This window comes from Prionailurus viverrinus, chromosome F1 (genome assembly GCF_022837055.1).
Source record: "Prionailurus viverrinus isolate Anna chromosome F1, UM_Priviv_1.0, whole genome shotgun sequence".
Taxonomy (NCBI): Eukaryota; Metazoa; Chordata; class Mammalia; order Carnivora; family Felidae; genus Prionailurus; species Prionailurus viverrinus.
Window position 1 is genome coordinate 63,117,555 of NC_062577.1, and position 119,481 is coordinate 63,237,035.

Here is a 119,481-nt window from a genome sequence, read left to right on the forward strand (position 1 = left end):
AGAATAATTGGGTGCGTGGGGGTGGCGGTGGGGCTACATCACACTGCATGTCAGGAAAGGTCAGTCTGGGAAGAGGAGATATTTGCATTGAGACCCCAGGGATGAGAAGGGACCAGTTCCATAAAGTGCACAGGGAACAGTCCAGGCAGAAGGGATGTCGTGTGCAAAGCCCAGAATAGAAATGGGATTTGCCCATCCAAGCAACAGAACATTCTTTAGGTCACTGGGCCTCAAGCTTGGGGAGCAAGGGGGAGGTGAAGCCACAATCCATCACAGAAGTCGTGCTCGTGTGAAAGCCCAGAGTTAAACTCCACGGGCAGTGGGGAAGGACTCCATGCCGAACTGTGGATGTAATATTCCGTTGTCCCAAAGAGAGATTTGGTAACTTTCATCAGATTTCCCGAGAGACCTATGATTCCCTCTTCCCCAAACACTAGTAACACCCGACTTCCAGGGAGAAGACAAGCCTCGGGCCCTTCAGAAAGACGCAGTTTGCAGGGCTCAGAACATTCTCTGGGAATCTTCGGGAGTAGTAGGCAACATGAAGTGCCCCCCAAATACGGTACAAACAAAAACAAAGAAACGTGGAGAGACACGTCGGCGTTGGGACAGTTGGGGCCCTCATGCTCCAAAACCCAGTTCCCAAACACCTGGGCGGCCCGTCAGACACACTTAAGAATTGTGAGGACTTCTTCCTCTCGTTTATACAAACGTGTCTAGAAGGTCTCCGAAATCTAAGTGTTCCACACAGTTTTGCAAGGGGCTCTGTGTCCTGGGGATCCCCTCTGTCCACGTAGGCCCCAGGCCCCAGAGGCGACGCCCACTTTTGCGGGGAGCTCCTTTCTCAGCCGGCCCCGCCCCCTGCGTGCCCCACAGCCCTCCCGCCCAAATCACCCCAAAGATGCGCGCGTTCCATTTGGAAGGACTTGGACTTGTTAATTAACCTGAACAGTCACATTGGTCTGCAAGGTGCTTTGTTGTTAATTAAAGCTGAGATTCTCCTTGTGCCCAGACGGCGGCTGCTGTTGTCAGAGTAATTAGATAGCATGCGATGGTTTTCATGCAAATCCCTGGCAATTAGAGCTGGCGAGGAATTGGGTTTGAGATCCCAGGGACGTCTTCCATCAGAATTCCTCCGAGGGCCGCCCCTGGGGGAAGGCGATGATGATGATGGGGCTGTGGGGTTCGGGTTGGGAAAAAGGGTGTGAGGTCAGGTATCTGTTTCCTACATCCTCTGGGAGGGGCCCCAGCCCGGAATGCATGAACCGTGGGCCTCAGTGTTCCTCGGTGTTCTTTCCTGAGGCAGTGCGGAGGGATCCTCCCCAGGGCCTGGCCTGCTCCCAAAGCTTGCCTCCTGCTCTCTATTTCTGAGAGGATTGTTCCTTTAGCCCAGGGGCCCAGTAACTCATACACGGCTAACGTCCCTGCCAACCCTAAGATTAAATTCTGAAGGGTTCTAAGGAAACAGGATCTGGATGCTTGAGGGGTCGCTGAAAAGATGCCACATTCAGAGCAGTTTGGGGGAGGTTGGCAGCATGAGGTGGGTCCAATGGCCTGGGGTGGCAGGACTCCAGGAGAGCCTTGAAGAAATGGCCACGGTCAGGATCAGGCTCACAGAAGGCGTATCCCAGGGCAGTACACAGTACCGGAAGGGCCGCCCAGAGGGACTGGGTTGGGATGGGCCGGAGATAAGTGTGGGGAGGCCGCTCCAACCTCCCAGACCTCTTATCAGCCACCGGCTTCTGCCTCTGCCTTTGCTTGGTGAGAGATGTGATGGGGGGGGGCCTGTCTGGGTTTCTCTCCAGCCAGACCCAGCAGGAGCGGTTTCTGTCTAGAGGCCCGGCCGGGGCTGGAGGGCACAGCCCCGGGGGCTTAAAGACAGCCTCCACGTGCATCAGATTACCCTGGAAGGCTCAGCGAAGGCAAACACCCTCCCCTGCCTCTCAACTAGGTCAGCCTGGCATCCAGGGCCCCGCGAGGGGCTGGGTGATGTCCAGTAAGATGGGGAGAGGGCAGGGCTGGCGGGTCCCCAGGAGCCGCTGCAAAGGGGGTAAGAGAGAAAAGCCTGTGACGTCTTCACGACCGGTGGTTGGAGGCCTTATTATAATTTAGGTTTGTAAATTCTCTGGTTTTCCTGAATTTTTCTCCTCTCTCCTTTCTGTCTCAGAACGCGCCTCCCGCGGCTCCACCGGCCCTAAGTCCCGCCTTTCCATTTAGGATGTACCAATCCGCAGCTGCCCTGGTGGTTGCTAGGAGACAGGAGATTGTTGGGTGGGGGGCGGGCGGATTTCGAGGCTTTGTCACGCACCCACCCAGGAAAATTCCGGAGCCTGTCTGCCGCCTGCCTGGGCTGTTCTAGCTCCCGCCTGCTCCTCTCCTGCACTCTCCTATTTATCTCCGAGCCCGGAGAGTCCAGCAGAAACGGTGTAGGGGAAAACCAGGTTAGCCTGCGTCTTTAGGAAGCGGAAAGGCGGTGTCCGGATTCAGACAGGTGGGGAAGGTACCCTCTCAAGTTTCCCCAGCTTTGAATTGGGCTGGAGGGAGAAACTCGTTTTTGTGTGTGGCATCTTGGGTAGAGGGTGAATTTGTTGGTGGCAGAAGTTGTTGTTCTTACTCCGACCATGGCCCAAACTTGGAGGAAAAAGCCCCCAGGGTCAGGATCATGCAGCCAGGGAGTGGGGGGGGGGGGGGTGGTGGTATCTGGGGGAGAGGCTCCCAGGGCACCGGGGTGTGGTGTTGAAGGTGGAGGGAAAGACTTGTGGGGCGAGAAAGGTTCATTTCAGGAGCCGGGGTTTGAAAGGGAAATTTGGGGGATTCTAAGCAGAAGATGAGTCAGATCAGGCCCCTCCCTTTGAAGTGTCTCAACCTTCTGGACTTCTTGATGTTTCGTTCCCGCTACGCATCCCACACAGAAAAGACTCAGCACAGAAGCCGGGGGAAAGAAAACTCATTTGGGCAAGGACTGAGTCATAAATCCTGATTCCACGTCCTGAAAACCAGGACGGAGAGGGGGACAAAGTGGAAGGAAGGGTCTGAGAGAGGTCAGAGCTGGCACACAGGTGTGTGTGGTGCGGACACTGATGGGCAGGCGAGCCGCACGCGGACGAGTGGTATCTCATGCCTGCACCCAGCATGGATGGGTCCCTACAGATAGAGACAGATGCACACCCACGTGAGCGCACGCACGCACGCACGCACACGTAGGGGGATTAGGGTCCTGCCGAGAAACAAACTTCAGAGAGATGATTCCTGGGAAGTGGCTTTGGGAATTCTCTCGAATGAACGTTCCCGGACTAAGTGAGGTCCCCCAGGATGCTTCTCTCCGCCTTGCCCACCACCCTGATCTCTAAGCAAAGCCAACAGGTGTCGGATAGAAGGCAGAGAGGAAGGCGGGACGAGCCAGCCAGGGTGGGGAGTCACGTTCTTGGCTCGCTTTCACTCTTCTCCGTTTTTCTCTCTCTGGGGCCTATGGTCTCTATCCCTGCTCTTCCGCAACAGTTTCTCTTCCTTCCTCATCTGCTAAGCCATCTCTTCGAGTTTTTCAGGGGTAGCGGCTCCCTTCATTCTCTGGTGCCTCTTCTCCTTGCCTTTGAGATAGCAGTAGCCTCTAGAGAGAACATCTGTGCGCCCTGAGGGTGTTTGCACACTTTCTCCCCAGGCCAGCTAGAGAAACAGACGCTGGCCGGGAAGTCTGGTGTGAAATCCCTCCCTCTCTCCCTCTCCCTCTCCATTCTCCTTCCTCTCCTCTGCGTCCCCGGATAAAACGAGAAACCAGCAGCTCGGTAAAAGTAGCATAGACTTTAATTCAGGTTGACAGGTGCGAAGGGAGCTGGGACTTGCCTCCCGGGGGGTCCAGATGAGAAGGCCGTCTTACCGAGAGAGGCAGGGAGGGCAGGGGCGTGCGGGTGGTCTGGTGGTAGAACAGGGCCAGGAGCAGGGGCGTGGCCACACCGTGGAGTATCGCCAGGGCCTCTGCCAGGTGCAGGAGCAGGTCCAGAGCCTGCTGGGCCAGACACGTCGACAGTACCAAGGACTTGGACCTCACAAGAAAGTCCAAGCCCAGAGCCACCCCGTGAGGCCACCAGAAAACAAACCAGACCCACAGGACACTAACGCAGGGACCTGGCCACCTGCCCCACGCTTTCGTCAGCGCCTTGGTACCTAACAAGCCCAGTGGCAACAAGGTGAAGGCGGTAAAGCTGGCCACCACGTGCAAAAGCGGCAGAAACCTGGGGCTCTTGTTGAAGCTCAGGGAGCAGAGTCCACGGGAGGTGTCACTGGCCAGCGTGACGGGCAGCCCCAGGAGAAGAGCCGCTCCCCAGAGTCCCACAGTGAGCCACAGGGTGATGCCCGCGACGTGGCCCACATCCAGTTTGGGGCCCAGGCAGGCGTGGCACCCGATCAGCAGAGCCTGGGCAAAGGCTGAGCCGTACCAGAGCAAGTGTGCCAGGCGGCACAGGGCTGTGCTCTGCACCCCGTTGAGCCCCGGGGCCAGGATGGGCACCACGATACTGAAGAGGGTGCTGCCCACGGCCAGCTGTACGAGGACCGGCCGCTCAGGGCAGACCCGCCAGTGGAAGAGAGGCCTGAGAAGCGCAAAGAGCACGGCTCCCCCCGCAAGGATGCCCAGGACGCTGGCGAGGACGAAGAAGGGCAGAGAGGAGTCGTCGAGCAGGGGGCAGGAGCGGCAGGGGGCGGCGGCTTCCACAATGCTGTAGTTGTAGTTTATGTCATAGGAGTCATTAAACTCATCCCAAATATCTTCTCCCAAGGTGAACTTGGTAGCGTCCTCATCCGCCACCTGGAGGGCATCCCCAAAGGGGACAATCAGATCATCGGCTTACCCCACTGAAGAGTCCGGGGGAATGAGGGCAGGGAGAGGGGGACAGGTGGAGTGGAAGCAGGGGGGACAGTGGGAGAGGCCGGCACAGGGAGCCCCGGAGCCTGGGAGGGAGGGGCAGGGGAGGGGACCGGAGAGCCCCGCAAGAGTCGGACGACGTCAGGGCCGGGGCGCCCGGGACCCGGCTGGAAGTGAGGACGATGATGGTGGGGGGGGGGGGCCCAGGAGACCAGAGTGGGAGGGAGAAAAAGGAAGAAGAGGGAGGGTGAGAGACGAGGAGAGAAGGAAAGGCGTATGAAGACCACCGAGGGGCAGACAGAAAGACGATGGGCCAAGAGGTGGGGGGCCGCGGGCCTGGCCCCACACTCACCCGGTGCTGCAGACAGTTCCCCATGGTGCCGCTGAGCTCAGAGCAGGCAGAGGCAAGGGCCGGGGACGTCCTGTCGGTGACTGTGGCTCCAAGATAAGTGCCAGGGACTAATGAAGGCCATCAGTTCTGGGCAGGGCCATGGGCCAGGCGGCGGGGGGGAGCGGGAAAGTCAGGAAGCCTTTGCCCCACGCCCATTGCCTGTCTCTCGGCCTCAGGCCCGTGGGGGGCACCAGCCCAGGGCTTCCTGTTTTGAGGTTGGATTCCGCCAGTGGGACCTGCACTCGGGAAAGGAAAAAGGTGGCGACCAGATAGTGGGTATTTTCCCACAGGTGGAAAGGGAGGCTGAGAAGCCAGGGGGCTTTCCAGCCAGGACGGATCCTTCAGGCACAAGGAAGGAAGAGAGGGCCAGGGGTTACGCGCAAGACATAGATAAGAGGCGTGCTGGGAAAGTGGAGGGAAAGGACAGTCGATGACTCTCGCTGCTTCTCCATCCCCTTGAACTGGATCCAGGGCGACATGTTTGTGGGGGGGGGGGGCGTGTCAGTGGGGCCTGGGGTCGGATCCTGGGGGCGCTCGCGGCCTGAGGGGCCCGTGCACCTGTCTGGGTGGGTGGCTGCGTGCTGTGTGCCCCGCGCACGGATCTGAGTGCTGGGTGCCAGGCAGGCGTCTGGCCGGTCCGGTGTGAGTAGGGGAAGGGCTGGGGGGCAGTTGCCCAGGCTGCACAATGAAGCTGCTTCGGGAAGTGACTGGGTGTCTGGCCACCTGTGGGCGCGGTGAATGCATTCTCCATGCAAGCATGCACCACACACAGTGTGACGAGTCAGAGCAGCCCCTGGGGGAGGATGGGACAGCAGATTTTAAAGTGCTGCCTATGGGGTAATCTCTGTTCATACTTCTGTCGGGGGCCGTCAGGCCTCTGGAGCTGCTACACTGGGCTGCCGTCCTACCAAATGGGAAGTTCCTCGCAGGGCTGGGGGCTTCGACGGCTCTCGGGCTGGCAGAGGGAAAGCATTCGCTCTGCGGACGCGTCCCCCTGAGCCAACGCCTCTGTTCTTCCGCTGCCCCTTCCCCTCCGCCGCTTCTCACGGTCTCTGCTGTTTCGTTCCCCCACCCCTGCATTTTACTCTCTCTTGGGTGGGGAGAGGGCCCGGACGTTGGGAGGGGGGAGTCACGGAGCATCGGAGTCAGAAGGATGAGATAGGGGCGCGTTAGGTGACACTATTTCATTCCAAGAAAGCATGGGATGTTTTCACTCAGTTTCACCAGGTAGCTCTTTCTCATCTATATTGGGGTGCGTGCGGCCAGAGGGGGGAAGCAAAGACACACGGTGGGGGGTCCCTCACACAGATGGTTCCCATTCCCCCCAGGGTGTCAGCTCAGTTCAGGTTCAACGTGAGCGGGCTGGACAGTGGCTCTGGCGGGGGCTGGTGGGGGGGGGGGTCTCTCCTGCAGTGGGGTTGACGGTGCCTCTGATTCCATCTCCTCCAGCACCGCCGGGCAGAGGGCAGCGGGGAGCAGTCCAGGGCCCCACCCCGCACACTCTGGAAGGCACGGACCCAGCCCAAGGGGGGCGAACACCCTTCTCTCCCTTGGAGAGTTCTGTTGTTTCCATCAGAGATGCCCTCGGGCGAGCGGCCCGGCAGGTGCAGGGGACACCGGCAGAAGCCCTTACACGCACACATCCCCACGGGGGCAAGGGCAGGAAGAAGGAGGCAGCCGGACGACACGGATAATCCAGATATATTGAGGGTGGCCCCTCTGAGATCAGCACAGGAGAGTTAGAAAGATTATAAAGATACACGATCCCCTCCCTGCTCCCGTCCCCCCACCCCACAGACAGACACACACAGCACGACGGCCCCTCCCCCCGCCCCCCCGTACAAATATGGCTTCTGTGTAATATGGACAGAGTGGTTCAGCTCAAAGAGGAAAGGTCATTTTCCCAAAAGCGGGTGCTGGGAGACAGGGAGCCCACGGGCCTGGGGCCCTGGGCCGCCTTGCTGCTGTGAGGTCGGGGGCGCCCCGGCTCAGGCGGGGGTGCCTGTGGTGCCCGAGGGCCCTGACCAGCGGCTGGAAGATTCGCGAGGGCATTACCTGAACTGAGGGGGGTGTGGGCAGGCCTCAGGGAGGACGTGCTGGAGCGGGGAGCGGGGCCAAGGGGCTCTGGCTCTGAGGCAGGGCGCCCCCAGCAGGACAGGGAGGGCGCGCAACCTCATCTCCACGGCAACAGAGGAAGACAGAAAATCGAAGGCAGGGGTGGAGATGGGAAGGAGACGGGCTTCAGCCCCAGCGCCCGCTGAGCAGGGTAGCGACTACGCACGGGGCGGGGAGAGAAGTGACCGTGGCCATTCCAGGGTCAGTGCCGGGGACAGGCCTGAGGCGTGCATAGCAAAGGCTGTGGCACTGACTCCATGGCTCTGAGAAGGGAAATCGAGGCGGGGTTTGGATGCTCCGTGTCTGAGGGAGAGACGAGATGGACAGCCGAGCAAAACACATTCTGGGACTGTTCTCTCCGCGACGGGCGGGCACCGAGGGTGGCCTGGGACGTGCGGGGATGCAGCGGCAGCCCAGGCGAGGGACACAGCCCGACCAGGGCTCCCCTGCCCCCGAAGCCCTTCCTTCGCGCGTCCTGCCGCCTCCCACCTGCCCGCCTGCCCCGGGGCCCTCTCTCTGTCTCTCTTTCACACGCGCGCGCACACACACACACACACACACACGTGCACACACACAGACACAAGCACAGACAGGACAACCACACACCCGCAGAGTTCACATTACTCCCCTCGTCTGGGCAGGAAACAGCTCAGTGCAGTGAAGCTCCTTTTAGTATTTTTGTTGTTATGTCTGCCTGGCTGCTGAGGGAACGGGAAGGGGTGCAGGCGGCACAAGCCGGGGAGGAGTGGTTGCCGAGCGATGCCATGGAGGAGTGGTTGCCGAGCGACAGTCAGGGCTCGGGGCTCGGGTCAGCGCGAGGGGCCCGGAGCGGCGCCGCTCCCACAGCTGCCGGAGCCGGGAGGGGACAGCCTTCCTCTGCGCCGCCCCCGAGGGGCCCGGCTTCCCCGGCCGTGGAGGGGGCCCAGGGGTCCACGCCATCTCTGCCATCCTTCCTCTGCCTCTGCGAGGTCCTCTGCCAGGACCCACGCCTCCTCGCGGGGGCCTGCATCCTCCCCGTGGCGAGGCCCGGGTCCCTGCCTGGCTGCCTGCCACCTGCAGGTCACGCCTCCTCGGGACACCCCCCCCCCCCCCCGCTCGCCCCTCTCCCGCGGTGGTGGAGGAGGTGGGTGACGACGGGGCGGCGCCTGGTTCCCTGTCCCCAGCTCGAGGTGTGCGGCTGGCCAGCAGAGGGAGGGCCCCCTGCGGCTTCCGCCCACCACCTCCCCATCCCCTCCCCGGAGAAAGCCAGGTGGAGGACGCGGGGCTGGAGAGGGCACCCCCCCCACCAGCCCGGCTCAGAGCCCTGTCCTTACCCCTCCGCCTTCGCCCTCCTCCTAACACTCCAGGGCCTTCCTTTAGCTTTCCTCACCCCGGGGCCCCTGCCCCTCCAGCCTGGAGACGGATTTGATTTGGGATTGTTATAAAAATAATAATAACCCAAACGCAGAGAAGCCACGGAAAGGGCTGAGGGCAACCCTCCCTCCCCCCCGCCCTCCTCCCTCCCCATTCCAAACCGAGTACAAAACCGCACCCAAAGCAGACATTCTGTACAGGGGGGTGGGGGGGCCGGGGAGCAAGCGGGAGGGGCGGCCCTGGGGTCGCTCTGTACAAGTCCAGGTTGGCGATGGCCCCGGCAGTCCCCGCGGGGCCCCTGGGGGCGTAGGAGGTGGCTGGGCGCCTCTAGATGAAATACTCCTTCTTGTCATCCCCGCCCGACTGCCCGCCTTCTGCGTTGATGATGGCTGTGTCTGCATCTGGGGCGTCATCCGAGCCTTTGGCCTCGTGTGTCAGGTAGGTTCCTGGGGAGAGGCAGTTTCCACACCTCTGAAGCCCCCTGCCCCGGCCTCGCCCACCCACCGCACCTGCTCCTAGAGCCTTCTTCCCCGCCCGACCCAGTTTGCATCTTGCTGTCAACATCCATCACCTGACCACACCCCCACGAATTAATGAATGCTAACCTTAATTAGAATCTCATTTATAATACAGGCAAAAAAGCGTGCGTTAGTGCATGTTCGTGTACGTATGTACACATGTGTGTGTGCATGTGAGTATGTGTGTGTATAGGTGCGTGTGTGTATGTGTGCCTGCATGCATGCGTGTGCACGCGAGTATATGTGTGCACGTGTGTATGCGTGTGTGCATGTGCATGCATGCCTGCACATGTGTGCTCAAGCGTGCATGCACCTGTGTATATGAGTATGCATGTATGTACACGTGCGTGCCTGTGTATGTGTGTATGTGTGTGTATGTGTGTGCACCCGCATGTGTATTGTGTACCTGTGTGTATGTGTGCATGTGTGTGCACCTGCGTGTGGAATGTGTACCTGTATGTGTATGTGTACATGTGTGTATGCACATGTGTGCATAAGCATGTATGTGTGCACATCCTGTGTGCATGTGTGTACACCTGCATGTGGAATGTGTACCTGTATGTGTCTGCATGTGTGCATAATCATGTATGTGTGCACATCCTGTGTGCATGTGTATACCTGTGTGTATATGTGTGTGCACCAGCATGTGGAACGTGTACCTGTATGTGTATGTGTGCATGTGTGTGTGTCTGCACATGTGTGCATAATCATGTATGTATGCACATCCTGTGTGCATGTGTGTGTGTGTACCTGTGTGTATGTGTGTGTGTGCACCTGCTTGTGGAACGTGTACCTGTAGTGTATGTGTGCATGTGTGTGTGCACATGTGTGCATAAGTATGTATGTGCGCACATCCTGTGTGCATGTGTATGTGCGTATCTATGTGTATATGTGTGTGTGCACCTGCATGTGGAACATGTACCTGTATATGTATGTGTGCCGGTGTGTGTCTGCACATGTGTGCATAAGCATGTATGTGTGCACATCCTGTGTGCATGTGTGTGTGGGTACCTGTGTGTATGTGTGTGTGTGCACCTGCATGTGGAACGTGTACTGTATGTGTATGTGTGCATGTGTATGTGTGTACCTGTGAGGACACGCGTGTGCACACACACACCCTAGATGGGGACAGGGAAACTGCAGCTCAGCCCTTCAGCAGGCAGCCGAGATCTGGGTCCGCCCAAGCACTGGGCTGCTGGCTAAAGCAGTTGCAGAGGGGAGCACCTGAGAGGAGGGTCTGTGGGCACGGATAAGGGGAGGCGGGAAGAGATGGTGTAGGGACAAGGGGCCAGGGAATCAGAGGACAGGTAGATGAGAAGGCAAGAAAGTGCAGGACAGGATGGGACAGAGAGGCAGTTCGGGCTGGTCTCTGCCTTCAAGCAGGAGACCCTGGAGGCAGAGCGGCGTGGGAGCAGCAGCTGGCTGAGTGGGAAGATCACCGAGGGATCGGGCTCTACTGCGGGGTTGGTGGCGCTCAGTCATCGCAGCGCTGGCTGCCTCCTTTCTCCTCTCACACTCCAAGGGGCCACTGAGTCTCCAAAGGCCTGCCCCCAGCCCCCTGCTGCCTCCCCACCTGCCCCCCAGCCCCCTGCTGCCTCTGACCTTTGTGCCGGATCAAGTAGTGGCCCAGGAAGATAAGCAGGATGAGAAGCAGGAAGACGATGAAAGCCACGATCCCACCAATGATGGCGTGGTAGGTGCTGGACGACGAGGGCACTGGGCTGGGGTCTGCAGGGAGGGGACGCACACAGTCAGACCTGGGAAGAGCCCTTGTCTTAGAGCACCTCTGGCCATGGGTATCGTACACAGCACAGGACACGGGCCGACATCAGGAGGATGGAGCGCGTCACACGGCAGAGGGGATAAGCCTTATTCTGTACCCTTGTCTGGGATGCAGTAATTATAAAGCAAATTGTGTCTTCACGAATAAGCTGATAAATCTGCTCACACCCGACCCTTTAAATTGTGTCCGTGGCACCGAAGCTTTGGTCCAAGTAGCTTTACCATTTCCATCATTTCTCGTTCTCTCTCTTGCTTCGACTTTCAGCGGGGATCAGAGTATTCCTTCCCTGTCATCATGCCCTCTTCCCCTCCTGCCTGCTTGATGTCCAGACCTGGCTTCTGTCGGGGGGCTTCCCAGTCTGTTCACCTATTGCCCTGAGACCAGATCGAGGAGGTCTGTCTGGTGGACAAAGCCAAGCATTGGGAACTCTGGCAGCACCTTACAGAAGGCGATGCTGTGTAATCACCAGTGCTCCCTCTTTGCGGAGAAGTTTGGGGTTCCAGCTACATCCCAGTCCTCCAGCATGTCTCATCTGGGAGGTCTGGGACTCCAGCCTCACATCCCAGCATCCAGAGGTTTATGGGAAAGGCAAAGAGACCTTACTTCATGGATGGCCCCCAGGGCTTTCCTCCCACGGCGGCCCACGTCTCCGCCATCAGATTAGAGAAACCGCCCTCCACTGCAGCATTTACAGGGGACAGATCCTCAGAGCACAGCCTGGGCCACAGGCATGCCAAGGACAGCACCAGCTTAGTCCAAGTCCCAAATATCTGAGGAGACGGTGCCCAGGCCCAGGGCATAGGCTGGATGTGTCCAAAATTGCATTAGCCATAGATATAACTCCTCCACCCATGGGAGAGCCACTGTTTTCCCACAGACTCTGCTTGAGTCTTGAGGCCTCACTGACTCCTTATGTATTTTGTCTTTCCTACCATGTCTGCTCAGGCTTGACTGGGCAGCTTTTTGGTTCCTTGCCTGTCTACGCCTAATTTGAAAAGAAAACATTTACGCTCTGGTTTTTTGGTGTTTTTTTTTTCTGCTCTGCTTGGGAGGGAGGGAGAGGATGGGCCTTGGGGCTCCATGACATGATGGGGTGGGTGTGAGGGTGTTAAGGCAGAAGAAAAGGAGGGAGGTTACCCCCGTCTTTCTCCCAAGCAGTAGGTGATACGGTCCACATTAAAAATAATAATAATAATAATCCTGGATCATTGTTCCAGGGGCTATGGAAGCGGAAATCTCTTAGATAAACACAGCTTCCCACGGCCATCAGTTACAGATCCCTGTCTCTAGGTAGAACTCCATTTCTTCCTTCCAGGCTGGTGGCGTCAGGACTGCTTAGGATCCTCCTGGAGGAAAATGCAGGACCCCCTCCTACCACCAGGTGTCAGCACCGAAGCAGGCATGTCAGACGGACCGCTGGTGGGGGTGGGACCAGCAGGAGACCAACCACAGGGGCGCCAGAACTTTCTCTCACTGCCAGTGCCATCAGAGTTGGCTGCCGGAGCTCTGGGGGCCAACACTGGACCTCAGCCTTGCTGCTGGCATCCTACAAGAGCTCTGTCGTGTGGAGGCAGCTCCCACACGCTGAGGTCGGCCCGTGGAGCCAGAATCACCCCATCTACACAAACATCCTCGTCCCAAGGTCTCAGGTCTCTTATCTATGGGAGCCTCAACTGCCATCACCCCGCTGATTTAACGGGCATTTCCAATAAGGGAGTCCCTGCTGTTCCCCCGACAGCGGATCTCCCCTATTCTCAGGAAAGGCTTGTGAGGTTTTCTGGCGGGACCCCACTGCCATTGGGTTCTTCCAGACTTCTGCCAACTCTCCAGTAAAGGGACCTCTGTGCTAGCCTGTCCCTCCTCCTGAAGCTGGGTTTTGTGGTCACACCTTCGAGGAGAACTTCAGAGAAGAAGCGTCACTAGCGTCTCTGGAAGACAGGGCGTCAGAGGAAACGCCCTGTGCCTCAGCCGAGTACAAGCCGATCTCCGTGCTCTGCCTCGACCCACTCTGCTGTGGCCACAGTCTGCAGGAAGGAGTGCAGCGGCACGCCTCCCGTACTGGTCACGGGAGAGGCAGCCCACTGGACAGGGAAACCCCCACAGCTGCCCCGGAGAGACTCTGGGGCCTCTGCCAGAGCGGGTGTAGGGGTGCGGGGAGGGGGAGCGTAGGGGTGCAATGACGGCATCGTGTGGGCCACCAGTGCTAACCAGAGGCAGACCAGAGCCCGCTATTGTGTTGATTGTCCCGTATTACACATTCCAGAGTGGACCCAGAGACCGAGGCCCGGGCCCTCCCATGGCGGGCTCCTGTCCACTCACTTGGTCCCGTGCATGGCGAGGGCTGCTCTCAGGAGATGGAGAGGCAGAGTGCGGGGTGGACGGAGGGGGCTCACCGTTCACGTTGAGCGTGTAGTAGGCCTTGTAGCTGCCCATGTTGCTGGTGGCCGTGCAGCCGTAGGTCCCGCTGTCGCTCTTGTTGAGGAAGGGGAAGATCAGGGCACTCTCCTGGGTCATCTTTAGCGGGGGCACACTGCCTTCCTTCTCCCACAGGTACTGCTGGGGGCTGTGGAGGCAGAGAAATCACACGTGTTAGGGGGAGAGCAGGCCGGGGGGACAGAAGGGGCACAAAAACAATAACTGGGCAAAGGAAGTCGAGGACAGTTTGACGAAGGCTCAAGGAGTTACAGGAGCCACAGACACGAGCTGCTCGGAGGGAGGGTTCGATTTGAGGATGAAGGAGATTTTCTAACTTGTGTCTGACTGTGGCTTGGTGCCCCTGGGGACCTCGGGGACAGCCAGGGGGTGACCTTTTCTGCTGCTTTGTAAGAGAAACAGTCAGAGGATGGATGGTGCTGGACAGGGGAGCAACGGTAGGAGGGAGACGGGGACACTCTAAGGGCAGATCACAGTCTGAGGCACAGAGGTGTGGCAGGGGCAGGAAGAAGGTGGATCTTCTTACACGGGATTTCCGCGACCCTCACAGTGAAGCAACAGCTTCTGGCCCTCGCGGGGATGCGGAGGGTCTGGCCTAATCTTCGCCGTTGGTGTGTCTGTGGAGAAGGAAGTGATGTCAGGGCAAAGCTGTCCCAGCATCCAGGAGAGGGCCGCCACCTCACCGTCACCAAGCCGTGTATGACAGCCTTTACCCCTCAGGAGCCTACGGGACCAGGGACGGGGCCTCCGCCCTTTGCCTCTTGCAAGCCAAGGCCACTGTCGCTGCCGAACGTGCGTGAGACTCGCACTGCAAACTCGTAGAGGTAGGATTTCTGAAGGTCTGTGCTTGGTGGGACCCGAAGGGGCATCCTAACAGGGAGCTGAGGGGGGTTCACGGGTGCACCCGTGCCCAGCACATAAATGGGACGTAATCCACATTTCTGACAGACCAGTGAACTTGAACTTGGTCATTTATTGAGCTCACAATCGCTCAATCCTCTCTGCTCTGCACGGGAGTTTAAGCCGGGGGTGACACTTGCACACAGAGCATCATTTTTAGTGGTCAGCCCAAAAGTGAAGGAAGAGCTTTGCAACAACAAGAGACAGGGGTCATATTTTGGCTGCAAAAAGGCACTGACACAATATAGATGGGCTCTGTGACGGAATAATGGCATCTGCCACTGGCACCATCGGGCTGCTAGCATGCTAGGTCCAGATGGCCTCACAGAACAATGCAACCAGATGCCGGTTTAGAACAACAGATAAAGAGGCCAAGCTTCCCCTGAGGACAGAGCCAATCTTAACACCCAGTTAATGGACGTGTTTCCATCAGATCAAACAGGACAAAAAGAATCAGGCCAGATGAGAGAATGGGGGTTCCGGGGTCCCACAACCACAGAAAAGTCTAGCACAGTGCCTGGGGTATGGCATTTGTTGACTGACTGCTGATCGCAGTTGGGCCTAGAGGGAGTCAGTGCCAGATGGCCTGCTACCTAATAGAGAAGTCTTTGGGGTTCAGACAGGGGAGGGCCCTCGGAGCCCTGGACAGGGACCAGGGCCTGGGGGAAACGACCCCAAGGCCAGGGGTCCCCACGCTCGTAACTAATGAGCAGAGAGGCACCTCACAGCGATATAGAAGTTTACAAAGTTCTTTCATATATTTTCCCCTCGATCCTCACGTTAATTCCGTGAAGTAAGGGGAAAAGCCACTGAGAGGTGGCGAGCTTTGGTGAAAGACACACAGCTAGTCACTGGTGGCACCACAGCTGGGATCCGGGCCAGCTGCCTCCAGCTTGCGAGTCTGCCCAACGGAAGTGACGTCACCCCAAACCTGCCTCACGTTCAGCAGTGGGCTTCAGCAATGGGTCTAGCAATTAGTTTGAAGAGCACCGATGTTGGTCCTGGATCTTCCATAAAAAAGATGAAGCACTGGAATTATTTTGGGAAAATGGCCCGCCTCTAGATAAGTTAGGACAAGAGTAATTCTGTATCTTCTGCTTTTGTACTTCCTTTCGTCTTAGTTCCTCCCACTCGGAAAAGTTCCAAATCTCCTGAGGTGAGGGTGGATGTGCCCTGTCCGTACTCAAGGCAGATTCCACAGAGAGATGGGGACCCTTGGAAAGGTTCAGGGTAGTGACTGTGAATCCCAAGAACACCACAGCTGGGGCAGACGGGAAGGACCGCCAGGAAAATCTGGGAAATCACAGTATGTTGGTCTAAGAAGGGGCCTCGGTGACCGCCATGTTCATTTTCTCATGTTACAAATAAAGAGTCAAGCTCGACGGGGTAAAGCTATTTCCTCAACCCCCATGACCTGGAAGTGGTGGAGGGCAGACTAGAACCTGCATCTTCTGACTCCTGACTTGTCACACGTACACCACAGTTTACAATCTGGCTGCATAAGCCTGGCCTAGATCGGGGCTTGGTAAACTTGCCCTTTGGGCCAAATCCTGCCAGCTCCGTGTTTTTGTAAATAAAGTTTTATTGGAACACACCCACGCTACTTCGTTTACATACCATTTACGGCTGTTTTCCTGCAGCAACGGCAGAGTGAATTAGTTAAGACAACGCGGCCCCCAGAGACTAACATGTTTGCTCTTGGGCCCTTTACGGGACAGCTTGCCCGCCCTTGGCCTCGTGCTGTCACCTCGTGCTGCCATCTCCTCACTTACCTGTGCCCACCCCGCTTTCCTTTCCCCACCCCCAGCTCATACCTGACCCAGCTCCACCCACAAGCCCACAACATACATAGAACCTCGATGCGCTGAGAGGTGGATCTGTCAGCCCCCTTTAGAGATTCGTGGTTCACAGAGCATACGATGTCTGCCCCGTCATCGTCCCGGGAAACCTGGAAGGTCACTGAGCTGCTCACGGTGAAGGTTTTTCCGTTGGGATCTTCCTGGACGCGGGTTGGTTCCCCTGGAGTGCAGAACAGACATGCACACGCGCACACACGGGCGCAGAGTGAGCCCTGGCGCACAGATACAGTGTGGGCCCCACGGGAGACGTAAAGATGGTGAGTCTCCACTTAGACACACTTAGAGAGTTGTGAAATGGTTGTGTACACACAGGGAGAACGTAGCCCTAACACACACATACACACACACGAGTGTGCACGGCATATCTGTCCTTCTCCTCCTGCGGATGTGCACACACACAGACACGGAGACACGCACGCCTCTCTTCCTCCCCCGCCCGGCCACCTCCTCCTGAACCCCAAAGCAGGGGGGTCTTACCGTGGAGCTCTTGGTCACCTTTCCTCCAGGTCAGCTGGGCTGCAGGCTTGCTTCCAGAAGACTGACAGTTTAGGGTGGTTGTTTCTTTTTCCCGTAATGATGACTTATAGCCAGAGATTATGGGCTTCTGTGGGATTCCTGCCATGGAGCGGGAGGGGGGGGATGGCCAAGATAGGAAGGAGAGGCACCCTCAGGTGACCTCAGCTCTCCCTGCAGAGATGGCCTCTCTGAGGGTCAGGATACCTGGGTCCTGCTTTGGTTTAGAGTGGGTAGAAGACTAGAGAAATCATGTTTGTCTTCGGCCTCCTCCCTAAGGACCAGTAGGGAAGGTGCGATGCGTGACCTGACACCCCACCGCGCGGCTGGGTGGCTAAAGAGTTGGTGGGAAGCTCCAGGGGGGAGAGAAGGAGATGGAAACATAGGACCCGGAGAAGAGCACGTAAGCAGCTGCGGTTACTTGGACATTATAATCACGCGCAGCAAGCGCTTCCCCTGTTTCCCTCCTCCGGTCTTGGGAGGCACGTGGATGGATGTTAGCATCTGTCTGTCGTAGGTTAGGAGATTCAGGCTCAGAGAGGGTAAGGGGTTTCCCCCAGAGCAAACAGTAAGTAGAGGAGAAAGGGCTAGATAGAACCCAGAGCGCTTTCCATTTCCTTCCGTGGCAAAGGAAGCACGGACTGAACTTCTCCCCGATGCTTGGAGACCTGGCCTGGCCCCTGGCTGCCTCAGGGGCTCACCTAGGAGCTGGGTTTGCCAGGCAGCGTGCTGCGGAGCCCCTGGGGTGGGGAGCCTCACCGAGCACGGTGACGAGGGACTTGGCGGTCCTCACGGGCATGGTGAAGATGGAACAGGTGTACTCGCCCTCGTCCGCCAGCGCCACGTTGCTGATGCTGATGCTGAGCTCGTGCGGAGTAGATCTGACCAGCTGGATCCGATTGTCACGGAGGGCTGGGGAAATTGGCAGAAAGGGGGGCGGGGCTTTCACCGGCACCTGTCATGCTCACCTCCCAGTCCCAGGCTAGCGTCTTGGGGAGAAGGGGTCTAGTGTGGTCGACAGCAGGGGACACGGCTCCAGGGACTGAGCCGCCTTTATGTCCCAGCCACTTTGCTGAGCCGCCGGGGACAGCGGCCTCAGGGACGCTCAGAACAGTCGACTTGGATCTTGTGGGCTTCCTCGTCAAGTCCGTGGGGCAACTCTGACACCAGCTAAATCTTAGGGCTCCTCTGGGGTGTAGGCATGCCGGGACCCTGTAGGACCATGCACGGCTCAGGTCAGAGCTGTGACGCCGAGATTTCTCTGGAGTCAGTTGAAGAGCCCAGTGTGCTTTCCTGGTGCTCAGCCTCTGGACCGCAGGTGCACCTGCCCCAGCCCACAGTACCCCCCCCCCCCCACCTGCCTTCCCCGGAGACAGGAAACTTGGGACACTACCTCTCTTCTCCCCAAAGTAGAGAGTCTGCTGGGCCGGGTTGGACCACTGCAGGGATGAGTCCTCATGATCCTTCACTTGGCACTTGAGCACGACGGTGCCACCAGCCACCACTGTCTCATCAGACGTCCAGGGCTGGCTATCTGCAGGAGCACCAGAGGGTTAGCCTCGTGGGGAAGCCCTGCCCCGCCACCCACTTCTGGGCCAAAGTACCACCTCCTCTAACCCAGACCGTCCAAGGCCCAGGCGTCTGCGTTCTCTGAAGGCGTCGTTGTGGGGCGAGGGGGAAGGAACAGAGGTGGCGGGGAAGGGGAGACAGACCTTATTTCCTCTTGCTTGCAATCCACAGAGAAACAGTCACCTGTTGGACGTTTGCTGAGTGAACGGACAGGGCCACAGCATTTAGAGGAATAGAGGCGCCCAAATCTACACACAGCACTGTGCACGTCTCTTTCCTGAGAGACGGCACTTTGAAAGCGCGCACACGCACCTGCCTTCCAGGCTCTCCCTTCCTGCCTCCGGCTGCAGGTGAGAGCGAGGACAGGAGAGGCGCTTGGGACGAATAACCCCGAAACTAAAAGTGAGGAGGGGCCAAGCCAGCCTCGGGTCCCCCATTCGTTGACATAAGAGGGAGCTGAGGAAACTGTGCAAGAAGTAACAAAAAAAAATTCAATAAAACAGAAGAACCGAAACATTTTGGCACGGACTTTGCCCCTCCTCCCACCGAGGCTTCCTTGCATCGGTAACTCACATTTCTTCCAGGGTCAGGACAACCCGCCTCTCAACACACCAACCCGAATCACCCCCCACCCCCCGTGTTATTTTAAAGAGTAAAGGATTAAAAGTTTCCCTTCCGTGCGATGGCAACGCTTTCTCACCCCTCTCTAGTCAAATTGAACAACAACAGAAAGGACGAATAAGGTATCGGATGGATGGGCCATTTGACTCCCAAATGTGCCTTCTAGTTGGCTTCGCCCGGCCCCCTCCCCGCGTGACACTCGCTTCCTCCTCCACCCACCGTGGTTCCGTGTTCCCCTCGGCGTGGATTCTGCTCCCAGGGTGGATTCCCTTGTCTCCGGGACTTTCTGTGACCCCCATGGCAGTGACCCCCACAGAACTAAAATAAACAACGCCTTCCAGCTCTGATTCCCAAGCCTCTGTAGCATCTCTTCTGTGGCACTCACCTAGTTAACCAGCACCATTCTTCTCTGACTAGGAGGCCAAGAGACTTACTTCCTCCAGTCCCTGATTGAGTAATTTTAAACAATCCCCAAGTTCCCTACGGCGCTGACCTTACCCCTGCCCTGGCTGGTATTCCTTTCTTTTTTGGCTACCGGAGCCCCATTTCCAAGAAATGCATAATGAATGCTCCTCGCAGAGAAGGGGCCCCTGAGGAGTCAAGGTGGCCTGTGCTGGGGTTGACAACAGGAATCCTGCTCCAGGGGGGCTGTCTACACACGGGAGCACAAAGTCTGGCCGCTGGTTTTCATGTTTGGAATCATAACAGAACTGAGGGGGATCTTATGGGATCACGGAAACCGATTCCCTCATTTTATGGATGCAGACAATGAGGCAATGGAGGTGGGGTGATTGCCTACGAGCATTCTAGAATCAGTGATTCCAGGTGGGACTGGAACTCGGTCTGACTCTCTCAGTGCAAGTGGCCTTCCCGTTGGAATGCTCCTCAAGTAACCACCTAACTTGAATCTTAAAACTACGATTTTTAAGATTAGTGAGCCAGAGACGGAGCTGGCGGAGTAAACTGGGACGTGATTTATCCCTGAAATATCTGAACGAAAAGGGCTGGGAGACCTTTCATTTACTGCCAGCCATATACCAAGTTTTGACGTGTTCTCCCTGGGTCCCTTTGAAGAATTCTACCTCAGTTGTGTCTTCCAGAACCTGTTTATCCTGAGTAATACACGCCTCCTGGCGTCCTTTTATTTTTGGAAAAAGGTGTAGAGATGCAGAGGTCTCTGTACTGGAGTAAGGGAAGAGGCGTAGGCGCGAGAGGGGTCGGTGGTGTGGAACTAAGAGCTAAAATGTCAGATGGAGGGGAGAAGGCGCTGTGCGGTAATGAAGGGAGTGGGGACAGAGGGCAGAGGCAGCATGAGTGGGAGATGATGTGAGGATGTGGTGGAGGGAACCGAGGGACATCGTGACGAGGGGCCTGGATTCTCACCTTGACTGGCCAGCATGTCAGGGCTGCTCCAGACTGTGGAGCTGATTGCCTCGCCGAGTGGAGCCAGAGTTCCCAGCTCCAAATCCTGCTCCTGCCAGTAGCCTGGGGAGAGAATCTCCATCAAGGATGAGCCCTACACACTGGCTGCTGCCCTCGGGACACTTGGGTTGCTGGGGGTGGGGAGAGGACAGGCCCCTCTGGAAAGCGGGGCTCTCCCGGGATCCCTTCTGAGGAAGCGAGTGAGGTCTTCCTCCGGGAGGCGGGGGATTTGCAAGGAGGGTGCTAAGTGTCACCAGTCAGCCATATAATGTCAGAGCCCAAGGAGATCTGAAAGATCCTCTGGTCCGGCTCTCCCACTCTGCAGGTGAGGACAATGGAGCCTACAGCGGTGAAAAGTCACTCGGTGAGGGCCATGCCAGCAAATGAAAGACTGTTCATTCCTTAGCCAGGATTCTTTCTGCTACACCACAACGGCAGGTTTAATAATCAGGAAATACTTTCACTCTTCATCCTTTTAATAAACCTGTGAAACACACCCGCTGGTCTTATCATTCCTGTAATGCAGCGCGGACGCAGAATGCAGTGATTTGCCCAAGGTCACACGAGCCGAAGGACACAGACTGGAAGTGAAACGCCGGATCCCAAGCCCAGAGCTCTGTTACTTTCCAGCTGAGGCCCCGCCCAGTGCGGACGGGGCCGCGCGGGGCTGCAGGCCGCCACCTGCTGTATCAGGTGCGCCGCTCGCGGTGTTCCTCCTGCCCCGCCCCCTGCCCGCTGGGTCTCCCGGACCCTGCTCCCTGCCCGCCCCGGCACAAACCCCAGGGCCCGAGTCACCGCCTCTCTTCCCGGCCGGCGGCCCCTGGACCCGCCGCACGAGCGCTGCACAGAGCCCGCGGGGCCTGCGTCCCCGGCGCCGCCTGAAGAGGCGGAGGGACAAAGGAACCCGCCACGCGAACCGGCCCGAGTCTCCCGCCACAAGCCACAAGCAGCCAATCAGGGACGCAAAGCGCGGTGACGTCATCGGCTGCCGAGCAGAGTCGGGAGCGGCGGCGCGTCCCGGGCCGGGAGTCGCGGGAACTTCTCGGGCGGCGCGGGCGCCCGGCCACCAGACGGGGCACCGCAGCCCGGGGATGCGGGACGGGGGTGGGGGCCCAGCCCGAGAAAGAGGCCTGAAGAGAGGGGACGGGACGAGGTGGGGAACTGCGAGGTCCGAAGGAAAGGGGAGAAGGGACTGGGGCGGAGGAGGAGGAGGGGAGGAGGGGAGGGGAGGGGAGGGAAGGGGAGGCTAGGGCGAGAAACTGGGCTAGGACCCCTAGAGAGAGAGCTTCAGAGGGTCACCACCGGCCTCCCCGGACCCCACACACATCCTCCAGGAGATTTGAGAAAAGACTCTCCTCCAGCAGGAGAAGGGTTCAGGATTGGGAGGGGGGAGTACAGAAGACAGGAAACCTGGGACCCTTAGCGAGAAGCAGGCAGCAAAGGGGGCGCGCAAAGTGCTGGTGAAGAGAGGCTAGAAGGCTGAGGGTGTCCGAAGGAGAGGTGGCCGCTCAGGGGCCCTGAGAAGCAGCAGCGACTCCGCCGCCTTGCGTGGACATCGGGGCTGCAGGCACCCTGACGCTGGTGAGTGTTTCCTCTTTATTTTCCAGGTGGCGTGTTTGTGGGCGCTTGGACACACGGTGGAGAGCCAGACTGGTTGCACTAAAGCTTGGGATGGTGGAATGGATTGGGAGAAGCCGGGGAGGGCTCAGTGCTCAGCCCCCCAGGACCGGTTCTCTGGGCACAAAGGAAGCGCTAGCCAGGCCTCTGCGCACGTGAACGGGGGCGGGGGGGGGGGGGGCGCATAGCCATCTCCTACTTTGGCACAGGACCTTCAGTCTGCAGGATGGGTCTTCAGCCCCGAGTTCATTTAATGTCAAAACAACCCTGAGGCCCAGGCAACTCGACAGAATCGCTTTGTAGAGAGGAAGTCTTGAGGGATCCAGGGACTGGACCAGCACACCCCGCAAGAATGCCCTGTCTCCCTTGGGGCTCTCAAAGCCTTTTCAACAGCTCTCTTTTCTTCGTGTGGCATTTCCACCCATTGTACTGCCGTCACTTGTTTACCTATCAGGCTAAAGCTGGTCTAAACTTCCAGCTGGTTAACAGCTGGGGCCCGACCCACCGACCTATTCACCTTTGTGTCTTCAGCCCTTAGTGACCTTAGGCCTCTCGGCGCCTTCGATGGGCTCTGGTCTGGTGGCGGCTCATCTGTCACTCCTGGGGCTGTGCTCTGCTGTTCTCCCTCAGGCAGAGGAGGGGCTGCCCACAGTGTGGACTCAGTCCCCACTCCGCATTCCTTCTTTCGTCTGTCCTCTCCGGCTGCCTTCTCCTCAGTTGCTTTTCTCCCTGCATATCTTCTTCTCATCTCTCCCCTCCCCCTCCATTTTGCCGGCATCTTCTCCCCTGAATAGGATGAACACCTGAAGTGGTCAGGTGGGGCATTCAGACCAGACTCCATTGTTCAGGTGAGGGGACTGATCACTAAAAGGAATAGTCTCCGATAAATGGCATCTGTCGTCCAGATGTCTGTGGAATTCACTCCAGTCTGGTTTGTAGCGTGTTTTAAGAACTTGATGAAGAGAGAGCTGTTTTAGGTGTTTTTTCTCTTTTCTTTTTTCTTTTCTTTTCTTTTCTTTTCTTCTCTTTTCTTTTCCTGCTGGGATGATATTTCTCCCTCTAATTCTGAAAGGGACTTATGATCTCACGTCTCCTCTTGAAACCTATCGGGTGGTATGCCTGAAAGTTTTCTCACTGGGTTTATAACATTGTACGCCTGTAATGATAAATTCTGAATGGCCACTCTCCTGGCAGCGGACGAGCGATTGCAATGCGATTAACAGAAACATGGGTAACTAGCAGAAGTTATGACCTGGGCTGCGAAAGTCTTGGGCCTCTGGGTTCAGATTGTGCCGGCCATTTATGACATCAGCATAAATTCCTCCACTGGACTCCCGACTGGAAGGGAGAACTCTGGAGCGCTCTGAAAGGGTGGCATGGCCTTTGCGGTGGAATTTGCGAACGTTCTGCTCAGGCAGGGTCATTGGAAGGAAATGCAGACACTGGACCACAGAGCCACCAGTGAGGGGCGCCCAGGCTCCTCGCAGGGAAAAGCAGTGAGGAGAATTCCAGCCAAATGCGCCTTATTGTTTTCCTGCTTACAAGCCTTCCCGTTGTCTGCAGGTCACATCCAGATGTGTTAGCCTGGCCTTCAAGATCCTGGACAGTCTGATGTGACCATGCCCTTCAGCTTTGTCTTTCCTTTACCCCACCCGTATCCCAGACATGATGCCATTCTGAGGTCTTTCTAGAAACCCTTGGCTTTCCTGCCTACATTCCTTTCCTGCCATAGCCCTGCTGATAATGCTCCCCACCCTTCCTTGCGTTAAGCTCTTCCCGTGCTTAAAACCTACTCTGTGTGGCACCTCCTTTGAGCAGTCTTCCCTGATTGTCCCAGATGGAAAAACTTTCTGGTTCCTCTGACTTACAACACTTTATGTACTCGTCTTAAATTATGCGTCACTCTGTGTTGTGCTCCAAGTTTGGCTTCCCTCTTAAGCGATAAAGATTCTGCAGGTAGGGTTGACATCCGTTCGTCTCTGCGTTCAGTACTGGCCCTAAGGCAGCATGCTGCACATTGAAAGTACTTAATAAATACATCGTTAATAAATGAATCAGAGGTGATTGGCATCTTCTATTGTAAGAACTAGGCTCAACATCTGCCAGTGGAGAGGAAACAGCAAAACCAAACAGGATAGGAAGAAACAGGACAAGGAAGAGGGTGGATCATCCAGAGGCTGAAGCCCTAGAAAACTTTAATGTTGTGCTCTGGTGCGAATCGATATTTACTGATCACCTTGTGTGTTTCAAGATCCAAGTTAGGGCTCTATATTCATTATCCAGAACAACCCTTTTAACAGGTGTTATTATGCATATGTGAAGGATGAGTTGACTAAGACTCAGAAAAGTTCAGTAACTCGTCCATATGATGGAGCCGGAGAGCATGGGGATGGGATGGCTGTGCACCTTAGACCCCTCCGACTGCAAAGCCCAGACTCTCTGCACAGCTTGGCTGCACCACCGCCCTCTGCAGAAGCGTGCATTTCGCGTGTGTGGTCCTGGTGGTGCAGGAGTTATGGGGTCAAGGTTCCTTTCTGCCATCGCTGGCCGGGGGCGGGTCACCGAAACAGTATTCACACTGCTCGCCTGCAGTCGAGCAGAGTAAGTGTAGCAAGATGGGCACAGACGCTTGTGTGGTGATAGGATGATTTGTGCCCACTGAATGTCGTTGTTAATTGGGTTTCTTCCATGTGTCTTCATCTATACCTCTGGGGGATCCTTCATTCACCCCTAAGAGCCTTACAACGGGGGACTTCTCAGTTAACCCAGCAGCAGATGTGTTTAGTTAAAGCTAACAGAATCCCCTCACGTTTTCCTAGCAGTCTGATGTCTGGGCTGAAGACAAAAAGAGTGTCTTGTTTGCCCTCAGTTGCCTTGGGGGTTCCTTAATTCTTGGTTTATTTACCCAAGCGTTCCAGTATCTTTAGGACTCGTAGTATTTTAAAGGACAAAGTAGCCCTTTCATTCCCCCCCCTCCATGTCCTTCTGATTGATTGTTCCCATTAAGAGCCGCCGAGGTGGCTGTTGGAGACTTAGTGACATGCCCTTGAAAACACCCGTGACTCGTGTTGTCTCATAGCACATGCCTCGCACATAGTAAGTGCTCAAGAAATATTTGTCGAATAAATAGACGAGTGGCACGAATGAATGAAAATGTAGCGTGTCTCCACTCCAAGCGATGCTGGGAGGGAAGTCTTTGAAAAGGTGCCAGCGTATCTACCCCCTGATTGCTTGGTTCATGTCTCCCCTGCACGTCTGCTGTGGGAACCTACGGTGCATTGCCCTTTGGCCTGTGACACGGTCACAGGTGCACGTGCAGCGTGCTGGGACAGGGACAGAGCTCTCTCGTGTGACCGCTGCTGGCCTTGCTGGTGCCTGGGTCCAGAGCTCCACTTCCCTGATGAGAGAAAGCCAGCTCCCCGAGTAGGAGTTGATGATGGTGATGGTGATGATGATGGTGATGGTGACTCAGCATTTCTGTAACTCCAGAGTTAAAAATACTCTGCGTCCCAGCCTACTTGTTATTCCTCACGACTACCATGACAGGTGGGTGGAGGAGTGTTATCTCCAAGGGAAAAACACGCTGGGGGCTGTGGCCCAAAATACTGAGGGGACCCACTTTTAGGATCGTTTTCCTACACCCTTCGCTGCCCCCCACCGCCCCCCCCCCTCCCCCCGGGCCGGGTGATCTTGCCCTGATTCGTCCCTGACCTGTGCTACGTGGTGAATCCCTGTGTACATTTGGTTCACACACAGAAGAGAACGGGCGTGGCGAAATCATGGAACTCGGCCCCTGGAGCTTTTCTCTTTGCCCAGAGCCACGTTTTCCTTCACTGTGAGCGTCTGATTCTGCACTGGGAGGACGGTGGGCCAATCCCGGCGGAGCCCTGACTTAGGTGCTCACTCCAAGATCTGGGGAGCGTCACTTTAGAACACGAGACCCTGATCAGATGAGGAACTCTTTTCGTTCTTAACTTTTACTCGACTCGCAAGTTCCTCTTGCGGCTGCTGGGGATTCTGCTCTCTCGCTTCTGCCTTCCATCCCTTTCTAACTGTCCTGCCCCGAGGGTGCCCCGAGCGTGCCACGGCGCAGTCGGGCAGAAGCTGGGGCCGCAAGCGGTGGGAGTTACTCTGTCAATTGGGACCGTCTGTCTTTCCAGGTGTATTTCCTGCTCGTCCTGTTGCTCCTTGGGGAGGGGCCTCTGGCCCCTCACAGGCTGCAGGATCTCCTGAGGGGTGCCCCAGCTCAGCTCACATGTGCTGGAGCTCAGGCTTGCTTCAGAGCTTCAGAGCTCGGCCCCGCTGCAGCGACCTGCAGCCTCCCTCACCTAGGCCTTCCCTCCTCCACCCTCTCTCTGGCTGGGCCCCTGGGACCTCTCTCCTTGTTGCCTCCCTCCGTTTCTGTTGCTGTCTGGCTTTTCCTCCTGGAGCCTTGTTTATCTCCGTTCCCTCTGGCTCCCGGCAGCCTCCCGGGCCTGGAAGGCACTATTCTCTCAGCTTTGCTTTACTGTCCCGGGAGGCATGCGGGATCTGTGTGAAAATAGATGGTAACTAGAGGTGGGGAACAGAGCCTTCACTAGAAGTGGGGCCTGTCGGGCTGATTTGCCCCGTGGCTTGGTGAAGCGTGGCCAGGAGGTTCAGACATACAGAACCAGGAGTCCTGCACTATTAGATAATCCAAGAGATTGGGGTTTGGAAGGGGCTGATCCAGGCTCCAGTAGGTTTATTGCTGAATGTTGGCAGATAGATGCCTTTCGGTTCATTCCTAACCAGGTCGTTGAAAATGAAAGGCTTTTGTTTCCTGGGCTTGGAATGGTGTGTGGCTAAGCTTTTCCAGGCTGAATGAGGAGGAGGGAATCTTTGGGTTAGTTGGCTAGCTGGCCTGCGGTGGGCGTAAGGGTGGGGTTAAAACAAAAAGCTTATCTGTGTGTTAACCCTCTTTTCACTAAAACCAAAAAAGCCCCCCAAAAGAAACAAAAACAAACAAACAAACAAACAAACAAAACCCCACCCCAGACAAATTTAGTTATTCCAAATGTTTTGCTGTATCCAAATGTTAGAAAAAAAGTAGCGAGCTTCGATATGTCATGAATAAATATATTTTGTCTATTTCCGAAAACCCAGCCATCAATTTGCATGTCTGGTCATTTTCTACTGACCCCTAATGGTCAGAGGTGGGTAATCCTAAGATCTTTTTGATTCCATCAGACGGAGGACGGAACTGATATCCTTTCTGATTCCCTACTGCCACACTTCAGTTATTCCTCTCCTCCTTCCGTTATGCCTAATTTTCCCCCAAATATTTCCCCTCTATCATTCTTAGAAGCATAGACTTTTACAGCCGATAAGAATGCGAGGTAGCATCCAGGGCAAATCTCATTTTTTAAATGTCTATTTATTTTTGAGAGAGAGAGAGAGAGAGAGAGAGAGAGAAAGCAAGGGAGGGGCAAAGAGAAGGAGACAGAAGATCCCAAGAGAGCTCTACACTGACAGCAGAGAGCCCGATGTGGGGCTCGAACCCACGAACTGTGAGATCATGATCTGAGCTGAAGTCAGATACTTAACTGACTGAGCCACCCAGGTGCCCCACAAATCTCAGTTTAAAGAAGAAAAATCAGGGACACTTCAATGGGTTGAGCGTCTGACTCTTGATTTCGGCTCAGGTCATGATCTCACGGTATGTGAGACCCAGCCCCACGTTGAAATCTGCCCTGACAGCGGGAGCCTGCTTGGGATTCGTTCTCTCTGTCCTCCTCTCTCTGCTCTTCCCCCACCCTCTCTCTCTCAAAATAAATAAATAAACTTAAAAAAAAAATAAAGAAGGAAAACCACGGCTCAGAGAGGTTAGGGAACTCGTGCAAGGTCACACAGGCAGTGTCTGGGAGCCGTGGTTAGAAGCCCATCTCCCGTGGTTCCTGTCATTTGATAGCAGCCTTGTGGGACAATGAATTCAGAGGTTAAGTTATCAGCTTGTATGATTTTACTTTCCGTGACATGAACCCCCCCCCCTGCTCCCCAGGGCTCTGTGTATTGCAGTGAGGCCCCCCAGGACCTCAGACCTCAAGGGAGGGAAATGCTCCTAAGTGCCAGGCAGGTTAGAGGCGGAGTGAGGTGGGTGGGGGCTCCTGCAGCTGTGAAGAAGGGCGTCTTCACAGACTCAGGGCCTGACTGGCCGCTTCCGGCTCTCACGAAAGAGGACAGCAAGGGGCAGAAGGCACTGCCATGCCCGGAGCTCTTAAAAAGGCTGACTGAGGACAGGCTGTGTGCGCATGCGTGTGCTGGCATCTGGTGGGGCCGGCTGCGGGATGCTGAGCTGACCGTGAGGAGGGAACCGGCTCCAAGAGAGGAGAAAGCAGAGGAGCGTGTCCTATTCTGGAGCTGAGGAGAGAGAATAATCTGGAGGCAGAAGTGGGCTTGTGGTAGGCTGAGGGGGCCCCTCAGAGGCTTAGTTAAGATTCCAAGGAGCGGAGACTGAGAAGTGGGTGGCAGAGAAGGAGGTGGGGACAGCTGTTGCTTTGATTTGCTATTGAGTCAGTGTTCTCGGTGCATTAGCACTGGGAGGGAGCCCTGGGCTGGCCCCCAACCAAAACAAGCCCCTCTGTAGCCAATACTGTGTTGTAGCAAGAACTGCAGTTGGGAGACAGAGAGGAAGGGGATCTGATCCCCAAAGAGCCCCTTCCCAGCCTTAGCTCTTGTCCTTCCAGGACTAGGCTGTGTTCTCTGGACAAGCGTCTAGTGTTCTGCACTAAGAGGCTGGGAGGGGATGGGGCAGAGCAAAGAGGATGTCTCAGTAAGAGCTTGGGGGAGAGTGGCTGGGGTCTGTGCAGCTCGGAAGGCGGGGCATGACATCATCCCCGTGGGTGGTAGCTCTGAACTGTTTTTCGGAGCGCCCTTTGACCCCACCTCCTCATTCCCGCGCACACACACAGACATCAGGACAGGTGCGACCCGGGGTCTGCATGCTGATGCAGCAGTCAGGAAGCCGGGCTTGGTCTGAACTCTTACACGTCCCCCTGAACCAAGCGCAGACACTTCACGCTCCTTCCCTAAATTTACCTTGCTGGCGTAGAACTGGGAAGCATTCTCCCATCTTAGAAAATGCTTGGGAAAGGAAATGTAACAGAGGCAGTGTGGGGTACGTGAAGGCAGAATTCTGTCTAGCTCATGGGAAAATAGGTTTACGGGAAGGTAAGGGGCTTTCCCGTAAACTGGGAAGGGGCAAAGTAGGGCAGGGGCGTGGGGGAGAAACAGAGTGGGCGCCCTGGGGAGGAGAGACCGCAGTCCCGGCCGCAGACCCTCCGTGCCTGCTCAAGGGCGTGGATGGACCCCCTTTCTCAACAGGCTCAACTTACTTATCTGCTTTGCTCGTTATGTCCTACTTTAGATATTTCAGGCTGATGGCTTGGTGTGTGTGGGGGGGAAGAATGCTGTGAAAAAGTTTAATTTGTGAGAAGTCAGGCAAGAAAGGATTCATCTCTGCTGGTTCTGGTTTTACGGACCTGTTTTTACCATTTCCTTTCACTGGGTGATCAGAGTCGAGGTGTGGATGGCAGGTTCAGGGCAGCGGTGAGGAGCGTGACATAAAGAAAACCGTGCTCTGCGCCACACGCCTACACCGCTCCAGCCCCCTCCCTCATCCTAACAGATTTAGTCTCTTCCCTTTCCCGTTTCTCACCTAAAAAATGTATTTTCCAGAGGGTGGCACATTGTCCGATTAGCCTTACTTTGTGCCTTCCTGGGGGATTCTAACGCTTCTGTGAAACAGACACTTTCTTCCGAGTCTGCAGACCTCACAGTCCCCAGAATGGGGACCCACCGATCTCCTGTTCTTTTCTTAAGCCTTCGCTGAGTATCTTCTCTCTGATGAGGGTATGTACTCAACTTTGTTCTCCAAAATGCGTACACATCCCGACCTACTTATACCCTCTTTCTCATTCAGCCTGTGCCCCTCAACACACATGACAGGCTACAGCTTTCACTATTCATATCTGTTTTTATTTTTTTTTTCTGACACAAATACACAGCCTTTCTTATGACCCAGATACAGAGCCCTTTTCACAAGCCCATTATTAGTCAGAACCCCTGACTTCCAGAAAACCATATGGCTTAAACTCAGAGATTCTCCCCAAAGCAGAATTCAAGCTCCCTCTTCTGCTCAGACTCCCCAGGAGAGGGACAGAATCCTTTTCTCCCCAGGGCTGAGGCTCAGGCCATCTGTCACTGACACTGGACTCCAGGGCTTGGAAACCAGAAGAGAGTTGGCATGAAGCAGCCGTGGAGGATAAATGAGAATATGTGAGGCCCAGGGGCTTAGTGGTGGTGGTTTTTATATTTGTTTGAGATGATAGGATAGGGATGAGAGGAGAAAACATATCCTACATCTTTGGAAAGATTTCACCATCTTGAGGAATTAGAGTAAGAGTTAGTAAGAATGAGTACAATTGTCCTGTCATTTTTGCATTTGCCGAAGGACAGATGATTAGAAGCAGATGGCCAAACTGGCCCATCGTTTCATAATAACTGGAGAACTTGGCCCTGGGCTCTTCAGAGGTTGATCTGGGCCGTGCTAAGTCTCGGGTTACTTGTCACCGATGTATTTATTAGAGTCTTGCTGGGTTTCTAAGAAGTCTCAGGTATTTAAGTCAGAGACTCAAGAAACCTGTTCACCCTCTGGAGCTTTTGTACCCTGTCTGAGGGCTTGGCTGGAATTCTAGAGTCAGGATTGGAAGCAAAGAATCTGGGCAACAGAAGAAGACAAATAAATGTAGGAAGCTAGGATCTGCATATTCCCAAGGAAATCTGGCATGGGAAATACTCGTTCTCCAGCCTGCCTTGCTAATATCCGGGATTACCTGAAGGAAGTACAGAGCTAGGTAGTGGTTAGCTTGGAGATGAATGGCTGAGATAGCAGCCTTCATTTCTTTTTCTTTTTTTTCCCTAGGGCAAGGTGATGCTTCTGACCCTTCTGACCCTGAACTGGAAGTAGATGAGCCAAAGGTGCTTATAATTAGCAATCAATACACAATTAGTGCAGGTCTAGCTGGGGTAAGGGAAAATAAACCCTTAGAGAAGACTACATTTTAGTTCCTTGTATTATTTAGCTTCTTATCATTCTCCTGGAGATCTCCAGGAGACAGAGAGATGAGAGGGTTAAGGAACCCCAGAGGTAAGAGCTCACGTAGAAGAATGATACGCATTTTGAAAAAAAATGTTGGAAGACCTGCGTTAGAATCCTTTCTGAAACACGTCTGCTGTTCATGAGAACAGGGGGCTCAGGGAGAAGAGTAGATAGGAGATACTCCAGCTGTTACTGTAACCCAAAGTCTGTCTTCCTGAAGGCTCGCTCATGGAGATAAATCACTTCCATTACCTGTCCTTGAGGAATGAAGTTTCTCCTTGTTTCACAGGAGGAAATGGAAGAAGGGCCCTGGAGATTCATCTTGGAAGCCTGCCCCCCAACTGGATTCTGCTGGAGGTCATTCACAAGTGTTAACTCTTATATGAACTATGACTAAGAAATTGATACGGGGAAATCAGCATTTAGGGGAAGATCAGCGTGTGTAGTTCTGATGTTATGGGAGGAACAGGCTATCTAGTCTCAGACTGGCAGGGGCTGAGCATTCTCGGCTCCTTGCCGCATTTGACGTCATCGGCTTATTGGCAGATACCCCGAAAGAGTAGCAGAGTCCAGTTTAAAGATGCGCTTCCTGAGATTCGGCCAAGGACTTGGGCTCTGGGATAGGATGGTTGTATTTAAAGCCATTTAGTTCTGTACAAGATGGTTGTAAAGATGGGGGGGGGCGTGAGTCAGGGTTCTCATATTTGTTTCCGATGCGTCTCATATATTAAATTCCTCTGTTATCTACTCGGATAACCCATGAGTGTGTATTATCTTTATATTTACTGCTAAGGTTGAAGGAAAAGAGAAAATTCGCACCATGAAAGGACAGTTTGTGTTGGTCATCAGGCTAAGAAGGGCGTACTTAACAAATTGAGTAGGGCTCATTTTGTATCCCACATTTATAGGGTATATGTGGTACACCAGATTATGAGCAATACCATCTCAATCTCAAGCATAACTATGTGTAGTTCTGTTTTTAATTTGTGACTCCATTTATGGCGGAACATCCAGTTCTTTGGAGGCCATCTGAGGTCACTGTAGGCCCTGGTCTCCTGAGCATTTCAAACAGCACATCTTCTCAACCTCAGTATTACTTGCTCGTTCTGTCCCCTTCCTACAGCTGTATAGATGGTTGTGAGGACCTTTCATATCTATATCTCAAGGCTTGTTCCCCTCTTTCTAGTCGAGCAGGTCAGGGATCATAGCCAGGTTCACGTGTGTGCTCCTGGTGTGGGAGGGAAGGAGCTGCACCTTAGAGAGTGGAGATCTTGACGGGTGGAGGGAGAGCAGGACCACGGAGAGCAGCAAGAAGGGCCTGGGGTGGCTTGTGGGGGGTTAGCACCACGGAGAGCTCAAAGCTCCAGTTTGTTCTGCAAAGAGCAGGGGAACAGGGATCATGGGTTAAGGCGCTAGCTCTCCAGGAGTCAAACTGAAAGAACAGACATCAGGACTACTGTTAGGATCATGCTATACCCATCATTTGCTCTAAAAGGCCTCCTTAAGTGCTTTGTTTGAACCTGTCACATATACACCCAAACTTATATAAACAGTCAAGACCGCCACGAGACTGAGTTTGTCAACATGCACCTTAGTTAATTACGACAATTACGTAGGTATTAGTGGCGGTGGAGGGGGTTTTCATTTGCTTTAACCAGTATCTCTTCTAATTAGGGAAATAGTGCCACAAAGTCTGTGTCTCCTCAGAGACACTAGGGCATGAGAAAATGAAAGTGCGCTTATCACCAGATGGGGTATGAAGTGTATCAAAGTCATCGTGCCTTGAAGCACCCACAATTGCTGTGAATAGTCCAGTCTTCATCGTGCATGGAAAAGAGGGGTGGATCAGTCCTCTTAAGAAGGCATTTGTCTTTGGGACATTAGTTGGGACATTTGGTCAGTCTCTTTACACTTAGAGGAATTTTGGTAAAGGGGCAAATCGTTCTCTCTTCAGTACTTGTTCCTTCAATGAAGAATATGTAGCTTTATTAAGCCTCTATTTTGCAAAAATCTCAACGGTTTCATGTGTTCAAGACTCTGGAAATCTTGGTTTCTCAGGGCTAGTTACAACAGGAGTGGGTTGGATTTTTACTTGGGTTATAGGAACCCTGAACATCAGCTGGTTCTGACTTTGTAAAGACTCATCACTACTGCTGATCCTAGAGGAGGAGGCTGGCCTTTGGCTCTGAGACTTATTCTTTTTTTTTTGCTTTACAGTTACATATGGAGTGTTTATTCTTAATTTGATGGAGTTTTTAGAGACCTGAATCTTTCTCTGATGGCTTGCCTCTCCAGGCTCTTTTTCTGATGGTCTGTTTCTCTTGATCGCTCATAAGCATTCCCATGGGGATTGCTATTGTCAGAGTTTATGGATAGACCTTTAGGACATGACTTCATCCAGGAAACAAAATGTTCCAGTACACGGGCCTATAGCCAATGGTGAATCAGGAAATGCTAAATTTTAACATGAGGGATGGAAGGCGAAGATACGATTACCCAAACTTTCTAACGCCCTGGGGATTTTTCACTCAGTAGTCAGTAAGGAGGTAGTCCAGGCCACCAGTTGCTTTCCTGGAGAATCTGGAACCCATGTTACTGTCCTTGGGTGACATTCTGTTACTCAGAAGCAGATGACAACACAGAGATTGTAGAGCCAGTGTGCAGTCCACTGGAGCAGGAAACAACAAAGAATGTGACTACTCACAGCCCCCCAGGGCTCTCTGGTGATGACTATGAAGATATTATTCCTAGCATATGACTTAAGGAAGGACAAGCAGCCTTTGGTCCCGTTCTGCATGTCATGTGGACTACAAGCAAGTTGTATGAGCAAAGAGTCCCCAAATCAAATCTAGGGATTTACAGAGCAATCACACAGCTACCCAGTCTGCTGTTTCAAAGTGACCAGAACACCAAAAAGATGCCATCTGTGAAATTTTATGGCTGCAGAACTGTGAGTCACTCTCCAAGTGAACAGGGAATATCTCCAACAAGGCATTCTTGAAATTAGACTTGGGTCTCCAGTCTTCCTCAGTTGGGAGAGGAAGGAGAGAGAGAGAGAGAGCGAGAGAGAGAGAGAGAGAGCGAGAGAGAGAGCGAGCCTGAGGCCAGCGAGCTGGCTCCCTTGCCGTCAGGTTAGAGCGAGCGGAGGACCCCAGGCTGGGTGTGGCAGAGCCCCAGGGCATAGGGATTTTAGGCAGTGTTGGTGGGGGGGGGGGCAGGGAGAAGGGTGAAAGGGCTACAGGTCTGTCTTCTGTCTTTCAGCAAGAGTAATTCTCCTTTGGTCTGTTTTACTTACGTGATGAAGGAATTTCACATCTTTAAAAATAAAAGTGAGAAAACCACTGTCCTGGAAGGAACCCCGGAAAACAGCAGTGCTGCTTGGCCCCAGAGAGAGCTCAGGCTCAGGGTAGAGTTCTGGGTGTGGCTCTGGGCAGCCAGTGAGTGAGCCACAGCTTGGGGCCCTGGTCAGACAGGAGTTAGCTAAGTTCTGCTGTACCGGGGTCTTTCTGAAGGCCTCAACTTCTCTGTGCCAGGAAGAGCACATCTGTCCTTCCCGAGGGCTGGAGTTGCAACCAGGAAGAGCATGGGAACAGAACAGTTACAGCTGCAAGAAGGAAGATGCAGGACGGTAGGGGCCTGCCAGGCAGACCCGTGGGCAGCTCTAGAGTGAGTGCCTGCTGGACTTCTTGGCACATTGGGCACGAGCTCTCCACTGGGCACCTGGCCAGGGGGCCGAAGAATGGATGGCAGTGGACGGAAGGTCATTGGAAAGGGAAAGATATTCATGTATGGGGCAGTGCGGGACAAGGTTGAATTGCTATGAGCTGAAGCAAAGCAGGCTGTCCACCCATCCGCTCTATGCTAGGTCAACTCACAGGGTGCTGGAAGTAAGTTGGCAAGGAAGAACCCAAGGAAGGCTGTGCACAGTGTTGAACATTGAGCTTACCAGAGCTCAGCACAGGACACATGAAGTTCACAGGTGTCGCATCCAGCAAACCTGGAATTGCCAGCCTCTACCAGTGCTAGTGGAGGAATGTGAGAAGGAAGGAGCAGGTGGGAAACCGAATGTCCAAAGTGGCCCTGGGCCTCTAGCCACAGCACGCACGGTCAGGTTCAGAGATCGTCTGCTGCCCTTCTGTAGCCTCTCAGTCCCCGTTCAGCTTTAGGAACCCTAAAAACCTGATGCTGTACCCTAGGGAGTTATATACCCCAGCCGCACATCAGGTCTGTTTTCTTTCTGCATGGAAGGAGCCACTCCACACACACCCTTGACTACTCAGACATTAGTGTATTAGGGTGTCTTGTCCTTAAACTTTCACACCGCATCTCCTTGTTCGGGGCAAACATTATCCGGGAAGCTATGTACTGCCTGGCTCCCTGCCAGGGGACCCAGGCCACATCAGGGGCACTGGGCACATCTTTGGCATGACCCTGGTCAGAATGGCCATCCAGACCACCATCCATGGGCATCAAATCTGTGCTCCCACCTCCCACATCAGAGCTTCTTAGGCCCTTCTTAGGTCTGGAAACTAAGAGGCGGAATTCATTTAGATAAAGATCGTGTGTGGCTGTGTGTCTTCCACACCAGTAAGTCCTGAGATGTTGCACACCAAACGGATGTCCATTATCGAGGCAGATAATGCTCTGCGAGGAAAATGAGGCTCGATTTGACTGTTCCTCGGGAACAGACCTCCCTCCCCACCCATCCCTGACTTCCCAACCTCTCCTCTGGAAATTCTCCATTCTAAAGTTAGTGCCTTCCCCTCTTCCCCCTCAAGCACTGCTAGGAAATGTTCATAAATACGAGGACAGAGGATTTCTCTTCCTCTCAACCTTACATCTGGGTGAGGGCTGGGCCCCCAAATCGAGGGCCAAGACGAAATCGTGTGGTTGGTGAAGAGAGACTTGGCTAGGATATAGATTTACTCTGTTCTCCAGTGTTTACATCCTAGAGCTGGAGTGCTCCCAGCTTTCTGGGGTGACTCCTTTCTGTTTAGGTCCCAGCCTGGGGCCGTCAGTCCCCACTGCCCAGCAGGTGCAGTTTGGGTCACACTGTCTATGGTGAACGCAGCTAGCGGGATGAAAAGGCGGGGGCTGCAGCTGGAAGTCAAGGCCTAGAAGAGGATCCTTCTTGGGGCACATACACCCGGCTGGCCCTTGGGACCACCCCCCCTCACCTCCTCAGCCAGTAGGGTCCTCAGGGTGGTCCTCTGGGGAAGGGGGATTCCGCCCAGGGGAGGGGCTGCTGTCTCAGTGGTGACTCCCTTCAGGGTGTTGATGGGTACCTGGTGGAAGGAGTCAGCCAGCCCTAGGGAATGGACCCCCAGGGTGCTCACGCCGGCTGGCCGAAGCTCCTTTATCATGACCCAGACAGGCCTGAGAGCGGAGGTCAGGGGAGACGGAGTGATTCCTCCAGCACCCAGGCTGCTCGCCTGTTTTCTTCAGATGAAATTCTTTACATCATCCTCCCCAGCTTCAACCCCTCCCCTCTCCACCCCCGCCCCGCCCTGGCCCTGTGCCCATCCCTGCTGGCCACTGGGTCCACAGCCCAGGAGCCGCCTCCCCTTTCTCCTCCCCTGCGGTTCTCTCTGTTTTTCGTTGGCATCTGGCCGGGCATAGCCACCACCCTCCCCCTCACTCTCCCCACATCCCTGTGCTCCGCAGAGGTCCCGTCCCCTCTCCCCCCTACCGCAGCCCAGCCCTCCTCTGACTGGTCTGAGGATGCATTCCGTTAGTCCCTCCACTGCCTGCCCTCCCACCTCCGGGGACCTGAGGCTGTGAGCCGTGGCTCCCTTCCTGGGCTCCCCACAAACTGTCCCCTGCCACCCCATGAACCGTCAGCTGTCTTTAAGAAAGCTGAGGGGGCCCCCACAGCGCTGACCTACATAGCCGGGTCCTGGGCGGGAGGGGCTCTTCCCCAAGTCCCCTCACCCTGGCCCCGCCTCCCTGCTCCCCCCACTCTCTCCCTTGTCTCTTACCCTTACAAACCCGAGCAGGCTGGAGTTCCCACCTGGGGCAAAGTGGGCCGGGCGAGCTACCCCACCCCAAATCTGGGAAGATCCGTGCTTAGCCCAGGACAGCCTTGGGTTTTCTGGGCATCCTCCTTCCCAAATATCTTGATGCTTCCTTTTGCCCAACCTTCCCCCACCTCCTCCGCTCCTGTCTGGGCTTCTTTTCCCAGCTGCTGCCACCGCTAGGGACACTGCCATCCTGGCTGCCCCCCCCCCCCCGCCCTGTGTTGTTGTTTTGCTCCAAGGAGAAGCCCCCCCCCTTCCTTGCCCACGCCCCCCTCGGCAGCCTCACCCAGGACCCTTCCCTGCCCACTCGGAGCTGCGCCGCGGGTGGGGGCGGGCGGGGGGGGCAGCGATGTTTGCATACAGCAGTTGGGGGGGGGGGCTGCACCGGCTCCCCAGCCCCTCCAGACATACACAAACCCCGACACACGCCCGGACCGAAACGGCGACAGATCTCACTCCGCCCCCAACACACACTGACACAGACATACACACAGATACTGACACACAAACGCACAGGCAGACACCAACACAGACGCGCACACCCAGACACACGCACACGGGCAGCGGCACGGCCAGACCCGGGGCGGCCGCGAGCCGCCCGGGCCCGGTGCACACGCACATCGCGAGGCGCACATCGCCAGGCGGACGGCAGGTGCACAGCGGCACGGATGCCCGGACGGACCCGCCCGGCTACAACGGCGGCGGCGGCGGCGGCGACCCGAACCCCCCGCTTCCAGACAAAGCCCACAGGCTGCCCCCCCCCGCCCCCGCCCCCGCCCCCGCCGCGATCGGAGCCCCCGCCCCGGCGCCCCCACCCCCAACTCACCGTCCTGGGAGAGGTTGGCCCCGCCGGGCGCCCCGCAGCTGGCGAGGAGCAGTAGCAGGGGCAGGGCGGAGGGGCCCCCCATGGCGCGTCCCGGCCGGCTCCCCGCTGCGCGCGCTGGCGAGCCTGGGTCCCCGGGGGCGGGGGGCTGGGCAGGCGGTGGGCGACGACGCTGGCCGACCGGGCGCCCCCGAGCCGCTTCGGAGCCCGGGGCCGAGGCGGGGACCGGGAGGGAGCCGGGCGCTGCTGCAGTCGCGGGGATTAAATAGGGCGCTCGGAGCGAACCATTCGGCTGGAGGTGGAGGGGGGGCGGCGGGGGGCTGGGCCGGTCGCGGGGGGGCCAAGCTGCCGCATTCCCCACTCCCCCCGCCTCCCGCACCCCCTCCGCGCCCTCGTGGTGCCTTCCACCTTCTCCCCCGGGAGCTCCGCCAGCCCGGCGCGGGTGGGGAGCCCGGGGAGGGAGCTGGCTCAGCAGTGGGACCCTGCGCGCGCCCCTCTTAGGCTTGGGGCGGAGGGAGGGGAGCCGGGCAGGGCCTTGGGCCAGCTGGCGAGAGCGGCCACTGCAGGCCCGGGCAAGGGCGTGCCCACCGGCCCGAGATCCTCCCGCCCCGCCCTCCCTCTTTTGGCGACCGGGGATCCCCTGTCAACAGCGTGCCCAGCGACATCTCCCTTTGGGTAGCCGGTTACCCTGACCGTTCTCCCAAACACACACGTCCCTAGTTCCTCTGACCCGAGAGCCCCTAGTCCTCTGTCCAGCAACAGTGTGCGGCCCCGGGGCAATTTCCCTTGAAAGGCTTCTTCCTGCAAACCTCCAGGCCACCAGTCCCTCAATCCCCTGTCCGGGAAGTGACTCCCCCTCTGACACCTGATTTCACTTCAGACTCTTGCCCAACCGAGCCATCTACAAAGCAACTGGGAGCGTCCCCCCTCCCCGCCCCGCTTCATCCTCTCTGTCCTCCCCTTCCTCCCAATATTTGTTCTTTTTTCTTAATCTTTCAGAGGACCGTGCCCTTCCTTCTCAAGTTTTAGTCAGTCAGGTTCCTGGGTGAATGGTCTGATCTGCAGACCCTCAGGAAGATGCCCCCTTCAGGAGCAATGCCTCAGTGGCTAGTGTGGCTCTTGTCCCTGAGGCCAATATATAGAATGGGTGAGAGAGGCAGGGGGTTCATGCTTGGTGAAGAGAGGCCCACGTCCCTGGGGTTGGCCGTATTCTTTGTGACCTGAGTGTCTCTGGAAGGGTCTTGGTGCATCTCAGACAGAGGCCCCTCGAAGTCAGCGTTGCTCAGCCTTAGCTTCGGGGATATTCCTAAATTTTAGACTCTCTGAATCAAAGAGTTTTAGATACATTAGGGTTCTGTAAAAATATTTGGTCCAACCCCTTCTTGTACAGGTGCAACAGAGGTCCAAGGTGGATTAACTACCTCCCAAGGCCATACTGCCAGTCGTCAGTAGAAAATACAGTGGTGGTTAGGTTAAGGGGCGATGGGATCTCTGAAGTGTCTTCTGGTCCCGTGAGACCATGAGTACATGTCTTCTAACTCCGATGTCAGTCCCTTTTCTGCACTGGTCACTGTGCCTCACCATGCTAATCCTTAATGTTTGGGTAATCTTTCCTCCTCTCAGATGGGCATTCCCAGCCCTCTGTGATGGACTTAGATGTCTGTCACCTAGTAATTCAAGGACAAGGATGTGGGAAGTGCTTTGTAACTGGTAAAGCTCCATATAAATGTTAGTCGATGATAGAGAGGCCAGTGCATATTCTCTGGGAAGATCCTTCAAGGTGGTCAGAACGCTGTCCCACTGTTTTTCTGTTTCTAGAATCTCTCTGTGATCTGGGGGAAGAGCTGTGCCTGCCTCTTGCATGTTTCCTGAGTTAGTTAGACTTACTTGCAGAAGTTTGGGGCTATCACGGGCTGTCTGACTTGCTTGCTTTCCTATTTCAGTGACTCCCTGACATCTTAAAAGCCTCTGTGAGATGACGACGGAGAGGAGTGGGGTTGAAGCCTGTGCAGACCAGAATGCAAGAGCGAGGAGAGGCCAGGAAGGGAGCCTGGTCTTTCAGATGGTGGTGGGGCCAGGTTGGCATGAGTTGAGTCGTACAGAGAGAAAGAAAGGAGTGGCTGTGCTTTCAGAGAGAATGGGGCTTCGGAGGGAAGGATCAGGCTCTCCTGGTTAAAGGGTCTTGATGGCTAAAGAGTATTATCTTTGCGGCTAGGAGAAGCCTTAGAGATAGATCATCTGGCTGGGCTTAAGAGAGGACAGGTTAGTGTCGCAGGAGTGACAGGGGACGGGCGCGGGATGGGGACGGCAGGATAGGGGATTAGTTCCCAAGCGCCTCCAACTAATCGTCTTTTCCATCTGGTTCTCCACCGCGATCCCCGATCCCCGTCTGCCTGTCCTCACTTAATTCTCTAACGGCTGTTGGTCTGGCCCCACCCTCTACCGTAACCGCGTGGGATGAAGACCAAGGGTAGGAAGAGAGCCGTTTTGGAGACGGTAGGAAGAGGTAGCGAATGAGAATGCAACCGTCTTTTCCCACTGGCTCCTTTCCCCTTTTCTGCATCATCGGTATCAGTGTGGCAGCGCTTTAGGCCCTGGGAATACGAAGCGGTCATTGGCTTTTGGAATCGTAGGATGCAAGAGTGTGAGAGTTGTAAGCGACCTTCCAGATTACCTACTTCATGCCCCTTGGTGAACGGATGAGGAAGGGAAGGCCCGGAGAAGTTTAGGGACTTCCTGCATTCACACAGCTGTGCAGAAAAGGGGCTACCCATGTTGGACAGAGGAGGCAGACAGGGCCCTCGGGGGCTGGAGGAACGAGGAGACTCATGGTCAGTCCTTCCGAGCGGTATACGAATTGAGGAGTTGTCCAGTCCCGTGCGTCTGAGCAGAAGGGTAGTTTCTCCTGCAGATGTGGATGTCTCCGTTGGGAACCACGCCTTGCCTGCAATCATTTTAATGTCCTTTGTGCAATGCACAGCCCCGCAGCTCACAGGCTCCCCTTCACTGGGAGCAGAGTTTCACAGAGCAAGACTGACCTACCAGGACGATCCCCGTCACGTAAAGAGGTAAAGTCGAAGCATCCATGCTGGACTGCGATCGTACGGTGACTTTCCACTCGGAGACGCCGTGACACACAACATGCACTTCTAAGAGACTCGCGCAAAGCGTGGAGTGGGTTGTCTGTGGGACTGAAGAGCTGGTCGCTACAGCGGACACCGGAGGGGAAGCAGGGAAGGAGGGTGGAGCGAAGGCGGGTTCTGGCTCCTCGATGCCCCCGTCCACTCAGCAACGGCCTGGGGAGCTGGGGGTGTGGAATGTGAGGCTGGACCCGCGCTGGGCTGGCCGCAGCTGCGTGGGCCCCAGACATTCCTTTCCCCACGCTGCTTGCTGCTCCTGCTCCTGCTATGGGACGGGAGGGGGCCTCAGCCGAGTGGGGTGGATACTAGGTACTCACCAAGAGGGGGCGACCGCACCTGTGGGAAGCCCCTCGGAAGACCGGGCCGGGCTCGGTTCTGCCCTGCGAATCCTTCTTGTCGTTATGACTTTTCCTTTTTCCGTAAACTCCACGTGGGTTTCCGCGTTGCTTTTCTTCTTAATTTTCCACCCAGCTAAACCAGTGCTCCTCATACTGTTTTCCGCTTCCATTATCCAGTTTTAATTAACCCCATCCTCCATAATAACCTCGGTGTACGTTTTCATTCTAACCTTAATTGAGTTCTAATTTCAATCCTAACCCTAATCTATTACAGACTCTAACTATTAATCCTAATACCAACCCCAAGTTAATTGTCAATTTGAAGCAGCATCTTTATTCTAACCTGTTAAGAGCCCAGCAGTGAGGACAGCAACACGCACCTAATAGTAATGGTCACAGGGGCCGTTCGAGAACCTGTCGTTTGCCACAGTTTGCACTGGGTCCTTTACACGCCCAGTAGCTGATCGAGGTTCTGGAAATACCCTCGTGTGGTTGGAATTATCAGCTGCCTCACACACATGAGGAGACAAAGGTATAACGAGATTATGTCGTTTGTTAACAATGGGTCCACATCCACTGTTTAAGGTCCTCTTGCCCTTAAAACCTGTGCTCATCGCCCTTTCTGGCAACGAATGCGTTCTGATCATCCCTTTCCTAAAATCCCGACTAAACAATCAGACTCGAATCACTTCCTTTTTAAGACTTTTTAAAAATGTTTATCTTTGAGAGACACGGAGTGCCAGTGGGGGAGGGGCAGAGAGAGGGGGACACGGAATCCGAAGCAGGCTCCAGGCTCCGAGCTGTCAGCACAGAGCCCCGTGCGGGGCTCAAACCCACGAACTGTGAGATCACGACCTGAGCCGAAGTCGGACACTTAACTGACTGAGCCACCTGGGCGCCTCTCAAATGACTTCTAAGATACTGCGTTTCTTGGATTATTAGTTGAGGTGGGTTTTTTTTTGTTTTGTTTTGTTTTGTTTTTTGTATTTAGTGATACAAAATGGAAACCAAATAAAGCAACAAGAAGTCCAAATCTCCCTGCCCAGAAACCCCACCAACACTTAAAACATTAGTGTATTTATAAAGTTAAAATAATCAAACTATAGAAAGAAACAAACTGAAAAGAAAAGCCTCCTTTTCCTTCCCAGACTTGCTGAATTCCACCCCACCCCCCAACCTCAGGCGGCGGGGACGTTGTTGGCATTGAATTTGTCCAGCAGCCCTGCCTCCCACAGCATATCAGAATAACAGACAAAGTCAAGGTCAATACCTACCCATGAAATCGCCCTGTGTATGCATATGACTTAGGCATGAGAATCACTAGACAATTTGAATTTATGATTAACAGCGACTGTTAAAAGGGCAACCATGCTCCAGGTGCTACACGAAGTTCTTTCTATTTAGTATTCCTTTTGGTGTTCCCAAACGTTCTGGGCAGCGTGCATTACCCTGAACGCACAAGTGCAGTCGTATCTGAGCCTCAGGTGGAGATAAAGCCTGGAGAAGCCAAGTGACTGGCCCAAGAGCACAGAGACTTGGCTGAGAGACCCGGGTTTCGGAACCTGGTTTGTCTTACTCCAGAGCCTCTGTGTTTAGCTCCTGGACTTAGCCCGGAGGCTTGTTTCAGAAGAGGTCATGCGAGCTCCCTCCCTGCAGGAAGGAGGAGGCATTGCTTGGTATTAAGAGACGAGGCCGACCCGAGAGACAGTAGGAGGACTCGGAAGGATCTGGGGGGAGGCAGCGCAAGGGGAGACAGAGCAGGACAACTGGCGCACAGAGGGGGACGAGTGCAAGGTGTGCATAATCGGGCTGGACAAGTAGGAGCCGAAACCGGGGACGGTTTCTGTGATAAATTCAGGCCAAAATAAAATCACGCCGTAAATGTGTGTGCCACTGTTGCTTCAGCGACGGGCTGATTGATGTATGTCAGAGACACAGTAGACACACAGAATCATCTGCAAACAAAAATACGTATTTTCGGTTACACGGGTATCTGCAGCTTCGGCAACAAATGTCTCAGCCTCCTTGTCCTTTTTTCTGTGCCCCAGCAATATTAAATGGCTTGTAATTTCCCAAACACGCTATGTCGTTTCAGGCCTCAGTGCCTTTGCACATACTATTTCCTATACCTGGATTGCCCATCTCATTCAGGGCTGGGGTTTATCTATCCAAACTTTGATTAGGTGCCACCACCTCTGTGAAGTTTCCTAGCCAGAGATAATCACTCCTTGCTAGGTGCTATCAGTATGTGCGATATAAACCACCACCTCCGCCCACCCCCCACCCCCCGTCCCGTCCCAACCCCCACTGTTACGTTGTGGGTTGCCATGGTTTGTCAGTATGTTTTCCTTCGCCAACTGGGAGCTCTTTGAGGGCAGGAATGATAGTTCATGAATCTTGTTATTCTCAGTGCTTAGTGTAGAAACAGGAAAATAGTAGAACCTCTGTTGATTCTACTGAATTTAGCTGAAGTGATGTATTGATAAACACATAGGCTTAATGATGTATTTATAAACACATAGGCTTGATAAACCATCTTTTCTCCAGCCGTGTATACATGTATATAACCACATTTCGCCGGCATATCCCCTGCAGTTCTGTATGTGTTCACGAAGACACAATGTGTCCAAAAGAAGGTGAAGGATTCTAATAGGCATGCAACATATTTCCATCCACTTCTTCAAGATACATTTTTGTAATTCTTGGAATTGACTTGAGAGCTTGCCTCATCCTTTTGGGTATATTCAGTTGTGGAAAATTTTCATCCTTGGAGGATGGCTTTTAATTTTGAAAATAGCCGAATGTCTTAGGATCCAAGTCTTATGGGTAAGTGGAGGTTCACATCGGGTAATACGAAAACAGGACTTGGCTGGGAAGTCAGAGTAAATGACTTCCAGGTTGACTAATATGTTGCTTCCTCAAAGAGGAGTTCTAGAAAATTTCTGAGTAGTGGCTCTCTGGCCTATTTGTTAATACAAACAAAATGAAACAAGAGTGTTGTCAATTTCTGCTCACCCCTGGTGGACAGCGGTGCTTGGCTATAAGAACACAAAAAACCATATGTCCAAGGAGAGAACTCCCTGATCCTTCCTTCCTTCCTTCATTCATTTGTAGTTTCTTGGGTTTTTTTACGTCCAACGCACAATGCTAGTTGAAATCGGGTGTTTTGACCCAGCTGTTTTGCTGCAGTCTATAAAAAAAAAAAAAAAAAAAAAAAAACAGTCTGTAAACCCCCAGGTTTTATTTTTCTCAATCACCAAATAGAATGATCGGTAGATGTTCTCACCCCATGTCCAATTTCCACCCAATTTTTGAGCGTCATTTTACTGTGGGGAAAAATGCAAAAATCAGGGAACGGAGCGTATCCAGGGATGCAAAATACTTGATAATTAAGACCAGTCTGACAGTAATGGTTTGCTTTTTAGAATCATAAGATAGGAGTGAATGTTAAAAAATGCTATAACAAAATGTCAGTGTTTGGTGCTGGGCTCTTGAGATGAGCAAGTAGGAAGCTAACCTTTAAGGAACTCAGAGTCCAGTAGGGAAGATCGGCGTGTAAACACATAATTGCTACACCCTGGGATAAATACTATGGTGCCGTCCCATATGTGGCCCAGCAGAACCCCAGGAGAGGCAGAGAGTACATCTGTGGGAGACCTTAAGGAAGGACGAGGAGTTGACCAGGTGTAAAAAGGACGGAGGCCTTAGCAAAAGAGGGGGCGGTGGATGCGAAAGCAGGAAAGGCAGAAGCAGCACGGCCCGCTGTCGCTGGATCGTTCAAGGAATGTATGCCAGAGAGTGTTCCCAATTCTGCAGACGAGGAGCCATCGGAGGGTTTCAAGCGGGGAAATGTCAGCGATATTTGCATTTTAGAGCGATAACTCTGGCAGTGGTGGATGGATGGACTGGAGGGTGCACATCGTTGGACTCAGAAGCCTGACCCTTGTGGGCAGCACAGATACAGCACCATGACATCGAGTAGGACCCACTGAGTGTGGGCTTGTCTGATGCTGTGGGCAGGCTAGAGATAACACCCAGAACACTACTGTAGGACCCAGCCGTCCGTACGCTGTGTGGACAGTGCCGTGAAGCACGGCACCTTTCGGTTGTGTAGAGGAAGGGGTAAGTACGGTGACCAGCTGGCCTGGCCTGCCAGGGACGGAGGCACCTTCCGGAACTTGCAGTGTCAAGATTGGGAAAGTCCTGGGCCAACTGAGAAGGGTTGGTCAACGGACCAACCTCAGTGGCACCTGTTACTCGGACCGTCTCCCTAGCAACCAGCTGGGGGGGGGGGGTCATCTTCAGGGCAGACTGGAGGGGAAGAAAAGCCGAGTGAGTTATTTTATATTTTAGGGGAGGGGAGGGGCGGAAGGAGTCGGGGGTAGTGGTGGTTCAGAATAGCTAGGCCAGTGGAACAGAGAAGAGAGAAGAAAGGCTAAGTAGGAGGCAGAGTGTGGAGGCCGGTATCTGCCCAGGACCCCACCTCCGCTCCCTGAGATCCTGGGCTCTCTGCTGGTGGTAGAGAACATTGCAGACTCAAAAGAGCGAGCGTTGCAAAGAGCGAACATGTATATTTAGCTTTTAATTCATGCATGGAGTTCCTATATTCATGCACACACTTGTTCACTCGACGTTCACGGAGTGCTTGCTATGTGTCCAACACTTGGCATGTGCTGGATCATTTCGTTCGCACGCACGACTTGTCGGTCGTTATGATTCCTGTTTTACAGATGAGAACGAGGAGGCTCGGGGAATGTGGTGACCTCCTTTGAGCCACACATGAACAGGCAGAGCTGAGATCTTAACGCAGGCGTGGCCCCAAAGTGCCCGCGCATTCCAGCAAGCCCGTATATCCGCCTGTGAAAAATACCGCAGGGGCCCGGGAGATTCTGGGTCTGCAACTTCACAACGAAGATTGCCCGCCTTGCTATTAACGAGTGTCCCCAGATGGTGCCTAGACCCCGACGGCCCCGAGAAACCACACGCCACAGCCCGTGTCTCCTCGCCGACTCGTGAGGGAACCCTACGTGTCAGTGGCTCATTAGAAGGCAGGTGTGTAAAAAGCAGAAAATACCTGAGTTTTTCAATAAGTGGTTTTCTTGACTCTTCCTCTGCAGCGACTGCTAACCTTGTTTGCAAAGCCCCTGTCCTGTCCTGTCCTGTCTTTCTGACCCCCTGTAGCCTCCTGGCCACACCGGGTCCCCCCGGCCAGAGTATCTGTCTCTAACACCCCCGACCTCTGCGCTGGCCGCCCCCTCCCGAGCTGGAGCCTTGCCTCTGTGCGCTGTGCGAAACTGCTCCTGCTGGCACACATTAGCCTCCGTGTTACCTCCCCAGAGGGGCCTTCCCGCTGCCTCGTGACCACCTATCGTGTTCGGTTTCCATCTTAATAATGCATCTTTGGTTTGTCTCTGTCCCCCGTGCCGCTTCTTCTGTGGACAGAATCTCCAAGCAGGGAGGAGGCTCTGTCAGCTTGGAGCAAAGTTGTTTTGCCAGCGGCCAAAGGATATCGCACTTGACAATGTCTGGCACGTAATAGGTGCTTAAGAAACGCTTGACTAAATGCATGGAAGAGAACGGTCTCATCACGCTGAGAGTCTTTGGTTTTACGCTCTGAGTTTTGCAATCAAGAACTTTTTCCTTCGGCCCAGAGTAGATCTCCCTCTGCCACTTAAAGTGTTTCCTTCTGGTTCGCAGAAGAAGGTATCTCTCCCTCTTCACCAGCCTCTGGAGGCCCAGAGACTGTCCGTCAACCGCCCCTCAACCTCCTGGGTGTCAGGTATGAACGTGTCCTCACTCCTAACCTCCTGCCAGTTCTTTTTTCATTGGAACCTCTTCTCTGATCCTTTTTCCTTAGATAACTTGGGTTCCGAACGGGTCCTCGTAGGTGAATGAGGCCATGCCTGATGGCTGTGAGTCCAACGTGAGAGGCTATTCCTAGCTCTTTTGTAGCTTTTTCTGCTGTTCTTGGTTTCAGACTGTCTCTTTGGCTCATTCCTGGTCACGTGTGGTCCATTTTGGTCCTAATATCTTGGTCAGCCCTTGGTCAGAGCTTGCTATGGTGAGAGCAGTGTTGCCTCCCCAGGCGACACCAGACTTGCCCCCAGATGCCCTGTGGGCGGCTGTCCCCTGGTGCACATATGGACATGTGTCAGGCTGACCACGGCTGCTGCTGCTGCTCCTGTGGCTGAGCCAGAAATGGGGGCAGATGCACTTAGGGTATATTCTCACTCCGTTCCTGGGAGCCCCGGCTAGTGTTGGGACAGACTACGATGGGCCAGGAGTGACTGCGTGTCCTGCTCTAGGAGAGTTAAGCAAGTTCTAGGAGCCGTCCCTGGCTCACTGAAGAGACAGTGCAGGAAGGGCAGAAGCACGGGTTTGGAAGCCGGGCTCGCCTGTGCTTGAGGGTGGACCAGCTGGGCACCTCCTTTCTCTGAGACCAGGGTTTTCATTTGCTACGCGTTAGACCTACCGTGGACTGTCCTGCCGGCTTGTGGCGAAGGGGGAGGACATTCGTGTGAAGCTCCTGAGAACTCAGTACACGTAAGTTACCTTTCCCTGTGCCCCCTTCACCCCGGAGCAGACGTGTGAGGGGCTTTGTCCACCTGCCTGGCTGGGCCGTACATTCTTGGCCGGTGCCCCTTGACTCAATACAAAGTGCTACCTGGGGCGGGATTTTCCCTTTCCCATTCCTTGATGGCGCTTCCCCGCGCGGCTGTCTCGCCAGCTCTCTGCTGCCCTCGTGTGGCCACCCTGACCCCTGGCCATTCCCGATCCTCTGCTCCCTCGGTGTGGTCGCTTTGCCGTAATGCAGCCTCTTCCCGGCGTCTGGGCCCAAAGTGGCTCCTCTGCCCTCCGTGTTTCAGACACACGCATCAAACACATCCGAGGCTAATCTCAGCCCTCTCTGGTCAGGTGATGTTGTCTCGGTTCTTTCCACGTGCCTTCGAGTACGCGGCCCATCTGTAAGAGGCTCTGGGGGAGCCGCGGTGAGGGCTTGTGTGCCAGCAAGGCCTCGTCAGGCTTCCGGTCCCACAGTCTGTTGCTTTGCCCGACGGCAGGTTCTCTGACCCACGGGTGCTGAGAGCAGTATGTTTCCGGAGGGCGTTGAATCATAGATCTCCCCTCTTTTGTGCCCTTAAATTCGGATCTCTTTAAGTCAGTGGAGGAAAATGCAACTACTCTTGCGTTGCCCGGGGTAATGGGGCACCTTGGATAGACCCAGAGCGCCAGGACTATGGTGTGAAGACAAGAAAACAAAGGGTCTGTGGGCTACCGCCTTCGAATCGCGTAGCTTGTCTGGCGAGGGGGACGGAGGGTTCAGGATACAGTAAGTGCGCTGTTCTGTTTGAAAAACTTTGTGGGTGAGACTAAAGGGAGAAATGCATTTGGTGACCTGGCCCTAAACTAGATTTGAGAGGGTGGGACTTGCATATCAGATACCGAAGAGTCTTATCTTTCTCCCAATGTCAGTGAGAACAGTTTTGTGGCAGGATGTTATGTGATTGAGTTGGTATTTATTTATTTATTTTAAATTTCTTTTTTTCAACATTTCTTTATTTTTGGGACAGAGAGAGACAGAGCATGAACGGGGGAGGGGCAGAGAGAGAGGGAGACACAGAATCGGAAACAGGCTCCAGGCTCTGAGCCATCAGCCCAGAGCCCGACGTGGGGCTCGAACTCACGGACCGCGAGATCGTGACCTGGCTGAAGTGGGGTGCCTGGGTGGCGCAGTCGGTTAAGCGTCCGACTTCAGCCAGGTCACGATCTCGCGGTCCGGGAGTTCGAGCCCCACGTCGGGCCCTGTGCTGACGGCTCGGAGCCTGGAGCCTGTTTCCGATTCTGTGTCTCCCTCTCTCTCTGCCCCTCCCCCGTTCATACTCTGTCTCTCTCTGTCCCAAAAATAAATAAACGTTGAAAAAAATAATAAAAAAAAATAAAGATTAGTCCTCAGATTCAAAACAACAAAGGTGTAGATTTTTTTCTCCCTCGTCATCTGCAAATTCAGCGCAGTCCCATGCTAAGTCCCAGTATTTTACTTTTATGGGACTTGCCCCATCAATCCTAACATTCCTTTAGAAAAGAAAAATCAAGAATAACCACAATTTTTTTTTTAAACACATAGGGTTCGGGAGGTTGGGGAGGATGGAGAGACGGTTTTCCAGCTATGCTAAGTGACTTTAAAATGACAGCAATGAAAACATTGAAGTATTTCCCAGGAGTATACAAATGGTCTGATGGAATAGGAGAGGGAGCATGGTCACAAACTAATGTGGAAATTTAGTGTATGAAGAATCATACAGTACATCATATACTACGCTTCTAATCAATGAGGGTTGGGCTGTTTCAATGAGTGGTGTTAGAATAATCAGTTATCTGTTTGCAAGTTGGGATGGGGTAGGTCGAGCCCTCCCTCACACCGTATACAAAAATAAATTTCAGCTGGATGGAAGTACTGAATTTTATAAGCAAACCAAACCAAAGGACATTGCTAAAACACAAGAAAAATATGTTTACTCTCGGAGTGGCAAAGACATGCCCAAGCCAGACGAAGAACCCAGACTCCATGAAAGAAAGGACTGACAAGTTTTACTGCTTAGTTTTTCTTTTTTTTTTTTTTTTTTAATTTTTTTTTCAACGTTTATTTATTTTTTTGGGACAGAGAGAGATAGAGCATGAACGGGGGAGGGGCAGAGAGAGAGGGAGACACAGAATCAGAAACAGGCTCCAGGCTCTGAGCCATCAGCCCAGAGCCCGACGCGGGGCTCGAACTCACGGACCGCGAGATCGTGACCTGGCTGAAGTCGGACGCTTAACCGACTGCGCCACCCAGGCGCCCCACTGCTTAGTTTTTCTTAAAAAAAAAAAAAAGATTAATTGTAGAAACCATGAACAAAATTTAAAAGTCAATGACAGACTGGAAACATTTTATTTACAATACATACAGCAAAGTATTACACGGTAACATGCAAAGTATCTAATAAATACACATAAAAAGGCAAACAATCCAATAGAACATTAGCAAAGGATATGAGTGGGAATTTTCCGAAGAAATACAGTCATCCAGTAAACATCTGAACAACGGTCAGCTGCACTTGGATTTGGAGAAATACAAGTTAAAGTAACAAAGGGATCTGAGATTGTTAAAAAAGTATCAAAGGCCCGTCCGATTGTTAAAAATTAAAATGATGGATCATATCCAGTGTTGGCAAGTGTTTGGGGAAATAGGCAAATTCATTTATTGTCAGTGAAATTGTAAATTGGTACAGTTGTCTTGGAGATGTTTTGGCAGAATGTATCAAAATTAAAAATTAAAATACCGGCGGTGTCGTTTCCACAAATCTGTGCTGTACGTCTAGTCACACACGAGCGCCGTAATTTATGTGCCTGGATGTGAATCATGCCATTGTTTCCAGTAGTGAAAAATGGCAAACATCCTAAGTACCCATCAATAGTGAATTGGTTAAATAAATTATACTGTGCCCGTACTCTGTAATAACACAGAACAGTTAAAAAGAATGAGGTAAATTTATACATACCAACATGGAAAGATAACCAAGATGTATTGTTAGGTGAAAATACCAAGAAAAGACGCGTGCTATTACCCCTTTTGTGTAACAGGAAAAAAGCCTACAGCAACATACGTGCCTCTGGTCCATTTCGTCTACGCGTAAATGTGTGTTTAAGGATATGAATTGCTAGCTACTGGCTGTGTGACTTTGGACAAGGTGCTTAACCTCTCAGTACTTTATTTTCTGTGCGTGGCCAGTAGAGCGGATGATAATAGTACGTTTCCCTTAGGGTTGTGTAATGTGAGGCTTAAATAAATGAATCTATTTGAAGTGCTTCGTCTAGAGCCTGGCACACGGTAGCTATCTGATGAGTGATTTTATTATTCAGATACATATGCAGCTTGGAAAACTATGATTTCTGCAGTGGGCGTGAGGTTTAAGGCATACGGGAGGGGGGCTATAATTATTTATATGATGTAGTTCACTTTTCAAGAGTGACTGTGTGCTTCTGTGGTGAGCAGATTTTAGGGGCTCACCCGGCTGGCTCACTCAGAAGAGGGTGCAACTCTTGACCCCAGGGTCGCGAGTTCGAGCCCCACGCAGGATGCAGAGATGACGAAAGTAAACAACACTGTAAAAACAATTTATTTGGAAAGCTTCTTCTAAGGAAATCTGTGAAACGATGTCAATAGAAATCCAGGAATGAAATCCAGCAGCTCTGAGCTGGGCTGGCGGCACCGGGACAGGAAGGAGGTGCCGTGGCTGGTGTTGGTTGTGGGGAACGATAGAGGGAAAGGGCAAGGCCTGCTCTCAGTTTGGGGGTGTGAGTGACTGACCTGGAAAAGGCTGAACCACGGAAAGCAGTTGCGGAGTAAGGGCAGTCTTCATGGGGTGCAGTGTTTGGGGACGGAGGAAGACTAGTTTTGCTGAAGCTGTGTTGAGGTTAAGCTTCTGGGACCCATCTCGTGGGGGATATTCAGGACCCTGCGTGTAGAGACTGGAGCCCTGGAGAAAGTGGGCTGTTTCCACACCACCCGGAGGCAGAGCAGCAGAAAAAGTCTCAAGCTCTCAGGTCCCCTTCTAAGACTTCCCTTCTAATTCTTCCACTATAAAAATTAAGAAGTGTGGTATTCTGGAACAGTCTCCGGGCCAGGAGGACAGAGACCTGTTCTAGCAATTGTTTATTTTCCCCCAGCAAACGTATACTGAGCTGCTAGGACCTGCAAGATAGATGCTGCTCAGACTGACAAGATAGAAGGGGCTGGAGTTCCTCATCGCCCCCTGCCCCCCACCCCGCCTGCCCCGGCAGGACACAGCCCCTCGCTCTCTGTGCTTTAAGAGCCCCGTGTGCAAGGGCGGGAACGGTGTGATGATGGGTGCACTCCAGTCTGCTAGGGCAGTGGTGGGCCTCGGGGAAGATGGGGAAGACAGAAAGGGAAGTGACTGGGCTGGTTCTTCAAGGAGGAGGGGCGGCTCCCCAGGCAGATGTGAGAGTGGGGAGAAGGGAAGAGCATTCTAGAAAGAGGAAACAGCGCATCCCTGGGCTTATCAGTGTGGAACCAGAACAGTTGGGGGGTTTTTGTGTTTTTAATTTTACGGAACTGTAAGTATTTTGGCATTGTGCAACATGAGGCTGGAGGTGGGTGGGGAATGGTAATAAATGAGGTTGGAAAGAGGGGCAGGAATCAGACTTGTAGATGGCCGTCAGGGTCTTCTCGGGGCTCCAGAGGATCATCAAGGGGTTTTGCCTCCCAGAAAGATCACCACTGCTCTGTTGGCCATGTGTCAGATAGGTGGAAGGGGAAGGGGCCATTTGCAGAGAGAAAACTGAGGGGTTATTAACGTACTCACATAGGGGCGCCTGGGTGGCTCCATGGGTTAAGCAACTGACTTTGGCTCAGGTCATGATCTCGCAGTTCATGGGTTCGAGCCCCGCGTCAGGCTTTGTGCTGACAGCTCGGAGCCTGGAGCCTGCTTCGGGTTCTGTGTCTCCCTCTCTCTCTCAAAAATATATAAAACATTAGGGTGCCTGGGTGGCTCAGTCGGTTGAGCTTCCGACTTTGGCTCAGGTCATGATCTCGCAGTTCGTGGGTTCGAGCCCCGCGTCGGGGCTCAGAGCCTGGAGCCTGCTTCGGATTCTGTGTCTCCCTCTCTCTCTGCCCCTCCCCTGCTCACGCTCTGTCTCTGTCTCTTTCTCTCAAAAATAAATAAACATTAAACTAAAAATCAGGGATGCCTGGGCAGCCCAGTCAGTTAAGCATCCAGCTTCTGCTCAGGTCATGATCTCAAAGTCCGTGAGTTTGAGCCCTGTGTTGGAATCTGTGCTGACAGCTCAGAGCCTGGAGCTTGATTCGGATTCTGTGTGTCCCCCTCTCTCCCCCTACCCCACTTGCACTCTGTCTCTCTCTCTCTGTCTTTAAATAAATGTTAAAGAAATAAAAAAAAAATAATCAAATACTCGAATAGCCCTGCCTTCGAAGGATGCGCTGTCTGCAGTGGGCCAGAAGCAGCAATGGAGACGGGGGTGCGGGTGGGAGTGGAGGTGTGGGGGTGGGGGTGTGTGCATCTCAGGGCTGCAGAGAGGGAACAGGCTGATCACAGCCGCTGCTGAAATCCTGAGCGTGCACTTGTGCGAAGGCGTCATGGTGAACCCCGCCCTGGATGACCGGCCTATCTCCCTCATAGTTTCCTCTCAAATTCGTCTTCTCCCTTCAGTTCACTGTGTGTAGCCAGTTCTCTTGCTGGGGTGCAGACCTCTGTGATAACTTACCTTGAAGCCTCCTGGCTGGGTCCTCTCGAAATTGCCTACCCCATGCATCCAGAATGATCTATGTGAAATGCACACCAAAACACAGTTCTCGCTTCCTTAAAACCCTTCACGGCCTCTGGCTTCTGCGGGATTATAATTGAAGTCCTTTAACATGATGTACGAAGGTCTCTCCGATCTGGTCTTCCAGCCACGGGCTGTCACCCCCTGCCTGGGACTCCGGGCTTCAGTGACTCCGCATTTCTTGTGGTTTCTCACACAGGAACGAGGCGTGAGGTGTAGCTTTATCACGCTGTCCTCTCTTCTTGGCACGCCTTTCTTCCTCGGGGTCCCCAACACACACGTATGCACGTGCTCGCACACATGCCCTGGCCCCGCCTCTCCTCTTGCTCCGGTGAACAACTGTTCTGACTTTGTGCAGCTTACGTCCGTGGCTCGGGCAAACCTCCTCAGACCTTCGGACCCACGTTCTCTAGTATCGTAGCATGCTGGACGTGTCTCCACAGTTGGGCAGCTTTGTTTTGGGATTCTGTTTGTTTTCTGTCTCTGACCGTGCCCTTATCGAGGACAGATGTGACGTCTTCCGCGTCTTTGTGTTCCCAGTGCCTAGCACGTGTCGTGGCCTATAGCACACATTCGTGGATTTGCAGAATAAATTAATTAATAAGCGAGTAGGTGGATGGTGCTACCATGAAGTAAATTAGGGGGTCATAAAGAGCAGAGGATTTACGAGGAAATGTAAGTTCAGATTTGTACAGTTTACCGTCGAAATGCCCGTGAGTCATGAAGGGAGTGTTATGTCTAGGCAACAGAATATTCCAGTCTGGCTGTCAGGTGAGGCGTCTGGCCGTAGGTGTGGAAACGGGCATGTTCGGCTCATCACAGCCAGTGCTGTTTCAGATCATTCGGGGAGACAGGAGAAGAGAAGAGAGGCCACGCATACTTTAGGGCAGTGCTTTCGACCACAACCCACAGAAGAAATCAATTCATTTATTTTCTTGTGACTTAGAACACAAGAGTCTACACAAACACCTGTAGGAGTACTGGAACGAACATTCCGGAAATGATGCACGCTCTTCTTAGAGGCTGATACGTTCTGCTGTTCTCTTTCTTGTTCTGTTCTGCCCTATCCTGTCCTGCCATTTCTCTTCTTTTCTACTTAATAATATAAAAATGCTGCTGACAGTCGGGCCAGCGGTCTGATAACCTCTGCTCTTAGGGCCATGGGTATTTAAGAAGGAGAGGGAGGGCCCGGTGGGGGGGACAGAGAAGGAGGAGCCAAGGTATAGGAGGAGAGCCCTTGGGAAGCAGGGAAGTGAATATTCTCGAGAACACAGATGTGTGTGGCCCGAAATGCTGCAGAAAGGTGAAGCGACGCTCTTGAACCTGACGACCAGGAAGCGGTTAGTGACCTGAGCAAGAACATTTCGGCACAAGCGAGGCTGAAGTCGCCGAGGAAGGGAGACCTTGAGCCTACAGCCCGGTCTCCGTGAAAACGGAGACTGCAGGCGTGAGGCTCCCTGGGGTTCTCGCCACCTCCCCTCATTTATTCCTTGTAGTGGCCTCCGAAGGCAGGCATTACTTGTGCACATTTTGAAATAAACAGGCAATCCGAGTCTCAGAGAGGTTCGTTTAGGTGCTCCTCACCACGCAGTAAGCTGACGCACTGGGACTCCAACCTTGCTCAATCCTGCCTTTGAAGTCTGTATTTTTCCAAGTGGACCACAGCAGTTAGTCTATTTTTGTAATATTGGATAAGTAATTTAATTTCTATGGGCACGAGTTTACTAATCTATGTAATTACAGATGGAGAGGGTTGACAAAAATTATAGACTACAGAAATACACAAAATAAAGAGCAAACATTCACCCACTTAGCATTATCAATTTAATCTCCAAACCAGTTTTTTTTTAATTTATAAAAGTAATAAGATCGCGTGGTAAAAACTCAGCTAATACATAAGGTCAAAAATGAAACTTAATTATTTAAAAGTCTTTTTCCATTTTTAGCACTCAGTGATTCCAGGACGAGGCTCCTTGATCCTTTTGGTTGTCCCGTTTCCGGGGACGACTGAAGGCTAAACATACCGTCCCCTTCCCCACACTCTGTATAGAGACCCCTGTTGGGGTGACCCCATGGTGGCAAAAGGAGAGCCCTGAAGTAGAGGTCAGCAAGCCTGGGGCTGGGTGCAGCGCTGTGGAAGACCAGCTGGCTGTCCTTGGGCAAAGCATCTCATTTATCTAGATGTTGGTTTCCTCTGCTTTGACCTTTGGTGACTCGAGAGAGAATGAGCCACTGGGGGGAGACCACGGGCTGGGGGGCTCGCTCACCCTCACTAGATGCTGCCCTCCATCTAGGGTGCTGCCCTTCCCCCACCCATCCTCCTTGTCCCTGGGGCACCTCCCCTCCATCGTAAGGGTAGGGAAGAGACTTGCGGGGAAGGTCCGAGACCGGTGTCGTGGGTGCCCTGTCTCTCAGCAGGTACCATCCGGGGACACCTGCCTGCCTGTGGCAGAGCCCAGCCCCCGCTACTTCCCGGCTGATGACTTTGGGCCAGCCACGGCCTGTCCTTGATCAAGGTTTTTCTTTTGTAAAAGGAAGATCACGGTCGTCACTCTTTCCACAATCTAAGAGAGTGCTGATGATAAAATGAGATAAATAATTTAAAAAAATTCTTTTATCATCATTATGCCTTCTGCTAATACTGTTTCTTAGACTCTTGACAGACAGCAGGAGGGAGGACCGTGAGAATCCAACTATTTCCTTTGGGAGGAGCCTGAGGGCAACCGACTGGGTTACTCAAAGTCAAAATGCTTCCTGTGCACCCCGTCTTCGGTGTGGGGACAGCTCTGAGAAGGGCCAGTCCTGCCTGGCAGATGGGCGGTGACCGGCTGCTGGGTAAGGACGAGCTGCAGAGCCTCCTGATTTCTCAGACAGAGGCCCCTGTGCGAGGGCGGGTTTGGTCCCTGGGATTGAAACGCTCACGGTCACACGTTTGGTGCAAACTGATGCATGGTGGCAGAACACCTTTCTTCTCTTGCTGCTGTGGAGTCGCTCTGCTCTACAAGGTGAACTTGATGTTCCCCTCAAGGCTGCTTCCTGGCTGGACGGGGAGAGGAGCTGTGGTAGAGGCCAGAGACCAAGAATGCCCCTTTACTCCTAACAGTGGGCATAACTGATGTTCTCCCGCCCCTGGGCCTGTGACCAGAGTCATTGATGCTTTAAGGGGCCGTCTTCCGACTCTTTGGCCTCTGGCCTAGAACATCTGCCCTCTTAGGGACCACGTCACTGTGGTAACTGAAGATTAAGCAACCTGGTTGCCAGCCCGTCCCCATGGCCACTCAGTGCCGGGCGATCAACAGGCCCAATCGGGGCCCCCAGTTTTAAAGCCAGTAGCGCACGGAGCACGGAGTCCCAGGCAGGTAAAGCAGACTCAGGTGTGTGGGACGGCATGGAGCTCCTTGGACTTCTGGAGGTGGTCATGGTGGAGAGAAGGACCAGCAGGTCATTCTGGACAGGAATGTGGCACCGTATGGACGGGCTGGAAGGAGACTCAGAAGAACAGGTACCGTAGACCGAAGATTTAGGAGGCAGCAGAGATCTGGGCAGCAGGGGGAAGGGAAGAAAGAAGCCTGGAGACCGAAATCTAGAGGAAGGGAAGAGAGGGCCTGATGGTGAAGGAGGGAACATACCAAGACTTCAGAGCAAGCGATGAGAGCACAGTGAGCAAGTGCGAGGTTGGAGGAGCTCGGAGGCCTGGGGAGCAGAGAGCCTCATGGCTGGTGGCGCGGTGACAGGGACAGCAGCAGCGGGCTGAGCGTGCTGGAGGCCAGGAGTGGGGAGTGTGGACAGTAGTGTTTGGAACAGATGGACCCCAGATGAGAACAGGTGGGGGTGTGGCCAAGAAACGGGGCACGCCACAGAGTAGACCCAGTGGGGGAAAGATTGGAGAGTGCCAAGTGCACACGGCAAGTGGGGAGAAAGGGCATGGACAGGAGTGTGCAGAGGTACGGACAGAGTGGGAGGGGCATGTAAGTCAGGACGTGACTAAGGGTGACGTGCCCTGGAGAAGACGAGAAATGGAGGCGACGGCAAGAAGACACCGTAAGGAGACGGGACCGGGGAGCTGGTACCGAACGCATGAGAATGGTGGCTTAGGGTCAGAACCGCAGGCGTAGGGAGAGCAGAGGAGGAACGAGGGGTAGGTAGCCCCGGGAAGTAACTCACCTTTGGGAAATTGGGGCGAAGCAGAGAGAACGTCTCCCTCCAAATTCCCAGAAAGAGCTGGTGGGGCCTGATGGCCCGCTGCCTGTCTGTTCATTAAATGCTGCTGGCTTCCTCGTGCTTCTTGACCGAAGAGAGAATTTATATCCTTGGAACACACTCTCTAGAATTCTCTACGGTTTCCCGGATTCCATCTCTGGATTCTTCACCATTCCTCAGACTCCTTGAGGGTGGACCTCTGTGTGGACTCCTCTGACCTTGACTCGTCCCTGGAGGTACGGTCCATTGTCCGGACAGCCTGGGTCCAGTCTCCCCTTGGGGAGTCTTGAGAGTAACCCATTGTGCTGGGCTAGACTTGGAATCTAGGATGTGATGATTCAGGTAGAATTTGCCCTTAGTTGCCCTCTTTTGGCTTGATTCTCAGGCCCACTAATTACCTGGATCATTGCACTTCTTCCCTCTTAGAGGAAGCTCTGACTTCTCAGAGCTCCTTTGTGGCCTCCCTGGAAGGTGCTTAGCAGAGAGGTGAAGGGGGCGAAAATAGGGAGGTTGCTGAAGTAGGGACATCCCACTTTTAGAGGATGTGCCCACCGTGGATGTGAAGGAATAGGTTTGGGACGGAGCAGGCACAGCAAGATGAGGCCATCATGGGTAAGGGCTGTATGGTCCAAACGTCTATTTCAACTGTCTCATTCCATCTGAATCCCTTAGCATTTAAAACACGGGCTGATGGGTACAGGCACCCTAGGGAAGCTGTGAGCAAGACCACAGTGGGGTGTAGGATTTAATTTTATTTGTTCCTGGGCCAATGGGAGATTTTTTTCTTTTTTCTTTTGGCATTTATCGTATTGTATCCCAGCAACACTTTATGAATGAAATAATGTGTGAGCATCACCGGTGTGTCTGTGGGGTCAAAGAGTGGTGTTCAGTTAGAGGCGTGAGTAATGTTTGAGTCATGGATCTTTGGAGAATTAAATCAGTGCAAAACATTTTTTTTGGAAACGGAATGAACTCATGTTCTCAAGGGTCTGCATAAACACAAATGGTGTACCTAGGTTAAAAGAAGAAAAAGATGTGCTGTCCTCAATCATTGGGAATGACTTAACTTCACCTTTCCTGCCTTGTTGCAACCACTGCTTTCTTTGATGGTTTCCCTCCTCATTTTTAAATGAAAAATCCAGTTTGGAGACATTATTCACACTTATCAAGAAGCTTTATCTGATTTATGGATGATAAAGTGAAGCTAGATAAGTCAGAGACGTCCCTTATTTGAGAAAAACCTTGGACAGTCCAGAGGGTTTTTGTTGATAGAGATTGTGAGGAGAAGGGGTCCTGGGAGGGGGGGTTTGCTAGAATGGGGAGATTGCTGTGGGGGTGAGGGAAAGATAAAGGAAGGTTATTCAAGAGGCAGGAGGCAACTCAGGCACCAGAGGCAAGACTTGTGACTCATGGGACTGAGGCAGGAAGGGGACGACACCTTGCTCTATGAGGTCACAACTAATCTTTATCCATGGCACTTATCACTGCCCCCGACTTACCCTGGGGAAGTGGAAGGCTGTTAAGTTCATTTCCGCAGGGATTCGGGGCAAGTCAGCTGCAGTTTGCTACTGCAGCTGGATCTTCGTGTGAACTTGGAAAACTTGACACCTTATTCGGTGGGCCATAAGACGGATTTTGGCTTTTCTCCTGTGCATCTTTCAGAAGAGTTCCTATGCTGCAATTTGCCCACAGGGTCCTTGAGGGCGGGACCGTGCCATTATTTTCCCTCATCGTGGTATCCCCAGCACCAAGCAAGAGCATTGCACGCAATGAATGGGGCCCTTGGAAAGTGCTGGGGAGCTGGGACTCTTCATTCAGGGTGTGGAGAACACGTGACCTCTTCAGAGGCAACGAACCTTTGGGCAAAGCTCGGGACGGGCAGATTTGGGTATAGGATGCCATCTTTATGAAGAGTGGGGGGCGTGGATCTGCGCGTAAGAGAACTTTGGTGGAGCCTGATGGGAAATGTCCTGAGGACCTGTTTTGCATTTGCGTGGTTCCTGGCTGGCTTGGGAGGTTGAGCTTCCCTCTACAGGCACCCGAGGCTTCCTGACTAGCTCTTTGACTGGCATCTTGTCACTGGTCAACCCAAGTATTGTGATAGCTGGCCAGCTTTGAGTTCTGCGTGTCATGTTCTTGGAGTAGTCTAGGGTAGGTGTATTAAGAAAGGCCTGTTCTCTGCCTCTAGGTCCTGGGGGCGGGGAAGGCAAGCTTGGTTGGGTGGCTCGCTCTTCCCAGGTGTTGGTCTCCTGGCCCCCTGACCCAACTGACTCACCTTGGTCCCATGCTTGCCCAGATCTCCTCCTTGGGGCTGTGTGAACTGAACGGCCAGGGGAGGGTGAGTCTTAGAGTTCTCAGGGCCCTCCGAGATCTTCCAGTCCAAGAACGTTGTGTTGTCACATCGTCCTTCACTTGACCATCAGCCGGCCTCGCGGGTTAGAAAGAATGGCCTTAGACTGTGATGGGAGTCAGTCGGTGGTGTCGAGTGCTGGGAATAGACGCACACACAGAGGGAAGGTGGGGGAGTCAGCTCTCTGCTTGTATTGTAACCTTTTAAGTGGGAGTGGGGTGGGGAACACCGAGTCGGTCTTTAAACCATTGCATTGCCATTGGGAGCACGGAGGGCAACTGTCCCCTGAATGTGTCTGGCAGTCAAACGAGAGAAAAAGAGCAGAAGCTGAGGTGGGAACGACTTGGATTAGACATTCAGAAGAACCAGCCCCGGGGTGGGGGGGACACTGTGACCAATAGTGATTAGCAACTGTAGCCTCCCAAGGAGCCTTTTAAAACTAGGAACAACTGTTTTCCTGGATCTGGGCTGGGTGTGGAGGTCTTTGTGTGTGGTTACGGAGGGCTGGCCCATTTGATTGTCCTCGGATGCCTCCGGCAAGCCCAGCAGCTGAGAAAGCCCCAATCTTTAAATCCGGGGGTGCTGGGAAGAGAGGAGGGCAGACTGGGAGCTAGGGAAGGTGGGGGAGGGGAGCAGGTAGGTGATCACCGAGGGCTGTTGCAGGACCATCTGTATTTCATTAGGGAGTTGCCACTCTCACCCTCCTCTCTCTCTCTCTCTGTCACACACACATACACACACACACACACACACACACACACACACACACACACACACACTCACCACACTTCCGTCTCTTCCTCATCCATAATTCCAGGGGAGATGCTGAAGGCATAGCACATCAGACCCTGGCTATCTCTTCCTGGGCTTGACGGGTTGACGGGTGCGGCTCTTAGGGCTGAGAGCTGGACCCGTGTCCCGGAGCCCGGCTTCCCCGCCTGGCGCTGCCTCCGCCTTCACGCTGTCTCTTTACGGAAGCAGGTCCTTTGTCTCGGCAAAGGAGGGCTTCCCTGGATCCCCCAGCTCTGCCCAGCCCCTGTCTGAGAGCATCCGGGTGGGATGAAACCACAGCGAGGGAGAGGGGTGGCGGTAGACCTGGTCCCTGGTTCCCTGGCTGGGCTGGGTGAGCTTTGCCTAATTAGCATGAGAATAGAGAGCCTTTCCTGCCTCCTCCCTGGGGATGGAGAGGAAGGGGCCCAGGCTCCAGCTCCATCCTGCCCCATCAGAGCTTCTGGGACTGAAAACGAGTGCCGCCCCGGTCCTCCAGTCCTCTGAGGACCCAGGACCCACGGTACTGGGAAAAGCTTTGACAGAGCCTGCGGGTGGATCTCCACTCCAGATTTTCCAGCTGTCCCTGCCCCCCCACCGCTCGAGAGAGCAGGATGCCCGAGATGGCTGGTGATGCAGAAGGTATGTGCTTTTTCAGTTCTGGTGCTGATGCTGTGTGTGTGGTGAGGTCTCTGTGGCGCAATGGACGAGCGCGCTGGACTTCTAATCCAGAGGTTCCGGGTTCGAGTCCCGGCAGAGATGGTCACCTGGCAGGTGCCTCTTTTATTTTGCGTGCTGTCATGCTAGGTTGATAATTACATTTATCTCTCCCTGGAGGCTCTGGGGAAGAGAAAGGAAACCTCTTTCCTTGGGAATCGTGGACCTCCTCTCCTTTTCCCTTCCCTCCCTCTTCATGCTTTCTCTGTTCCTCCCTTACAGATTTTCATTGTCTAGCGGAGGCTCAGACGTCTGCTGCTTCTCTCTGCTTGGCCCGACTGACACAGCCATTGAATCCTTTGCCTCCTAGGACCATCCACGGGCACGCAGGGACCAGGGTGCCAGGGCACGGGTTCGGGGACCACTGCGGTTCCCTCCTTCTCGTCTGAGAACTCAAACAGGCAGACTGACCCATATGCCCCTGAGGAAACGTCCAGCTGTCCTCGACGGTAAGGGTCCCTTTGCCCGGGGTGGCTCAGGGGGCGGGTGGGGTCATGCAGAGGACAATTTATTCACCATCATTGTCATTCCTGGAGCTTTCCGTGCTAAAGCTCTTCACCCACTTTCTCGTCTGCAAGGTGAGATGTGGTCATCGCTCTGTCTTCGTGGAGTAAACCGCACAGCAGCACACGGATTATCCGTGGCAGACGGACTTGTCCGGGAAACTCTGAGGTCTCCTGCGCCTGGGGAAAAAGTTGGTAGCCTTTCCTGTCTGCAGGGCAGACTCTGAGGGTGGCGTGTGGGTGTTATTTCCGGAACTCCCCGTCGCCATCAGGACATCTCACCCCTCCTCTTCCTCCTTTCCCTTCTGCTCTCCTGCCCTGCCTCATCTCATGGCCACATTCAGCAAGGCTGGGAGCTTAGGTTTCTACTCTGGGCTGGGCGGGCTCTCTCCCCCTGGCGTACTGCAGCTCCAGCCTATTAGTCAGAGCGAGCCGCCCATGCTTGGACGTGACCTCCACCCCAGCTGAACCCAGGAAACCTGAGACACACCACACAGCTCTCCTCCCTCTGCTGGGGTGGGGAGTCAGTATCTCTCCTACGTGGGGCTCTGCACGGGCATCCAGCGGACGCAGCCCTGCACTCAGGCTCCAGGAAGCTGGCGCGGGGTGAGGGGGGCCAGTCCACACAGGGTGCCGCCAAACCATGCCAAGCGGTGGGAGCTGATAGGGCAGATAGGAGGACTCTGGCGGGAGCCTTTAGGACACCTGCACGTCTGCAGCAAATTGAAACTCCTGAACTTCATTTGAAGTGGGATAGTGCTTTACAGAAACTTAGAATTCTCGCAAGAAGAGCCCACAAGGCTTTACCCTTCTGAGTCCTTTTGGAAGAACACCAGCTCAGGTATTCACTACCTCCAACAGCCCCACGGACGTGCCCTTCGGAGGATACCGGTGTGGACCAGAAATTCCTGGGCAGACCCTTCTGGAGTCTTTCTTTGTTGTTAGCCCTGCTCATCCTAGATATTTTTGCTTTAAGCTCTGAGGGGAAAAATTATTGCGTGGGGGATGAGGTGGGGAGAGAGTTTGGCAAAGGGGCCCATGTCACCTTTTTCACCCATGTCCAGAATATTATGTCACCGGGGGTCCCCTTCATCGTTCTGTTGGAACGTGGCTGGTCCACCATAAGAAGTAGGAAGGTTGTCACTCTATCACTGTTCAAAGTTGGGGCAACGGTGCCCATGCATTATGGCCAGTTCCAAGGCTTGCTCCGTTCTAGAGGTTTTCTAGGAATAAAGGCTTCATGAAATTGTGGGGGTGAGGGTTTAGGGGTGGAAACGGGGAGGGGACGTGTGCCCAAGTGGGCACTGGATTGAGATTTGTTCAAATGTTTGATCAGGGTGCAATGTAGCCCAGCCCCTCAGGTGAGGCTCAATACCGGTGAGGACTGAAGCCCGTGGACAGCCCCCAAACATGATTTTAGCCAGCCATTTCCATTTCCTACCTTGGAATTAGAAGATCTTGGTTGAAGAACACCTCTCTGAACTTGAACTGCTTATTTATAATGACAAGGTTGCTTTATGTGTCCTCCAGATGGCAAACTGAATGAGAAAGTCCATGGTACGACTCTGCACAAATATATAGCCTATGTCACTTCTGGGCTTGCTTTCTGTCTCCCCTTGGCATGCGGAAAGCGTGCCTGGCTTCAGAGTAGGGAAAGGTCAGGGTCTCAATGGTCAGCCGCTGTCCAGAACATCCAGGGTGGCGGTGAGCCATCATCTGGGGCCGACATTGACTTGCACTCCCCAAGAAAGAGGATAGATTGGACCTTTGTGCAGGTGGGGTTCTTCAGAGAGCAACCGTTCTCTCTGTGCCTTAGCTGGGAGCTTCGTCTCAGCCGGGTAGGTAGAGGTACCTGCTAGCTCCACCGCTCAAGGGAACTAGAAGCTTCCACTTACTCACACATCACCCAGCCTTCAGCTACCTCAGTCTCTGAGGAAGGGGTATCCTGGGAACTTGAAGAAGGGTATCATAAGGACTGGGGGGAAAGACTTTTCACTTTGGTAAAAGTTTCTTTATGTGTGATAGTAGCTTTTTCTGAATAGGTGGGGGATGACTTCTGATTTATGAATATCATAATGGCTGTATTGTAAAGAGCCTCAGACTCTACAATAGAAATCAGTGGTTTCTTTGAAAGTCACTTTCCTGGAGGACTCAAATGCTTCAGAGGTGCTTGGGGTGGTCATTAATTACAGAGTATGTGGGCAAGATGTGTCTTATTTATTATTGTATTCTCAGTGCCTGAAATATGGTAGGCATTTGATGGATATATTTAAAGAATTAATGCTGACTTAGATTGGCTATAAATTATGTAGATGGGAGAGAATGAAATGTAGCTTCAGGGATCAGGGGCACAAGCAGTATCTTCATGCATGAATTCATTAACTTTACAAATATTCATCAAGCTCCCATGTCGTGCCACTTCCCATGACCCACCAGGATCCACATTAGCACTGCCTGCTTCTCGCACGGAGTGCGTGTTCCCATGGCAGAGATAAGGGTTGGGTGAGCGAATATTACTATGATAGAATTGTAGGTCAGTGTACCTGCTGGAAGAACCTAACTGATGATAGAAGGTAGAGTGATGTGAGGCGTGGTGGCCACGGAAGACTTTCGCAGGAGGTGACATTGAATGAAGAATGAGTGAAACCAGAGAGATCAACTAGACCAGAGAATGGGCGGTCCAAACAGAGAAAGAGCCACAGCAGAGACACTTAGGAGGGCGCCAGCTGGATGGCTTTGGAGGAAAGCACCGAGGTCAGTGGCTGGAGCGGAGGGAGAGATGGGGAGGTTGGCTCAGGGTTGCCTATGGGGCATGTCATAGAGGGTGAGGTTCTCAGCCCTGTCACGCCCAACTCTGCCTTGCATAGTACGCCCGCTATTTGCTCGCTTCTTTACTTTCCTGGGATGAAATTCATAGGTAGCGTAACCTTCCTGCGCACGATATTAAGTCAGTTTAATGTCTTTGTAATATAAGACAAAAATGAAAGGAAAGAAATGTACAATAAGTGATACATACAGCACGCTGGCAGTCTTACACGAAGAATCACCTGTGGCACAACAGCTATCACGTATTCACAGACCAATGCAGGCACGCCTCGTGGCTGACTTAGGCATCACGAGGGATGTCACGTACCGGCAGTGTTGTGGCTTTTCAAACTGGTGAGCACTGCTGATAAATTTGTGATCAAGGTAAATTCAGTCTCCTCGCAAAGATTGCAGCATTTTGCATTCAGGCGTAATTGAGGACGCTTTAAACCATGCAGAAAGCTCTCTGCATTTGTATGTAAAAGCAAGTGAAATTCTAGGCCCAGATACCATCAGCTAGCTTTCCAGTAGGTCTTCCAGAAGAACCTCGCCACAGGAGGTGAATCTCCATTGTGTGAGGTGCACCTGCCCATCACAGGACGCGGGACCCCAGGGGCCCTTTCGTCTACAGCTAGTTGTGGTGCCCGGTTGTTACCAGAAGTTACAGCAGATTCTCAAAACACTTCCTCGGGGCAATTCCAGACGTCAGGCTTGTAGGTCAGGCTCTCCTTTGTGTTAAAGAGAATCATCAGTGGGTTTGAGCAGTCGAGTGCAGGGATCTGGTTTCCGTGTTACAAGGCTAATTTTGGCTGTTGATGGAGACTAGTGTGGTTGGGGACAGGGGCGTGTTTGCAGGTCTGCTGGAGGCAAAGCCTTCTGGAAGCGGGGAGGCGTGGCGCGGTGGTTCCCAAGTGCTGGTGCCCGTTGCACCAGCGGAGGAGGGTTTTGGAACAATATCCACCTACAAAAGTGATTTATCAGCTTTGGAGAGCCGAGCGGGCCTGGATCACTTACATTTTGCCTGAGAACTAATTACTTTTATTTATTGCCATTACAACAGTTGTCACCTACTAGCAAAAATGTTCGTTTTGTTTGTGTTTAAAAGGCATAGCAAATGGAACTTCCTCCCCCAAACATTATTTCGGTGTTTACGTCCTTAGCGATTTCTGTAAATTACAATGGAACAGGATGTCTTTCAACTTCTCAGTGTCCTCCTTAGCGGGTGGATCTCTATGCCTCTGTGATGATAATGCTGTTCCACTGAGAGCTCCGAGGAGGGCTCCCTGGAGAGAACGGAGGGAGGACGGGGATTCGATAGGAGGCGCTGGAAGAGGAGCTTAGCGGAAGAGGCGACCGCCTGAGGTCGACGGACCTGGGTCTCTGTCTGAGGTCTGGCTGCTTACCGTCTGTGTGACCCTGGGCGTGCACTAGGCGTCTCGAGCCCTGACTTCCTCATCTGGAGAGCAGCCAAGTAACACCTAGAATGAAACGAGGGAAAATGTAAAAGTGTCTGGATAATTAGGCACACGGTAGGAGCCAAAACACATGCCAGCTTCCTTTATTTGTGGACAGCCATCAGCCTCGTTTCCTGGAGACCGTGGTGAGGATGTGGGGGGCTTGGCCATGGGCCACCTGTTGCTGTCCCTTGGAGATGCCCGGGCATAGTGGATTGCTGGGTCGGGGGGAGGGGAGAAATGCATAGAGTTGCCCTCCAAGAGCACGTCTTCCCCTGTGGTCACCGTGGGGACCCTGCCTTGTAGCAGTCATTGTGCGGCACGGGGAACAGACCTGTGAAGCCTCTCTTGTGAGCGACGCACGGCCTTGAAGCCTGGGATGAGGCAGGTGTGTCCATCCCCGTGGTGCGGGGAGAAGAGACCGGAATGTGGCCACTGGGGTCCTGGCCGGGGCCCTTCCTGGGATCGTTCCCTGCGGAAGACCCACCTCTGGTCTCCGAGGAGCGTCACCTGGGAATCACTCACAGCCCCTCGTTATCTTTTCTTTCTTTTGCTACATCTGCAGGCCGCTTTTGAGGAGAGGAATAGTACCATCCAGGATAGCAGACGGCGTGGAACCAAGTACATGTATCTTGTAGGGATACAAGACTTTTTTTCTTTTCTATTGATGAGCAAACTTCTAACAGTGTTTTCAAAACACTTGTCCCTAAGTGTGCTTCTGACAGCGGAGGAGGGCGGTGGCTTACCCCCAGGTGTCAGGAGCGGAGCCTATGGTGGCTTTGGCCAAGTTCGGCATTTCCTTCAAGTCTTCTGCTTTGTGCTACGTTCTAGTGCAAACTTTGGGTTCTACTTTCTTAGATCTGCACTTGTTAAGGGCGAAAGATAACTAGCCGGTCTTAACTCTGACAGTAAAAGTGATGCCAGGCGTGCCTAAGTTATAAAAGCAAAGAAATAAATACGTTCAGATTAAAAATGAGCTTATGAACTGAGCGTCCACTCAGAGATGAAGGGGAAGAGAATCTAGAGACAAGAGAATCTAGAGACAGGTTAAGGAGCTAGAAACCTGACGGGGAATAAACACTAATCCATTTTCTCATTCAAAAAATGTGTAGTTAGTAACCGCTTTGTGCCAAGCATTGAGCCAGGTGCTGGGATACTCTGCCAAGCAGAAGAGACACATTGTCACACATGAAGTTGAGGCTACGGGGGCATCTGGGTGGCGCAGTCAGTTGAGCATCCGAGTCTTGATTTTGGCTCAGGTCAATATCCCGTGGGTGTGGGATCGAGCCCCACGTTGGGCTCTGCACTGAGCACCGAGCTTGCTTGGGATTCCTTCTCTCTCTCTCTCTCTCTCTCTCTCTCTCTCTCTCTCCCTCTGCCCCTCTCCCCTGCTCTCTCTCTCTCTCTCTAAAATAAATACAATGAAAAAAATTTTTTAAAAATTGTGGCTGTGAGTGAAAGGGTGATCCTTGGAGCAGAGCAAGTCTGCAGTGAGGAGCTGACCTCTTCCCGGAGGCCAGGAAAGCTTCCAGGCAGTGACTCTGGAGTTGAGTCCCAAAGATCAGTAGGAAACAATGAGGCAGAGAATGCAGGAAGGAGCTTCCCAGGCAGAGGAACAGGGGGTGCCAGGTTCTTGCGGTGACGGAGAGCGGATGAAGAGAGGCGAGGGCGGTCACGCCGTGGAGGGGCAGGTGGAAGGAAGGCGACATGGAGTCAGAGAGCTGGAGAGAGAGGCAGGGGGCTGACCCCACAGGACCCGGTAGGAACTACAGCGGGTTTTGTCCTTTTCTGAAAAACAGGGGGAAACCACCGGGAGTTTTAAGCTAAAGAACTGCATGATTAGATTTGCATTTTAGGAAGCTGGCTCCGGCTGCAGGTCAGAGAACAGCGTGGAAGGTGCCAGGAGAGAGGGGGAGCTGATGAGAGTCACCATCGGGGTGGCACCGAGGAGCAGTGCCGAGTGCTGGGGCAGCTCTGGCGGGGACGATGATGGAGAGAGAGGCAAGAAGATGGGTTGTAGAGCTACGTGTGAGCTGAAATGTGCAGGATTTGGTGACAGATTGGAAATGATAGAAAGAGGAAGGCCTTGTCCAGGGCGGCTCCATGATTTCTGGCTTTCGTCCCATCGACCGGGATAAGAAACACGGCAAGAAGGCCAGGTTGGGGTAGAAAATGGTGAGCTCAGTTTTGGGCTTCTCATTTTGAGGTGCTTCTGAGTTGACCAAGAGATGTCGGGTCTGCATGAGGTCGGGTCTGACCTGCTGATCTGATTTGGGGAGTCGGCGGCATGTTGATGGACTTGGGGCCAAAAGCGCGAGTGAGGTCAGCTGGGGAAGGTGCCGCGTGAGAGGGGCCGGGGTCGAGCTAAGACGACTCCAGCATCGAGAAGAGGAACAGAGGAGAGGAGAGGAACCGGGAACAGCACCGCTCCCAAAGCCCGGGGAGGCAGTGCCCACGGAGGCGTCTGGGGGAGTGCCACGTGTTACTGACGTGTCCAGAGCGGTCATAACTAACATAACCGTTGGGTCAAGTGGCGTGGCAGTTGGTGGTGGGAGCCGTCTCAGCGTCTGAAACATCAAGACAAGAAACCAGACCGCGGCAGGGACGAGCTCAGAAGGTCCAGGCCACTCTCAGTAGTTTGGCCGACAAGCTGGTGACCTGGAGGGCAGGGGGGAGCCAAAGAAGGAAACCTTTTTTGTTTTCCTACTTTAAGGTGTCCGATTACGGACGCTTTCATAAATAAACTGGATGGAGCATCAGGGGGCCGTCCCTGATCTCGACAGCGATCAGCTCACGGCCAGCCTGTATCTGGACCCCCACCCGTTTAGTTTGTGGCAGAGACTTGAGCCCCTTGAAATCCACAGGGAAGGAAACTGTTGAGAGGGAGAGTTTGAATATTCGGGAGAGAGAGAGAAGCGAGGCACGGATGATCGCCAGGGTCTGTGAGAAGGTGGAGGCGAATGGATGTCGTGCACGCGGGAAGGGGTCACCTCTGGGAAGCTGGCAGGTGCCCCTTTATTACGGCTCCAGCACAGACAGAGGGTGAAAAAGGGACGTGTGTGCAGATCAGACGTCGGGAAGGTAAGAGATCTCACCTGATGGCGGAGCCAGTCCACGCCATCCTCCCCCAAGTCCTCCTCCTCCTTCCAAATTGAGTTGTCAGAGAAGGTGGGACCAGGAGGACGGTGGATGTTTGAAGAGAGCGTGGAACGGTGTTGGGTTAGTCATTGTGAACAGAGAGTGAGAACGCAGCAGGGAGGTGGAGTGTTTACTGGACGGTTTTAAGAGCTCATTTGGAGGAGACGGATTGGCCCAGAGAAACAGACTCCATTCACGTACCTCTATGTGCACATTTGTACGTCGGGCTTGTTAGTGTTTGCTTTCATAATATAGTATCGTTGCCACTCTTTTGCCTGGCGGGGGAATGTGTCTACGCGCATGTGTGTGTGTGTGCTTTACGGAGGCCATAGACTCCACAATCTCCCGAGCGAGTGATCAGAATGTATAGATCTCAAAAGGGAGGTGATTTTAATGCTTCCAATGTAGATGTGACTCACGGGCAGGCGTGGGCGCCTGTGTTTTGCATGAGTTGTTTCAGGGTGCCACCTGCTGGAAAGCGCTCGCAACGTCGCCAGCCGGGTTTTTCCAGCCTTCCTTCTCTGGGACGTCCACGTTCTCGCCCGGGGCATGCACCCTCTGATTCGGGAGTGGCGTTTCGTAGATGCTTCTTTACCTTCCTCCTTTGTGTTAAAGCAGGAACACCAAAATGCGTTCTTTTCTGCCTTGGTTTTGGCCAAAGACCACACGTCCCCTGTTTCAGGGCATTTGTTGTCTGTAAACCTCATCCGTGATCCATCTTTGAAAGACGACAAGTAAAATGTCAGATTTACCTAGAAAGAGCGTGGGGAAGAAAAAGAGTGTTGGTTAGAGGTGTGGGAAGTCTAGGCTACAGAGACCAACTTTGTCCAGGTTATGAGATGTGCTTCTCGGAGTTTCTCAGATCTGGGATTAGTTCTCCAGCCCTTTCTATGCCCAACTTCCTGCCTCGTTTCCTTAACTAGATGTGCATTTCTTCCTGGTGTCCAAGCTGGCCCTTCAGGGCCCTTCTAGTTGGCTGTAAGTGATCTTTTTTATAGTCTAACTGGCCCAGAATGCCGTGTCCGTTAACGTTTTTTCTCCAGGGCGCTTAGGTCCCACGACGAAACTGCTCCTGTTGTCCAGCTTTTCATTCCATAATTTCTTTCCTTCAAATTAACTGACACTATGGGAGAATTCTGGGACAGATCGCTCTAATTGCTTCCTCTCCGTTCATTCAGTCAATAACTCTTAATTATGGTCATTTTACATATACAAATTCAGTCATGACTCATAGGGAATTCAGTCAGAGCGACGTACTGACTCATTCACAGGAAAAGCAGTGCTCGTTCATTTGCTCAGCTGGTCTCCATTAAGTGCCTGCTCTGTGACAGAAGTTTTGGAAGCCGGTGGGGGCCATCGGGGGCAACGAGGCGGTCATGACTGGCCTTGGCAGACGGAGCTTGCTGTATAGTGTGGAAAACACTTGATTATCATCCCGATGAGACTTCTGCTGCGTTCTCCGCTAGGGGAAGTCCAGACGGTGTCACGGACTACTTGGAAGCCAGAGAGTTATGGAGGGCTTCCTGGAAGAAGAGGTATTAACCCGTGACCGAAGGCGAGAACACAGAGATGCTGGGTGGGCTATGGGGCAGAAGCCTGAGGGTCAGATTGTGGAGAGGCTGATAAACCTTTTTAAAGTGTTTGTGTTTTTTTTTCCCTTAACAATGAGTCTAGTTGACCTCCATTTCCACACATACTTAGGATTTTTATTTTCTTGTGATGAGAGCTTTTAAGAGCTACTCTTGTAGCAACTTTCAAATATACAATATAATAATTATTAACTATACTCACCATGCTGTACATCACATGCTCAGCACTGCCTTCACCCATTTCACTCACCCTGGCCCCCACCTCTGGATTTTATTCCAAGATTTTATATATATATATATTTTTTAAATTTTTTTTAACGTTTATTTATTTTTGAGACAGAGAGAGACAGAGCATGAACGGGGGAGGGTCAGAGAGAGAGGGAGACACAGAATCGGAAACAGGCTCCAGGCTCTGAGCTGCCAGCACAGAGCCCGACGCGGGGCTCGAACTCACGGACCGCGAGATCATGACCTGAGCCGAAGTCGGCCGCTTAACCAACTGAGCCACCCAGGCGCCCCCCAAGATTATATATTAAGAGCAAATACCAGGAGTGCCTGGGTGGCTCCCTCTGTCAGGTGTCCAACTTCGGCTCAGATCATGATCTTGTGGTTCCCGGGTTCCAGCCCTGTGTCGGGCTCTGTGCTGACCGCTCAGAGCCTGGAGCCTGCTTCGGATTCTGTGTCTCCCTCTCTCTCTCTGCCCCTCCCCTGCCCATGCTCTGTCTCTCCTGTCTCTCAAAAAACAAATAAATGTTAAAAAATTTTTTTAAGAAATGGAGCAAATACCAACCAATGAAAGATTTTAAGTGTGTATGTGTAAGGGGATGGTGACCACACTCAGATTTCTATTTTGGGAAGGTTATTCTAGCTGATATTTGGAGCAGGATGGAGGGGAGGCCTGATCAGGCATGAGTTCGAAAGTATGTGTGATGTGGGCCGGGCTTATATTAGGGCAGTGGAGCCGGAGAGAAATTGATGGATCTGAGAGAGGTTGCGTGGGTGGAGAAAGCTTGCTGGAAATTGGTTGTGAGAGGGGGATGGGAAGGAGAACGGCCCAGGATGGCACCCAGCTTTCTGTGTTGGGCAGAGGACGGAACGGACGCTTCACTTCGTGAAACAGGGAGTACAGGACGAGACGCAGATTCTCAGAAGGGCCTGGGGGACGAGTGTTCCCCCTTTGGATGTGCTGAATTTGAGACCTGTCACGTGGGGGGGCAGGTATGCCAGCGAGGACCTGGCACTCCGCAGAGAAATCGGGCCAGAGGCACAAGTTAGGAGTCACCCACCTGTCGAGAGTAAATGGATGTGCGGGGTGTGGTCAAGGGCTTTCGGAATGTAGAGCGAACAAGGAAGAACGGCCAAGAAGGAGCCCCGAAGACCCCATCACTTAAGGAATCGTTACCGGAGGCAGAAGCCAGCAAATGAGGCCCGTCAGAGAGGAAGAAAACCAGGAGGGCTGCTGTGGAGCCGGGTGAGAGAAGCTTCTAGAAAGGGTGCCTGTGGCACCGTGCAAATGTTGCTCAAAGAAGGACTGGTGTTTTCTGTGGGATTTAGTGATAGGCGGCCTCGTCAGGTGCGGTCCCGGTGGCGAGGCAGAGGGGTTCTGGGAGTTCACAGTGGGGAAAGGTGAGGACGTGGACTCAGGGAGTTTATAAAGCCAAGCTCTCCCTCGCGAATTGGAGTCTGGGGGTGTGAGCGGTGGGAGTTGAAGGGGTGGGTGTGATGAGGGAGCGAGGTGTCAGTTTTGGAAAGGGGTTGGTTGAGAATGTTTCGCTGCTCGTGGAAGTTCTCGCGCAAAGGATCAAGAGGGAGTAGTTAGTAGGTGGTTGAGTCCCTAAGGAGGCAGCCAGAATTAATAGGAAAGTTATGGTGCCCTTCCGTATTTAGGAACCATTCTAAGAGCATCGTCTCGTTTACAAAGCCTCGCTGAGAGGGACTGCTGCTAGCGTCCCATTTTCTGAAATGAGGAAACTGAGGCACGGGTGGGCTGTGGGAGGAACCAAGGTCCTGCGGTAAGTGGCGGGCTGGGAGTCAGGGCCTGGCATCTGTCTTGAGACTTGTGCCATTAACCCCAAGGTCTTGCTGTGGGATCCGCAGCCCAGCTGGAGACTTAAACAGGACGTTGCCACCTCTGTCCTTGTAACTGAAGAGAGAGAGGACAGGGTGGCCTGGAGGCAGGTGTTAAGTCGGTCAGTGTTGCTAGTTTCCTAGAAATGCCGTAACAAATTACCCCAAATGGGATAGCTTACGAACTGCAGAGATTTATTCTCCCACAGTTTTGGAGGCTGGAAGTCTCGATAACGTATCATCAAGGTGTCACTTTCCCCGAAGGGGTTCCCTGGCTTGGGACTGCACACCCCCAATCCCTGCCTCTGTCTCCACATGGCTGGTTTCTCCGGGTCCCAGACCTCTCTCTGCCTTTCTCTTACAGAGACACCCGCCACTGGGTTTAAGGCTCACCCTAAATCCAGAACGATCTCACCTTGAGATCCTTATCTTAATTGCACCTGCAAAGATGATTTTTTTTTTTTCCAAATAAAAGTCACGGTTCCCATGTTTGAAGATCTGGGTGTCTACTCTGGGGCCACTATTTGACCCACTGCAGTTAGAAAATTAGATTCTGTATCTTCCGTGCAGTAGGAATATAAATAATTTTCTGAGACCGAACTTAGATGTAGAGAGATCAAATATCTGAGGAGAGTGGAGAAATCTTGACGTCATTATTATTGACACCTGGAGTCAGCCGAGGAGGAAACGCGTGTTTGTGCAGAGCGAGTCTGCTGTCACTAGCTGATAGTTGTGTGGTCCTCTCCAGCAGCCTGGGCAAGAGTGGGGAGTGCTGACCGTTGACATGTCTGAGTTACAATCTGGGGAGAGGGGCGTGAATGCAAAGGAAGGGCAGAGGCTCGGGGGGGTTAGGATATTGGCGAGTGGTGGTTTTCTATAGATGGCCGTAGATGTGAAGCCAGATGTGCATGGAAGTGAGGTCAGAAGGGGCGAACGGTTGGGTCAGAAGTCGACAAAACCCTGGGCTAAGTCAGAGAACTGGCTGTAATAATAGGCGGTTATTCCCCGAGCACGGTATTGGGCTGCGTCGTTTCACATGAAGAAAGACGCTGGCTGCAGCCGAAGGAAAGAGAAGGTTGAGAGAGATGGCAAAGGCGAAGAAGGGAGAAGGCAGGAGTCTGGACAGGCCTCCCGGGTGGACCCAGAGCCCCACGGGACAATGGCAGGGCCGGCTGGAGAAGGCGGCCAAGGGCGTGCTGTCCGACCAGCCCTAGAACTGCTGGGTGATGGTGCAGGCTGTGGAGGCTGGTGTGGTGGTTCCCTTGGGAGGCCGTTCAACAGGGTAGGCTCTCGAGGGAGACAGAACCAGTGGGGTGTGTGTGTTGTGTGTGTGTGCCTGAGAGAGGGAGAGAGGAAGAGAGGGAGAGAGGACAGGAGGGGAGGGAGGAGGGGGAGAGAGAGAAGGGAAGGGAGAGGGAGAGGGAGGGAAAGAGAGAGAGAAGGGAGGGAGGGGAGGGGAGGAGAAGAGATTTACTAGAAGGAATTGGCTCACACCGTGATAGAGACCGAGTTCAGACCAAGGAGAGCCGAGAGTATGATGCTAGTCTGAGTCCGAAAGTGTGAGAATCAAGAGTCAGTGATGGAAGTTCCAGCCCAAGTAGAAATTCAAAAGGCAGGGGACTGATGTCCCGACCCCAAGACTGTCAGGCAGAGAAGAATAATTCTGCCTTAGTCTGCCTTTTGTCCTGCTTAGGTCTTTGACGGATTTGGTGAGGCCCGCCCACCTTGGGGAGGGCACCTTGGGGAGGGCGGTGCGCTGTCCTGAACTCATCCTTTCAAACGTTAATCTCATCCAGACACAGCAGAATAATGTTTGACTAAATATCTGGGCACCGACGACTCGGTCAAGTTGACCCGTAAAATTAACCATCACAAGCGTCTTGATTATGTGTTTAGTCTTAATATATGGGTCTGAGTCTCAATGAAGGGTGAACAGTAATATTTCTAAAGGTCCTCCTAATTATAATTTGTTTTTGCTTGTTTTCAAAGCTGAATTCCAAGCCCTTGGTGTGGAAAACATCTTAGCTGAGTATAATTCAGAAATGGTACCTGTGAATCCACAGATCTTAGAAACTGATGGTTATATTCAGGGTCTGGCTATTACTCTCTACTTCTGTGCCTCCCCCTGCCCTGCCACATAATCATAAAGGATTAAATAGAATAACGTTAAAAGGACAGCCACAGGGGCCTCTCATTGACACACAGTTCCAGAAGGTTCCTGGACAGCTCTGCTTCACTGAACGCTGGTGAAGCCGGGACGCTGGAGAGGTTAACTCTGAGGTGAGTTTCTCATTCAGGTTCACATAGAAAACTTGCACTCAGGGAATGCATTCCAGGTCACTCCTGATGCTTGAAGTCTTTCCCTTATACAGGCAGGTGGCTGTGTCTTATAGGGGGTGGCCTATGTCTTACAGGGGTGGCCTGTGTCTTACAGGGGGTGGCCTTTGTCTTACAGGGGGTGACCTGTGTCTTACAGGGGTGGCCTGTGTCTTACAGGGGGTGGTCTGTGTCTTATAGGGGAGGGGGTGGCCTGTGTCTTACAGGGGGGGCCTGTGTCTTATAAGGGGTGGCCTGTGTCTTACAGGGAGTGGCCTGTGTCTTACAGGGGGTGACCTGTGTCTTACAGGGGTGGCCTGTGTCTTACAGGTGGGTGGCCTGTGTCTTACAGGGGATGGCCTGTGTCTTACGGGGGTGACATGTGTCTTACAGGGGGTGGTCTGTGTCTTATAGGGGAGGGGGTGTACTGTGTCTTACAGGGGGGGCCTGTGTCTTACAGGTGGGTGGCCTGTGTCTTACAGGGGATGGCCTGTGTCTTACGGGGGTGACCTGTGTCTTACACAGGGTGTCTTATAGGGGGTGGTCTGTGTCTTATAGGGGAGGGGGTGTACTGTGTCTTACAGGGGGGGCCTGTGTCTTATAAGGGGTGGCCTGTGTCTTACAGGAAGTGGCCTGTGTCTTACAGGGGTGGCCTGTGTCTTACAGGAAGTGGCCTGTGTCTTACAGGGGGTGGTCTGTGTCTTACAGGGGGTGGTCTGTGTCTTATAGGGGAGGGGGTGGCCTGTGTCTTACAGGGGTGGCCTGTGTCTTACAGGTGGGTGGCCTGTGTCTTACAGGGGGTGACCTGTGTCTTACAGGGGGTGGTCTGTGTCTTATAGGGGAGGGGGTGGCCTGTGTCTTACAGGGGGGGCCTGCTTCTTATAGGGGGTGGCCTGTCTGTTACAGGGGGTGGCCTGTGTCTTACAGGGAGTGGCCTGTGTCTTACAGGGGGTGGCCTGTGTCTTACAGGGGTGGCCTGTGTCTTACAGGGGGTGGCCTGTGTGTTATAGGGGTGGCCTGTGTCTTACAGGGGGTGGCCTGTGTCTTACATGTGGGTGACCTATGTCTTACAGGGGGTGGCCTGTGTGTTACAGGGGTGGCCTGTGTCTTACAGGTGGGTGGCCTGTGTCTTACAGGTGGGTGACCTGTGTCTTACAGGGGGTGGCCTGTGTGTTACAGGGGTGGCCTGTGTCTTACAGGGGGTGGCCTGTGTCTTACAGGTGGGTGACCTGTGTCTTACAGGGGGTGGTCTGTATCTTACAGGGGGGGCCTGTTTCTTATAGGGGGTGGCCTGTCTGTTACAGGGGGTGGCCTGTGTCTTACAGGGGGTGGCCTGTGTCTTACAGGGGTGGCCTGTGTGTTACAGGGAGTGGCCTGTGTCTTACAGGGAGGGGCCTGTGTCTTACAGGGGGTGGCCTGTGTCTTACAGGTGGGTGACCTGTGTCTTACAGGGGGTGGCCTGTGTCTTACAGGGGGTGGCCTGTGTCTTACAGGTGGGTGACCTGTGTCTTACAGGGGGTGACCTGTGTCTTACAGGGGGTGGCCTGTGTCTTATAGGGGGTGGCCTGTGTCCTATAGGGTGAGGCGGTGGCCTGCGTCTTATAGGGGGTGGCCTGTGTCTTACATTCGGGTTTGTCTGAGATAAAGACGGGACCCCCTGGAGGCAAAGGGCTGAGATGTGGCACCTGTGTCTGCTTTGGGCTTAAGGACAGGAGAGCGTCCCCAGGGCAGCATCCCTGTCCGTGGCGCACGCAGGTCCAGCTGGGGTGGGGTTCCATGAGAAGAGCCATGAGAAGCAACGTCTCCTCAGGTCGGGACACTTTATCTTCTCGGCCCTTGGAATGTCCTCCATTTCCGCACCTGGTGACTTAAAATATCCTCCGAGCTCCAGACTCCTCTGTGTCACCTTTCCCGCCTTCCCTCCCCACCCGGCCCGTGGGGACCCGATGCCCTCCCTCCGTCACATCCTGTGCGATCCTGACATGGTGTTCCCTGTGCGGTATCACGTGTCCCTTATCTCTCCGTCCCCCACACAACGACTGACACAGAAGATGCGAAGGATTAATTGAGGCTGAAGTGATTGTATTGTGGCTTATGATGGGTTTGTCACTTTCTCGCTTGTCACCACCTCTAGCAGCTCTTTTATGCCAGTCACGGTGCTAGCAACCGGGAGAATAATGATCCCCACGACCCACGAGGTCCTGACCCTCGTGAGGCGTGTGTGCAGGTAGCAGAGACTGACAGGACAGACGGGAAGGTGGCAGAAACAGGAAATGGGGCGGCTGCCTTGGTGATTAGTGTGTTATGAAGGGAATAAAGAAGAGACTGACAGCTGTCCCCACTCTGTTTGGGATGAACAGGAAGTCTTTGCCAGTTGGTGAGGCAGGAGGGGACTGGGAATTCTCCAGCAGGAGCACCAGGGCCCCCCAGCCACGGGGTGGGGTAAAAGGGCCACATGAAGGACCACGGCTGGGGAGGCTGGAGAGGCCAGTGAGGTTGTGCAGAGAGACGCGGGCTGGCCCAGAGGCATCATGGCGGGGAGGGGGACGCTGCTGTCTGGGGATAATGGGATGTGGGTTGGAGATGTTCTAAAGATACAGATTGACCAGACCGGCGGATGTGATCCGGTGTGCGGGTGTGAACGGTGATGAAATGGGAACCGGGCACGTCTCCGGCTGGAGTCGTCGGATGGCCGTGCACTGATTTGGGGAGATTTGGAGAAAGACAGGCTTAACAGGTGGGTTTACAAGGAAGACACAGGGCTGCACACCCAGCCGTTCTGGTTTCTTCCAGAACAACGAGGTGAGACCATTAACCAGGGAAGGATGCGGTGGCTTCTGTTCTCCAGTGAGATCCTCAGCGGCTTCATGTGTCAGTGCTTCTTGGGTTTCTGCTTCTTTTTGACCCCAGTGGGTTCCTACGCATCTGTGCTTTTGTTTTCTGGAAGGTGTTAGTCGTGACCTTTACCGGTTTGGGGTTTTTTATTTCTTTGTTTTGGGGATGAGACATAAAATTCTGTGTCACTGCCTGTGTCGGCCTGTCCTGTGTGGGGGCGAGAGCGGGCAGGTCGGTGGGCCACCCGAGGTGGGAGAGTGGATCCTCAGGGTTGACGGAGGGGCTTCCTGAAGGCTCCGGAGGAGCTGGAGATGGGAGAAAGAGAGCGTATGTAGGCGCCATGCAGAGAAAAGGAGGCCCGAGGAGTGAGTACAGGCCGAGGTCAAGTTCTGCTGTGTGTTGCACAAAAAGTGCATCTTGCACATCGTTTCCACCTGCCGCAGACTTTTGGTCGAATTGGCTCTTCTGTAGAGGCCGCCCTGGTGCCCCTGCTGTGCTCAGGGCAGTGTGGAGGAGAGTGGGGGCTGCCCAAGTGGCCCGTGCTCATTTGGGTGACATTAGCTCTTTTTTTAATTATTTTTTGTTTTTTAATGTTTGTTTATTTTTGAGAGAGAGAGAGAGAGAGACAGAGTGTGAGTGGGGAGGGGCAGAGAGAGAGGGAGGCACAGAATCCGAAGCAGGCTCCGGGCCCCGAGCTGTCAGCACAGAGCCTGACGCAGGGCTGGAACCCACGGACCGCGAGATCATGACCTGAGCCGAAGTCAGGGGCTTAACCGACTGAGCCACCCAGGCATCCCTATTGACTGGGATTTGAATTTTAAAAAATATTAAAAGAAAAAGCTAAATGAATGTTTACTTCTTTATTTTGAGAGACAGAGAGAGTGAGCGAGGGAGGGGCAGAGAGAGAGGGAGACACAGAATCGGAAGCAGGCTCCGGGCTCTGAGCCATCAGCACAGAGCCCGACACGGGGCTTGGACCCACAGACCTCGAGATCATGACCTAAGCCGAAGCCGGGCGCTTAACAGACCGAGTCACCGAGGCGCCCCCTGGGTGACATTAATTCTTTACCGTGAAATAAACCATTCACACCCCCAAATGTATATAGAATATAGAAACAGTTTAAAACGTGTACCTACAATCATAAACTAAACACTCAAGTCCCAAGCAGTTGTTTTGACAACTGGGGTTTTCGCCCCCAGCCCCCACGGGTGACCCTCGAGCCCCTTAGCTTTCTGTATGCTTTATCTCAAACACAGCTAGCCCGAAATAATCAGTTACCTAGTTTTGCTTATTTTTAAACTGAATATACACAGTTCCCTCATGACTCTCTTTGTTCCCTCATGACTGTGTTTTCTGAGATTTACCCACGTTCTTCGAGGCACAACAGTTTGTTTACGCTCATCGATGTATGATATGAAGACACCACAATTTATTAATATATCCGGCCTCCGCGGGGCACATGCTTCGTTCCCAGGCTTTCTCTATTATGAACCGCGCTGCTGGAAGGTTCTCGTATCTCCTCGTGCAAGGGTCTTCAGACTGTGTGCTTGGGAACGAGATGGCTCCGTCCTGGGGGGGGCTCCTATCACCCAGGTGTGTGGCACCACTTTCACAGTGATTCTACCAATTTTGGGGTCAGAGACCTTGCAGAGGTGGGGACAGACCTACCGCGTGGTCACCCCGCACAGAGCCAGCCACGGGGCGGGAAACGGGGGACACTCTCAGGCCAGCGCGGTTTGGGCCGCACGTTTTCCCCGACGTTCTGTTTCTTCCTCCACCGACTCCCGTTCTCAGACCCGAGTGTCTCCCGCCACGTGGGTGGAGGAGTTTGGAGGCTCTGCGGAGGCTGAGACTGTCGCAAGCAGGAGGTCTGAAGCGAGGGGTGGGAGAGGCAGGGGGCGCCGAGGGGTCCCTGGCAAGCAGTGCACGGGGGAGTTTGACTGGCACGTGTTGTGCTGGTGCTTCCTGGCCCAGACTGGGAGGGTTTTGCAGCCGGGAGCTGCCATAGTCACCGTGGGACTGATGCGAGAAGTGCCGGTTTGGGAATCTCTCATCCCCGAGGGACACGGAAGTTTGCACTGCCGAGGCCCAGGCCGCCGTGCTTCCTGGGGCGCGAGTTCCTGGCACCTGCACACCCTCCCCCTTTCCTCCAGACCATCCGCTGCCAGCCAGGGACGTTAGGGAAAGACTGAGGCTCGGTGGCTCAGTCGGTTGAGCGTCGGACTTCGGCTCAGGTCATGATCTCGCGGTCTGTGGGTTCGGGCCCCACGTCGGGCTCTGTGCTGATGGCTCGGAGCCTGGAGCCTGCTTCGGATTCGGTGTCTCCCCCTCTCTCTGCCCCTTTCCCGCTTGCACTCTCCCAAAAATAAATGAATAGAAAAAAAAAAAAAAGAAACAGAGAAAGAGTCTCCAGTCCTCACAAGATCTCTGAAAAGTGGAGGTTGCTCTGACTTTGGCGATGACAAACGTGAGACACAGAGAGGTGGGTAACTTGCCCGGAATCAGAGTTCTGGTCGCTGTGTTTCATCCGTGCTCTTCCTCCCAGTATTTGCCCCTGTCCTTCTGTCGTCTGGTCCTCTATCACCATGTGGCCCTCAACAAGGGCTCTAGACAAAAGAGGAACAGGGACGTCTGGGTGGCTCAGTTGGTTGAGTGTCTGACTCTTGATTTCAGCTCAGGTCATGATCCCAGAGTCGTGGGATCGAGCCCCATGTCGGGCTCTGCGCTGAGCATGGAACTTGCTTAAGATTTTCAGTTCACATAGACTTAATAACCTAACCATTCATGTAATGGTGAAAATTACTGTAGGGGTCTCTTACATTCTAGTAAGAGTGACATTTGGACCACATAGGGTCGTTCTCCCTTGACATTATTATGGTCTCTCTCTTTTTTTTTTTTTTTTAAGTTTATTGATTTTAAGAGAGAGAACATGGGGGAGAGGCAGAGAGAGAGGGAGAACGGGAGAATCCCAAGCAGGCTCCATGCTGCCAATGCAGAGCACGTACTGGGGGCTGAACCCACGAACCGTGAGATCATGACCTGAGCCAAAATCAAGAGTCGGACCCTCCACCGACTGAGCCACCCAGGCGCCCCTGTTGTCATTGTTTTTATGTTTCTCTCTCGAATCCCGTCTCGCCATCTGTGGGCTTATCTGTTCTACAGCTAGCACGTGCCTGCAGTTAGGTGGGTCTTGGCTATAGAACCTGCTTCCGTGTATTGTTGGTTCTCTGCCATTTTGCTCGCATCCTATTTGGCAGAGAGCACGTCCCCCTCCTAAGGCTCAGGGTTCTTAGTGGAGGCTTTCCCGGGATATGCTGTTACAAATTCGCACGCCCCCTGGCATAACCAACATCCCCATCCCTGGAGACGCTGCCATCACAACTCCCAGGCTCTGTACTTCTCCAGGGACACCTCGGCCTGCTAACAGAGTGTTGGGCAGAGCGAGGACGCATCACTGGAATGGCAAAATAGGAACATCGATGTGTCTCCTGGTGAGGCTCCGGGGATCCCACCACCTGGGATGCGCCAGGAGGAAGTTACTCGGACCTTTCTCCCGCACAACCATATCAACTCTTTCTCTCTTCCTCTGCTGGTTGTCCAGTGGACCCCAGATACACTGGCAATGGAAAGGCCATGATCTGAGGCGTTGTTCTCTATGACCAACCCCCCAGACAGTAAGTTGAAATGAAAAGAAATCCTAAACTCTTCTCATAATGGTCGTGCCACATGGAGGAAAATAGCAGGGGCCTCTGGCTCCAGCTCCGGTGCACATTGGTTGCCCTGTATCCTCTGCTTTCAAACTGGGGAGAGGACCTCAGAAAATAATCAAGTTACCCGAGGATGGCAATAGACGAGAAGTTTTCCAGAGTCTAGAACAAGGGCTGGCAAACGTTTCCAGCACAGGGTCAGGTGATAAATGTTTTAGGTTTTGTGGGCTCTTCTGTCTCTGTGGGACGTACATCATTATGTGGATTTGTAATCCTTTAAAGAAATATGAAAACTGTCCTTAGCTTGGGATCCTCACAGAGTTGGACCACAGGCTGGATTCAGCCCGAAGTTTGCCAAGCCCAGTGCTACAGGGACACCTTCAATTTTGGAGCCACAAAATATCATAGGACAAATTTCTAGAATTGTAATGTGCTAGGTTTCGGAGGAAGCAATGAACAGAAATAAATCTCAGGATCAAGCATGACCAGTTAGGAAATAACTTCTGGAAAAACAGAATGAGGAAAGGAAAGGAAAGGAAGAACAGAGATCGATGGAAAGTTGTTTAAAGAATTAAGGATGTGGAAAAGAGGAAGGACACGGGATGGGGTTGAACAGAGTCTCTGGAACACATTTGAGAATCTGGGGAAGGAGAGCGGGTGAGGCAGAGTGTCTCCAGAGCAAATCCATTTGGGCCCTGCTGTGTGGCTCACTGGGTTTGCATGGGAAGGTGACAAAGGATTTGCTCCCTTCTTGTGGGTGTAGGTACAGTCCCCTTTCAACCACATCAGGTCACGGGCCCTCACTCCACCTTCCTGCCCTGTTCAACACCATTGGCTTAGTGCGCCTCCCACAGCTTTCAGGATAAAAGAGAGAGAGAGAGAGAGAGAGAAAGGGAAGGAGAGAATCATTGCCATGGGGTGCAGGTTGGCAGGGATGGCTGGGCAGGACAGCAGCAACTGTGGGAAGCTGTCTGTGGATTGAGAAGTAAAGGCAGGAATACCGACCAGGTAACTTTAATCAAAATGAAAACCATTTTCTCCCCCCAGATCATCAGCAATATTCAAGGTGGAGAAAGAGAAAAATCAGAACATAAACTAGAGGTAATATGTGTCCAAGAGAAAACAAGGGAGGGCACCTCTAATGCAAGACCAGGTTGGAAAACAGGTCAACAGGCTACTTTTTGCTAGAAGGTACCTTGAAAGACAGATTTCTACAGACCCTGGAAATAATCGGACTTCACAAGAAAGGCTCATTTCTCCAGAATTCTGGAAGAGGACTGAACCAGGAGTTAAATTACCTTGGCTTTTGTCTTTTGCTGACTCCTTACCAGATGTGACTTCTAGCCATTTAGCTTATCTGAGTCTGTGTCCTCATCATTAAAATAGAAATAATATGTTTTTTCCTATTTCATGCCATTGTTTGCATTTGTACGTGGGTATGAAAGGGCCTTGTAAAGTATTAAAAACTATGCTTGTGACAGGGATATTATTAGTTTCAGTGTTTTATTATTATTTACTAGTGCTTCAGTATTGGGGTTGACTTTGCTCATACATCGCAGGCTGTGTACTGTGATTGAAGGGTTTCCCAAAGACTGCTTGTCAAATTGCTGCCGATTTGGACTGTGACAGCATGATTAAATCATCTTGTGGGATCCAAAGTCTCTACAGTCCTCAGGTTGTGAAGATAAGAAACATTAAAACCCAATGTATCAAGGACAGGACCCAACTCACCTGTGGGCATCCTCACTCCTGATTAGCTGGTCACCCAGCCATGTCTTCAGGGAATGAAGCAGAGTTGTCATTAGAGGCGTCCGGAGAGCATGGGGTCACTGTGGAAGCAGCAAATGCCTGTCAAGAGAATGCCAGAGCAGAGCAAGGCATTCAGGGAGACAAGGAAGGTCTTCTGCTCCTGACTTCACAGTTGTGACAGAGGTTGATTTGTTCTGCCCAGATGTAGGGTTTTTGAGACACGGCAGTCTGTGACCTTTCTTCTTTTGGATTCCTTCCTCGGGCCATGTTTCCCCAAACACATATTCTTAGGACAGGATCCTGACAAATCCTCTTGAAGCTACTATGACATAGATAAGTTTCCACCAAAAATTCATGCTCCCCATCCAAGGGCCACCTTTCCAGACGGCCTTGTATCTGGTTGGGGCTGGGTGCTAATGGCACATGAGTGGATTGATGTGTGTCTTCTAGGGGCCAAGGCGGTTAAAAAGCAAATACATTTTGCCCACTTTCTTTTCTCTTGTCTGCTGCTTACTAGACATGGATGTCAACAGCGATGCTGGAAACCAAATCTTGAAGGTGAAATGGCCACAAAAATGGAAGGAAATGGGGCATGTGAGTCCCTGGAGGAGACCTGCCTGGTCAGGACACTTACATGGGACAGGAATGTGAGCAGAAGCTCTGCTGGGATTTGGGGCTTTCTGGGATAGCAACTATTATCACTTGGATTAATATGGCCGCTGCTCTTAGCAAACCTTCTCAGACTATTCTGTTCTCTGCGAGTGGGATCGGCTGGACTTGTCTATTAAACTTGGCCTTTCCCTTCTCTCCCCAGATTTTTTCCACCCTCCTTGGCAGTCCTGTCCTCGGTTGAATAACGACAGCCACCAAGAGCAAACAGAACAGAATAATAATGGTTGTTTCATTCATGCATTCATTTATTCATCCATTTACTTTTTTTTTTCTCTGCATGGCCTGACTGCATGGTTGTAGCCCAGGAGTTAGACGGGAGCCTGGGACAGGTGTTTATAGGCACCTGGTTTAACGTCTTGTGCTGGGATGGCAGGAAAGGCCATGAATTTCAGTGGTAGGATTCGATATTGACAGCCAAGAAGCAGAGTATTTGTCACCACTTTATACCCACGGAATTTGCTTCTTTTTAATTTCTTACGTTTCATTTGGCAGACTGCCCTGGACACGTAGGATCTGTGGGTGGAACACCCTGTGGTCGTTACCTGGTTTATAAAATCGGCCCCGGATGATCAGAGGGTTGTTCCCACCTAAACCCGTGCTGTGTGCCCGGAGCCCAGGTTTAAATACTTGGATAGAAGAGAAACTGAGAGCCCAAGTGTGGAAGAGTCTCAAGTCACCCATACACGGCAAATAAATAAAAATCTAGAAAACCAAACCAAACAAAAACAGGCACTTACGAAAGCACACCAGCCTTGTCCCTGAGACCTCATCATTTTCCCCCCCGAGTGGATGTGCTCACAGGTGCACTCAGAATATCAAGTGGTTTGTACTTAGAACGGTTGTAACTTGAGTAGTAGAATTTGGTAAGCCCGGTTTCTGAGCAAGAAAATCACTCCACAGTCACATAAGTGATTATGTGGCTTCACTGGAATTGAAAATGTGGTGTGAGGGCTCCCCCAACAGCCCCTATCACTAGTTTGTACAGGAAATAGAGAGTCCTGCCTGTCTCGAATAATCCTTTCACTTTCCCACTGCCAAACGCCTGGCTCTTGGGGGACGAGCCTCTTACTCGATGCACTGGATTCTGACAAGACGTGGTTGGCCTGACTCTGCCATTTACTCTCTCTATGACTTTGGGCAAGTTACCTCAGTTTCCCCATCAGCAACGGGTCGTCCTGCGACCTACCACATAGAGTCGTTGGAGGGATTAAATGAGCTAACAGGGGTAAATCGTCAGATCGATAACTGCTAAATTACAACTGGCCATTGCTGTCTTGTTTTTCTGTTGTAGGTTAAATGCATTTCCTCCTTTTTTGAGTTTTTGTTGGGCTGGAACACGGTTGATCGTGCCCTCAGACATTTTTAGTTGAGTATAGCTGACGTACAATGTTAGGCTGGTTTCAGGCGTACAACATAGTGATTCTACAAGTCTGTCCATTATGCCACACTCCCCACGAGCGTAGCTGCCATCTGTCACCCTACAGGCTATTACGGCACCATTGACTGTGTTCCCTCTGCTGTGCCTTTCATCCCCTTAACTTACTCCTTCCCTACCTAGAAGCCTGGAGCCTCCCTTCCCCTCCACCCAATTTGCTATCTCCCCACTCCCCACCCCTCCTCTGGCCACCACCAGTTTGCCCCCAGTATTTATAAATCTGATTCTGCTTTTTGTCTGTTTATTCATTTGTTTTGTTTTTGAGATCCCGCATATAAATGAAATCAAACCGTATTTGTCTTTCTCTGTCTGACACATTGCACTTAGCATAACGCCCCGCGTCCATCTGTGTTGTTGCGAATGTCACACCCTCAGACATTTGAAGGTTCTGACCCAGAACATACCCCAGCACTGGATGTCCATTACTAGCCTTTCCCCTTCCAGCAGTCACAGCCAGCTTCCAGACTTTTCTCCTGAAGCTCTTTCCGTCTTCCCTGGAATCACGTCCTCACCCCCCTGGAAGTTTTGCATTCGCCAGTCCAGTCGTGGAGATCTGGTTCAAGACTTATAACCATGGATAGCATGTACGGACTATCATTAATAAGGTGGTATTATATATTTGAAAGCGTAAAAGGAAGTAAACCGTAAAAGTTTTCATCACAAGAGACAAGTCTGTAACTGTGTGACTAGACTTCTTATGATCATTGCACAATATATACGACTACTGAGTCATCAAAAAAGAGTTATAATGATGAAGGAGTTCGTTACAAGTGGTGTTGGGGGGGTGGCTCAGTCGGTTAAGGGTCCGAATGTCGATTTCCGTTCAGGTCACGATCTTGCGGTTCGTGAGATCAAGCCCCAGGTTGGGCTCTACACTGGCAACGCGGAGCCTGCTTGGGGTTCTCGCTCTGTCCCTCTGCTTCTCACGCTCTCTTTCTCTCTCAAAAGAAATGAACTAAAAGATTTTTAATTTAAAATTGATGTGGGGATGTTAAATACCTAGCATTTTTCATAGCCAGCTCTGTGGCAGCAGACAGTTTGGTCTGGGAGCAAATGACAGAACAATGGCTGTGATGACGCTGGAGGCCAGCTGGCTGAGCAGGCTGCCGGCGGCTCCCAGTGCAGACGGATTGCGTGTGTGATAGAGAAGGAACTACCCAGCAAAAGGAATGATTTCAGGTGTCTTTTGCACACAGGACTCTTGAACATATTGTGGTGGCATGTTTTCCGAGGGTAAAGGGAGCTCCAGGAAATCATTCAGTCATTTTATTGTAGATGTTGTAATTTTGAGTTTATTGTATGTACATTGCAGAATAAAGCAAATACACAAAGCTGTTGGTGATGTTAGAATCCAAGATTATATATATGTATATGTATATATATATATTTTATAAAATTTATATATATACACACACGTATAAAACCTTGGATATACATATATGTATATATGTTTTTCTTCAAAATCTTTATTTTTTCCATTTGGTCTGTGGCTCGGGAGAGGGCTCCAGGATGCTTATAAAGCTGCCTATTGTCTGCAGAGAGAGGTCCAGGCACCAGCCCTGGCATCAGGGGGGCTGTCAGGGGGGCTTCAGAGGCTGCCGGTCATGCCTGAGAGGGAGCCTTTTGAAGAGATACTCGCCCAGCCCAGCCCGGGGGCCAGGCAGCCTGCAGAGGTGAGTCAGGGCGTCGCCTGTCTTCTTGATGACTTGCGCCTCCTCATCCAAGAAGTGGTTCTCCGGGAAGTCACAGAGCCGGGGGTGCCTGCAGAACCCAGGGTCTGTAGGTGCAAAAGGGCCTGGTTCAGGCCGTTCTCCAGAAGCAGGGCGGCTTCCATGGCCTCACTCCTCTTCCGACGGCTCCTGCACGTCCTGGAAGCGGGTGCGGCTGCCGCACTGGTTTTGCATCTTCAAGAGACGCTTAGTGCCCACGTGCTTCTTCCCACCAGCTTGCAGAAGTGGCCCACGCCTTCCAGAGCCACATCATCACGTGGAAATGGAAGGCCAGAGAGAGCTACGTGTAGGAGGCCCACAGGTGCAGGTTGACCAGGTGTGGACGGTGGCCTCTACCTTGGTAGAGTAATTCTGACAAATCGGGGAGCTCATGGTTGATCCGTAATAAAGAGCTCAGCTCAAAATAGGGTGTTGGTTAGGGGCGCCTGGGTGACTCAGTCGGTTACGCATCCGACTTCGGCTCCGGTCATGATCTCACGGCTCGTAAGTTCAAGCCCGGCATTGGGCTCTGTGCTGATGGCTCAGAGCCTGGAGCCTGCTTCCGATTCCGTGTCTCTCTCTCTCTCTCTCTCTCTCTCTCTCTCTCTCTCTCTCTCCCCGCCCCTGCCCCACTCACGCCCTCTTTCTCTCTCTCAAAAATAAATAAACATTAAAAATTAAAACCAAACCAACCAACAAAAAAACTAGAGAGTATTTTTCATCTTCACTGTGTGTTGCTTCTGGGTTAGCAGGTGTTCTGATCCACAGGGATCCAGTGGCCGAGACTCCGTCATTTAGAACACCGCTGGTCTCTGAGGCGGTGGGAAGGAAGGTGCTGGAAAGTACACCCACACGTATGCTCATGTTTCATCGGTCCACGTGAGTTATGCGGCCATGTCCAAATTTAGGAGGGTGGAAAAGTTCTGTCCCATTGTGGCAGATCCTGTAATTTTTGCAGGAAGTACTTTTCTCCTCTCCGCCAGGGACCAGTAGCTGATTGTACGACTTGTTGTGGCTGAGGACTGTGGTGGCTGTGACAGCACGCTGGCCCAAAGCAGAGGCTCAAAGAGGCGTGTCGGGCTTTCACTTCCTCCTTTACACTCCTGCCCTCCAGCAAAAGAAGAGTGGGCCCTCAGGAGCCACGGCTCCTTCCTTTGGACGCCTGGTTTGGGCGCCATGGGTCACTGATCCAGAACCCGGAGCCAAACCCAGCAGAGCAGTGGCTGAATCTCGGTCCTGGGAGCTGACTGAATTTGTTGTGATAAGCCCCCATGATCTTGGATTGTTTGTTACTGAAGCCCAAACTGACTAATACACCTGTCAAGGACTCGGAAAGAAGAAGAAAACAGAATGTTGGTGAAGAGCCCAAATGACTTCCACATTGACTGCCTGTTTTTAAAAAATAAGCTTACTTATTTATTTGAGAGAGAGAGAGAGAGAGAGAGAGAGAGAGAGAGAGAGAGAGAGACAGGGATGGAGAGAGAGGGAGTGAGAGAGGAGTCCAAGCAGGCTTCACATCATCAGTGCAGAGCCCAACTTGGGGCTTCTACTCATGAACCACGAGATCATGACCTGAGCCGAAACCAAGAGTCAGAGGCCACCCAAGTGCCCTGTGTGCTGCCGGCCTCTTAACGAAGGAGGCGTTGTGAACACCGTGGCACCTGCCGCTAGCCCACACGTAGGTGGAAGGCTATAGGAAGCAGGTATTCGGGTGAGGCTACGCACGGCGGACTCCTTGCTCTTTGCAAAGGGTTAAGAGTAGCTTTGAAGCAGAGAGAGCCGATCTCATCAAAGTCAGCCCCGCTGACAGTGGACGGCTGGCAGCCGTGTGCCCCTGCTGAGTGCACCCTTGCGAAATGTTTCATGCGTGTTTCATCAGGACTTCGGTCCACAGTGCCAGTATGTGGGGAGTACAGGGGTCACAGCGTGGTAAACCCCGGTACGAGAAACAGCACCTCGGGAATGTGGCCACTTTATGGGAGGGGCGCTATTCTGTTTTAAAAGTGACACAAGGTATAAATAGGGGTGCCTGGGTGGCTCAGTCAGTTAAGAGTCCGACTCCTGGTTTCAGTTTGGCTCATGATCTCACAGTTCATGAGTTCGAGCCCCGCATCAGGCTTCACCCTGACCGTGCGGAGCCTGGATGTGACTCTCTCTCTGCTCCTCCCCCGGTCCCTCTCTCTCTCACAAAAATAAATAAATAAACTTTACAAAAATTTCGTAAGTTACAAAAGGTACCAGTAAATGTCATGCTTACGCCTTGGTTGGGTTCTAGTTTGAAGAAACTACAAAAGCATCTGTTACTTGGTTTGGGAAATCTGACTGTAGCTTGGATGTTGGGAGGTAACAGGTATTTTTGATAATATTCCTAGGTGTGAAAAAAGTATCAAGGCCATTTGGAGATTTTTTCCCCCTATTCTAGGAGGTGCAGGCTGAAGGATTTAGTGGCTAAATATGATATCTAATTCAGTTTCAAATGGTTCAGCAGTAAATTCACACAGGTAAACACAGACCCGTATATAATATTTGCAGTTGAGGGGAAGTGTTAACATTTCTTGAATCTAAGTGATGGGTATACAAGTGTTCATTATCTTCTTCTGCCAAATTTATATTTGAAAGTTTCCATAATACGAAAGCTGGAAACAAAACAAAGCAAGATGGGAAGAGGGCAGTGAAATCCAAATCTGTGCTCAGAATGTTGCCCTGGTCCAAAAGCCCACAAAGTAAACACAGTCATGACTTGTTTTGTCTTCCCTGCTTCTGGGCCATTTTATTTCAGGGATTCTGAGACTGAAGGGTTGCCCTTGACCTTGTTCATTCTCCATCTTTTTCTCTTTACAAAGAGCCATCCCTCGATTAGGGAGAGAGATCAATAATCGCACTTCACTTGACATACAGCCCGTCTGGAGGAACCATATCTTACTGGATTGTCTGCTGCTTCTTAGTTTTAGAAAGAGCAGCATGATATTTATATACATATGATGCATGTCCTTGAACTTGATGTGTTGTTCTTTTTCCTGTATTCCCACCTATTGTGCCTCATGGGACTGAGCATTTCTTGCTTCTTGAAGGTTAATTTCACCTCTGCTCCAGACCACATCCTTTCCTGATGCCTCCGGCTCTGATCTGCTCCTGTGTTACCCTCAGACTTCACGTAGTCTCTTTTGACTCTCGGCCTTCAGCACAACACACACATATGTGCACACACCCACAGACACGCACACACAGTTACACACACATGCTCACACACACACATGCTCACACACACGCACACAGCCACATACATGCACACACAAAGTTACACACACATGCTCACACACTCATGCAGATACACTTACACACATGCTCTCACACACACCTACACACATGCACACATGCAGATACACTTACACATGCACACATACTCCCGCAGATACAGACGCACACATGCTCACACACTCATGCAGATACACATATGCTCACCACACACAACGTTCACAAACTCACGCAGATACACTCACACATACATGCACACACACACACACGCTCACACAGTCATGCAGATACACTCACACACATGTTCATATGCTCACACAGACACACACATGCACACATACACAGACACACTCATGCACACATGCTCACACACTCCCGTAGACACACACACAGTGCTCACATACTCACGCAGATACACACACACACATGCTCACACACTCAGACACACATGTGCACACACAGATACACTCACACACATGCTCACACATGCACTCACACGCATACACACACATTCACGCATGCACACTTGCACATACACAGACTCTCACGCACATCTGTCGCCTCCATTTTAAAAATAATTTATTTGGGGGCACCTGGGTGGCTCAGTCGGTTTAGCGTCCGACCTTGGCTCAGGTCATGACCTCACGGTTCGTGAGTTCGAGCCCCGCGTCGGGCTCTGTGCTGACAGCTCAGAGCCTGCAGGCTGCTTGGGATGCTGTGTTTTAGCCTCTGAGGCTAAAAGGAATGTAACCCATTTTGGGGTTTGAGGGCACTCTTGGAAGATCATACCCCAACTAACCGCCTCATTGCCTGTTGTCAAATTTCCTTAAGGAAGATCAACTTTATCTGAAACTTGGCTACAGTCCCAGCTCTCTTCCAAGAAACCTTGTCTTGCCCACATCTTAGCCTATCCTAGCACAGCGTGGCCTCACTAATGCCTGGAGATAGAGATCACACCCTATAGTGGGGACCATCCTGTCTCAAGAAAATGTGTCTGGGAAACCTCTGACCTCCAACTTCCTTGCTCATTTGGTTTTGCTGGGGTCATTTGCCCAGAATGGAGGAAATAACTGCTTAGTTTTACATTTGCATGGAGACTCCACCTTGACGGGGTTTGCACGACAAATCCCGAGGTATGATCACTGTAGTGGCCAAGAACAACTCCGTTCCTGACAGATGTGATGAGCTCTTTTCTCGTAGGGATTTGAATTCCAGACCGTATGCATAATGGGTGGCCCAAAGGTCTAAATCTGTGGTGGTATGACAATCCAAATTCTAGTCCTCCGTGTCCGGGGTGTAAGCAAGCTTTCTACCCTATTGTTTTCATTGGTGTTGATAGAACTCAGTCAGAGGCAATGCCAAGAACTGGCTAGCTCAGCACTATCGAAAGGAACCGTGAGTCCTTCCAAGACATTCCCGGAGAAGTGCAGAGCTCAGAAGGCTTTCTATAGCCTTCTAAAACTGAGACTGAGCACATAGATGCTCAACAAAAACCTGTTGAATAAATACATAGATGAATGAGTGAGTGAATGAACCAATGAATGATAGGAGCCAATTTGTAGGCCTGCTATTTCTGCCATATATCAGCCTGGGAAGCTACTGACATTATCTCCTCACACGGTCTGTCAGATCATCCTGTACCTTATATCTGAGCCGATACGATGCTGGATGGTACCACATGCAGGCCCCACATTTGGTACAGGGGACGGTTCCAGAAGAGCCAAGGCATTACTTTATGTGCCACAGGCCCTGGGCCTGGGAGATTATCTCGATTTCCCAATAGACCTGGCCATGTCACTGTCTCTTCCTGCCACCTCACTGCCCCGTTTTTCTGGCGGGACAGTTAGCTTTCTGCTCGGCCTGGCTGTGCGGGTAACCGTAATTGCAACCTGGACCTCATTCAAAGCTATTGGAATTTATTGGCACATGTGGCAGACTGGAATGTTCTGAGCAGTGGGTTTCAAACATCACACATGGCCTCAGCTTGCTGGGGGCCAAGAGTCTGGGATTTATTAGGTCTGGGGCGTTGCATTTCTAATACGGTTCCAGGCGAGGCTGACACCGCTGGCCCAGGGACCACACTTTGAGAACCACCAAAGGGTGAACTCCCTTGACACTGGGGAAACGAAGCAAGAGCCCTCTGCTTTCGTTCCCCTGCCCCTAAAATGTCTTTGGCTGGGGTCTCAAGTTAATGGGAGAAAAGCAGTTCAGGCTTGACCGAAACAGGAAACAGAAGAACCTGATGGGAGGGGCCCTGAACCCCTGCGTTAACCAGGCCCTTTCTTCTGGGGATTAGCACCTGGTTGCCCTGCAGGCACCGATCAAGTTTCCGAGTGAAGCGAGCAGGTGGGGCCTTGGCCTTGTCGTCCTTCAGAACGGTTTTCCTCGTGTCCCGTTGTTAATAATGCAAAGCTTTACTGAGTCTGTCGTTCCACCCTCACAAGACAAATGATCACCCCTCAAGCTTTGGCCCCAGGACCAGTCTGCTGTAGAACAAGATCCAAGTTGAGTAAGGCGCCTGGGTGCGACTTTCTGGAAAAAGCTCTGGGGACGCAGTTGCTAATCAGAAAATGAGTTACGGGTCTCTGTGGTGGGAGGAAGAACTGGTATTAATTATGTTCCAGAAAAGGAAAAGCCGTGAGTAGTCTGACTTTGAAACCTTCAGTTGACTGGGAGAATAGATGTCACCTTTTATGTTCCCACAATGGAGACCTTAACAAAGGAAATGCATTTGGCTGAGGCGGGAATTAGAATATGTTGTGGGGCGGCGGAGGGGGTGACCCAGACTGAGTCTGAAAGGAATCCTGAGTTTTCTGGGTGTGCTGGTCTGCAGGTGTCTTAATGACATGAGTTTATATTTGGAGCCTTTTGATTTCTGGCTGAAGGAGAGAGAAGCTTAAGGGCTGGGGAGTAGTTCCCAGGAAAAAAGATGAGAACAACAGCGTGAGAAAATTATTACTAGGTTAACATCAGAGTGCAAAGCTGAACTATGCGTTATTCCTGCAATAAATGGAGTAGATGAACTTTCACGCCACAAACTCAGGCAAGGGGTGTGGCTTTTTAAATGGTTTCTGTTACACGTTTTAATTTCCATTTTCTGTGGTCTATCGATGGCATTTTATTGCAGCCCATGTAAGACCGGACCCCATTTTTCCCACGGCTGTGTTCCCAGCGTTTGGGAAACGAATTCGATTCATGTGATAACCACCCTCTGAAATTTGCTGAGACATCTTTTAAAGCCCTATTGAAAATATAATAAATATTTCTAAATGTGCCGTCAGATGAAAGTTGTTAATTGCGTTGTTCGACTCTTCTGTGTCTTTGCCGAATGCTTTTGGCTGCTTGACGCGTAATTTATCGAGAGCGTTGTGCTGTCATCTACTATCACAGTGATTCGTCAGTTTATTCCTGCAGGGACCATCACTTTTTGCGTGTATCTCTACTGAGTCTATTTAATAACGCGCATCCGTGTTTAGAATTGTTACATTGCTTGGGTAACTTTAACCTTTTTTTTTTTAATGATCATTTTTTAGAGAGACAGAGAGAGAGAGAGAGAGAGAGAGACTGAGCACGAGTGGGGGAGGGGCAGAGAGAGAGGGAAACACAGAATCCGAAGCAGGCTTCAGGCTCTGAGCTGTCAGCACAGAGCCCGACGCGGGGCTCGAACCCACGAACCTCGAGATCATGACCTGAGCCAAAGCTGGAGGCATAACCGACTGAGCACGCAGGTGCCCCTTTGCTCTCTTCATTTAAAAAACCCTCTCCTAGGGGCGCCTGGGTGGCGCAGTTGGTTAAGCGTCCGACTTCAGCCAGGTCACGATCTCTCGGTCTGTGAGTTCGAGCCCCGCGTCGGGCTCTGGGCTGATGGCTCAGAGCCTGGAGCCTGTTTCTGATTCTGTGTCTCCCTCTCTCTGCCCCTCCCCCGTTCATGCTCTGTCTCTCTCTGTCCCAAAAATAAATAAACGTTGAAAAAAAAATTAAAAAAAAAATCCTCTCCTAGGATCAATATTCATATATTTCCATTGATCCCCGCTTCCTAAATCTCACGTCACAGATTCTGTGGGGATGTGCCATTTTCTTAAAGTCCAACCGAGTTGTTTCCAGATGCAGCCTTTCTGTCTACATGTTTATCGACAAGTTTTTTTTTTTCTCTTTTGTAGATCGAGGTGAAATTCACACCATAAAATTAACCATTTTGAAGGGAGTAATTCTACAGCGTGTCATACAATCACAGGTGTCGCAGCCACCTCTGTCTCATTCCAAGTTATAACAAGCTCTCCCCTTGTTCTGTTCTATGATGTACAGATGGTCTCCAACTTACGGTGGTTTGACTTGCAATTTCTTTGACTTTATGATGGTGCAAAAGCACTATACATTGAATAGAAACTGCACCTCGAGTTTTGAATTTGGATTGTTTCCCAGGCTGGAGACACTCCCTCGTGATGCTGGGCGGCACCGTGGCTCACAGGTAGCCACGTGATATCCTGGGTCGAAAATCAACACAGTGTCAACCATTCTGTCTCCATACAACCCTTGTGTTTTTTTCAGTACAGGATTCAATGAGGTCACATGAGATATTCAACACTTTATTACAAACTAGGCTTCGTGGTGGATGGTGTTTCCCAGCTGTCGGCTCACGTAAGTGTTCGAGTGCTCGTAAGGTTGGTGAGGCTAAGCGGTGATGCTCGGTAGGTTATGTGTTATAAATGCATTTTCAGCTTATGATGTTTTCCATTTACAACAGGTGTACCAGGATGTAACCCCACTGTAAGTCGAGGAAGATCTGTATTTTATTAGGCCTCATTCTGAGTTCTATTTTTGTTCAAAAAGAAGAGATCCATGCACACCCCGTATCTTCTGGAGGAGGGGTGGCTGCCCTTGCCCTCAGTCCCTGTCCACTCTGCTGTTAGAATAACCATACATCTCAGCTGAGATCAAAACGCAGATGAATGTCTCCAATCCTACCTCATCTGGCCGTGGTCGTTGTCCTGAGCTAGGGTTAACTAGGGTGGCTTCTTCTAACTCAGAGGAGTCCTGTCCTACTGACTTTATTTTTTAATTTGTTTTCGCCTTTCAAAATTGACATACGATTAGGGGGCCTGGGTGACTCAGTTGGTTGAGCATCTGCCTTGGATTTCGGCCCAGGTCATGATCTCACGGTTCGTGAGGTCGAGCCCCGTCTGGGGCTCTGTGCTGACGGTGCAGAGCCTGCTTGGGATTCTCTCTCTCCCTTGCTCTCTGCCCCTCCCCTGCTTGTGCTCTCTCTCCCCAAATAAATAAATACTGCTTGCTTGTTATAGATGCTGAGTGCTGGATTCTAAGAAAACCACAATGCCCACTAAGGGTTGTTGCTAGAGCACTGAGTGACTCTCCCCAGCTGCGTGCTTTAGAGTGAGGGTATGTAATTCCCACGCATGGGATGGGACACTGCGGGGATCCAGCACCCTCCCCCCCTTCCCCCCACTTTGTCGCCATTGCCCTCCAGACATCCCCATAGGCAGAAGGGAGGGGCATGTGAACAGATGGCACTTTGGCCACTAAAATACAGACACACAGGTGGGGAAGGGTCTGATTTCCTCTTTTTGTTTGGTGCAGACCCCACTTCTGTAATCTGGAGCAGCAGGAATCGGGGAGGGACAAAACGTCTTCCAAACGTTCTGATTGTAGGTGACAGGTTTGGGTGGGATACACCAGGGCTTCTGACTGCTCTTGCCGAGGTGTTCCGGTCAGGTGCTCCCACTCTGGCAACAGGTTGACTGCCGGCATGAGAGCCTTGTGATTGTGGTTGTTTATTTTCCCAAATTTTTGCATTTGGCTTTCTCGTCATAAATTCTTTAATCCACTGGAAAGTTGGGAGGGCTGCATCAGGAAATCTGCAGAGTTGTTGTTGCTGTTGTTGTTGTTGTTAAATGACACTCTGAGGCCCATACACCCAGGTACCAAGGGCACAGCATGGTGGTTGGTGGGGGGCTGTCTGGAAGATCGTCGAATTGGGGCCTTTCATGAATAAATGGTGCCTGAACGTTTGATGGCACTCAGGTTCTTGTTCCTGAAGCCTCCATTGGATAAGGGGTCCTAGGATGACTCTGAAGACACGTTTCATGCGGAGGAAGGGTCATGGTCTTAGTCTCAGCCACCTGGTCGGACATCAGGAAGAGACTGAAGGGAGAAGCCCCAGTCACCGCCGTGTCCTCTGTCCTGTGGGCGGGTCACTGCACAGCCATGTCCCACGACTTGGCAAGGTCACCGCTGCCCTGGGAGGACACACACACCGTGGGTTCTGGAAATTCTCACTTCTTCGCAGCTTCTGCAATACTGTTCCCTTCCTTCTCCAGGGGGGATCACCCACAGCCCGCTGTGTATTGGCAGGTCCATCTGAGATAAGGGGACAAAGCGACCGAACAAGAGAGGCAGCTCCGATGACCTGAGTTTCATTTATAAGTTCAGTTATTTTACTTCGCTTCATTGATTTTTTTTTTCCTGGATCTGATCACCACCTCACACATATTTTTTTCTATTTGTTTCTCCCACTGAGATAGAAGTTTGCTTTTTTCTGAACTGTATCACGATTGCTGAGAACACGGCAAAATAAGTTAATGATGACAAAAATCAATATCCGTGGCATTAAGGCAGGTCTTTGGGTGGCTCAAGTGGCAGTGGCGTAGAGCTGGTTGTCAGGACGCCTGACGCCCATCCACGGCCGGCCCCCTTGCTCCTCTCCCGAAGAATGGAAGAGTGCTCTCTTCTACGTTGGCTGGCCTTGGGCTCACTCTCCTGCTATGAGGAGCCATCTTGCTGAGCGTGTCAGGCAGAGTCAGCCCAGCCCACACCTCAAGGCTCCTGGCTCACAATATCAGAGGAACGGCTTCTGGCTTTGGAGTTGGCATTGGCTGGAGCATTACATTTTTAGCAGCTTTTTTTGGTTAATGTTTATTTTTGAGAGAGAGAGAAAGAGACAGAGTGTGAGCAGGGGAGGGGCGGGGGGGGGGGGGGGGACACAGAATCAGAAGCAGGCTCCAGGCTCTGAGCTGTTAGCACAGAGCCCGCCATGGGGCTCGAACCCACAAACCGTGAGATCGTGACCTGAGCCGAAGTCGGACGCTTAACCGACTGAGCCACCCAGGTGCCCCAATAGGCCACATTTTTAGAGGCTTTTTAAAGTCTACCCAGTCTCAGCCTGAGGGCACACTGCTTTTGTGCACATACCCTTTCCTGAGGACTTTTCTGACCATTCGGTATGGTTTCTGAGCCCAGGGAGAAGTTCATCTACATGTGACTTCCCAGTTGCCTTAAATGAAAAGCCAGAGGCCAGACTGGTTTATTAGTAGGGCCACTCAGTCATCCTGGTTTGCCTGGTTTGTGACTATTGTCCCAGTGTAATTATTTTTTTTTAATTTTTTAATGTTTATTTTTGAGAGAGAAAGGGAGAGAGAGAGAGACAGAGAGGAAGAGAGAAAACATGAGCAGGGGAGGGGCAGACAGAGAGAGAGAGAGAGAGAGAGAGAGAGAGACGGAATCTGAAGCAGGGTCCAGGCTCTGAGCTATCAGTACACAGCCCTATGCAAGGCTCGAACAAATGAACCTTGAGGTCATGACCTGAGCCAAAGTCGGAGGCTTAACCGACTGAGTCCCCCAGGCTCCCCATGTCCCAGTGCAATTATTAAAGTCCCTCTTTTACTCTTGAGTGGATCCAGTTTGGACAAGAAGTTATGCCTCCTCCTCCTCTCAGGCTCTGCGTGATCCGCCCACCCCTCCTGACGTACTTCTTTGTCCGTATCTCCTAATATCACCCCCCTTCCTCCTCTGCTGTGGCCACACTCAGCTCCCTACTGTTCCTTGAGCTTCTGGATGCGTTTCCCCCCCACCCCTTCACAGGACCTGTTCCTATTTCTGTGAACCCTCTTCCATGGATATCTGCATAATCAATTCGTTCAAGTCTTAAATTTTACCTTCTCCTCGAGACGTAGTCTGACCACCCGATGTAAAATCGCAGCCCTCCCTTCCTACATCACTGACCCCCTCATTCCACTCTGGTGTTTCTTACCTCAGTAAGTTTCTATAGCTTTACGTGTACCTCATGTTTATTGTTCCTCTTCCCGCTAGGAAATGGGCTCCGTGAGGGTAGGGACCTCGTGTTGTTCTGTTCCCCAGTATAGCAGAAGATCCCAGAATGCCTCACACAGAGCGAGCATCAATACACATTTGGTGAATGAATGAGTGAAGGAAGGAATGAAAACTTACGTTGTCTGTGTTCTGTTTCCTCAAAGACGTGGCAGGTGACTGTCTATCTGTGAAGATCCAAGGCGTTACTAGCTGGTGACGACTTACTAGTTTCCCTAAACTGCATATAGCTTTTTCATTTTTATTTCCCAGGGGAGCTGCACCTTTTCACGGCGTAGGGCTTGGCCGTTTTCTCACAGACCAATTTAGGGGAAATTCGGAAGAGAGGCAGATCTTTCAGAGCCCTAGAAACGATCCCACAGAAGCAACTCTCTATTTTACCTAAAAGACAGGCTGAACCAGCAGAAATGGTTCTGGAAGTAAAGAAAGTATCAACGTTGGTATAATGCCATGCGGTTTATGGAGCTCTCTCAATCCCACTATCCAATGGAAACCTGATCACAGCACTTCCTGCTATCCCTCTTTAGTTCAGGCGGAAACAGAGCCAGAGAAAACGATGACTTCCTGTATGATATATGGCTGGTTCAATGGCAGAGTGGTGAAGTGGCAAGGGGACTTCACACCCCTGGTTTAGTACCACACTGTCTGAGGTCCCTTCGTAACTTCTGTCAGGCCACCTCTGCATTACGTGTGCCTTTTGGGGTCTTCGGGAAAGTGTACAAGACGCAGAGCATGTCGCGACCCACAGTGTGTGAGAGGATGTCGTCCAGTTCCGGGATGGACACCAAGGGAGCAAGGCCATGGGCATTTCCTACCCAGATGCAAATGGACATTTTATGCAAGATTTTCATGAGAGACAGAGAAAGACTCTTGGGACATTTCGCAGTCCCCTCCTAGTGTCTTTCTACCCTCAGGACCATGACAACCGCACACACAATAATAACGAGACTTACCAGGTAACAAGCACTATGTGTTGTGGACTATTCTGAGTGCACTGCACCTGTTAATTCGCCTACATCTTATGTCAACTCTGTGTAGCATGATTATTAGTGCATTTCCCACGAAAGGTCCCAAAAGCACATTTGAGCCCATGCCACAGCTAGAAATTGGTGGACAGGGGATTTCAACCCACGTGGCCCATGCTCCAGAAAAGCGCCTGCTTTCCAATTGAAATATAATGCAAGCTGCATGTTTGGCTTTAAAAAAAAATTTTTTTTTAATGTTTATTTTTTTATTTTTTTTTTCAACGTTTATTTATTTTTGGGACAGAGAGAGACAGAGCATGAACGGGGGAGGGGCAGAGAGAGAGGGAGACACAGAATCGGAAACAGGCTCCAGGCTCCGAGCCATCAGCCCAGAGCCCGACGCGGGGCTCGAACTCACGGACCGCGAGATCGTGACCTGGCTGAAGTCGGACGCTTAACCGACTGCGCCACCCAGGCGCCCCTTTTAATGTTTATTTTTGAGAGAGACAAAGAGACAGAGCGCAAGCAGGGGAGGGGCAGAGAGAGAGAGGGGGAGACACTGAATCCGAGGCAGGCTCCAGGCTCCGAGCTGGCAGCACAGAGCCCGATGCAGGGCTCGAACTCACGAACCGTGAGATCATGACCTGAGCGAAGTCGGACGCTTCACCGACTGAGCCACCCAGGCAGCCCACCGCATGTGTATTTTTCAATTTTCTAGTAGTTACATTAAAAAGGGAAAAGAAACATCCATGTAGGTACCTAGGGAGTCTTATGCTGAGTGAAATAAGTCAGAGAAAGACAAATACCGTGTGATTTCACTCCTAGGCGGAATCTAAAAAGCAAGCAAACAAAAGCAGAAGCCGGCCCATCGATACAGAGGGCAAACCGTTGGTGGCCAGAGGAGGGGGGATGGGAAGAGATGGGCAAAATGGGAGAGGGGAACGGGAGGTACAGCTTCCAGCTCTGGAAGGAATAAGTCACGGGGATGAAAGGCACAGCAGAGGGAACACAGTCAATGGTGCCGTAATAGCCTGTAGGGTGACAGATGGCAACTATGCTCGTGGGGAACGTGACATAATGGATAGAGATGTGCATTCAGTGTGTTGTACCCCTGAGACTAATGTGACATTGTGTGTCAATCATACTGCACTAACAAATAAACAAATGTACAAAGAAACAAATGAAGTCAATTTTAATAAAGTGTGCGATTTAACCCAATATATCAAAAAATTAATACTTCAACGCACAGTCATAAAGATTATTCGCATGATCGTTCACATTTTGGTCCTAAGTCTTCGAAGTATTGTGTGCATTTTACTCCTAGAGCACGTCTCAGCCTGGATTCTAAATTTTGATCAGAAATCCGTAATCTGTATTTAGATTCCATGAAATGTCTGGTTGAAAAAGTAGATTTACATATTCAAGTTACTTCAATCGTACCCCAGGTATTCCAGTAACCGGATCAAGTACAAGTTTTTAAATTAAAATTAAATACAGTGTAAAGTTCAGTTCATCTACTGCACACGTGGAGGGTCCCATTGCCCCTGTGGTTGGTGGCTGCTGTGCAGGGACCACCAGCCCTCAGGCCCGCACCCCTGACGCCAGACTGCTCTGATTTCTGGGAGAGCCCCCTGCCCCCCGCCACTGTGGCTCAGCCCCGACTTCCCCATCCCTCAGCAGCTCCTAGGATCTCCTCCTGAGCTTTTCAGATCTTCCGTCATTCGGCCCATAATCCCCATCTTTATTTTTAGCATTAACATCAAACGCCTTGAATTACACAGATGCCCACATCATGGGTGGAGAAGGCCGAACAACATCATAAAACTAAGAAACAAATGACTGTGTCGGTTTTCCCTGTTAGCTCTGCTTAACATATGCGAGAATTCAGGACGAGGTAGGACTATCTCTCACCCGCCCCCGCCCCCCGGGGTGGAAATAATAGCTAGATTAGTTTGCATGTCAGAGCCTCGGCTTAACGAGGGTCCAAAATAGCTCCTTTGATGATGACCGAAACTCCTGCACAGCCTCTCTGCGTCAGTGCGGGCAGGCGAACTGGGGAGAGGGAGACGACTGGCAAGAAATGGAAAAGAGGAAGCGGCACCTTTCTGATCTGGTGTTCAGGGAGGAAGTCCTTGCCTTTCTGCAGCCGAGAGGGCAGAGAACAAGAAGAGAAGGGACATCTGTCCGGCACTGGGAGGGTGGCTCATGCAACTGGGGAAAGTACTTTTACTCTGATTTGATCTCACTCGGTTGTAAGTTCCAACAGCCACATGTGGTCGGGGCCGCCACGCTGGGGAGCACACAGAGGTCTGTAGGGACAGACAGACGAGGGACAGCGGCCCCTCTTCCGCTGTAGACCCCGCGCGAACTGGACGTGGTTGAGCCCTACTGTGGTGAGATGGGGGCCGAATATGAGAAACTTCTGTTTCCTGGGACTTGGGCATCTGTGCCCGGAGCTCAAGAGAATGCAGTCACTACCGTGTGTGAAGAGCCTCAGACATGGGCGGGCAAAGCTGCAAGGGCCCCAGGTAGGTGAGTTCCTGACAGAAGACGCTCATTCTGCTTCTGCTCTGAACATTAGGAGATGTTCTTTATTTTTTTTTATTAAAATGTTTTTAATGTTTATTTTTTGAGAGAGAGAGAGAGCACGCGAGCGAATGGGGGAGGGGCAGAGAGAGAGGGAGACACAGAATCCCAAGCAGGCTCCAGGCTCCGAGCTGGCAGCACAGAGCCCTGTGCGGGGCTCGAACTCAGACTGCGAGATCGTGACCTGAGCGGAAGTCGGACGCTCAACTGACGGAGCCGCCCAGATGCCCCAGGAGACATTCTTTAAAATGGACTTTCATGAATCGTCTGACGGTCTGTGAAATAAAAAACAAACAAACAAACAACGAAGGCTGTCCCTCCCCGGAGTGGAACGCTACCTCAGAGGGAGCAGGCATGTCTTCTGATGGCCTTTCGTGATTGGGTGGCTGTTGTGCCTATGGTTCCCGAGACAGAAAACGGATTTGCCAGGGTAGCGATGTGAACCAGTGGGGTTTGAGCCACACAACAGGCACTGATCTGAGTGATTTATATGCATTCATCTGTGCGACCCTCAAGTTCCGCTATTATTCCATTTTCCAGGTAAGGCAATTCAAACATGGGTTAAGTGACTTGCTCAAGGTCGCAGCTGACGCAGCCAAGCCCAGGAATGGGGCTTGAACCCAGGCATCGCAGTCGCCTGGACGATCACTGGTTCCCTCTCGCTCTACTGAGTCCGCCTCTCGGGGGTTTGCTGTGGCTGTGACACTGTGTGTGGCTGTGACACTGTGTGTGGCTGTGACACTGTGTGTGTGCATGCGGGGCGAGCCTCCCAAAGATGGTGCATTTGTGCACAGCCTGGCAGGCGAGGAGCTGGAAGAACCAGGCACGGGCCATCGGTGCTGCCGTCGAGTGGGAGAGAATTGGCCTTGGAATTGGAGCCTCTGGTTTCATACTACTGAGGTGCTGGGAAATATTACTTATTTCATTTGGCTACTGAGATTGCATAAAACATGCATGCAGAAGGGCTTTGCAAAGCATACGGTAGGATGGATACTGAAGAATCCGGAACACTGGTCCACTGGCCATTAAGGGATGCCACAGACGTCTCGGAGATGACACGGTTACAGGACTTAGTGGTTTACCTAAGATTTGGGCGCAGTTCTGAATTTTTTACATCCTGCAGCTCAAGGATTCCTCCCCCTCAAGCGTGAAAGAGAGGCCTGAGGGCTTTCTTGTAATTTCAGATTTCCTGTGTCTTCGAGTTGCCTTCATATCAGGGCAACCAAACGTCTGGTTTGTGACCCCGATCGCAAGCAGCAAAGCAATTCAAGAAGAAAGGGATCCCTTTGTTTATGTCACCACAGGCCGGCACAGCCCCTCAGAGCCCGTCCCGGAGACCGAAGGCACCTGGGTCCCGGGTGGGTGTCGCGTGTGTGCGTGGCTGCCACACCTCCGAGGCGCCACGCCTTCGTCGCGCCTGGCTCCAGCTGCGACCCGAGTGAGGGGCCCTGCGTGTGTCCCCCGAGCGTGCCGCCATGCTGTTGTGGTTGTGGTCACACCTCGTGGAAGAGCTAGAAGGCCATGGACATACGCAGAGGGTGGGGAGGCTGCCTTACCAGCAATGAGTTTAAAGTGTCCCTTAAAGCTGGAAAAGGACACTATGGATAAGCTGCATCAAAACCCATAAAAAAATGTTTGCAGTGAGAAATAAAGGGCAATTTATCAGATCCTGGAGGATCATTCCCTGGTTATACGTGACACAACGGGCAATGGTTAAGCTCAAACGGTGGGCTAGCCTTTGGGCTGCGGAATGTTGGCACGTTACCTTCCTCCTCTTCCCCACATTGCTGCAAAGTGGGCGTTATATCTTCCTTGACGGAGAAGACTCAGGCTAAGAGATATCCCCAAAGCCCAGAGCTGGTGACTGGAAGGATGTGTTTTTGTTTGTTTGTTTGTTTGAAGCAGGTTTCACGCTTAGCGCGGAGCCCAACGTGGGGCTTGAACTCACCGCCCTGAGATCAAGACCTGAGCTGAGATCAAGAGTGGGATGCTTAACCGACTGAGCCACCCAGGCGTCCCCTGGAAGGATGCGAAGATATGTAAAAGTTGTAGAGTCCCTGCTCTTTGCTCTACACCTACTTGTCCGCCTTGAGTCTCAGGTGAGAAGCCTTGGGTAACCAATTCTGGGGGATATCTCTAGCACGCAGTAACACTGTGGGTGGACAGCAGCAGATGACTCACCAGGTTCACAGGACAGCTTAGGGTATATCAGGGACCAGCCCCCTCTTTCACTTGATCTTAGCCAAATGGCCGAGAAGCGATGCCCCCTCTTTCAGTAGTAGAGACTTAGTGCCAAGGCCTACTCCACCAAGAGGAGTTCCAGTCTTGTGTATGCTAACGGAGGGAGAGTTTCTAAAAATGCATGGGTGCGATGTGATGGCTCAGATTTTGTTGAGATTTAATATGTGAAACCCTGGTCCAAATTCTATATTCTCTGCAGTTTCTTCTCAGGTTGGCCCTTCCGATCACCATAATAGCCCTGGTTTGAACAGGAACATCTATAGTCATCAATATGAAGGACAAATCCAGGCTGTGATGTTTTCCTTTTCGATGTTCTTACCTCCTTCTTAGGGAGTTCTTGATAGTATGCAATGTACAACGTTGCCAATTAAGTTATTAAAATTTTAAATGCTTCTAGCCACTACAGATTTCCAGGCACCCATTATGACATTTTAAGAGTAGGTCTGTCTACTTCAACGCAAGTGTGGTACTTAGAGAGCTCGAGTTACAGACACTTTGGGTATCAGAGGAACCAGGTTCAACAGGGGCTGTAAAGGAGGAGGACAAACGGGGTGAGGCTATCGTGAGTGGAGCCTGGGAAAATAGAGGGAGCAGAGGGAGCTGTCACGTGGACAGAGGCCTGCAGGCTGGGATGGCACCACTGGGCATGAGCCCTCTTGTCCTGTCCTCTCACTTCCAGAGCCCTGGGCACAGACAGAGCTTGTGGCTCAGCTCTGTCCCCACCGAGTGAGGCAACCACCACCATCCAATTGGCATGGGCCCTCACAGGGGCAACTCTTCTCCATCTCAGCCCTAGTTTGGTGGAACAACAGGACTATTTTACAGATCCCTCAGGTCGCGGAGGCAAAAGACAGAGGGCAGCCCAGAATTTTCTGCACTTTGAATTAGATTGACTAAATACATTACATTAGATTAGAAAACATGTGCGACAAAACACCACTCTTCCCACGACTACAGGAACTCGTAGCCAGTGAGGAAAACGGTCTGAAAGGCTTGCCACAGAAGGGTTACGGGCTTGTCTCTCTCTGGACGGTGGGTCATGAGTGTTGGTTTTTTGCTACTTTTGTTGGGCTGCATTTTTTGATTTTCAGTCAAGACTCAAATTGCTTTTGTAATAACAACAGAAAGAAAATGGCGTGCACTTAATGAAAGAAATAATAAAATAACTTTTTGATATTCAGGTGGTTTTACTTTTGTTTTCTAGCATAAAGAGTCTAGAATAAGAATAAACTGGCTGAAAATAAATTGGACTTACAAAACAAAAAGGCAGAGCAAAATCTTTAATTTTGGAAAAATTTAAAAAACGGAAACCTTGGGGTGCCTGGGTGGCTCAGTCGGTTAAGCATCCGCCTTTGGCTCAGGTCATGATCTCAGGGTTCATGGGTTCAAGTCCCACGTCCGGCTCTGTGCTGACAGCTCGGAGCCTGGAACCTGTTTTGGATTCTGTGTCTCCCTCTCTCTCTGCACCTCCCCCATTCATGCTCTGTCTCTCAAAAATAAATAAAAAACGTTAAAAAAAACAACAAAAACAAAAACCTTTCTAAATAGCTGCAGGAGAGTGTTATGGTGTGCCATACCACCAATGCTAAAAAAAAAGTATCGAAACCTTTGATTTTTCAGAATTGTTAAATACTGCATAGATACACACAGCACTTGCTTAAGATGCGAAAGGTATATCGGCACAATAAATATCTATGTGCCTGTCACCCGATTTATAAAATACAGTATTACCTTGATTTCTGAAGCTCCCCGGTTGCCCCTCCAGTCCCACCTACCTCCTGCTCCCCTGAAATAACTACTATCCTGAATTTTCTGTGTTTTTATCCCTCTGCTTTTCTTTGAAGTTTTGTAGCAATAAATATTATTGAATTTGTACATTTTTAGACTTTAAATAAATGGAATAATATTACATATATTCTTCAACAACTCACTAAGATTCATTCATGTTATCATTGTGACTGCAGATCTTTTCACAGTTGTATAATATTCCACTACGTGAATGTAAGGATATACCACAGTTTATTTCTCCATTCCACCATTGGTTACTTTTTTTTCTTTAACAAACAGTGCTGCTAAAAAGCTTCCCTAGGACTTGGAGTGCAGTGTCAGAGGATAGGTGTATCTTTAAAATTAATACGTAATGAATATTTGTAAACCACACATCTGATAAGGGTTAATATCCAAAATAAATAAGGAGCTCATACAACTCAATAGCAAAAGAACACATACTCCAATTTCAAAATGGGCAAAGAACCTGAACAGGTACTTAGCCTCGTCAAAAAGACAAGAGGTTACAAGTGTTGGCGAGGATGTGGAGAAAAGAGAACCCTCACGCACTGTTGGTGGGTTTGTAAGTCGGTGCAGCCACTGGGGAAAACAGTACGGAGGGTCCTCAAAAAACTAAAAATAGAACTACCACGTGAGCCAGTGATTCTACTTCTGGCTATAAATCCAAAGGAGAGGAAATCACTGTCCCGAAGAGGTACGTGCACCCACCGCGTTCGTTGCTGCATTCTTCACAAAAGCAAAGACGTGAAAACAACCCAAGTGTCTGTCAGTAGATGAATGCGTAAACATGCGGTGTAGATGCACGGTGGAAGGACATCCTACCATTTGAGGATAGACCCGGAGGGCGTTATGCTAACTGCAATAAGTCGGAGAAAGAAATATTATCTGACCCCACTTACATGTGGAATCTGAAAAAAGCCAAACTCCTAGTAATAGAGGTCAGATGTGTGGTTGCCAGAGGCGGGGAGTCAGGGGTGGGGGGACTGGGTGGAGGTGGTCAAACTTGCCATGACAAGATAAAAACCTCCTGAGCATGTAGCGTCCAGTGTGGTGACAATGGGTCGCAATCCTCTATTGTACATCTGAAAGTTGCTAAGAGAGAGCTTAGGAGTTCTCATCACAAGGAAAAAAAATCGTAACCATGTGAGGTGATGGACGTTATAGACCTATTGAGGTGATCGTTTCACAAAACATCCAACTATCAAATCATCATGCCATATGCATTAAACTTATAAATACTATGTCAATTTTATCTTTTTAAGTGTATTTTTTTGAGGGAGAGAGAGAGAGAGACAGAGACAGAGAGAGAGAAAGCAGGGGAGGGACAGAGAAACAGGACGAGAGAGAATCCCAGGCAGGCTCCATGCTGCTGTCAGTGCAGAGGCCGATGTGGGACTCGAACTCACGAACTGTGAGATCATGACCTGAGCTGAAATCAAGAGTTGGACGCTTCACCAACTGAGCCACCCAGGCGCCCCGTCAGCTATATCTTAATAAAACTGGGGGGAAAAAAACCAAATTCACAGATAACACCACAATATGCTCCAAACACGCTGTGTGGACGTGTTACAGCCTGCAGTTATAAGCTTTTCCGTGTGGCCACATCCTCAGCATATTTGGATTTGTCAGACCTGTATTCGCGTCTCTGCCGATGGGGAAATACGGCCCCACCGTGGTTTACGCGTTCATGTCCTTGATGACCTGTACTGAGGTCGAACGGCTGCTCATGTGTGAGTCTCACAGCTGTGTTTTCTCCTGTGCCGCCCACACCCCTGGCTCATTTGTCTGTTGAGCTGCGTGGCCGCCTTCTTCGAGATTTATGGGACCTCTGTGTACGTTACAGGCCTGCACACGCCTTCTTCCAGTTTCTGGCTGGGTCTTCCCACTTTCTCTGACATGTTTTAATTAACAGACGGTGCCAATTTTAATGCCATATAATTTATCAACTTCTTTTTCCGTGGTTTTCATTCTGGATCTGTCACTGCCCAACTGTCGTGAAGCTACCGGTTTATGTCTTCTCCTAAAAGTGTTATGGCTCTGTCTTTCTTAAGTTTTCAATCCACTTGAAACGGATTTATGCGTGTCGCTTCCTGTCTATTTCATATGGAAATAGGCACCGAACTGTTAACGCAGTTCGTCCGGTCAGACAAGCACTTACACAGATCAGGTTCCATAACTTCACTTGATGAAAATGGATTTTGCCAACTTCTGGTGCCTGGTTTTTTTTCTAGTCCTTTTAGGTTATTTGAGACTTCTACTGTGCTAACCAACACAGGCAAGCTTCCCTTCCTTCTTTGTGTTTTCAAACATGTGTGTTGAGTATTTTCTGCGGCTCCAAGGGAAACACAAACAGCTTGATCGGAACAGAATCCGGTGTCAAGCCTCTGCAAATTGTTCTTCCAAATGGATTTCTCTCCACTAATCAAAACTCTAGAGGTGCACCTTTTCAAGCACCTGCAAGTTCACTAATCAGTATTACGAACTGACTTTCTTCTAGGTCATCTGTTGCAAAGATGAAGTCTAGTTCTCCCCCCAGAATCTGACGTGCCTGGCTCCGTCACTCCACTGACCCTCAGGAAATTCAGGGGCCTTTGACGGTTCTCTAGCCAGGAGGAGAGCTGAAATCACCTGCTTCGCTCTGTGGAATCAGACATGCTTCCACGAATATTTTTTCCATTTGTGAATGACATGGGGGGGGGGGGGGCGTGTGCGGGTGCGTGTGTCTGAGCATCTTCCTAGTATTTTATTTGTGCAGAAGCAGACTGGTATTTGGTTAAGATTTCAGGTCCCGGAGAAGGACTACTTGGGATCAAGTTCTTATTCCTCTACTAGACCTTTGTGACCTTGGGCAGGGAACGTCATCTCTTCACATCTTAGTTTCTCCAGCTAGACATGGACACCAGAATTGTTGCCTTCCGTGGGGGGATGTGGTTGGGCCTGGAGAATCCCCGAAATGGCATAAGGGTGCACCCCCTCCCTCTCAGATCCCCCACATGGGCTGTGTCCCCAGCCCCCACGTCTTCTGCTCCCCCGGAAGAGAACCCCTGCCTGCTCCTGTCTGATGGTGACGGGCTGCAGAGAATGGGATCCAGTCTCTAAAGTATGTCATGTGGGGAGTGTTTTGTTAGGGCTGAAACTGCTATGAGCTGCAACAAGGCTTTGCTGCCCATATATTCATGGCACTTAGGTCACCTTGTAATAACGCAACACGGTAAATCAGCTCATGTGTCACATTCTTCCACGGCTACTTTGGTGGCTAGTCTCTTAGTTCTGTGGGTTCAGGCATGTTTTCATATTTTACTGTTAGAATTGTGTTAGGGGGCACCTGGGTGGCTCAGTCGGTTAAGCATCTGACTTCGGCTCAGGTCATGATCTCACGGTTCGTGGGTTCGAGCCCCGCGTCGGGCTCTGTGCTGACAGCTGGGAGCCTGGAGCCTGCTTCGGATTCTGTCTCCCTCTCTGTCTGCTTCTCCCCTGCTCACGCTCTATTTCTCTCTTCTCAAAAAATAAATAAACATTAAAAAATTACGTTAGGATGAAGAGCCATTTATTCAAGTATGAGCTCACATGTGGGTTTCCTAAGTTAAATACTGACAAGTGGATTGCCAGACTATAATCATTTGCTCTCCCTTTTCGAGAATCTTTATTTTAATGCATTGTCAGACCCAGACCAATCTGGGGGTTTCACATCAGTCGTTTCCTTCCTTAGTTTGTGAGTTAGAAGCAAGGGTGTCTTTAGGACGTGTGTGTCTTTGGACAAAGCACCCTCTTTGCTCCCGCTGCCTCTGTCATATCGCAAAACTCCAGGGACACCGTTCACTTTCTGTTCTATGTGTCCCATAGAAGTCCCCTTTGTGACAGAACATTTTTACAGGTGAGATGGGTTTAAAGGTCCACCTCTTTAAGACGAACTTTTCAATGGAGAGGGACAAAGCCACTTCTTTTGGTTTGGAAATTATAGGCATTTCGATGAACAGCACACACACACACACACACACACACCCCACTGGTTAATGCTTCCTTTACATTTTGGCCTCCTAAGGTGCTTTCCAAATAAAAGGCAATCCAGAGAGGAAACCTTGGGCCGTTTGCCTTGATTCACACCCTCCTACAGATTGCTCCCCGTACAGAGATAATGTGGTTACATGCAATGATTGTATCTTATAAGTGTATAGTTTTATTCATTGTCCTCGGTGACCTGCCATCTGCCCTCAAGCATACAGGGCGCTCTTGTAACTTGGGAATCTTCAGGGATCACGAGACCTCCTCCTCCGCTTCCCCAGAGGGCGCAGTGGGAAGGAACCCAGCCTATCACATGAAAATGGAAACACGGTATTACCGTGAACTGACTCTGCCCTGCTTTTTTCAGGGGTCCCGCAGCCACACACGGAAATAATCCCTTTGGAGAACAGCTTTTCTGTCCTTCGTGCCTGTGAGGCCAAGACTGGCCGAATGTAGCAAATTTAACTTTTATCTCATAATTTCTTTCTACTGTATTTCTTACATCACTTTATCTTTTACTTCCCCCCCCCCCCCACTTCCCTCCTAAGTTCACCCTTTGCTCAGGACGTCGCAAGCCGAGTTCTACAAACCTTAAGATTCAGAACGAGATGTCTCACTTAACCAATTCGTCTTTGCTGCTTTCACAGCCTGCGTTTCGAATTGAAGAAGAAACTAGAAGGAAGGAAGGTTAGTGGGAAACTATTCCAGAAGAGCTGGAGGCTTTGAGGCCGAGACCCTTCATGCCTATGTGGTTGAATAGACTGTTTCCTGGCGAACGTGTTTAGTATCCATTGAAAAGAGAGCTTCCCCCCAAAGGAGGATCAAAAGTCACTGCCCCAGGGGTTTCCTAGAGTTGAGCCTTGCCTTACCCGTGTCCCATGCTGGCACTGGCAGAAAGCCCCGAGTCCCTAATCACAGCAGGGGACGCCAGATCCGCAGCTCAAGGCCAAAACAAAACGAACACACAACCTTCACACAACCTTCTAGGAAAGACAGTGAGAGTTTTCCCTGTGCAGATTTAAGTACAGTTTTGGACTCGGCCTGGGGTGGTCACAGAAAACATGTAACGAGACCCTTTCACTGAGAGATTAAAAAACTGGAGGTCAGCCAAGTCAGGTGGCACGAAGGCCATTACGACGTCATCGAATGTGAAACCACCGCCCGCTTCTAGCGCTGCAGGACAAGGGCCCAGCCCCGCGTCCGCGACTCGTGTTATTTCCACCTTCTGGCGCGTGCCCTTGTGGTAAGCGCCTTCCTGCTGCGGTCCTGGCTTTATTTTAGGAGGCGGTTTCTGTAAACGCCGCAGAACCAGAGCTGAATATTGTCTCAGGCTGGTTCCCCAAGAAGCAGACAAGATTTGCTGGAGGAAATCTCCAGCAGGTGTGCTCGCGACCCCTGGAAGGAGGCACGGGGGGCAGACAGGGCGGAGGGCGAAGGTGGACGGCGGTGCAGCTGGGACAGGGGCCTCGGCCAAGCTCCCCGGGTTCCCTGGAGTCGGGGAGGCTGGGGCTTTGAGTTTCCACTAGACCCCTGGCTGCCAGCGGCTTCCAGGGTGGGGACAGGGCAGCTTCCTCTGGCTCCCCCCGCGGGCAGCCAGAACCAGTGCTGTGGTCGTGGGCTCCGGCAGCCGGCTGGCTGCAGCCTCTGGCCAGTCCCCGTCATGATCTGGTGATTCAGAGGCTCAGGGAAATGCCTTTGTCCAGGCTGCTGCAGGATTTGAATAACCAAGCTGAGCGGCCCTGTGTTTTGGGTTGCATTAGCTGTCCTGAGTGCGAAGGGATGAAATCAGGAAGTGTCTTCTTAAGGGAGAGCCAGATAGTGAGACTGAGCAGGGAAACCTGCATATAGCGGGGCTGGACTCACGACCCCCAAGAGGGGCCTCTTTAAGCAACACCCACCTCTGGGTCTCCCACCTCCTCCTGGAGGTTGGTTCCTGGTGGGTCGAGTTGTACTTCTGCACGCTGCCACCGGGCGGCAGTGTTGTGTAACCTTTAGCAGCAGGTGCTCCGGAGATCAGACCCCGTTTCCACCCTGTTCACGTCACCTAAACCGCGATCACCTCATCTAGAAAGCGGGGATAGTAATATCGCTTACTTTGCATGGCCGTTAGGAATATTGATTGAAATATACTTGTAAGCACCTAGATGAATGGCTCGGAAATAGCTGGTCACTTAGGCCAGAGGGTGCTATGGAAAGCGGGTCCATCTTGAATGTGAGTGACAATCCTTAGCAGGTTTTCTTAAGAAGGATGCTGTCTTTTCTGTGACTGAAAGACAGAGGTGGGAAGAGAGACGGAGTGGGTTGGATGATGGACGAAAATCCAGCTTGAGAATGGAGATAAACTGAAGAACAGCTACTTTTATTTTTTTTATTTACTTTTATTAAAAAATGTTTAATGTCTATTTATTTGACAGAGAGAGAGAGAGAGAGAGAGCAGGGGAGGGGCTGAGAGAGACAGGGAAACACAGAATCAAAGCGGGCTCCAGGTTCCAAGCTGTCAGCACAGAGCCCGACCCGGGGCTCGAACCCACGAACTGGGAGATCATGGCCTGAACTGAAGCCGGACGCTCAACCGACCGAGCCACCCAGGCGACTTAGAAAAGCTACTTTTAGCCAACAATACGTAGGAAACAAGCTGCACAGCGTCATTGACCTGGGGGTATTTGAACAGCACAGTGTCATTGACCTGGGGGCTGGGCAGAGGAACAGCATTGTGTATGCTTTGGGGCTGAATTGGGATAAACCAGGCTGAAGGTGTAGGTCGCGCCCTTGATGTCATGACCCATCGGACACCAGGCTCCCAGCGCCTGCACACCTCCGCCCATGAAAAAACATCCTGGCCTCAGGGCCAGGGTATGCAGGGTCCAGGCGTCAGAGACACAACTTGCGTGCTGCACCTACACAGACGTGACTCCATCTGCCGGAGCCACTTCTGTCCCCCTCGACGGTCAGCGAAGGCTGATCGTGTCACAACGACCCGATGCTTTTTTCTGTCCCGTCCCCTCTTCCCACCCTCCTGATGTCCTGGTGAGGGCCGCTCTCCCCTCTTACCGCAGGCGGGATTCACTCAGTACATCGTTTCTGTTTTCCCTCAGCGGTAACAGAAATAGAGGAGCCAGAGTAAGCTGGGAAGTTTCTGATGATGCAGAAAACCTTAGGAATCAAGGACCTTTTGGCCCTGCAGACGTCTGTCTGTGCGACTTGTCCCTTGTCAAGTTCAAAACTCGAGTCTCCAGAAGGACGGAGAAGCCTGGGGTTGCCTTTCGTAACACACAAATGGCGTGACAGATTATCACCATTAAAAATCCATTAATGCATGATTAATATGAATGTTGGGATTTAAATACCCGAACCACCATGCTGCTCCCTCTGTTCTTGTCTCAGCATGGGATGGTTCCTTCAGACGGGCTTCCCCGGGGGTGTTTAAAGGAGAACCTAGCGTCAGGTAGGATGATCGTTTTTATTTATGAAAAATTAATATATTTCCGGCTGCCGTCACCCCCACCCTCACCGGCCACGTTGATAGCTGTTCGTGTGAATGGTATCGGCCAGATGTGGGGGCCCAAGGAGGAGGGCAGAGCTGCACAAGACCGTGGGGCTGGCGTCTCCCCTGCTGGGGGGGTGGGGTGGGCGGTGGAGACTTCACACACAGGAGGGGTCAGGAGGCGAAGGTAAGAGAGGCCCAGATCGTCGCTGATCCCGGATTTGCTGAGGTTGGATTCGTCATCCTGCCCCTGGGTGGAAAAGGCCAGTGTGACCTTGTGACCGCACGCCTTGTGTTTTCTGGTGGCGGGGACGCTTGGTCCTCTGCAAACGGGGTTACTTTTTACACGGAGTACACGGGAATCACATATTTCACAAATTTGCATTGAAGTCTTAAGATAGTCTAGCCCCTGTGCCGATTTTCTTTTTTTACTTTTGTTTTTCAACAGAATGGATTCAGTTTCTGCCCCCCCCAGGGTTTACATTTCGGTGAATAAGGCGGACAAGACATCAGGCCGCATAAATCGGTGCATCGATATGATGGCGTGATGATGCTGATTATTGGTAACGGACTGCGTCTGCCGAGAGCCGTGGGCCCTCAGTCACTCGGCTCAGTGCTTTAAGAGCATCGACTCTGTATGGTGGAGAGCACCTGCGTGGATTCGGTGCTCTAGGTTAAGAGACTGGCCCCAGGTCGCACGGTCGGGGGTGCGGCAGGACGTTTCATTCGTGCGGCGTGCGGCCAGCGCCCGGGTGCTTCTTTGCACGCTATTGCCATTGGAGATGTCCCGAGTGCGTGCGGATGAACGGGAGGCGCAGTCAAGCCAGAGTGAGGCCGGCAGGATTTGAGCGAAACTCAAGGAGGGGAGTGGGAACTAGTGGGATGCAGGACGGTGAGATGGATGGAGGGGGCCACGCGGGCTCAGGGCGGCCTGGAGCTTAGTGCGCTGGGGTCCGGGGATGCGGGGAAAGGCCTGGGAGGAGGTGGCCGGGGGGAACAGAATGGCGACCACACGCCGCAAACACACGGTCCCGAGCTCGCGAAGAACACGCCCTGAGAACTCGGGCAAACGTGTGGGATGCAAAGGCCGGGAAAGCGTCAGGGTCTCCTCTCAGGCTGACCTTTGCGTGGCCCGTGCTGACCTTTCCCTGCTCCGGGTCAGTGCGCGGTGAGCCGGCAAGAGCAGGGCAAACCAGACGGAATCACGGAAGGAGGGGGGAGATGCGGAGCAAAAGGACAATTATGGAGCGACTCTTCCCTGGAAGGGTTTGCTAGGTCTCAACCTCATCCTTCTTGAAACTCGGGCCTTCAGGGCCTCCGGAAGTCCCCCTGGCCTACGCTTCCTCTTGGGCCCGATGGCTTACTGTCCCAGCCACAGGGGCCTGTAGGCCCACCGTCTCCTCACTCCCTGGCCCCGTCCTGGCTCTCGCCCTGTTCTCCACCATCACCTGCCGCTGGAGTCATCATCAGGAGTCCGGGTCATGGGCTCCATTAAACACCTGCCTTTGCATACCTCACAGGGGCCCACCCCCAAGGACTCTCGCACCCCCCTTTCTCTGTAATGACCCCCCTCGTTATGGCTTTATAGCAGACACCTGCTGTGCTCGTGGGTGGCCATGGCCAACGTCTTTTACATACTTTGCATGTAGGAAGTTCACCTCCGCATTCAGAAGCCAAGCTCTCCAGCCCTGTCCCACGCGGGAAGCACACCCCCGGGGGGCGAAGGCTTGCCAGTCCCTTCCTTCCGAGGGAGGCCTGGTTTGGAGGTCACCAGGCGAGTCAGGCTCCATGCGGGGCTTTGGGCCGGCTGATGCAGCTGGTTTCAGACGTGTCTGGGTTTGGGGGACAGCAGCAATGACAAGATGGGATCCCTGTCCCGGAGGTGACGTCCGGACTCACAGGTCTCACGGCAGGCGGGTCTCCACATCCTGGGTGTGGCTGCAGAAGTGCTGAGCCCACGTGGAGCTTTGCTGCCTGGTGTGGCGCGTCCTTGAAGGCGTGGGGGAGGGGAGGTGATGGAGGCACAGGGGTGGGTTTCCTCTGCCTTTGACTTGACTGCCCTTCAGCCTTCCCAGCCATCAGAGAGGTTCATAGTCCCTACTAAAGCTGCTTTGTATACGTGCACTAAATCATCCCGTTGCCCACCTTTAAAAACATCACATGGTGCCAAAAAAAATTTTTTTGTTTTAGATAAAACAAAACATTGCTGAGCAGACCCTTGTTCGCAGTGGAATCTCCAATGGTTGGAGACTTTTGCCTCCTTCCCCACTGGTGGAGAGTCGAGCTGAGTGCCAGGCTGCCTAGCGGTGAGGGGTGTGGTGGGCATCGGCTTCAAAGGGCGGGTTTACTTCTGTTTTACCGTCCCTCGAGGCTGTGTCACCTGGTGTCCCTGAGCCTGTGTTGTCCCTTTTAAGCCTCAGCCTCCCCAGCGGTTTCCCTACCAGTCGATTAGTGACAGTGCCCTTTATGCCACGGTGCCCCTGGCGGGGTCCCCAGGCTGTGACCCAGTGATCCAGCTGACGTGACTCAAGTCCTGCATAGCGTCTGGAAGTCTTTCAATAAAGAACGTCTGTCCGCACGCAGCTCGAGGCGCCCCATCTTCCTGACCAGAGCGTGAAGCTCCGGTCTTGCCCACTGGGCGACTGGAGCGACTTCAAGGCCGTTTCTTTGTCACTCTCACCACCACCACGCCCTTGCAGCCAGCACAGCCTCTCTGTTCCCCCCCCCCGTGCACCCACCTCCCCGAAGTCCTCTTGTCTCTGTCCTTCAGGGAAGCATCTTGTTCATGTTTGTTTATTTATTTTGAAAGAGAGAGAGAGAATCGCGAGCAGTCTCCACGCTGTCAGCACAGAGCCCAACGCAGGGCTGATCCCACGAACCATGAGATCATGACCTGAGCCAGAATCAAGTCAGACACATAACCCACGGAGCCACCCAGGCACCCCAACATTTTTTGTAAAGTTTATTTATTTTGGGAGACAGCACATGCAGGCACACATGCAGGCACGCGCGCACACACACACACACACACACCAGCAACGGAGGAGGAGCAGAGAGAGGGGGAGAGAGAGAATCTCAAGCTGGCTCCAAGTCAGTGCAGAGTCTGACTCGGGGCTCGATCCCATGAACTGTGAGATCGTGACCTGGAACTGGATCAAGAGTCGGACGCTTAACCGACTGAGCCACCCAGGGGCCCAGGGGAAAGCATTTTCAAAGGATATCCACCCACAGTCTCTTTGAAGTCTGGAATCCAGGTTATCACACCCCCCCCCCCCCCCCGCCCAGGTAAAACTGTTATTTGTCACAGGAATATCGCTACTATATACCTACTTCCGTCGCGTTGGTACTGATGGCTCACTTTGATTGAACAGCTGCTCCCCCCCAGACTCTACTACACGGTCTGGACCTGCACGGAATCATCCGATTCCAATGGTATCCTTCCGTGCAGGTTGATAGCATTTTCCCTGCTTTACGGTCGAGGATGTAGACACTTTAGGGAGGCTATGATTTCCCGGGTGAAACGCGTATATGTAAATTGCCTCTACGTCTGTCTGACTATATTGCTGTCGGCCTTAGGAGGCAGGTTGGCATGGCCTGAAATCCTTGGGGGATTCGGAAATCCTGGAGTGAGGATGGAGACCACCGCTCTCGCCCGGCAGGTGCCACACGGGGAAAACAGCGGGCGGGCCTCCTTTACACAGGGTGTGTATCAAACAGGAACCCTTCTGAGGTATCGCTTCCTGAAGCAGTTTTCACTCCGGTCTTCTGCACCTCTGATTTTCTACCCCTGCCAGATCCTTCTCAGTGGCGTGAAAACATCTGCCATGCCTCCCTGGCTGGGAAAGCAAGCAGACCCAGAAAGGAGCCTCTCAACCCCACATCTCCCTCCTGCTTCCAGAATATTTGCTGGCCCCTTTGCAGTCCAAGCACTGGGTTTGCTAATCTCCTCCCTCATCTCTCTGCCTCTCCCTCAAGTTCGCCCTCGTTAACGGCACCCAGGGAGGCCACACTGCCAGTCTGGCATTTCTGTAGGCCTCGTCTTGCCTGGCATATTCAGAAACGTGAGTGGCTTGGTCCCTTTATCTCAAGAACTGTCCCCTCTTAAGACCTCGTCCTAAGAGACTCTTAAAAACTGATAACAAACTGAGGGTTGATGGGGGGTGGGAGGGAGAGGAGGGTGGGGGATGGGCGTTGAGGAGGGCACCTGCTGGGATGAGCATTGGGTGTTGTATGGAAACCAAGTCGGCAATAAATTTCATATTAAAAAAAAAAAGACCTCGTCCTGGTTTTCAAACCCTTCCAGAGGGAGTGCCCCCCCCCCCACTTGGCTCTAACTCCTGCTACTCGTATGCTAATGACTCCCAAACTGGTCTCTCCAGACTAGCATTCTCCTGGGACTCTGCCTGCGCCCCTGAAAGGACGCCCTTGAAGCTCCCACAGACGTCTCAAGTTCACACTTCAAAATGCAAATTCCCGGACCCCCGACACACTCCACACCTGCTCCTCTGACATCCTTCTCGGTGCTCAGTCCAAACACCCAGCTGCTTCCCTTAACTCCTCTTGGACCCTCCACATCCACCCTCTCCATAAGTCCCATCTGGTACAAATCAAACCTGTCTGACGCCCCATCGCTCCTTAGACTCGTCACCGGCACGTGACAAGTACAGAGTACGGCACAGACCCGGGCACCTGCACCTGTCACCTGTGTCACAGCAGCCCGTGAACCGGCCGTGTGGCTTCCGTCCTGACCGCACCTCGGCATATTCTCAGGCAGCCGGAGAGATGTGCTTGAAGACGTGGGCCACGTCCACCGCGTGGAACCGTCTAATTCCAGAGAGCAAGTTGCTGACGGGGCCTTCGGGAGCTGGTCTAACTCTTCCTCTCTGGCTTCCTCTCCATTCTTTCTTCCCCTTGTCCCCCCCCCCCGTCCACGCCGATTTTAACCCCCTGGAATGTTCTGGAAACACTCTTGACCAGGTGCCTGCACGTCCCGTCCTCTCTTCTGGAGCCGCGTTCCCTGTGAAGCCGTGGGCTTGCCTTCTTCTCCCCAGTCCTCTGCGTACATTTGGCTCTTCCCCTCTCCCGTCTCCATCTCTCTAAGGTACCAACTGCACCCGTTGCTGTGCCGGCTGCCCATCCCCGCTATGCCTCCCGCGTGGGCTCAGTACCATCCAAGCTGTTTTTTAATACTTGTCTGTGTGTTTCTCGTCGGCTTCTCCTCCCGGCAAAGACGCTCTGTGTGAGCTTACTTCTTCACGGTGCCAAGAATCATATCATATCTCTGGCATTTGTTA

The 119,481-nt window shown here is 52.3% G+C and overlaps 2 protein-coding genes, 2 long non-coding RNA genes, 1 other non-coding gene and 1 pseudogene across 6 annotated transcripts; 3 read left to right on the top strand and 3 right to left on the bottom strand.

Moving 5' to 3' along the window:
- Positions 1-3,779: 3,779 nt before the first annotated feature.
- Positions 3,780-5,771, bottom strand: ACKR1 (atypical chemokine receptor 1 (Duffy blood group)). The gene is made up of 2 exons (XM_047841451.1): positions 5,211-5,771; positions 3,780-4,801 (listed from the first exon to the last, which is right to left on the bottom strand). Exons 1-2 carry the CDS (start codon positions 5,232-5,234, stop codon positions 3,806-3,808), a joined length of 1,020 nt encoding a protein of 339 aa, XP_047697407.1. The 5' UTR covers positions 5,235-5,771; the 3' UTR covers positions 3,780-3,805.
- Positions 5,772-8,884: 3,113 nt separating this feature from the next.
- CADM3 (cell adhesion molecule 3) lies at positions 8,885-38,133 on the bottom strand. 2 transcript variants are annotated; one of them, XM_047840565.1, is made up of 10 exons: positions 37,914-38,133; positions 20,297-20,398; positions 18,117-18,257; positions 17,483-17,635; positions 16,688-16,825; positions 16,200-16,370; positions 13,978-14,068; positions 13,412-13,581; positions 10,838-10,963; positions 8,885-9,163 (listed from the first exon to the last, which is right to left on the bottom strand). In XM_047840565.1, exons 1-10 carry the CDS (start codon positions 37,993-37,995, stop codon positions 9,045-9,047), a joined length of 1,293 nt encoding a protein of 430 aa, XP_047696521.1. In that variant the 5' UTR covers positions 37,996-38,133; the 3' UTR covers positions 8,885-9,044. The 2 variants fall into 2 exon arrangements, with proteins under 2 accessions (XP_047696521.1, XP_047696522.1); XM_047840566.1 differs by lacking the exon at positions 20,297-20,398.
- LOC125155331 (uncharacterized) lies at positions 21,576-31,884 on the top strand. Its single transcript, XR_007148147.1, has 3 exons — positions 21,576-21,916; positions 30,894-30,949; positions 31,360-31,884. It is a non-coding gene; the product is annotated as an uncharacterized LOC125155331 (long non-coding RNA).
- Positions 38,134-45,117: 6,984 nt separating the features above from the next.
- Positions 45,118-48,896, top strand: LOC125155332 (uncharacterized). The gene is made up of 4 exons (XR_007148148.1): positions 45,118-45,510; positions 46,119-46,440; positions 47,086-47,167; positions 47,855-48,896. It is a non-coding gene; the product is annotated as an uncharacterized LOC125155332 (long non-coding RNA).
- A 12,840-nt stretch (positions 48,897-61,736) lies between these two features.
- Positions 61,737-61,810, top strand: TRNAR-UCU (transfer RNA arginine (anticodon UCU)). The gene has a single exon. It is a non-coding gene; the product is annotated as a tRNA-Arg (tRNA).
- A 25,803-nt stretch (positions 61,811-87,613) lies between these two features.
- On the bottom strand, positions 87,614-88,138 carry LOC125155083 (ferritin light chain-like; annotated as a pseudogene).
- Positions 88,139-119,481: the final 31,343 nt, after the last annotated feature.

Coding starts and splice junctions, on each gene's coding strand:
- CADM3 (XM_047840565.1), bottom strand. CDS start 37,995: ATGGGGGGCCCCTCCGCCCTGCCCCTGCTACTGCTCCTCGCCAGCTGC. Junction 16,826..17,482: donor GTCCCTCGTCACCGTGCTCG/GTGAGGCTCCCC, acceptor GCTCCATGGCAG/GAATCCCACAGAAGCCCATA. Junction 13,582..13,977: donor GAGGGTCGCGGAAATCCCGT/GTAAGAAGATCC, acceptor CTGCCTCCACAG/CCCCCAGCAGTACCTGTGGG.
- ACKR1 (XM_047841451.1), bottom strand. CDS start 5,234: ATGGGGAACTGTCTGCAGCACCGG. Junction 4,802..5,210: donor GGAACTGTCTGCAGCACCGG/GTGAGTGTGGGG, acceptor GATGCCCTCCAG/GTGGCGGATGAGGACGCTAC.